Here is a 144,179-nt window from a genome sequence, read left to right on the forward strand (position 1 = left end):
TAATTGCTTCCAGTGTGAAAGTTATGGTCATTTCTACGTTCCGGGCAACCTAGGCTTCACTCTACGGCGATGCTCTACCAGATCAAACAGTTAGGGCCTTAGAAGTCAACGCCCGAAGCATAAAATACAAAATAAATAGAACGGTTTTTCCACTGTATAAAACGTATAATTGCTGCAAGTGTAAAGGTTATGGTCATTTCTACGTTCCGGGCAACCTACGCTTCACCCTAGGGCGTTGTTCCACCAGATCGAATAGTTATGGCCTTAGAAGTCAACGCCCGAAGCATAAAATACAAAATAAATAAAACAGTTTTTCCATCGTATAAAACGAATAATTGCTACCAGTGTGAAAGTTATGGTCATTTCTACGTTCCGGGCAACCTAGGCTGCACTCTAAGGCGTTGCTCCACTAGATCGAATAGTTAGGGCCTTAGAAGTCAACGCCAGAAGCGTAAAATACGATATAAATACAACAGCTTTTCCATCGTATAAAAGGAATAATTGCAAACAGTGTGAAAGTAATGGTCATTTCTACGTTCCGGGCAACCTAGGCTTCACTGTATGGCATTCTTCCACCACATCGAAAAGCTACGGCCTCAGAAGTCAACGCCTGAAGTATAAAATACAATAAAAACACAACAGTCTTTCCATCCTATAACAGGAATAATTGCAACAAGCGTGAAAGTAATGATCATTTCGGCGTTTCGGGAACCCTAGGCTGCACTCTAGGGCGTTGCTCCACTAGATCGAATAGCTAGGGCCTCAGAAGTCAACGCCCGAAGCATAAAATACAAAATAAATAAAACAGTTTTTCCATCGTATAAAACAAATAATTGCTACCAGTGTGAAAGTTATGGTCATTTCTACGTTCCGGGCAACCTAGGCTGCACTCTAGGGCGTTGCTCCACTAGATCAAATAGTTAGGGCCTTAGAAGTCAACGCCCGAAGCATAAAATACAAAATAAATAGAACAGTTTTTCCATTGCATAAAACGAATAATTGCTACCAGTGTAAAAGTTATGGTCATTTCTACGTTCCGGGCAACCTAGGCTTCACTCTAGGGCGTTGCTCCACCAGATCAAACAGTTAGGGTCTTAGAAGTGAACGCCAGAAGCATAAAATGCAATAAGAATACAACAGTTTTTCCATCATATAAAACGAATGATAGCAACCAGTGCGAAAGTTATGGTTACTTCTACGTTCCAGGCAACCTAGGCTTTACTCCAGGGCGTTGCTCCACCAGATCAAACAGTTAGGGCCTTAGAAGTCAACGCCCGAAGCATAAAATACAATATAAATACAACAGTTTCTCCATCATATAAAACGAATGATAGCAACCAGTGTGAAAGTTATGGTCATTTCTACGTTTCGGGCAATCTAGGCTGCACTCTAGGGCGTTGCTCCACCAGATCGAATAGTCAGGGCCTTAGAAGTCAACGCCCGAAGCATAAAATACAAAATAAATAAAACAGTTTTTCCATCGTATAAAACGAAAAATTGCAAACAGTGTGAAAGATATGGACATTTCTACGATCCGGGCTACCTAGGCTTCACTCTATGGCGTTCTTCCACCACATCGAATAGCAACGGCCTCAGAAGTCAACGCCAGAAGCTTAAATACAATATAAATATAACAGTTTTTCCATCGTATAAAACGAATAATAGCAACCAGTGTGAAAGTTATGGTCATTTCTACGTTCCGGGCAACCTAAGCTTCACTCTACGGCGATGCTCCACCAGATCAAACAGTTAGGGCCTTAGAAGTCAACGCCCGAAGCATAAAATACAAAATAAATAGAACGGTTTTTCCACTGTATAAAACGAATAATTGCTGCAAGTGTAAAGGTTATGGTCATTTCTACGTTCCGGGCAACCTACGCATCACCCTAGGGCGTTGTACCATCAGATCGATTAGTTAGGGCCTAAGAAGTCAACGCCAGAAGCTTAAAATACAATATAAATACAACAGTTTTTCCATCGTATAAAACGAATAATTGCAACCAGTATGAAACTTATGGTCATTTCTACGTACCGGGCAAGCTAGGCTTCACTCTAGGGCGTTGCTCTACCAGATTGAATAGTTAGGGCCTTAGAAGTCAACGCCCGAAGCATAAAATGCAATAAAAATACAACAGTATTTCCATGGTATAACAGGAATAATTGCATCCAGTTTGAAGGTGATGGTCATTTCTACGTTCCGGGCAACCTAGGCGTCACTCTAGGGCGTTGTTCCACCAGATCGAGTAGTTAGGGCCTAAGAAGTCAACGCCAGAAGAATAAAATACAATATAAGTAGAACAGTTTTTCCATCGTAGAAAATGGATAATTGCAAACAGTGTGAAAATAATGGTCATTTCTACGTTCCTGGCAACCTAGGCTTCACTCTAGGGCGTTGCACCACCTGATCGAATAGCTAGGGACTTAGAATTCAACGCCAAAAGCATAAAATGCAACAAAAATACAACAGTTTTTCCATGGTATAACAGGAATAAATGCAACCAGTGTGATAGTAATGGTCATTTCTACGTTCCGGGCAACCTAGGCATCTCTCTATGGCGGTGATCCACCAGATCGAATAGTTAGGTCCTTAGAAGTCAACGCCAGAAGCATAAAATACAATAAAGATGGAACAGTTTTTCCATAGTATAACAAGAATAATTACAACCAGTGTGAAGGTAATAGTATGCTCTACGTTCCGGCAACCTAGGCTTCACTGTAGGGCGGTGCTCCACAAGATCAAATAGTTAGGGCCTAAGAAGTCAACGCCAGAAGCACCAAATACAATCTAAAGACAACAGCTTTTCCATCGTATAAAACGAATAATAGCAACCAGTGTGAAAGTAATGGTCATATCTACGTTCCAGGCAACCTAGGCTTCGCTCTATGGCGGTGGGCCACCAGATCGAATAGGTAGGGCCATAGAAGTCAATGTCAGAAGCATAAAATACAAAATAAATACAACAGTTTTTACATCGTATAAAACGAATAATTGCAACCAGTGTGAAAGTAATGATCATTTATACGTTCCGGGCAAGCTAGGCTTCACTCTACGTCGTTGCTCCATGAGATCGAATAGTTAGGGACTTGGAATTCAACACCAGAAGCATAAAATACAATTAAAATGCAACAGTTTTTCCATCGCATAACAGGAGTAATTGCAACCAGTGTGAAAGTACTGGTCATTTCTACGCTCCGGGTAACCTGGGTTTCAGTCAAGGCGTTGCTCCACCATATCGAATAGCTAGGGACTTAGAAGTCAACGCCAGATGCATAAAATACAATATAAATACAACAGTCTTTCCATCGTATAAAACGGATAATTGCAACCAGTGTGAATGTAATGGTCATATCTACGTTCCGTACAACCTAGGTTTCACTCTAGGGCGTTGCTCCACCAGATCGAATAGTAAGGGCCTAATAATTCAGCGCCAGAAGCATAAAATACAATATAAATACAACAGCTTTTCCATCGCGTAAAACGAATAATTGCAACCAGTGCGAAAGTTATGGTCATATCTACGTTCCGAGCAAACTAGGCTTTACTCTAGGGCGTTGCTCCACCAGATCGAATAGCTAGGGCCTTAGAAGTCAACTCCAGAAGCATGAAATACAATAAAGCTGCAACAGTTTTTCCATCGTATAACAGGAATAATTGCAACCAGTGTGAAGGTAATGGTATGTTCTACGTTCCGGGCAACCTAGGCTTCCCTCTGGGGCGCTGCTCCACCAGATCGAATAGTTAGGGCCTTTGAAGTCAGCGCCAGAAGCGTAAAATACTATAAAAATACAACAGTTTTTCCATAGTATAACAGGAATAATTGCAAAAAGTGTGAAAGTAATGGTCATTTCTACGTTCCGGGCAACCTAGGTTTCACTCTAGGGCGTCGCTCCACCAGATCGAATAGTTAGGGCCTTAGAAGTCAACGCTAGAAGCATGAAATACAATATAAATACAACAGCTTTTCCATCGTATAAAACGAATAATTGCAACCAGTGTGAAAGTAATGGTCATTTCTACGTTCCGGGCAACCGAGGCTTCACTCTAGGGCGTTGTTCCACCAGGTCAAATAGTTAGGGCCTATGAATTCAACGCCGGAAGCAAAAAGTACAACAAAAATACAACAGTTTTCCATCGTATAGCATGAATATTTGCAACCAGTCTGAAAGTAATGGTCATTTGTACGTTTCGGGCAACCTAGGCTTCACTCTAGGGTGTTGCTCCACCAGATCGAATAGTTAGGGCCAAAGAAGTCAACGCCAGAAGCATAAAACACAATATAAATACAACAGCTTTTCCATCGTATAAAACGAATAATTGCAACCAGTCTGAAAGTGACTGCCATTTCTACTTTCCGTGCATCCTTATATAACTCTGAGGCATTGCTCCACTAGATCGAATAATTAGGGTCTAAGAAGTCAACACCAGGAGCATAAAATACAATATAAATACATCAGTTTTTCCATCGTATAACAGGAATAATTGCAACCAGTGTGAAAGTGATGGTCATTTCCACATTCCGGGCAAACTACGATTCATTCTAGGGTGTTGATCAACCAGATCGAATAGTTAGGGCCTAAGAAGTCAACGCCAGAACCATCAAATACTAAATAAATACAACAGTTTTTCGATCGTATAAAACGAATAATTGCAACCAGTGTGAAAGTAATGGTCATTTCTACGATCCGGGCAACCTAGGCTTCACTCTAGGGCGTTGTTCCAACAGATCGATTAGTTAGGGCCTAAGAAGTCAACGCCAGAAGCAAAAAATACAATATAAATAAAACAGTTTTTCCATTATATAAAACGAATAAGTGGAATCAGCATGAAAGTTATGGTCATTTCTTCGTTCCGGGCATCCTAGACTTAACTCTGAGGCATTGCTCCAGCAGATCGAATACATAGGGCCTTAGAAGTCAAATCCAGAAACATAAAGTACAATAAAAATCCAACAGTTTGTCCATCGTATAACAGGAGTAATTGCAAACAGAGTGAAAGTAATGGTCATTTCTACGTTCCGGGCAACCTAGGCTTCACTCTAGAGCGTTGCTCCACCACATCGAATAGATACGACCTTAGAAGTCAACGCCTGAAGCATAAAATACAATATAAATGCAACAGCTTTTCCATCGGATAAAACGAATAATTGCCACCAGTGTGAAAGATATGGTCATTTCTACGTTCGAGGCAACCTAGGCTTCACTCCAGGGCGTTGCCCCACCTCATCGAATAGCTACGACCTTAGAAGACAACGCCTGAAGCATAAAATACAATAAAAATACAACAGTTTTTCCATCGTGTAACAGAAATAATTGCCACCAGTGTGAAAGATATGGTCATTTCTACGTTCCAGGCAACCTAGGCTTCACTCTAGGGCGTGGCTCCACCATATCGAATCGCTACGGCCTTAGAAGTCAGCGCCAGAGGCATAAAATACAATATAAATGCAACAGTTTCTCCATTGTATAACAGGAATACTTGGAGCCAGTGTGAAAGTAATGGTCATTTCTACGTTCCGGGCAACCTAGGCTTCACTCTAGGGCGTTGCTCCACCACATCGAATAGTTACGGCCTTAGAAGTCAACGCCAGAAGCATACAGAACATTACAAGTCCAACAGTTTTTCCATCGTATAACAGGAATAATTGCAGACTGTGTGAAGGTAATGGTCATTTCTACGCTCCGGTCAACCTAGGCATCACTCTAGGGCGTTAATCAACTAGATCGAATAGTTAGGGCCTAAGATGTCAACGCGAGAAGCATAAAATACAATATAAATACAACAGCTTTCCCATCGTATAAAACGAATAATTGCAAGCAGTGTGAAAGTTATGGTCATTTCTACGTTCCGGGCAACCTAGGCTTCACTCTAGGGCCTTGCTCCACTAGATCAAACAGCTGGGGCCTAAGAAGTCAACGCCAGGAGCATAAAATACAATATGAATACAACAGCTTTTCCATCGTGTAGCATGAATAATTGCAACCAGTGTGAAAGTTATGCTCATTTGTACGTTTCGGGCAACCTAGGCTTCACACTAGGGCGTTGCTCCACCAGAACGAATAGTTAGGGCCTAAGAAGTCAACGCCAGAAGCATAAAACACAACATAGATACATCAGCTTTTCCATCGTATATAACGAATAATTGCAACCAGTCTGAAAGTGACAGCCATTTCCACTTTCCGTGCATCCTAGATATAACTCTGAGGCATTGCTCCACCAGATCGAATAGTTAGGGTCTAAGAAGTCAACACCAGGAGCATAAAATACAATACAAATACAACAGTTCTTCCATCGTATAAAACGAATAATTGCAACAAGTGTGAATGTAATGGTCATTTCTACGTTTCGGGCAACCCAGGCTTCACTCCAGGGCGTTGCTCCACCAGATCCAATAGTTAGAGCCATAGAAGTCAACGCCAGAAGCACAAAATACAATATAAATAGAACAGTTTTCCATCGTATAACATGAATAATTGCATCCAGTGAGGAAGTAATGGTCATTTGTACGTTTCGTGCAACCTAGGCTTCACACTAGGGCGTTGCTCCACCAGATCGAATAGTTAGGGCCTAAGAAGTCAACGCCAGAAGCAAAAAATACAATATAAATAAAACAGTTTTTCCATTATATAAAACGAATAACTGGAATCAGCATGAAAGTTATGGTCATTTCTACGTTCCGGGCATCCTAGACTTAACTCAGAGGCATTGCTCCAGCAGATCGAATTCATAGGGCCTTAGAAGTCAAATCCAGAAGCATAAAGTACAATAAAAATCCAACAGTTTGTCCATCGTACAACAGGAGTAATTGCAAACAGAGTGAAAGTAATGGTCATTTCTACGTTCCGGGCAACCTAGGCTTCACTCTAGGGCGTTGCTCCACCACTTCGAATAGATACGACCTTAGAAGTCAACGCCTGAAGCATAAAATACAATATAAATGCAACAGCTTTTCCATCGGATAAAACGAATAATTGCCACCAGTGTGAAAGATATGGTCATCTCTACGTTCGAGGCAACCTAGGCTTCACTCTAGGGCGTTGCTCCACCTCATCGAATAGCTACGACCTTAGAAGTCAACGCCAGAAGCACAAAATACAATATAAATGCAACAGTTTTTCCATCGTATAACAGGAATAATTGCAGCCAGTGTGAAAGTGCTGGTCATTTCTACGTTCCGGGCAACCTAGGCTTCACTCTAGGGCGTTGCTCCACCATATCGAATAGCTACGGCCTTAGAAGTCAACGCCAGAAGCATAAAATACAATAAAAATACAACAGTTCTTCCATCGTATAACAGGAATAATTGCAACCATTGTGAAAGTGATGGTCATTTCTACATTCCGGGCAAACTACGCTTCATTCTAGGGCGTTGATCCACCAGATCGAATAGTTAGGGCCTAAGAAGTCAACGCCAGAACCATCAAACACAAAATAAATACAACAGCTTTTCGATCGTATAAAACGAATAATTGCAACCAGTGTGAAAGTAATTGTCATTTCTACGTTCCGGGCAACCTAGGCTTCACTCTAGGGCGTTGTTCCACCAGATACAATAGTTAGGGCCTAAGAAGCCAAAGTCAGAAGCATCAACTGCAAAATAACTACTACAGTTTTTCCATCGTATAAAACGAATAATTGTAACCAGTGTGAAAGTAATGGTCATTTCTACGTTCCGGGCTACCTAGGCTACACCCTGGGTCGTTGCTCCACCACATCGAATATCTACGGCCGTAGAAGTCACGCCAGAAGCATAAAGTACATTACAAGTCCAACAGTTTTTCCATCTTGTAACAGGAATAATTGCAGGCAGTGTGAAGGTAATGGTTATTTCTACGTTCCGGTCAACCTAGGCTTCTCTCTAGCGCGTTACTCCACCACATCGAATAGCTGCGGCCTTAGAAGTCAACGCCAGATGCATAAAATACAATATAAATACAGCAGTTTTTCCATAGTTTAACAGGAATAATTGCAACCAGTGTGAAAGTAATGATCATTTCAACGTTTCGGCCATCCTAGACTTAACTGTGAGACATTGCTCCACCAGATCGATTACACAGGGCCTTAGAAGTCAACGCAGGAAGCATAAAGTACAGTAAAAATCCAACAGTTTGTCCATCCTATAACAGGAATGATTGCAACCATTGTGAATGTAATGGTCATTTCTACGTTCCGGGCAACCTAGGCTTCACTCTAGGGCGTTGTTCCACCAGACGGAATAGCTAGGGCCTAAGAAGTCAACGCCAGAAGCATAAAATACATTAAAAATACAACAGATTTTCCATCGTATAAAATGAATAATTGCAAACATTGTGAAAGTAACGGCCATTTCTACATTCCGGGCAATCTAGGCTTGACTCTAGGTCGTTGCTCCACCAAATCGAATAGTTAGGCCCTAAGAAGTCAACGGCAGAAGCATAAAATACAATATAAATACAACAGGTTTTACATCGTATAAAATGAATAATTGCAACCAGTGTGAAAGATATGGTCATTTCTACGTTCCAGGCAACCTAGGCTTGACTCTAGGGCGTTGCTCCACCAAATCGAATAGTTAGGACCTAAGAAGTCAACGGCAGAAGCATAAAATACAATATAAATACAACAGTCTTTCCATTGTATAAAACGAATAATTGCATCCAGTGTGAAAGTTATGGTAATTTCTACGTTCCGGGCAACCTAGGCTTCACTCTAGGGCGTTGTTCCAACAGATCGATTAGTTAGGGCCTAAGAAGTCAACGCCAGAAGCAAAAAATACAATATAAATAAAACAGTTTTTCCATTATATAAAACGAATAACTGGAATCAGCATGGAAGTTATGGTCATTTCTACGTTCCGTCTACCTAGGCTTCACTCTAGGGCGTTGCTCCACGAGATCGAATAGTTAGGGCCTTAGAAGACAAATCCAGAAGCATAAAGTACAATAAAAATCCAACAGTTTGTCCATCGTATAACAGGAGTAATTGCAAACAGAGTGAAAGTAATGGTCATTTCTACGTTCCGGGCAACCTCGGCTTCACTCTAGGGCGTTGCTCCACCAAATCGAATAGGTAGGTCCTAAGAAGTCAACGGCAGAAGCATAAAATACAATATAAATACAACAGCTTTTCCATTGTATAAAACGAATAATTGCAGTCAGTGTGAAAGTGCTGGTCATTTCTACGTTCCGGGCAACCTTGGCTTCACTCTAGGGCGTTGCTCCACCACATCGAATAACTACGGCCTTAGAAGTCAACGCCAAGAACATAAAATGCAATATGAATACAACAGTTTTTCCATCGTATAAAATCAATAATTGCAAACATTGTGAAAGTAACGGTCATTTCTACTTTCCGGGCAACCTAGGCTTGACTCTAGGGCGTTGCTCCACCAAATCGAATAGTTAGGACCTAAGAAGTCAACGGCAGAAGCATAAAATACAATATAAATACAACAGCTTTTCCATTGTATAAAACGAATAATTGCAAACATTGTGAAAGTAACGGTCATTTCTACGTTCCGGGCAACCTAGGCTTCACTCTAGGGCGTTGTTCCACCAGGTCGAACAGTCAGGGCGTATGAAGTCAACGCCAGAAGCATAAAATACAATTAAATACAGAAGTTTTTCCATTGTATAACAGGTGTAATTGCAACCAGTGTGAAAGTTATGGTCCCTTCTACGTTCCGGGCAACCTAGGCTTCACTCTAGGGCGTTGCGCCACCATATCGATTAGCTACGGCCTTAGAAGTCAACGCCAGAAGCATAAAATACAATATAAATACAACAGCTTTTCCATCGTATAAAACGAATAATTGCAACCAGTGTGAAAGTTATGGTCATTTCTACGTTCCGTCTACCTAGGCTTCACTCTAGGGCGTTGCTCCACCATATCGATTAGCTACGGCCTTAGAAGTCAACGCCAGAAGCATAAAATACAATATAAATACAACAGCTTTTCCATCGTATAAAACGAATAATTGCAACCAGTGTGAAAGTTATGGTCATTTCTACGTTCCGTCTACCTAGGCTTCACTCTAGGGCGTTGCCCCACGAGATCGAATAGCTAGGACCTTAGAAGTCAACGCCAGAAGCATAAAATACAGTAAATATACAACAGTTTTTCCATCGTATAGCATGAATCACTGCAACCAGTGAGAAAGTAACGGTCATTTCTACGTTTCGGGCAACCTAGGCTTCACTCTAGGACGTTGCTCCGCCAGATCGAATAGTTAGGGCGTAAGAAGTCAACGGCAGAAGCATAAAATACAATATAAATACAACAGTCTTTCCATTGTATAAAACGAATAATTGCATCCAGTGTGAAAGTTATGGTAATTTCCACGTTCCGGGCAACCTAGGCTTCACTCTAGGGCGTTGTTCCAACAGATCGATTAGTTAGGGCCTAAGAAGTCAACGCCAGAAGCAAAAAATATAATATAAATAAAACAGCTTTTCCATTATATAAAACGAATAACTGGAATCAGCATGAAAGTTATGGTCATTTCTACGTTCCGGGCATCCTAGACTTAACTCAGAGGCATTGCTCCAGCAGATCGAATACATAGGGCCTTAGAAGTCAAATCCAGAAGCATAAAGTACAATAAAAATCCAACAGTTTGTCCATCGTATAACAGGAGTAATTGCAAACAGAGTGAAAGTAATGGTCATTTCTACGTTCCGGGCAACCTAGGCTTCACTCTAGGGCGTTGCTCCACCACTTCGAATAGATACGACCTTAGAAGTCAACGCCTGAAGCATAAAATACAATATAAATGCAACAGCTTTTCCATCGGATAAAACGAATAATTGCCACCAGTGTGAAAGATATGGTCATTTCTACGTTCGAGGCAACCTAGGCTTCACTCTAGGGCGTTGCTCCACGTCATCGAATAGCTACGACCTTAGAAGTCAACGCCTGAAGCATAAAATACAATACAAATACAACAGTTTTTCCATCGTGTAACAGAAATAATTGCCACCAGTGTGAAAGATATGATCATTTCTACGTTCCATGCAACCTAGGCTCCACTCTAGGGCGTTGCTCCACCATATCGAATCGCTACGGCCTTAGAAGTCAGCGCCAGAAGCATAAAATACAATATAAATGCAACAGTTTTTCCACCGTATAACAGGAATACTTGGAGCCAGTGTGAAAGTTATGGTCCTTTCTACGTTCCGGGCAACCTAGGCTTCACTCTAGGGCGTCGCTCCACCATATCGATTAGCTACGGCCTTAGAAGTCAACGCCAGAAGCATAAAATACAATATAAATACAACAGCTTTTCCATCGTATAAAACGAATAATTGCAACCAGTGTGAAAGTTATGGTCATTTCTACGTTCCGTCTACCTAGGCTTCACTCTAGGGCGTTGCCCCACGAGATCGAATAGCTAGGACCTTAGAAGTCAACGCCAGAAGCATAAAATACAGTAAATATACAACAGTTTTTCCATCGTATAGCATGAATCACTGCAACCAGTGAGAAAGTAACGGTCATTTCTACGTTTCGGGCAACCTAGGCTTCACTCTAGGACGTTGCTCCGCCAGATCGAATAGTTAGGGCGTAAGAAGTCAACGGCAGAAGCATAAAATACAATATAAATACAACAGTCTTTCCATTGTATAAAACGAATAATTGCATCCAGTGTGAAAGTTATGGTAATTTCCACGTTCCGGGCAACCTAGGCTTCACTCTAGGGCGTTGTTCCAACAGATCGATTAGTTAGGGCCTAAGAAGTCAACGCCAGAAGCAAAAAATATAATATAAATAAAACAGCTTTTCCATTATATAAAACGAATAACTGGAATCAGCATGAAAGTTATGGTCATTTCTACGTTCCGGGCATCCTAGACTTAACTCAGAGGCATTGCTCCAGCAGATCGAATACATAGGGCCTTAGAAGTCAAATCCAGAAGCATAAAGTACAATAAAAATCCAACAGTTTGTCCATCGTATAACAGGAGTAATTGCAAACAGAGTGAAAGTAATGGTCATTTCTACGTTCCGGGCAACCTAGGCTTCACTCTAGGGCGTTGCTCCACCACTTCGAATAGATACGACCTTAGAAGTCAACGCCTGAAGCATAAAATACAATATAAATGCAACAGCTTTTCCATCGGATAAAACGAATAATTGCCACCAGTGTGAAAGATATGGTCATTTCTACGTTCGAGGCAACCTAGGCTTCACTCTAGGGCGTTGCTCCACGTCATCGAATAGCTACGACCTTAGAAGTCAACGCCTGAAGCATAAAATACAATACAAATACAACAGTTTTTCCATCGTGTAACAGAAATAATTGCCACCAGTGTGAAAGATATGATCATTTCTACGTTCCAGGCAACCTAGGCTCCACTCTAGGGCGTTGCTCCACCATATCGAATCGCTACGGCCTTAGAAGTCAGCGCCAGAAGCATAAAATACAATATAAATGCAACAGTTTTTCCACCGTATAACAGGAATACTTGGAGCCAGTGTGAAAGTTATGGTCCTTTCTACGTTCCGGGCAACCTAGGCTTCACTCTAGGGCGTTGCTCCACCATATCGATTAGCTACGGCCTTAGAAGTCAACGCCAGAAGCATAAAATACAATATAACTACAACAGCTTTTCCATCGTATAAAACGAATAATTGCAACCAGTGTGAAAGTTATGGTCATTTCTACGTTCCGTCTACCTAGGCTTCACTCTAGGGCGTTGCTCCACGAGATCGAATAGCTAGGGCCTTAGAAGTCAAATCCAGAAGCATAAAGTACAATAAAAATCCAACAGTTTGTCCATCGTATAACAGGAGTAATTGCAAACAGAGTGAAAGTAATGGTCATTTCTACGTTCCGGGCAACCTCGGCATCACTCTAGGGCGTTGCTCCACCAAATCGAATAGGTAGGTCCTAAGAAGTCAACGGCAGAAGCATAAAATACAATATAAATACAACAGCTTTTCCATTGTATAAAACGAATAATTGCAGCCAGTGTGAAAGTGCTGGTCATTTCTACGTTCCGGGCAACCTTGGCTTCACTCTAGGGCGTTGCTCCACCACATCGAATAACTACGGCCTTAGAAGTCAACGCCAAGAACATAAAATGCAATATGAATACAACAGTTATTCCATCGTATAAAATCAATAATTGCAAACATTGTGAAAGTAACGGTCATTTCTACTTTCCGGGCAACCTAGGCTTGACTCTAGGGCGTTGCTCCACCAAATCGAATAGTTAGGACCTAAGAAGTCAACGGCAGAAGCATAAAATACAATATAAATACAACAGCTTTTCCATTGTATAAAACGAATAATTGCAACCAGTGTGAAAGTTATGGTCATTTCTACGTTCCGTCTACCTAGGCTTCACTCTAGGGCGTTGCTCCACCAAATCGAATAGGTAGGTCCTAAGAAGTCAACGGCAGAAGCATAAAATACAATATAAATACAACAGCTTTTCCATCGTATAAAACGAATAATTGCAACCAGTGTGAAAGTTATGGTCATTTCTACGTTCCGTCTACCTAGGCTTCACTCTAGGGCGTTGCCCCACGAGATCGAATAGCTAGGACCTTAGAAGTCAACGCCAGAAGCATAAAATACAGTAAATTTACAACAGTTTTTCCATCGTATAGCATGAATCTCTGCAACCAGTGAGAAAGTAACGGTCATTTCTACGTTTCGGGCAACCTAGGCTTCACTCTAGGACGTTGCTCCGCCAGATCGAATAGTTAGAGCGTAAGAAGTCAACGGCAGAAGCATAAAATACAATATAAATACAACAGTCTTTCCATTGTATAAAACGAATAATTGCATCCAGTGTGAAAGTTATGGTAATTTCCACGTTCCGGGCAACCTAGGCTTCACTCTAGGGCGTTGTTCCAACAGATCGATTAGTTAGGGCCTAAGAAGTCAACGCCAGAAGCAAAAAATATAATATAAATAAAACAGCTTTTCCATTATATAAAACGAATAACTGGAATCAGCATGAAAGTTATGGTCATTTCTACGTTCCGGGCATCCTAGACTTAACTCAGAGGCATTGCTCCAGCAGATCGAATACATAGGGCCTTAGAAGTCAAATCCAGAAGCATAAAGTACAATAAAAATCCAACAGTTTGTCCATCGTATAACAGGAGTAATTGCAAACAGAGTGAAAGTAATGGTCATTTCTACGTTCCGGGCAACCTAGGCTTCACTCTAGGGCGTTGCTCCACCACTTCGAATAGATACGACCTTAGAAGTCAACGCCTGAAGCATAAAATACAATATAAATGCAACAGCTTTTCCATCGGATAAAACGAATAATTGCCACCAGTGTGAAAGATATGGTCATTTCTACGTTCGAGGCAACCTAGGCTTCACTCTAGGGCGTTGCTCCACGTCATCGAATAGCTACGACCTTAGAAGTCAACGCCTGAAGCATAAAATACAATACAAATACAACAGTTTTTCCATCGTGTAACAGAAATAATTGCCACCAGTGTGAAAGATATGATCATTTCTACGTTCCATGCAACCTAGGCTCCACTCTAGGGCGTTGCTCCACCATATCGAATCGCTACGGCCTTAGAAGTCAGCGCCAGAAGCATAAAATACAATATAAATGCAACAGTTTTTCCACCGTATAACAGGAATACTTGGAGCCAGTGTGAAAGTTATGGTCCTTTCTACGTTCCGGGCAACCTAGGCTTCACTCTAGGGCGTCGCTCCACCATATCGATTAGCTACGGCCTTAGAAGTCAACGCCAGAAGCATAAAATACAATATAAATACAACAGCTTTTCCATCGTATAAAACGAATAATTGCAACCAGTGTGAAAGTTATGGTCATTTCTACGTTCCGTCTACCTAGGCTTCACTCTAGGGCGTTGCCCCACGAGATCGAATAGCTAGGACCTTAGAAGTCAACGCCAGAAGCATAAAATACAGTAAATATACAACAGTTTTTCCATCGTATAGCATGAATCACTGCAACCAGTGAGAAAGTAACGGTCATTTCTACGTTTCGGGCAACCTAGGCTTCACTCTAGGACGTTGCTCCGCCAGATCGAATAGTTAGGGCGTAAGAAGTCAACGGCAGAAGCATAAAATACAATATAAATACAACAGTCTTTCCATTGTATAAAACGAATAATTGCATCCAGTGTGAAAGTTATGGTAATTTCCACGTTCCGGGCAACCTAGGCTTCACTCTAGGGCGTTGTTCCAACAGATCGATTAGTTAGGGCCTAAGAAGTCAACGCCAGAAGCAAAAAATATAATATAAATAAAACAGCTTTTCCATTATATAAAACGAATAACTGGAATCAGCATGAAAGTTATGGTCATTTCTACGTTCCGGGCATCCTAGACTTAACTCAGAGGCATTGCTCCAGCAGATCGAATACATAGGGCCTTAGAAGTCAAATCCAGAAGCATAAAGTACAATAAAAATCCAACAGTTTGTCCATCGTATAACAGGAGTAATTGCAAACAGAGTGAAAGTAATGGTCATTTCTACGTTCCGGGCAACCTAGGCTTCACTCTAGGGCGTTGCTCCACCACTTCGAATAGATACGACCTTAGAAGTCAACGCCTGAAGCATAAAATACAATATAAATGCAACAGCTTTTCCATCGGATAAAACGAATAATTGCCACCAGTGTGAAAGATATGGTCATTTCTACGTTCGAGGCAACCTAGGCTTCACTCTAGGGCGTTGCTCCACGTCATCGAATAGCTACGACCTTAGAAGTCAACGCCTGAAGCATAAAATACAATACAAATACAACAGTTTTTCCATCGTGTAACAGAAATAATTGCCACCAGTGTGAAAGATATGATCATTTCTACGTTCCAGGCAACCTAGGCTCCACTCTAGGGCGTTGCTCCACCATATCGAATCGCTACGGCCTTAGAAGTCAGCGCCAGAAGCATAAAATACAATATAAATGCAACAGTTTTTCCACCGTATAACAGGAATACTTGGAGCCAGTGTGAAAGTTATGGTCCTTTCTACGTTCCGGGCAACCTAGGCTTCACTCTAGGGCGTTGCTCCACCATATCGATTAGCTACGGCCTTAGAAGTCAACGCCAGAAGCATAAAATACAATATAACTACAACAGCTTTTCCATCGTATAAAACGAATAATTGCAACCAGTGTGAAAGTTATGGTCATTTCTACGTTCCGTCTACCTAGGCTTCACTCTAGGGCGTTGCTCCACGAGATCGAATAGCTAGGGCCTTAGAAGTCAAATCCAGAAGCATAAAGTACAATAAAAATCCAACAGTTTGTCCATCGTATAACAGGAGTAATTGCAAACAGAGTGAAAGTAATGGTCATTTCTACGTTCCGGGCAACCTCGGCATCACTCTAGGGCGTTGCTCCACCAAATCGAATAGGTAGGTCCTAAGAAGTCAACGGCAGAAGCATAAAATACAATATAAATACAACAGCTTTTCCATTGTATAAAACGAATAATTGCAGCCAGTGTGAAAGTGCTGGTCATTTCTACGTTCCGGGCAACCTTGGCTTCACTCTAGGGCGTTGCTCCACCACATCGAATAACTACGGCCTTAGAAGTCAACGCCAAGAACATAAAATGCAATATGAATACAACAGTTATTCCATCGTATAAAATCAATAATTGCAAACATTGTGAAAGTAACGGTCATTTCTACTTTCCGGGCAACCTAGGCTTGACTCTAGGGCGTTGCTCCACCAAATCGAATAGTTAGGACCTAAGAAGTCAACGGCAGAAGCATAAAATACAATATAAATACAACAGCTTTTCCATTGTATAAAACGAATAATTGCAAACATTGTGAAAGTAACGGTCATTTCTACGTTCCGGGCAACCTAGGCTTCACTCTAGGGCGTTGTTCCACCAGGTCGAACAGTCAGGGCGTATGAAGTCAACGCCAGAAGCATAAAATACAATTAAATACAGAAGTTTTTCCATTGTATAACAGGTGTAATTGCAACCAGTGTGAAAGTTATGGTCCTTTCTACGTTCCGGGCAACCTAGGCTTCACTCTAGGGCGTTGCGCCACCATATCGATTAGCTACGGCCTTAGAAGTCAACGCCAGAAGCATAAAATACAATATAAATACAACAGCTTTTCCATCGTATAAAACGAATAATTGCAACCAGTGTGAAAGTTATGGTCATTTCTACGTTCCGTCTACCTAGGCTTCACTCTAGGGCGTTGCTCCACCATATCGATTAGCTACGGCCTTAGAAGTCAACGCCAGAAGCATAAAATACAATATAACTACAACAGCTTTTCCATCGTATAAAACGAATAATTGCAACCAGTGTGAAAGTTATGGTCATTTCTACGTTCCGTCTACCTAGGCTTCACTCTAGGGCGTTGCCCCACGAGATCGAATAGCTAGGACCTTAGAAGTCAACGCCAGAAGCATAAAATACAGTAAATTTACAACAGTTTTTCCATCGTATAGCATGAATCTCTGCAACCAGTGAGAAAGTAACGGTCATTTCTACGTTTCGGGCAACCTAGGCTTCACTCTAGGACGTTGCTCCGCCAGATCGAATAGTTAGAGCGTAAGAAGTCAACGGCAGAAGCATAAAATACAATATAAATACAACAGTCTTTCCATTGTATAAAACGAATAATTGCATCCAGTGTGAAAGTTATGGTAATTTCCACGTTCCGGGCAACCTAGGCTTCACTCTAGGGCGTTGTTCCAACAGATCGATTAGTTAGGGCCTAAGAAGTCAACGCCAGAAGCAAAAAATACAATATAAATAAAACAGTTTTTCCATTATATAAAACGAATAACTGGAATCAGCATGAAAGTTATGGTCATTTCTACGTTCCGGGCATCCTAGACTTAACTCAGAGGCATTGCTCCAGCAGATCGAATACATAGGGCCTTAGAAGTCAAATCCAGAAGCATAAAGTACAATAAAAATCCAACAGTTTGTCCATCGTATAACAGGAGTAATTGCAAGCAGAGTGAAAGTAATGGTCATTTCTACGTTCCGGGCAACCTAGGCTTCACTCTAGGGCGTTGCTCCACCACTTCGAATAGATACGACCTTAGAAGTCAACGCCTGAAGCATAAAATACAATATAAATGCAACAGCTTTTCCATCGGATAAAACGAATAATTGCAGCCAGTGTGAAAGTGCTGGTCATTTCTACGTTCCGGGCAACCTTGGCTTCACACTAGGGCGTTGCTCCACCAAATCGAATAGGTAGAGCCCTCGAAGTCAAAGCCAGAAACATAAAATACAATATAAATACAACAGTTTTTCCATCGTATAACAGGAATAATTGCAACCAGTGTGACAGTAATAATCATTTCAACGTTTCGGGCATCCTAGACTTAACTGTGAGGCATTGCTCCACCAGATCGAATACATTGGGCCTTAGAAGTCAACGCCAGAAGCATAAAGTACAGTAAAAATCCAACAGTTTGTCCACCGTACAACAGCAATAATTGCAAACAGTGTGAAAGTAATGGTAATTTCTACGTTGCGGCAACCTAGGCTCCACACTAGGGCGTTGCTCCACCACATAGAATAGCTACGACCTTGGAGGTCAACGCCTAAAGCATAAAATACAATTTAAATACAACAGTTTTTCCATCGTATAACAGGAATAATAACCACCAGTGTGAAAGGTATGGTCATTTCTACGTTCCAGGCAACCTAGGCTTCACTCTAGGGTGTTGCTCTACCACATCTGATAGCTGCGGCCTTAGAAGTCAACGCCAGAAGCATAAAATACAATATAAATGCTACAGTTTTCCATTGTATAAAACGAATAATTGCAACCAGTGTGAAAGTTATGGTCATTTCTACGTTCCGTCTACCTAGGCTTCACTCTAGGGCGTTGCCCCACGAGATCGAATAGCTAGGACCTTAGAAGTCAACGCCAGAAGCATAAAATACAGTGAATATACAACAGTTTTTCCATCGTATAGCATGAATCACTCCAACCAGTGAGAAAGTAACGGTCATTTCTACGTTTCGGGCAACCTACGCTTCACTTTAGGACGTTGCTCCGCCAGATCGAATAGTTAGGGCGTAAGAAGTCAACGGCAGAAGCATAAAATACAATATAAATACAACAGTCTTTCCATTGTATAAAACGAATAATTGCATCCAGTGTGAAAGTTATGGTAATTTCCACGTTCCGGGCAACCTAGACTTCACTCTAGGGCGTTGTTCCAACAGATCGATTAGTTAGGGCCTAAGAAGTCAACGCCAGAAGCAAAAAATACAATATAAATAAAACAGTTTTTCCATTATATAAAACGAATAACTGGAATCAGCATGAAAGTTATGGTCATTTCTACGTTCCGGGCATCCTAGTCTTAACTCAGAGGCATTGCTCCAGCAGATCGAATTCATAGGGCCTTAGAAGTCAAATCCAGAAGCATAAAGTACAATAAAAATCCAACAGTTTGTCCATCGTATAACAGGAGTAATTGCAAACAGAGTGAAAGTAATGGTCATTTCTACGTTCCGGGCAACCTAGGCTTCACTCTAGGGCGTTGCTCCACCACTTCGAATAGATACGACCTTAGAAGTCAACGCCTGAAGCATAAAATACAATATAAATGCAACAGCTTTTCCATCGGATAAAACGAATAATTGCCACCAGTGTGAAAGATATGGTCATTTCTACGTTCGAGGCAACCTAGGCTTCACTCTAGGGCGTTGCTCCACGTCATCGAATAGCTACGACCTTAGAAGTCAACGCCTGAAGCATAAAATACAATACAAATACAACAGTTTTTCCATCGTGTAACAGAAATAATTGCCACCAGTGTGAAAGATATGGTCATTTCTACGTTCCAGGCAACCTAGGCTCCACTCTAGGGCGTTGCTCCACCATATCGAATCGCTACGGCCTTAGAAGTCAGCGCCAGAAGCATAAAATACAATATAAATGCAACAGGTTTTCCACCGTATAACAGGAATACTTGGAGCCAGTGTGAAAGTTATGGTCCTTTCTACGTTCCGGGCAACCTAGGCATCACTCTAGGGCGTTGCTCCACCATATCGATTAGCTACGGCCTTAGAAGTCAACGCCAGAAGCATAAAATACAATATAAATACAACAGCTTTTCCATCGTATAAAACGAATAATTGCAACCAGTGTGAAAGTTATGGTCATTTCTACGTTCCGTCTACCTAGGCTTCACTCTAGGGCGTTGCCCCACGAGATCGAATAGCTAGGACCTTAGAAGTTAACGCCAGAAGCATAAAATACAGTAAATTTACAACAGTTTTTCCATCGTATAGCATGAATCACTGCAACCAGTGAGAAAGTAACGGTCATTTCTACGTTTCGGGCAACCTAGGCTTCACTCTAGGACGTTGCTCCGCCAGATCGAATAGTTAGAGCGTAAGAAGTCAACGGCAGAAGCATAAAATACAATATAAATACAACAGTCTTTCCATTGTATAAAACGAATAATTGCATCCAGTGTGAAAGTTATGGTAATTTCCACGTTCCGGGCAACCAAGGCTTCACTCTAGGGCGTTGTTCCAACAGATCGATTAGTTAGGGCCTAAGAAGTCAACGCCAGAAGCAAAAAATACAATATAAATAAAACAGTTTTTCCATTATATAAAACGAATAACTGGAATCAGCATGAAAGTTATGGTCATTTCTACGTTCCGGGCATCCTAGACTTAACTCAGAGGCATTGCTCCAGCAGATCGAATACATAGGGCCTTAGAAGTCAAATCCAGAAGCATAAAGTACAATAAAAATCCAACAGTTTGTCCATCGTATAACAGGAGTAATTGCAAACAGAGTGAAAGTAATGGTCATTTCTACGTTCCGGGCAACCTAGGCTTCACTCTAGGGCGTTGCTCCACCACTTCGAATAGATACGACCTTAGAAGTCAACGCCTGAAGCATAAAATACAATATAAATGCAACAGCTTTTCCATCGGATAAAACGAATAATTGCAGCCAGTGTGAAAGTGCTGGTCATTTCTACGTTCCGGGCAACCTTGGCTTCACACTAGGGCGTTGCTCCACCAAATCGAATAGGTAGAGCCCTCGAAGTCAAAGCCAGAAACATAAAATACAATATAAATACAACAGTTTTTCCATCGTATAACAGGAATAATTGCAACCAGTGTGACAGTAATAATCATTTCAACGTTTCGGGCATCCTAGACTTAACTGTGAGGCATTGCTCCACCAGATCGAATACATTGGGCCTTAGAAGTCAACGCCAGAAGCATAAAGTACAGTAAAAATCCAACAGTTTGTCCACCGTACAACAGCAATAATTGCAAACAGTGTGAAAGTAATGGTAATTTCTACGTTGCGGCAACCTAGGCTCCACACTAGGGCGTTGCTCCACCACATAGAATAGCTACGACCTTTGAGGTCAACGCCTAAAGCATAAAATACAATTTAAATACAACAGTTTTTCCATCGTATAACAGGAATAATAACCACCAGTGTGAAAGGTATGGTCATTTCTACGTTCCAGGCAACCTAGGCTTCACTCTAGGGTGTTGCTCTACCACATCTGATAGCTGCGGCCTTAGAAGTCAACGCCAGAAGCATAAAATACAATATAAATGCTACAGTTTTCCATTGTATAAAACGAATAATTGCAACCGGTGTGAAAGTTATGGTAATTTCTAGGTTCCGGGCAATCTAGGCTTCACTCTAGGGCGTTGTTCCAACAGATGGAATAGTTAGGACCTAAGAAGTCAGCGCCAGAAGCATAAGGTAGAATAAGAATGCAACAGTTTTTCCATCGTATAGCAAGAATAATTGCAACCAGTGTGACAGTAATAACCATTTCAACGTTTCGGGCAACCTAGGCTTCACTCCAGGGCGTTGCTTCACCACAGCGAATAGCTACGGCCTTAGAAGTCAACGCCAGAAGCATAAAATACAATATAAATGCAACATTTTTTCCTTCGTATAACAGGAATAATTGCAGCCAGTGTGAAAGTGCTGGTCACTTCTACGTTCCGGGCAACCTTGGCTTCACTCTAGGGCGTTGCTCCACCACATCGAATAACTACGGCCTTAGAAGTCAACGCCAAGAACATAAAATGCAATATAAATACAACAGTTTTTCCATCGTATAAAATCAATAATTGCAAAGATTGTGAAAGTAACGGTCATTTCTACGTTCCGGGCAACCTAGGCTTGACTCTAGGGCGTCGCTCCACCAAATCGAATAGTTAGGACCTAAGAAGTCAACGGCAGAAGCATAAAATACAATATAAATACAACAGCTTTTCCATTGTATAAAACGAATAATTGCAAACATTGTGAAAGTAACGGTCATTTCTACGTTCCGGGCAACCTAGGCTTCACTCTAGGGCGTTGTTCCACCAGGTCGAACAGTCAGGGCCTATGAAGTCAACGCCAGGAGCATAAAATACAATTAAATACACAAGCTTTTCCATTGTATAACAGGTGTAATTGCAACCAGTGTGAAAGTTATGGTCCTTTCTACGTTCCGGGCAACCTAGGCTTCACTCTAGGGCGTTGCTCCACCATATCGATTAGCTACGGCCTTAGCAGTCAACGCCAGAAGCATAAAATACAATATAAATACAACAGCTTTTCCATCGTATAAAACGAATAATTGCAACCAGTGTGAAAGTTATGGTCATTTCTACGTTCCGTCTACCTAGGCTTCACTCTAGGGCGTTGCCCCACGAGATCGAATAGCTAGGACCTTAGAAGTCAACGCCAGAAGCATAAAATACAGTAAATATACAACAGTTTTTCCATCGTATAGCATGAATCACTGCAACCAGTGAGAAAGTAACGGTCATTTCTACGTTTCGGGCAACCTAGGCTTCACTCTAGGACGTTGCTCCGCCAGATCGAATAGTTAGGGCGTAAGAAGTCAACGGCAGAAGCATAAAATACAATATAAATACAACAGTCTTTCCATTGTATAAAACGAATAATTGCATCCAGTGTGAAAGTTATGGTAATTTCCACGTTCCGGGCAACCTAGACTTCACTCTAGGGCGTCGTTCCAACAGATCGATTAGTTAGGGCCTAAGAAGTCAACGCCAGAAGCAAAAAATACAATATAAATAAAACAGTTTTTCCATTATATAAAACGAATAACTGGAATCAGCATGAAAGTTATGGTCATTTCTACGTTCCGGGCATCCTAGACTTAACTCAGAGGCAATGCTCCAGCAGATCGAATACATAGGGCCTTAGAAGTCAAATCCAGAAGCATAAAGTACAATAAAAATCCAACAGTTTGTCCATCGTACAACAGGAGTAATTGCAAACAGAGTGAAAGTAATGGTCATTTCTACGTTCCGGGCAACCTAGGCTTCACTCTAGGGCGTTGCTCCACCACTTCGAATAGATACGACCTTAGAAGTCAACGCCTGAAGCATAAAATACAATATAAATGCAACAGCTTTTCCATCGGATAAAACGAATAATTGCCACCAGTGTGAAAGATATGGTCATTTCTACGTTCGAGGCAACCTAGGCTTCACTCTAGGGCGTTGCTCCACCTCATCGAATAGCTACGACGTTAGAAGTCAACGGCTGAAGCATAAAATACAATACAAATACAACAGTTTTTCCATCGTGTAACAGAAATAATTGCCACCAGTGTGAAAGATATGGTCATTTCTACGTTCCAGGCAACCTAGGCTCCACTCTAGGGCGTTGCTCCACTATATCGAATCGCTACGGCCTTAGAAGTCAGCGCCAGAAGCATAAAATACAATATAAATGCAACAGTTTTTCCATCGTATAACAGGAATACTTGGAGCCAGTGTGAAAGTAATGGTCATTTCTACGTTCCGGGCAACCTAGGCTTCACTCTAGGGCGTTGCTCCACCAAATGGAATAGGTAGAGCCCACGAAGTCAAAGCCAGAAACATAAAATACAATATAAATACAACAGTTTTTCCATCGTATAACAGGAATAATTGCCACCAGTGTGAAAGGTATGGTCATTTCTACGTTCGAGGCAACCTAGGCTTCAATCTAGGGCGTTGCTTCACCACATCGAATAGCTACGGCCTTAGAAGTCAACGCCAGAAGCATAAAATACAATATAAATGCAACAGTTTTTCCTTCGTATAACAGGAATAATTGCAGCCAGCGTGAAAGTGCTGGTCATTTCTACGTTCCGGGCAACCTTGGCTTCACACTAGGGCGTTGCTCCACCAAATCGAATAGGTAGAGCCCTCGAAGTCAAAGCCAGAAACATAAAATACAATATAAATACAACAGTTTTTCCATCGTATAACAGGAATAATTGCAACCAGTGTGACAGTAATAATCATTTCAACGTTTCGGGCATCCTAGACTTAACTGTGAGGCATTGCTCCACCAGATCGAATACATTGGGCCTTAGAAGTCAACGCCAGAAGCATAAAGTACAGTAAAAATCCAACAGTTTGTCCACCGTACAACAGCAATAATTGCAAACAGTGTGAAAGTAATGGTAATTTCTACATTGCGGCAACCTAGGCTCCACACTAGGGCGTTGCTCCACCACATAGAATAGCTACGACCTTTGAGGTCAACGCCTAAAGCATAAAATACAATTTAAATACAACAGTTTTTCCATCGTATAACAGGAATAATTACCACCAGTGTGAAAGGTATGGTCATTTCTACGTTCCAGGCAACCTAGGCTTCACTCTAGGGTGTTGCTCTACCACATCTGATAGCTGCGGCCTTAGAAGTCAACGCCAGAAGCATAAAATACAATATAAATGCTACAGTTTTCCATTGTATAAAACGAATAATTGCAACCGGTGTGAAAGTTATGGTAATTTCTAGGTTCCGGGCAATCTAGGCTTCACTCTAGGGCGTTGTTCCAACAGATGGAATAGTTAGGACCTAAGAAGTCAGCGCCAGAAGCATAAGGTAGAATAAGAATGCAACAGTTTTTCCATCGTATAGCATGAATAATTGCAACCAGTGTGACAGTAATAACCATTTCAACGTTTCGGGCAACCTAGGCTTCACTCCAGGGCGTTGCTCCGCCAGATCAAATAGTTATGGCCTAAGAAGTCAACGCCAGAAGCATAAAATACAATATAAATACAACAGCTTTTCCATCGTATAAAACGAATAATTGCAACCAGTGTGAAAGTTATGGTCATTTCTACGTTCCGGGCAACCTAGGCTTCACTCTAGGGCGTTGCTCCAATGGATCGAATAGTTAGGGCCTTAGAAGTCAATGCCAGAAGCATAAAATACAATATAAATACAACAGCTTGTCCATCGTATAACAGGAATAATTGCAGCCAGTGTGAAAGTGGTGGTCATTTCTACGTTCCGCGCAACCTAGGCTTCACTCTAGGGCGTTGCTCCACCACGTCGAATAGCTACGTCCTTAGAAGTCAACGCCAGAAGCATAAAATACAAAATAAATACAACAGTTTTTCCATCGTATAAAAAGAATAATTCCAACCAGTGTGTATGTAATGGTCATTTCTACGTTTCGGGCAACATAGGCTTCACTCCTGGACGTTGCCCCACGAGATCGAATGGCTAGGACCTTAGAAGCCAACGCCAGAAGCATAAAATACAATAAAAATACAACTGGTTTTCCATCGTATAACAGGAATAATTGCAACCAGTGTGAAACTAATGGTCATTTCTACGTTGCGGGCAACCTAGGCTGCACTCTAGGGCGTTGCTCCACCACATCGAATAGCTACGACCTTAGAGGTCAACGCCTGAAGCATAAAATACAATATAAATACAACAGCTTTTCCATCGTATAAAACGAATAACTGCAACCAGTGTGAAAGTAATGGTCATTTCTACGTTCCGGGCAACCTATGCTACACTCTTGAACGTTGCCCCACGAGATCGAATAGCTAGGACCTTAGAAGTCAACGCCAGAAGCATAAAATACAGTAAAAATACCAAAGTTTTTCCATCGTATAAGAGGAATAATTGCAACCAGTGTGAAAGTAATGGTCATTTCTACGTTCCGGGCAATCTAGGCATCACTCTAGGGCGTTGCTCCGCCAGATCGAATAGTTATGGCCTAAGAAGTTAACGCCAGAAACATAAAATACAATATAAATGCAACAGTTTTTCCATCGGATAACAGGAATAATTACCACCAGTGTGAAAGGTATGGTCATTTCTACGTTCCAGGCAACCTAGGCTTCAATCTAGGGCGTTGCTTCACCACATCGAATAGCTACGGCCTTAGAAGTCAACGCCAGAAGCATAAAATACAATATAAATGCAACAGTTTTTCCTTCGTATAACAGGAATAATTGCAGACAGTGTGAAAGTGCTGGTCATTTCTACGTTCCGGGCAACCTTGGCTTCACTCTAGGGCGTTGCTCCACCACATCGAATAACTACGGCCTTAGAAGTCAACGCCAAGAACATAAAATGCAATATAAATACAACAGTTTTTCCATCGTATAAAATGAATAATTGCAAACATTGTGAAAGTAACGGTCATTTCTACGTTCCGGGCAACCTAGGCTTGACTCTAGGGCGTTGCTCCACCAAATCGAATAGTTAGGACCTAAGAAGTCAACGGCAGAAGCATAAAATACAATATAAATACAACAGCTTTTCCATTGTATAAAACGAATAATTGCAAACATTGTGAAAGTAACGGTCATTTCTACGTTCCGGGCAACCTAGGCTTCACTCTAGGGCGTTGTTCCACCAGGTCGAACAGTTAGGGCCTATGAAGTCAACGCCAGAAGCATAAAATACAATTAAATACAGAAGTTTTTCCATTGTATAACAGGAGTAATTGCAACCAGTGTGAAAGTTATGGTCCTTTCTACGTTCCGGGCAACCTAGGCTTCACTCTAGGGCGTTGCTCCACCATATCGATTAGCTACGGCCTTAGAAGTCAACGCCAGAAGCATAAAATACAATATAAATACAACAGTTTTTCCATCGTATAAAATGAATAATTGCAAACATTGTGAAAGTAACGGTCATTTCTACGTTCCGGGCAACCTAGGCTTGACTCTAGGGCGTTGCTCCACCAAATCGAATAGTTAGGACCTAAGAAGTCAACGGCAGAAGCATAAAATACAATATAAATACAACAGCTTTTCCATTGTATAAAACGAATAATTGCAAACATTGTGAAAGTAACGGTCATTTCTACGTTCCGGGCAACCTAGGCTTCACTCTAGGGCGTTGTTCCACCAGGTCGAACAGTTAGGGCCTATGAAGTCAACGCCAGAAGCATAAAATACAATTAAATACAGAAGTTTTTCCATTGTATAACAGGAGTAATTGCAACCAGTGTGAAAGTTATGGTCCTTTCTACGTTCCGGGCGACCTAGGCTTCACTCTAGGGCGTTGCTCCACCATATCGATTAGCTACGGCCTTAGAAGTCAACGCCAGAAGCATAAAATACAATATAAATACAACAGCTTTTCCACCGTATAACAGGAGTAATTGCAGCCAGTGTGAAAGTAATGGCCATTTATACGTTCCGGGCAACCTAGGCCTCACTCTAGGGCGTTGTTCCACCAAATCCAATAACTAGGGCCTAAGACCTCAACGCCAGAAGCATAAAATACAAAATAAATACAACAGTTTTACCACCGTATAAAAAGAATAATTCCAACCAGTGTGAAAGTAATGGTCATTTCTACGTTCCGGGCTACATAGGCTTCACTGCAGGACGTTACCCCACGAGACCGAATGGCTAGGACCTTAGAAGTCAACGCCAGAAGTATAAAATACAAAATAAATACAACAGTTTTTCCATCGTATAAAAAGAATAATTCCAACCAGTGTGTATGTAATGGTCATTTCTACGTTCCGGGCAACATAGGCTTCACTCCTGGACGTTGCCCCACGAGATCGAATGGCTAGGACCTTAGAAGCCAACGCCAGAAGCATAAAATACAATAAAAATACAACTGGTTTTCCATCGTATAACAGGAATAATTGCAACCAGTGTGAAACTAATGGTCATTTCTACGTTGCGGGCAACCTAGGCTGCACTCTAGGGCGTTGCTCCACCACATCGAATAGCTACGACCTTAGAGGTCAACGCCTGAAGCATAAAATACAATATAAATACAACAGCTGTTCCATCGTATAAAACGAATAATTGCAACCAGTGTGAAAGTAATGGTCATTTCTACGTTCGGGGCAACCTATGCTACACTCTTGAACGTTGCCCCACGAGATCGAATAGCTAGGACCTTAGAAGTCAACGCCAGAAGCATAAAATACAGTAAAAATACCAAAGTTTTTCCATCGTATAAGAGGAATAATTGCAACCAGTGTGAAAGTAATGGTCATTTCTACGTTCCGGGCAATCTAGGCATCACTCTAGGGCGTTGCTCCGCCAGATCGAATAGTTATGGCCTAAGAAGTTAACGCCAGAAACATAAAATACAATATAAATGCAACAGTTTTTCCATCGTATAACAGGAATAATTACCACCAGTGTGAAAGGTATGGTCATTTCTACGTTCCAGGCAACCTAGGCCTCACTCTAGGGTGTTGCTCTACCACATCTGATAGCTGCGGCCTTAGAAGTCAACGCCAGAAGCATAAAATACAATATAAATGCAACAGTTTTTCCTTCGTATAACAGGAATAATTGCAGCCAGTGTGAAAGTGCTGGTCATTTCTACGTTCCGGGCAACCTTGGCTTCACACTAGGGCGTTGCTCCACCAAATCGAATAGGTAGAGCCCTCGAAGTCAAAGCCAGAAACATAAAATACAATATAAATACAACAGTTCTTCCATCGTATAACAGGAATAATTGCCACCAGTGTGAAAGGTATGGTCATTTCTACGTTCGAGGCAACCTAGGCTTCAATCTAGGGCGTTGCTTCACCACATCGAATAGCTACGGCGTTAGAAGTCAACGCCAGAAGCATAAAATACAATATAAATGCAACAGTTTTTCCTTCGTATAACAGGAATAATTGCAGACAGTGTGAAAGTGCTGGTCATTTCTACGTTCCGGGCAACCTTGGCTTCACTCTAGGGCGTTGCTCCACCACATCGAATAACTACGGCCTTAGAAGTCAACGCCAAGAACATAAAATGCAATATAAATACAACAGTTTTTCCATCGTATGAAATGAATAATTGCAAACATTGTGAAAGTAACGGTCATTTCTACGTTCCGGGCAACCTAGGCTTGACTCTAGGGCGTTGCTCCACCAAATCGAATAGTTAGGACCTAAGAAGTCAACGCCAGAAGCATGAAATACAATATAAATACAACAGCTTTTCCATCGTATAACAGGAATAATTACCACCAGTGTAAAAGGTATGGTCATTTCTACGTTCCAGGCAACCTAGGCTTCACTCTAGGGTGTTGCTCTACCACATCTGATAGCTGCGGCCTTAGAAGTCAACGCCAGAAGCATAAAATACAATATAAATGCTACAGTTTTCCATTGTATAAAACGAATAATTGCAACCGGTGTGAAAGTTATGGTAATTTCTAGGTTCCGGGCAACCTAGGCTTCACTCTAGGGCGTTGTTCCAACAGATGGAATAGTTAGGACCTAAGAAGTCAGCGCCAGAAGCATAAAGTAGAATAAGAATGCAACAGTTTTTCCATCGTATAGCATGAATAATTGCAACCAGTGTGACAGTAATAACCATTTCAACGTTTCGGGCAACCTAGGCTTCACTCCAGGGCGTTGCTCCGCCAGATCAAATAGTTATGGCCTAAGAAGTCAACGCCAGAAGCATAAAATACAATATAAATACAACAGCTTTTCCATCGTATAAAACGAATAATTGCAACCAGTGTGAAAGTTATGGTCATTTCTACGTTCCGAGCAACCTAGGCTTCACTCTAGGGCGTTGCTCCAATGGATCGAATAGTTAGGGCCTTAGAAGTCAATGCCAGAAGCATAAAATACAATATAAATACAACAGCTTTTCCATCGTATAACAGGAATAATTGCAGCCAGTGTGAAAGTGGTGGTCATTTCTACGTTCCGCGCAACCTAGGCTTCACTCTAGGGCGTTGCTCCACCACGTCGAATAGCTACGTCCTTAGAAGTCAACGCCAGAAGCATAAAATACAAAATAAATACAACAGTTTTTCCATCGTATAAAAAGAATAATTCCAACCAGTGTGTATGTAATGGTCATTTCTACGTTCCGGGCAACATAGGCTTCACTCCTGGACGTTGCCCCACGAGATCGAATGGCTAGGACCTTAGAAGCCAACGCCAGAAGCATAAAATACAATAAAAATACAACTGGTTATCCATCGTATAACAGGAATAATTGCAACCAGTGTGAAACTAATGGTCATTCCTACGTTGCGGGCAACCTAGGCTGCACTCTAGGGCGTTGCTCCACCACATGGAATAGCTACGACCTTAGAGGTCAACGCCTGAAGCATAAAATACAAAATAAATGCAACAGTTTTTCCATCGTATAAAAAGAATAATTCCAACCAGTGTGAAAGTAATGGTCATTTCTACGTTCCGGGCAACATAGGCTTCACTCCTGGACGTTGCCCCACGAGATTGAATGGCTAGAACGTTAGAAGCCAACGCCAGAAGCATAAAATACAATAAAAATACAACATGTTTTCAATCGTATAACAGGAATAATTGCAACCAGTGTGAAAGTAATGGTCATTTCTACGTTCCGCGCGACGCTGGCTTCACTCTAGGGACTCTCTCCACCCGATCGAATAGGTAGGGCCTTAGAAGTCAACGCCAGAAGCATAAAGTACAGTAAAAATCCAAGAGTTTGTCCATCGGATAACAGGAATAGTTGCAAACAGTGTGAAAGTAATGGTCATTTCTACGTTCCGGGCAACCTAGGCTTCACTCCAGGGCGATGCTCCACCAGATCGAATAGGTAGGACCTTAGAAGTCAGCGCCAGAAACATAAAATACAATATAAATGCAACAGCTTTTCCATCGTATAAAACGAATAATTGCAACCAGTGTGAAAGTTATGGTTATTTCTACGTTCCGGTCAACCTAGGCTTCTCTCCAGTGCTTTACTCCACCACATCGAATAGCTGCGGCCTTAGATGTCAACGCCAGATGCATAAAATACAATATAAATACAACAGTTTTTCCATAGTTTAACAGGAATAATTGCAACCAGTGTGAAAGTAATGATCATTTCAACGTTTCGGCCATCCTAGACTTAACTGTGAGACATTGCTCCACCAGATCGATTACACAGCGCCTTAGAAGTCAACGCAGGAATCATAAAGTACAGTAAAAATCCAAAAGTTTGTCCATCCTATAACAGGAATGATTGCAACCAGTGTGAAAGATATGGTCATTTCTACGTTCCAGGCAACCTAGGCTTGACTCTAGGGCGTTGCTCCACCAAATCGAATAGTTAGGACCTAAGAAGTCAACGGCAGAAGCATAAAATACAATATAAATACAACAGTCTTTCCATTGTATAAAACGAATAATTGCATCCAGTGTGAAAGTTATGGTAATTTCTACGTTCCGGGCAACCTAGGCTTCACTCTAGGGCGTTGTTCCAACAGATCGATTAGTTAGGGCCTAAGAAGTCAACGCCAGAAGCAAAAAATACAATATAAATAAAACAGTTTTTCCATTATATAAAACGAATAACTGGAATCAGCATGAAAGTTATGGTCATTTCTACGTTCCGGGCATCCTAGACTTAACTCAGAGGCATTGCTCCAGCAGATCGAATACATAGGGCCTTAGAAGTCAAATCCAGAAGCATAAAGTACAATAAAAATCCAACAGTTTGTCCATCGTATAACAGGAGTAATTGCAAACAGAGTGAAAGTAATGGTCATTTCTACGTTCCGGGCAACCTAGGCTTCACTCTAGGGCGTTGCTCCACCAAATCGAATAGGTAGAGCCCTCGAAGTCAAAGCCAGAAACATAAAATACAATATAAATACAACAGTTTTTCCATCGTATAACAGGAATAATTGCCACCAGTGTGAAAGGTATGGTCATTTCTACGTTCGAGGCAACCTAGGCTTCAATCTAGGGCGTTGCTTCACCACATCGAATAGCTACGGCCTTAGAAGTCAACGCCAGAAGCATAAAATACAATATAAATGCAACAGTTTTTCCTTCGTATAACAGGAATAATTGCAGCCAGTGTGAAAGTGCTGGTCATTTCTACGTTCCGGGCAACCTTGGCTTCACTCTAGGGCGTTGCTCCACCACATCGAATAACTACGGCCTTAGAAGTCAACGCCAAGAACATAAAATGCAATATAAATACAACAGTTTTTCCATCGTATAAAATGAATAATTGCAAACATTGTGAAAGTAACGGTCATTTCTACGTTCCGGGCAACCTAGGCTTGACTCTAGGGCGTTGCTCCACCAAATCGAATAGTTAGAACCTAAGAAGTCAACGGCAGAAGCATAAAATACAATATAAATACAACAGCTTTTCCATTGTATAAAACGAATAATTGCAAACATTGTGAAAGTAACGGTCATTTCTACGTTCCGGGCAGCCTAGGCTTCACTCTAGGGCGTTGTTCCACCAGGTCGAACAGTTAGGGCCTATGAAGTCAACGCCAGAAGCATAAAATACAATTAAATACAGAAGTTTTTCCATCGTATAAAACGAATAATTGCAACCAGTGTGAAAGTGCTGGTCATTTCTACGTTCCGGGCAACCTTGGCTTCACTCTAGGGCGTTGCACCACCACATCGATTAGCTACGGCCTTAGAAGTCAACGCCAGAAGCATAAAATACAATATAAATACAACAGCATTTCCATCGTATAAAACGAATAATTGCAACTAGTGTGAAAGTTATGGTCATTTCTACGTTCCGTCAACCTAGGCTTCACTCTGGGGCGTTGACCCACGAGATCGAATAGCTAGGACCTTAGAAGTCAACGCCAGAAGCATAAAATACAGTAAATATACAACAGTGTTTCCATCGTATAGCATGAATAACTGCAACCAGTGAGAAAGTAACGGTCATTTCTACGTTTCAGGCAACCTAGGCTTCACTCTACGGCGTTGCTCCGCCAAATCGAATAGTTAGGGCGTAAGAAGTCAACGCCAGAAGCATAAAATACAATATAAATACAACAGCTTTTCCATCGTATAACAGGAATAATTGGAACCCGTGTGAAAGTAATGGCGATTTCTACGTTCCGGGCAACCTAGGCCTCACTCTAGGGCGTTGGTCCACCAGATACAATAGCTAGGGCCTAAGACGTCAACGCCAGAAGCATAAAATACAAAATAAATACAACAGTTTTTCCATCGTATAAAAAGAATAATTCCAACCAGTGTGAATGTAATGGTCACTTCTACGTTCCGGGCAACATAGGCTTCACTCCTGGACGTTGCCCCACGAGATCGAATGGCTAGGACCTTAGAAGCCAACGCCAGAAGCATACAATACAATAAAAATACAACTGGTTTTCCATCGTATAACAGGAATAATTGTAACCAGTGTGAAACTAATGGTCATTTCTACGTTCCGGGCAACCTAGGCTGCACTCTAGGGCGTTGCTCCACCACATCGAATAGCTACGACCTTAGAGGTCAACGCCTGAAGCATAAAATACAATATAAATACAACAGCTTTTCCATCGTATAAAGCGAATAATTGCAACCAGTGTGAAAGTAATGGTCATTTCTACGTACCGGGCAACCTATGCTACACTCTTGAACGTTGCCCCACGAGATTGAATAGTTAGGACCTTAGAAGCCAACGCCAGAAGCATAAAATACAGTAAAAATACCAAAGTTTTTCCATCGTATAAGAGGAATAATTGCAACCAGTGTGAAAGTAATGGTCATTTCTACGTTCCGGGCAATCTAGGCATCACTCTAGGGTGTTGCTCCGCCAGATCGAATAGTAATGGCCTATGAAGTCAACGCCAGAAACATAAAATACAATATAAATGCAACAGTTTTTCCATCGTATAACAGGAATAATTACCACCAGTGTGAAAGGTATGGTCATTTCTACGTTCCAGGCAACCTAGGCTTCACTCTAGGGTGTTGCTCTACCACATCTGATAGCTGCGGCCTTAGAAGTCAACGCCAGAAGCATAAAATACAATATAAATGCTACAGTTTTCCATTGTATAAAACGAATAATTGCAACCGGTGTGAAAGTTATGGTAATTTCTAGGTTCCGGGCAACCTAGGCTTCACTCTAGGGCGTTGTTCCAACAGATGGAATAGTTAGGACCTAAGAAGTCAGCGCCAGAAGCATAAAGTAGAATAAGAATGCAACAGTTTTTCCATCGTATAGCATGAATCACTGCAACCAGGGAGAAAGTAACGGTCATTTCTACGTTTCAGGCAACCTAGGCTTCACTCTAGGACGTTGCTCCGCCAGGTCGAATAGTTAGGGCGTAAGAAGTCAACGCCAGAAGCATAAAATACAATATAAATACAACAGCTTTTCCATCGTATAAAACGAATAATTGCAACCAGTGTGAAAGTGCTGGTCATTTCTACGTTCCGGGCAACCTTGGCTTCACTCTAGGGCGTTGCACCACCACATCGATTAGCTACGGCCTTAGAAGTCAACGCCAGAAGCATAAAATACAATATAAATACAACAGCATTTCCATCGTATAAAACGAATAATTGCAACTAGTGTGAAAGTTATGGTCATTTCTACGTTCCGTCAACCTAGGCTTCACTCTAGGGCGTTGCCCCACGAGATCGAATACCTAGGACCTTAGAAGTCAACGCCAGAAGCATAAAATACAGTAAATATACTACAGTTTTTCCATCGTATAGCATGAATAACTGCAACCAGTGAGAAAGTAACGGTCATTTCTACGCTTCAGGCAACCTAGGCTTCACTCTAGGGCGTTGCTCCGCCAGATCGAATAGTTAGGGCGTAAGAAGTCAACGCCAGAAGCATAAAATACAATATAAATACAACAGCGTTTCCATCGTATAAAACGAATAATTGCAACCAGTGTGAATGTTATGGTCATTTCTACGCTCCGGGCAACCTAGGCTTCACTCTAGGGCGTTGCTCCACCACATCGAATAGTTAGGGCCTTAGTAGTCGACGCCCGAAGCATAAAATACAAAATAAATAGAACAGCTTTTCCATTGCATAAAACGAATAAATGCAATCAGTATGAAAGTTATGGTCATTTCTACGTTTCGGGCATTCTAGACTTAACCCAGAGGCATAGCTCCACCAGATCGAATACATAAGGCCTTAGAAGTCAAATCCAAAAGCATAAAGTACAATAAAATTCCAACAGTTTGTCCATCGTATAACAGGAATAATTGCAACCAGTGTGAAAGTGATGGTCATTTCTACGTTCCGGGAACCCAGGCTCCACTCCAGGGCGTTGTTCCGCCAGATCGAATAGTTACGGCCTAACAAGTCAACGCCAGAAGCATAGAATACAATATAAATACAACAGCTTTTCCACCGTATAACAGGAGTAATTGCAGCCAGTGTGAAAGTAATGGCCACTTATACGTTCCGCGCAACCTAGGCCTCACTCTAGGGCGTTGTTCCACCAAATCCAGTAACTAGGGCCTAAGACGTCAACGCCAGAAGCATAAAATACAAAATAAATACAACAGTTTTACCACCGTATAAAAAGAATAATTCCAACCAGTGTCAAAGTTATGGTCATTTCTGCGATCCGGGCAACCTAGGCTTCACTCTAGGGCGTTCCTGCGCCAGATCGAATAGTTATGGCCTAAGAAGTCAACGCCAGAGGCATAAAATACAATATAAATACAGCAGCTTTTCCATCGTATAACAGGAATAATTGCAGCCAGTGTGAAAGTGGTGGTCATTTCTACGTTCCGCGCAACCTAGGCTTCACTCTAGGGCGTTGCTCCACCACATCGAATAGCTACGACCTTAGAGGTCAACGCCTGAAGCATAAAATACAATATAAATACAACAGCTTTTCCATCGTATAAAACGAATAATTGCAACCAGTGTGAAAGTAATGGTCATTTCTACGTTCCGGGCAACCTATGCTACACACTTGAACGTTGCCCCACGAGATCGAATAGCTAGGACCTTAGAAGTCAACGCCAGAAGCATAAAATACAGTAAAAATACCAAAGTTTTTCCATCGTATAAGAGGAATAATTGCAACCAGTGTGAAAGTAATGGTCATTTCTACGTTCCGGGCAATCTAGGCATCACTCTAGGGCGTTGCTCCGCCAGATCGAATAGTTATGGCCTAAGAAGTTAACGCCAGAAACATAAAATACAATATAAATGCAACAGTTTTTCCATCGTATAACAGGAATAATTACCACCAGTGTGAAAGGTATGGTCATTTCTACGTTCCAGGCAACCTAGGCCTCACTCTAGGGTGTTGCTCTACCACATCTGATAGCTGCGGCCTTAGAAGTCAACGCCAGAAGCATAAAATACAATATAAATGCAACAGTTTTTCCTTCGTATAACAGGAATAATTGCAGCCAGTGTGAAAGTGCTGGTCATTTCTACGTTCCGGGCAACCTTGGCTTCACACTAGGGCGTTGCTCCACCAAATCGAATAGGTAGAGCCCTCGAAGTCAAAGCCAGAAACATAAAATACAATATAAATACAACAGTTCTTCCATCGTATAACAGGAATAATTGCCACCAGTGTGAAAGGTATGGTCATTTCTACGTTCGAGGCAACCTAGGCTTCAATCTAGGGCGTTGCTTCACCACATCGAATAGCTACGGCGTTAGAAGTCAACGCCAGAAGCATAAAATACAATATAAATGCAACAGTTTTTCCTTCGTATAACAGGAATAATTGCAGACAGTGTGAAAGTGCTGGTCATTTCTACGTTCCGGGCAACCTTGGCTTCACTCTAGGGCGTTGCTCCACCACATCGAATAACTACGGCCTTAGAAGTCAACGCCAAGAACATAAAATGCAATATAAATACAACAGTTTTTCCATCGTATGAAATGAATAATTGCAAACATTGTGAAAGTAACGGTCATTTCTACGTTCCGGGCAACCTAGGCTTGACTCTAGGGCGTTGCTCCACCAAATCGAATAGTTAGGACCTAAGAAGTCAACGCCAGCAGCATGAAATACAATATAAATACAACAGCTTTTCCATCGTATAACAGGAATAATTACCACCAGTGTAAAAGGTATGGTCATTTCTACGTTCCAGGCAACCTAGGCTTCACTCTAGGGTGTTGCTCTACCACATCTGATAGCTGCGGCCTTAGAAGTCAACGCCAGAAGCATAAAATACAATATAAATGCTACAGTTTTCCATTGTATAAAACGAATAATTGCAACCGGTGTGAAAGTTATGGTAATTTCTAGGTTCCGGGCAACCTAGGCTTCACTCTAGGGCGTTGTTCCAACAGATGGAATAGTTAGGACCTAAGAAGTCAGCGCCAGAAGCATAAAGTAGAATAAGAATGCAACAGTTTTTCCATCGTATAGCATGAATAATTGCAACCAGTGTGACAGTAATAACCATTTCAACGTTTCGGGCAACCTAGGCTTCACTCCAGGGCGTTGCTCCGCCAGATCAAATAGTTATGGCCTAAGAAGTCAACGCCAGAAGCATAAAATACAATATAAATACAACAGCTTTTCCATCGTATAAAACGAATAATTGCAACCAGTGTGAAAGTTATGGTCATTTCTACGTTCCGAGCAACCTAGGCTTCACTCTAGGGCGTTGCTCCAATGGATCGAATAGTTAGGGCCTTAGAAGTCAATGCCAGAAGCATAAAATACAATATAAATACAACAGCTTTTCCATCGTATAACAGGAATAATTGCAGCCAGTGTGAAAGTGGTGGTCATTTCTACGTTCCGCGCAACCTAGGCTTCACTCTAGGGCGTTGCTCCACCACGTCGAATAGCTACGTCCTTAGAAGTCAACGCCAGAAGCATAAAATACAAAATAAATACAACAGTTTTTCCATCGTATAAAAAGAATAATTCCAACCAGTGTGTATGTAATGGTCATTTCTACGTTCCGGGCAACATAGGCTTCACTCCTGGACGTTGCCCCACGAGATCGAATGGCTAGGACCTTAGAAGCCAACGCCAGAAGCATAAAATACAATAAAAATACAACTGGTTATCCATCGTATAACAGGAATAATTGCAACCAGTGTGAAACTAATGGTCATTCCTACGTTGCGGGCAACCTAGGCTGCACTCTAGGGCGTTGCTCCACCACATGGAATAGCTACGACCTTAGAGGTCAACGCCTGAAGCATAAAATACAAAATAAATGCAACAGTTTTTCCATCGTATAAAAAGAATAATTCCAACCAGTGTGAAAGTAATGGTCATTTCTACGTTCCGGGCAACATAGGCTTCACTCCTGGACGTTGCCCCACGAGATTGAATGGCTAGAACGTTAGAAGCCAACGCCAGAAGCATAAAATACAATAAAAATACAACATGTTTTCAATCGTATAACAGGAATAATTGCAACCAGTGTGAAAGTAATGGTCATTTCTACGTTCCGCGCGACGCTGGCTTCACTCTAGGGACTCTCTCCACCCGATCGAATAGGTAGGGCCTTAGAAGTCAACGCCAGAAGCATAAAGTACAGTAAAAATCCAAGAGTTTGTCCATCGGATAACAGGAATAGTTGCAAACAGTGTGAAAGTAATGGTCATTTCTACGTTCCGGGCAACCTAGGCTTCACTCCAGGGCGATGCTCCACCAGATCGAATAGGTAGGACCTTAGAAGTCAGCGCCAGAAACATAAAATACAATATAAATGCAACAGCTTTTCCATCGTATAAAACGAATAATTGCAACCAGTGTGAAAGTTATGGTTATTTCTACGTTCCGGTCAACCTAGGCTTCTCTCCAGTGCTTTACTCCACCACATCGAATAGCTGCGGCCTTAGATGTCAACGCCAGATGCATAAAATACAATATAAATACAACAGTTTTTCCATAGTTTAACAGGAATAATTGCAACCAGTGTGAAAGTAATGATCATTTCAACGTTTCGGCCATCCTAGACTTAACTGTGAGACATTGCTCCACCAGATCGATTACACAGCGCCTTAGAAGTCAACGCAGGAATCATAAAGTACAGTAAAAATCCAAAAGTTTGTCCATCCTATAACAGGAATGATTGCAACCAGTGTGAAAGATATGGTCATTTCTACGTTCCAGGCAACCTAGGCTTGACTCTAGGGCGTTGCTCCACCAAATCGAATAGTTAGGACCTAAGAAGTCAACGGCAGAAGCATAAAATACAATATAAATACAACAGTCTTTCCATTGTATAAAACGAATAATTGCATCCAGTGTGAAAGTTATGGTAATTTCTACGTTCCGGGCAACCTAGGCTTCACTCTAGGGCGTTGTTCCAACAGATCGATTAGTTAGGGCCTAAGAAGTCAACGCCAGAAGCAAAAAATACAATATAAATAAAACAGTTTTTCCATTATATAAAACGAATAACTGGAATCAGCATGAAAGTTATGGTCATTTCTACGTTCCGGGCATCCTAGACTTAACTCAGAGGCATTGCTCCAGCAGATCGAATACATAGGGCCTTAGAAGTCAAATCCAGAAGCATAAAGTACAATAAAAATCCAACAGTTTGTCCATCGTATAACAGGAGTAATTGCAAACAGAGTGAAAGTAATGGTCATTTCTACGTTCCGGGCAACCTAGGCTTCACTCTAGGGCGTTGCTCCACCAAATCGAATAGGTAGAGCCCTCGAAGTCAAAGCCAGAAACATAAAATACAATATAAATACAACAGTTTTTCCATCGTATAACAGGAATAATTGCCACCAGTGTGAAAGGTATGGTCATTTCTACGTTCGAGGCAACCTAGGCTTCAATCTAGGGCGTTGCTTCACCACATCGAATAGCTACGGCCTTAGAAGTCAACGCCAGAAGCATAAAATACAATATAAATGCAACAGTTTTTCCTTCGTATAACAGGAATAATTGCAGCCAGTGTGAAAGTGCTGGTCATTTCTACGTTCCGGGCAACCTTGGCTTCACTCTAGGGCGTTGCTCCACCACATCGAATAACTACGGCCTTAGAAGTCAACGCCAAGAACATAAAATGCAATATAAATACAACAGTTTTTCCATCGTATAAAATGAATAATTGCAAACATTGTGAAAGTAACGGTCATTTCTACGTTCCGGGCAACCTAGGCTTGACTCTAGGGCGTTGCTCCACCAAATCGAATAGTTAGAACCTAAGAAGTCAACGGCAGAAGCATAAAATACAATATAAATACAACAGCTTTTCCATTGTATAAAACGAATAATTGCAAACATTGTGAAAGTAACGGTCATTTCTACGTTCCGGGCAACCTAGGCTTCACTCTAGGGCGTTGTTCCACCAGGTCGAACAGTTAGGGCCTATGAAGTCAACGCCAGAAGCATAAAATACAATTAAATACAGAAGTTTTTCCATCGTATAAAACGAATAATTGCAACCAGTGTGAAAGTGCTGGTCATTTCTACGTTCCGGGCAACCTTGGCTTCACTCTAGGGCGTTGCACCACCACATCGATTAGCTACGGCCTTAGAAGTCAACGCCAGAAGCATAAAATACAATATAAATACAACAGCATTTCCATCGTATAAAACGAATAATTGCAACTAGTGTGAAAGTTATGGTCATTTCTACGTTCCGTCAACCTAGGCTTCACTCTGGGGCGTTGACCCACGAGATCGAATAGCTAGGACCTTAGAAGTCAACGCCAGAAGCATAAAATACAGTAAATATACAACAGTGTTTCCATCGTATAGCATGAATAACTGCAACCAGTGAGAAAGTAACGGTCATTTCTACGTTTCAGGCAACCTAGGCTTCACTCTACGGCGTTGCTCCGCCAAATCGAATAGTTAGGGCGTAAGAAGTCAACGCCAGAAGCATAAAATACAATATAAATACAACAGCTTTTCCATCGTATAACAGGAATAATTGGAACCCGTGTGAAAGTAATGGCGATTTCTACGTTCCGGGCAACCTAGGCCTCACTCTAGGGCGTTGGTCCACCAGATACAATAGCTAGGGCCTAAGACGTCAACGCCAGAAGCATAAAATACAAAATAAATACAACAGTTTTTCCATCGTATAAAAAGAATAATTCCAACCAGTGTGAATGTAATGGTCACTTCTACGTTCCGGGCAACATAGGCTTCACTCCTGGACGTTGCCCCACGAGATCGAATGGCTAGGACCTTAGAAGCCAACGCCAGAAGCATACAATACAATAAAAATACAACTGGTTTTCCATCGTATAACAGGAATAATTGTAACCAGTGTGAAACTAATGGTCATTTCTACGTTCCGGGCAACCTAGGCTGCACTCTAGGGCGTTGCTCCACCACATCGAATAGCTACGACCTTAGAGGTCAACGCCTGAAGCATAAAATACAATATAAATACAACAGCTTTTCCATCGTATAAAGCGAATAATTGCAACCAGTGTGAAAGTAATGGTCATTTCTACGTACCGGGCAACCTATGCTACACTCTTGAACGTTGCCCCACGAGATTGAATAGTTAGGACCTTAGAAGCCAACGCCAGAAGCATAAAATACAGTAAAAATACCAAAGTTTTTCCATCGTATAAGAGGAATAATTGCAACCAGTGTGAAAGTAATGGTCATTTCTACGTTCCGGGCAATCTAGGCATCACTCTAGGGTGTTGCTCCGCCAGATCGAATAGTAATGGCCTATGAAGTCAACGCCAGAAACATAAAATACAATATAAATGCAACAGTTTTTCCATCGTATAACAGGAATAATTACCACCAGTGTGAAAGGTATGGTCATTTCTACGTTCCAGGCAACCTAGGCTTCACTCTAGGGTGTTGCTCTACCACATCTGATAGCTGCGGCCTTAGAAGTCAACGCCAGAAGCATAAAATACAATATAAATGCTACAGTTTTCCATTGTATAAAACGAATAATTGCAACCGGTGTGAAAGTTATGGTAATTTCTAGGTTCCGGGCAACCTAGGCTTCACTCTAGGGCGTTGTTCCAACAGATGGAATAGTTAGGACCTAAGAAGTCAGCGCCAGAAGCATAAAGTAGAATAAGAATGCAACAGTTTTTCCATCGTATAGCATGAATCACTGCAACCAGGGAGAAAGTAACGGTCATTTCTACGTTTCAGGCAACCTAGGCTTCACTCTAGGACGTTGCTCCGCCAGGTCGAATAGTTAGGGCGTAAGAAGTCAACGCCAGAAGCATAAAATACAATATAAATACAACAGCTTTTCCATCGTATAAAACGAATAATTGCAACCAGTGTGAAAGTGCTGGTCATTTCTACGTTCCGGGCAACCTTGGCTTCACTCTAGGGCGTTGCACCACCACATCGATTAGCTACGGCCTTAGAAGTCAACGCCAGAAGCATAAAATACAATATAAATACAACAGCATTTCCATCGTATAAAACGAATAATTGCAACTAGTGTGAAAGTTATGGTCATTTCTACGTTCCGTCAACCTAGGCTTCACTCTAGGGCGTTGCCCCACGAGATCGAATACCTAGGACCTTAGAAGTCAACGCCAGAAGCATAAAATACAGTAAATATACTACAGTTTTTCCATCGTATAGCATGAATAACTGCAACCAGTGAGAAAGTAACGGTCATTTCTACGCTTCAGGCAACCTAGGCTTCACTCTAGGGCGTTGCTCCGCCAGATCGAATAGTTAGGGCGTAAGAAGTCAACGCCAGAAGCATAAAATACAATATAAATACAACAGCGTTTCCATCGTATAAAACGAATAATTGCAACCAGTGTGAATGTTATGGTCATTTCTACGCTCCGGGCAACCTAGGCTTCACTCTAGGGCGTTGCTCCACCACATCGAATAGTTAGGGCCTTAGTAGTCGACGCCCGAAGCATAAAATACAAAATAAATAGAACAGCTTTTCCATTGCATAAAACGAATAAATGCAATCAGTATGAAAGTTATGGTCATTTCTACGTTTCGGGCATTCTAGACTTAACCCAGAGGCATAGCTCCACCAGATCGAATACATAAGGCCTTAGAAGTCAAATCCAAAAGCATAATGTACAATAAAATTCCAACAGTTTCTCCATCGTATAACAGGAATAATTGCAACCAGTGTGAAAGTGATGGTCATTTCTACGTTCCGGGAACCCAGGCTCCACTCCAGGGCGTTGTTCCGCCAGATCGAATAGTTACGGCCTAACAAGTCAACGCCAGAAGCATAGAATACAATATAAATACAACAGCTTTTCCACCGTATAACAGGAGTAATTGCAGCCAGTGTGAAAGTAATGGCCACTTATACGTTCCGCGCAACCTAGGCCTCACTCTAGGGCGTTGTTCCACCAAATCCAGTAACTAGGGCCTAAGACGTCAACGCCAGAAGCATAAAATACAAAATAAATACAACAGTTTTACCACCGTATAAAAAGAATAATTCCAACCAGTGTCAAAGTTATGGTCATTTCTGCGATCCGGGCAACCTAGGCTTCACTCTAGGGCGTTCCTGCGCCAGATCGAATAGTTATGGCCTAAGAAGTCAACGCCAGAGGCATAAAATACAATATAAATACAGCAGCTTTTCCATCGTATAACAGGAATAATTGCAGCCAGTGTGAAAGTGGTGGTCATTTCTACGTTCCGCGCAACCTAGGCTTCACTCTAGGGCGTTGCTCCACCACATCGAATAGCTACGACCTTAGAGGTCAACGCCTGAAGCATAAAATACAATATAAATACAACAGCTTTTCCATCGTATAAAACGAATAATTGCAACCAGTGTGAAAGTAATGGTCATTTCTACGTTCCGGGCAACCTATGCTACACACTTGAACGTTGCCCCACGAGATCGAATAGCTAGGACCTTAGAAGTCAACGCCAGAAGCATAAAATACAGTAAAAATACCAAAGTTTTTCCATCGTATAAGAGGAATAATTGCAACCAGTGTGAAAGTAATGGTCATTTCTACGTTCCGGGCAATCTAGGCATCACTCTAGGGCGTTGCTCCGCCAGGTCGAATAGTTATGGCCTAAGAAGTTAACGCCAGAAACATAAAATACAATATAAATGCAACAGTTTTTCCATCGTATAACAGGAATAATTACCACCAGTGTAAAATGTATGGTCATTTCTATGTTCCAGGCAACCTAGGCTTCACTCTAGGGTGTTGCTCTACCACATCTGATAGCTGCGGCCTTAGAAGTCAACGCCAGAAGCATAAAATACTATATAAATGCTACAGTTTTCCATTGTATAAAACGAATAATTGCAACCGGTGTGAAAGTTATGGTAATTTCTAGGTTCCGGGCAACCTAGGCTTCACTCTAGGGCGTTCTTCCAACAGATGGAATAGTTAGGGCCTAAGAAGTCAGCGCCAGAAGCATAAAGTAGAATAAGAATGCAACAGTTTTTCCATCGTATAGCATGAATAATTGCAACCAGTGTGACAGTAATAATCATTTCAACGTTTCGGGCAACCTAGGCTTCACTCTAGGGCGTTGCTCCGCCAGATCAAGTAGTTATGGCCTAAGAAGTCAATGCCAGAAGCATAAAATACAATATAAATACAACAGCTTTTCCATCGTATAAAACGAATAATTGCAACCAGTGTGAAAGTGATGGTCATTTCTACGTTCCGGGAACCCAGGCTCCACTCCAGGGCGTTGTTCCGCCAGATCGAATAGTTACGGCCTAACAAGTCAACGCCAGAAGCATAGAATACAATATAAATACAACAGCTTTTCCACCGTATAACAGGAGTAATTGCAGCCAGTGTGAAAGTAATGGCCACTTATACGTTCCGCGCAACCTAGGCCTCACTCTAGGGCGTTGTTCCACCAAATCCAGTAACTAGGGCCTAAGACGTCAACGCCAGAAGCATAAAATACAAAATAAATACAACAGTTTTACCACCGTATAAAAAGAATAATTCCAACCAGTGTCAAAGTTATGGTCATTTCTGCGATCCGGGCAACCTAGGCTTCACTCTAGGGCGTTCCTGCGCCAGATCGAATAGTTATGGCCTAAGAAGTCAACGCCAGAGGCATAAAATACAATATAAATACAGCAGCTTTTCCATCGTATAACAGGAATAATTGCAGCCAGTGTGAAAGTGGTGGTCATTTCTACGTTCCGCGCAACCTAGGCTTCACTCTAGGGCGTTGCTCCACCACATCGAATAGCTACGACCTTAGAAGTCAACGCCAGAAGCATAAAATACAGTAAAAATACCAAAGTTTTTCCATCGTATAAGAGGAATAATTGCAACCTGTGTGAAAGTAATGGTCATTTCTACGTTCCGGGCAATCTAGGCATCACTCTAGGGCGTTGCTCTGCCAGATCGAATAGTTATGGCCTAAGAAGTTAACGCCAGAAACATAAAATACAATATAAATGCAACAGTTTTTCCATCGTATAACAGGAATAATTACCACCAGTGTGAAATGTATGGTCATTTCTACGTTCCAGGCAACCTAGGCTTCACTCTAGGGTGTTGCTCTACCACATCTGATAGCTGCGGCCTTAAAAGTCAACGCCAGAAGCATAAAATACTATATAAATGCTACAGTTTTCCATTGTATAAAACGAATAATTGCAACCGGTGTGAAAGTTATGGTCATTTCTGCGATCCGGGCAACCTAGGCTTCACTCTAGGGCGTTCCTGCGCCAGATCGAATAGTTATGGCCTAAGAAGTCAACGCCAGAGGCATAAAATACAATATAAATACAGCAGCTTTTCCATCGTATAACAGGAATAATTGCAGCCAGTGTGAAAGTGGTGGTCATTTCTACGTTCCGCGCAACCTAGGCTTCACTCTAGGGCGTTGCTCCACCACATCGAATAGCTACGACCTTAGAGGTCAACGCCTGAAGCATAAAATACAATATAAATACAACAGCTTTTCCATCGTATAAAACGAATAATTGCAACCGGTGTGAAAGTTATGGTAATTTCTAGGTTCCGGGCAACCTAGGCTTCACTCTAGGGCGTTGTTCCAACAGATGGAATAGTTAGGACCTAAGAAGTCAGCGCCAGAAGCATAAAGTAGAATAAGAATGCAACAGTTTTTCCATCGTATAGCATGAATCACTGCAACCAGGGAGAAAGTAACGGTCATTTCTACGTTTCAGGCAACCTAGGCTTCACTCTAGGACGTTGCTCCGCCAGGTCGAATAGTTAGGGCTTAAGAAGTCAACGCCAGAAGCATAAAATACAATATAAATACAACAGCTTTTCCATCGTATAAAACGAATAATTGCAACCAGTGTGAAAGTGCTGGTCATTTCTACGTTCCGGGCAACCTTGGCTTCACTCTAGGGCGTTACACCACCACATCGATTAGCTACGCCCTTAGAAGTCAACGCCAGAAGCATAAAATACAATATAAATACAACAGCATTTCCATCGTATAAAACGAATAATTGCAACTAGTGTGAAAGTTATGGTCATTTCTACGTTCCGTCAACCTAGGCTTCACTCTAGGGCGTTGCCCCACGAGATCGAATAGCTAGGACCTTAGAAGTCAACGCCAGAAGCATAAAATACAGTAAATATACTACAGTTTTTCCATCGTATAGCATGAATAACTGCAACCAGTGAGAAAGTAACGGTCATTTCTACGTTTCAGGCAACCTAGGCTTCACTCTAGGGCGTTGCTCCGCCAGATCGAATAGTTAGGGCGTAAGAAGTCAACGCCAGAAGCATAAAATACAATATAAATACAACAGCGTTTCCATCGTATAAAACGAATAATTGCAACCAGTGTGAATGTTATGGTCATTTCTACGCTCCGGGCAACCTAGGCTTCACTCTAGGGCGTTGCTCCACCACATAGAATAGTTAGGGCCTTAGTAGTCGACGCCCGAAGCATAAAATACAAAATAAATAGAACAGCTTTTCCATTGCATAAAACGAATAAATGCAATCAGTATGAAAGTTATGGTCATTTCTACGTTTCGGGCATTCTAGACTTAACCCAGAGGCATAGCTCCACCAGATCGAATACATAAGGCCTTAGAAGTCAAATCCAAAAGCATAAAGTACAATAAAATTCCAACAGTTTGTCCATCGTATAACAGGAATAATTGCAACCAGTGTGAAAGTGATGGTCATTTCTACGTTCCGGGAACCCAGGCTCCACTCCAGGGCGTTGTTCCGCCAGATCGAATAGTTACGGCCTAACAAGTCAACGCCAGAAGCATAGAATACAATATAAATACAACAGCTTTTCCACCGTATAACAGGAGTAATTGCAGCCAGTGTGAAAGTAATGGCCACTTATACGTTCCGCGCAACCTAGGCCTCACTCTAGGGCGTTGTTCCACCAAATCCAGTAACTAGGGCCTAAGACGTCAACGCCAGAAGCATAAAATACAAAATAAATACAACAGTTTTACCACCGTATAAAAAGAAAGTTCCAACCAGTGTCAAAGTTATGGTCATTTCTGCGATCCGGGCAACCTAGGCTTCACTCTAGGGCGTTCCTGCGCCAGATCGAATAGTTATGGCCTAAGAAGTCAACGCCAGAGGCATAAAATACAATATAAATACAGCAGCTTTTCCATCGTATAACAGGAATAATTGCAGCCAGTGTGAAAGTGGTGGTCATTTCTACGTTCCGCGCAACCTAGGCTTCACTCTAGGGCGTTGCTCCACCACATCGAATAGCTACGACCTTAGAGGTCAACGCCTGAAGCATAAAATACAATATAAATACAACAGCTTTTCCATCGTATAAAACGAATAATTGCAACCAGTGTGAATGTTATGGTCATTTCTACGCTCCGGGCAACCTAGGCTTCACTCTAGGGCGTTGCTCCACCACATCGAATAGCTACGACCTTAGAGGTCAACGCCTGAAGCATAAAATACAATATAAATACAACAGCTTTTCCATCGTATAAAACGAATAATTGCAACCGGTGTGAAAGTTATGGTAATTTCTAGGTTCCGGGCAACCTAGGCTTCACTCTAGGGCGTTGTTCCAACAGATGGAATAGTTAGGACCTAAGAAGTCAGCGCCAGAAGCATAAAGTAGAATAAGAATGCAACAGTTTTTCCATCGTATAGCATGAATCACTGCAACCAGGGAGAAAGTAACGGTCATTTCTACGTTTCAGGCAACCTAGGCTTCACTCTAGGACGTTGCTCCGCCAGGTCGAATAGTTAGGGCTTAAGAAGTCAACGCCAGAAGCATAAAATACAATATAAATACAACAGCTTTTCCATCGTATAAAACGAATAATTGCAACCAGTGTGAAAGTGCTGGTCATTTCTACGTTCCGGGCAACCTTGGCTTCACTCTAGGGCGTTACACCACCACATCGATTAGCTACGCCCTTAGAAGTCAACGCCAGAAGCATAAAATACAATATAAATACAACAGCATTTCCATCGTATAAAACGAATAATTGCAACTAGTGTGAAAGTTATGGTCATTTCTACGTTCCGTCAACCTAGGCTTCACTCTAGGGCGTTGCCCCACGAGATCGAATAGCTAGGACCTTAGAAGTCAACGCCAGAAGCATAAAATACAGTAAATATACTACAGTTTTTCCATCGTATAGCATGAATAACTGCAACCAGTGAGAAAGTAACGGTCATTTCTACGTTTCAGGCAACCTAGGCTTCACTCTAGGGCGTTGCTCCGCCAGATCGAATAGTTAGGGCGTGAGAAGTCAACGCCAGAAGCATAAAATACAATATAAATACAACAGCGTTTCCATCGTATAAAACGAATAATTGCAACCAGTGTGAATGTTATGGTCATTTCTACGCTCCGGGCAACCTAGGCTTCACTCTAGGGCGTTGCTCCACCACATAGAATAGTTAGGGCCTTAGTAGTCGACGCCCGAAGCATAAAATACAAAATAAATAGAACAGCTTTTCCATTGCATAAAACGAATAAATGCAATCAGTATGAAAGTTATGGTCATTTCTACGTTTCGGGCATTCTAGACTTAACCCAGAGGCATAGCTCCACCAGATCGAATACATAAGGCCTTAGAAGTCAAATCCAAAAGCATAAAGTACAATAAAATTCCAACAGTTTGTCCATCGTATAACAGGAATAATTGCAACCAGTGTGAAAGTGATGGTCATTTCTACGTTCCGGGAACCCAGGCTCCACTCCAGGGCGTTGTTCCGCCAGATCGAATAGTTACGGCCTAACAAGTCAACGCCAGAAGCATAGAATACAATATAAATACAACAGCTTTTCCACCGTATAACAGGAGTAATTGCAGCCAGTGTGAAAGTAATGGCCACTTATACGTTCCGCGCAACCTAGGCCTCACTCTAGGGCGTTGTTCCACCAAATCCAGTAACTAGGGCCTAAGACGTCAACGCCAGAAGCATAAAATACAAAATAAATACAACAGTTTTACCACCGTATAAAAAGAAAGTTCCAACCAGTGTCAAAGTTATGGTCATTTCTGCGATCCGGGCAACCTAGGCTTCACTCTAGGGCGTTCCTGCGCCAGATCGAATAGTTATGGCCTAAGAAGTCAACGCCAGAGGCATAAAATACAATATAAATACAGCAGCTTTTCCATCGTATAACAGGAATAATTGCAGCCAGTGTGAAAGTGGTGGTCATTTCTACGTTCCGCGCAACCTAGGCTTCACTCTAGGGCGTTGCTCCACCACATCGAATAGCTACGACCTTAGAGGTCAACGCCTGAAGCATAAAATACAATATAAATACAACAGCTTTTCCATCGTATAAAACGAATAATTGCAACCAGTGTGAATGTTATGGTCATTTCTACGCTCCGGGCAACCTAGGCTTCACTCTAGGGCGTTGCTCCACCACATAGAATAGTTAGGGCCTTAGTAGTCGACGCCCGAAGCATAAAATACAAAATAAATAGAACAGCTTTTCCATTGCATAAAACGAATAAATGCAATCAGTATGAAAGTTATGGTCATTTCTACGTTTCGGGCATTCTAGACTTAACCCAGAGGCATAGCTCCACCAGATCGAATACATAAGGCCTTAGAAGTCAAATCCAAAAGCATAAAGTACAATAAAATTCCAACAGTTTGTCCATCGTATAACAGGAATAATTGCAACCAGTGTGAAAGTGATGGTCATTTCTACGTTCCGGGAACCCAGGCTCCACTCCAGGGCGTTGTTCCGCCAGATCGAATAGTTACGGCCTAACAAGTCAACGCCAGAAGCATAGAATACAATATAAATACAACAGCTTTTCCACCGTATAACAGGAGTAATTGCAGCCAGTGTGAAAGTAATGGCCACTTATACGTTCCGCGCAACCTAGGCCTCACTCTAGGGCGTTGTTCCACCAAATCCAGTAACTAGGGCCTAAGACGTCAACGCCAGAAGCATAAAATACAAAATAAATACAACAGTTTTACCACCGTATAAAAAGAATAATTCCAACCAGTGTCAAAGTTATGGTCATTTCTGCGATCCGGGCAACCTAGGCTTCACTCTAGGGCGTTCCTGCGCCAGATCGAATAGTTATGGCCTAAGAAGTCAACGCCAGAGGCATAAAATACAATATAAATACAGCAGCTTTTCCATCGTATAACAGGAATAATTGCAGCCAGTGTGAAAGTGGTGGTCATTTCTACGTTCCGCGCAACCTAGGCTTCACTCTAGGGCGTTGCTCCACCACATCGAATAGCTACGACCTTAGAGGTCAACGCCTGAAGCATAAAATACAATATAAATACAACAGCTTTTCCATCGTATAAAACGAATAATTGCAACCAGTGTGAAAGTAATGGTCATTTCTACGTTCCGGGCAACCTATGCTACACACTTGAACGTTGCCCCACGAGATCGAATAGCTAGGACCTTAGAAGTCAACGCCAGAAGCATAAAATACAGTAAAAATACCAAAGTTTTTCCATCGTATAAGAGGAATAATTGCAACCAGTGTGAAAGTAATGGTCATTTCTACGTTCCGGGCAATCTAGGCATCACTCTAGGGCGTTGCTCCGCCAGGTCGAATAGTTATGGCCTAAGAAGTTAACGCCAGAAACATAAAATACAATATAAATGCAACAGCTTTTCCATCGTATAACAGGAATAATTACCACCAGTGTAAAATGTATGGTCATTTCTATGTTCCAGGCAACCTAGGCTTCACTCTAGGGTGTTGCTCTACCACATCTGATAGCTGCGGCCTTAGAAGTCAACGCCAGAAGCATAAAATACTATATAAATGCTACAGTTTTCCATTGTATAAAACGAATAATTGCAACCGGTGTGAAAGTTATGGTAATTTCTAGGTTCCGGGCAACCTAGGCTTCACTCTAGGGCGTTCTTCCAACAGATGGAATAGTTAGGGCCTAAGAAGTCAGCGCCAGAAGCATAAAGTAGAATAAGAATGCAACAGTTTTTCCATCGTATAGCATGAATAATTGCAACCAGTGTGACAGTAATAATCATTTCAACGTTTCGGGCAACCTAGGCTTCACTCTAGGGCGTTGCTCCGCCAGATCAAGTAGTTATGGCCTAAGAAGTCAACGCCAGAACCATAAAATACAATATAAATACAACAGCTTTTCCATCGTATAAAACGAATAATTGCAACCAGTGTGAAACTAATGGTCATTTCTACGTTGCGGGCAACCTAGGCTGCACTCTAGGGCGTTGCTCCACCACATCGAATAGCTACGACCTTAGAGGTCAACGCCTGAAGCATAAAATACAATATAAATACAACAGCTTTTCCATCGTATAAAACGAATAATTGCAACCAGTGTGAAAGTAATGGTCATTTCTACGTTCCGGGCAACCTATGCTACACACTTAAACGTTGCCCCACGAGATCGAATAGCTAGGACCTTAGAAGTCAACGCCAGAAGCATAAAATACAGTAAAAATACCAAAGTTTTTCCATCGTATAAGAGGAATAATTGCAACCTGTGTGAAAGTAATGGTCATTTCTACGTTCCGGGCAATCTAGGCATCACTCTAGGGCGTTGCTCCGCCAGATCGAATAGTTATGGCCTAAGAAGTTAACGCCAGAAACATAAAATACAATATAAATGCAACAGTTTTTCCATCGTATAACAGGAATAATTACCACCAGTGTGAAATGTATGGTCATTTCTACGTTCCAGGCAACCTAGGCTTCACTCTAGGGTGTTGCTCTACCACATCTGATAGCTGCGGCCTTAAAAGTCAACGCCAGAAGCATAAAATACTATATAAATGCTACAGTTTTCCATTGTATAAAACGAATAATTGCAACCGGTGTGAAAGTTATGGTAATTTCTAGGTTCCGGGCAACCTAGGCTTCACTCTAGGGCGTTGTTCCAACAGATGGAATAGTTAGGGCCTAAGAAGTCAGCGCCAGAAGCATAAAGTAGAATAAGAATGCAACAGTTTTTCCATCGTATAGCATGAATAATTGCAACCAGTGTGACAGTAATAATCATTTCAACGTTTCGGGCAACCTAGGCTTCACTCTAGGGCGTTGCTCCGCCAGATCAAGTAGTTATGGCCTAAGAAGTCAACGCCAGAAGCATAAAATACAATATAAATACAACAGCTTTTCCATCGTATAAAACGAATAATTGCAACCAGTGTGAAACTAATGGTCATTTCTACGTTGCGGGCAACCTAGGCTGCACTCTAGGGCGTTGCTCCACCACATCGAATAGCTACGACCTTAGAGGTCAACGCCAGAAGCATAAAATACAATATAAATACAACAGCTTTTCCATCGTATAAAACGAATAATTGCAACCAGTGTGAAAGTAATGGTCATTTCTACGTTCCGGGCAACCTATGCTACACACTTAAACGTTGCCCCACGAGATCGAATAGCTAGGACCTTAGAAGTCAACGCCAGAAGCATAAAATACAGTAAAAATACCAAAGTTTTTCCATCGTATAAGAGGAATAATTGCAACCTGTGTGAAAGTAATGGTCATTTCTACGTTCCGGGCAATCTAGGCATCACTCTAGGGCGTTGCTCCGCCAGATCGAATAGTTATGGCCTAAGAAGTTAACGCCAGAAACATAAAATACAATATAAATGCAACAGTTTTTCCATCGTATAACAGGAATAATTACCACCAGTGTGAAATGTATGGTCATTTCTACGTTCCAGGCAACCTAGGCTTCACTCTAGGGTGTTGCTCTACCACATCTGATAGCTGCGGCCTTAAAAGTCAACGCCAGAAGCATAAAATACTATATAAATGCTACAGTTTTCCATTGTATAAAACGAATAATTGCAACCGGTGTGAAAGTTATGGTAATTTCTAGGTTCCGGGCAACCTAGGCTTCACTCTAGGGCGTTGTTCCAACAGATGGAATAGTTAGGGCCTAAGAAGTCAGCGCCAGAAGCATAAAGTAGAATAAGAATGCAACAGTTTTTCCATCGTATAGCATGAATAATTGCAACCAGTGTGACAGTAATAATCGTTTCAACGTTTCGGGCAACCTAGGCTTCACGCTAGGGCGTTGCTCCGCCAGATCAAGTAGTTATGGCCTAAGAAGTCAACGCCAGAAGCATAAAATACAATATAAATACAACAGCTTTTCCATCGTATAAAACGAATAATTGCAACCAGTGTGAAAGTGGTGGTCATTTCTACGTTCCGCGCAACTTAGGCTTCACTCTAGGGCGTTGCTCCACCACGTCGAATAGCTACGTCCTTAGAAGTCATCGCCAGAAGCATAGAATACAATATAAATGCAACAGTTTTCCATTGCATAAAACGAATAATTGCAACCAGTGTGAAAGTGGTGGTCATTTCTACGTTCCGGGCAACCTAGGCTTCACTCTAGGGCGTTGTTCCAACAGATGGAATAGTTAGGGCCTAAGAAGTCAGCGCCAGAAGCATAAAGTAGAATAAGAATGCAACAGTTTTTCCATCGTATAGCATGAATAATTGCAACCAGTGTGACAGTAATAATCATTTCAATGTTTCGGGCATCCTAGACTTAACTGTGAGGCATTGCTCCACCAGATCGAATACATTGGGCCTTAGAAGTCAACGCCAGAAGCATAAAGTACAGTAAAAATCCAACAGTTTGTCCATCGTACAACAGCAATAATTGCAAACAGTGTGAAAGTAATGGTAATTTCTACGTTGCGGCAACCTAGGCTCCACACTAGGGCGTTGCTCCACCACATAGAATAGCTACGACCTTTGAGGTCAACGCCTAAAGCATAAAATACAATATAAATACAACAGCTTTTCCGTCGTATAAAACGAATAATTGCAACCGGTGTGAAAGTTATGGTCATTTCTACGATCCGGGCAACCTAGGCTTCACTCTAGGGCGTTCCTGCGCCAGATCGAATAGTTATGGCCTAAGAAGTCAACGCCAGAGGCATAAAATACAATATAAATACAACAGCTTTTCCATCGTATAACAGGAATAATTGGAACCCGTATGAAAGTAATGGCCATTTCTACGTTCCGGGCAACCTAGGCCTCACTCTAGGGCGTTGGTCCACCAGATACAATAGCTAGGGCCTAAGACGTCAACGCCAGAAGCATAAAATACAAAATACATGCAACAGTTTTTCCATCGTATAAAAAGAATAATTCCAACCAGTGTGAAAGTTATGGACATTTCTGCGTTCCGGGCAACCTAGGCCTCACTCTAGGGCGTTGGTCCACCAGATCCAATAGCTAGGGACTAAGACGTCAATGCCAGAAGCATAAAATACAAAATAAGTACAACAGCTTTACCATCGTATAAAAAGAATAATTCCAACCAGTGTGAAAGTAATGGCCATTTCTACGTTCCGGGCAACCTAGGCTCCACTCTAGTGCGTTGCTCCGCCACATAGAATAGCTACGACCTTTGAGGTCAATGCCTGAAGCATACAATACAATATAAATACAACAGCTTTTCCACCGTATAAAACGAATAATTTCAACCAGTGTGAAAGTTATGGTCATTTCTACGTTCCAGGCGACCTAGTCTTCACTCTAGGGCGTTGCTCCACCAGATCGAATAGTTAGGGCCTTAGAAGTCAGCGACCGAAACATAAAATACAATAAGGATGCAACTGCTTTTCCATCGTATAACAGGAATAATTGCATCCAGTGTGAAGGTACTGGTCATTTCTACGTTCCGCGTAACATAGGCTTCACTCTAGGGCGTTGCTCCACCAGATCGAATAGTTAGGGCCTAAGAAGCCAACGCCAGAAGCATAAAATACTATAAAAATTCGACAGTCCTTCCATCGTATAACAGGAATAATTGCAACCAGTGTGAAAGTAATGGTCATTTCTACGTTCTGGGCAACCTAGGCTTCCCTCTAGGGTGTTGCTCCACCCGATCGAATAGCTAGGGCCTTAGAAGTCAGCACCCGAAACATAAAATACAATAAAGATGCAACAGTTTCTCCATCGTATAACAGGAATAATTGCAACCAGTGTGAAAGTACTGGACATTTCTACGTTCCGGGTAACCTAGGCTTCACTCTAGGGCGTTGATCCACCAGATCGAATAGTTAGGGCCTAAGAAGTCAACGCCAGAAGCATAAAATACTATAAAAAGACAACAATCCTTCCATCGTATAACAGGAATAATTGCAGACAGTGTGAAGGTAATGGTCCTTTCTACGTTCCGGGCAACCTAGGCTTCACTCTAGGGCGGTGGTCCACTAGATCAATCTGTTAGGGCCTAAGAAGTCAACACCAGAAGCATAAAATACAATATAAATACAGCAGCTTTTCATCGTATATAATGTATATTTGGAAACAGTGTGAAAGTAATGTTCATTTCTACGTTACGGGCAACCTAGGCATCATTCTCGGGCGTTGCTCCACCAGATCGAATAGTTATGGACTTAGAATTCAACGCCAGAATCATAAAATACAATAAAAACGCAACAGTTTTTCCTCTGTATAAACGGAATAACTGCAACCAGTGTGAAGGTACTGGTCATTTCTACGTTCCGGGTAACCTAGGCATCACTCTAGGTCGTTGATCCACCATATCGAATAGTTAGGGCCTAAGAAGTCAACACCAGAAGCATAAAATGGTATAAAAATACAACAGTCCTTCCATGGTATAACAGGAATAATTGCAACCAGTGTGTAGGTAATGGCCATTTCTACGTTCCGGGCAACCTAGGCTTCACTCTAGGGCGTTGCTCCACCAGATCGAATAGTTAGGGACTTAGAATTCAACGCCAGAAGTATAAAATGCAATATAAATACAACAGTTTTTCCTACGTGTAAAGCGAATAATTGCAATCAGTGTGAATGTTATGGTCATTTGAACGTTCCGCGCAACCTAGGCTTCGCTCTAGGGTGTTGCTCCACCAGATCGAATAGCTAGCGACTTAGACGTCAGCGCCAGAAGCATAAAATATAATAAAAATACAACAGTTGTTCCATCGTATAACAGGAATAATTGCAACCAGTGTGAAAGCAATGGGCATTTCTACGTTCCGTGCAACCTAGGAATCGCACTAGGGCGATGCACCACCAGGTCGAATAGCTAGGGCCTTAGAAAGTAACTCCAGACGCAGAAGATACAATAAAAATACAACAGTTTCTCAATCGTATAGCATGAATAATTGCAACCAGCCTGAAAGTAATGGTCATTTCCACGTTTCGAGCAACCTAGGCTTCACTCTAGGGCGTTGCTCCACCAAATCGAATAGCTAGGTCCTTAGAAGTCAACTCCCGAAGAATAAAATACAATAGAAATACGGCAGTTTTTCAATCGTATAACAGGAATAATTGCAACCAGTGTGAAAGTAATGGTCATTTCTACGTTCCGGGCAACATAGGCTTCGCTGTAGGGTGTTGCTTAACCAGATCGAATAGCTAGGGATTTAGAGGTCAGCGCCAGATGGTATTAAATACAATAAAAATACAACAGTTGTTCCATCGTATAACAGGAATATCTACAACCAGTGTGAAAGTAATGGGCATTTCTACGTTTCGGGCAACCTAGATTTAACTGTGAGGCATTGCTCCTCCGGATCGAATACGTAGGGCGTTAGAAGTCAAGGCCAGAAGCATAAAGTACAATAAACATGCATCAATTTGTCCATCGTATAACAGGAATAATTGCGACCAGTGTGAAAGTGATGGCCACTACTACGTTTCGGGCAACCTAGGCTTCACTCTAGGGCGTTGCAGCACTAAACCGAATAGCTAGGGCCTTAGAAGTCAACGCCCAAAGCATAAAATACAATAAAAGTACAACAGTTTTTCCATCGTATAACAGGAATTATTGCTACCAGAGTGAAAGGTATGGTCATTTCTACGTTCCAGGCGACCTAGTCTTCACACTAGGGCGTTGCTCCACCAGATCGAATAGTTAGGGCCTTAGAAGTCAGCGCCCGAAACATAAAATACAATAAAGATGCAACTGTTTTTCCATCGTATAACAGGAATAATTGCATCCAGTGTGAAGGTACTGGTCATTTCTACGTTCCGCGTAACATTGGTTTCACTCTAGGGCGTTGCTCCACCAAATCGAATAGCTAGGGCCTTAGAAGTCAACTCCCGAAGCATAAAATACAATATAAATACAACAGCTTTTCCACCGTATAAAACGAATAATTTCAACCATTGTTAAAGTGATGGTTATTTCTACGTTCCGGGCAACCTAGGCTTCACTCTAGGGCGTTGCTCCAACAGATCGAATAGTTAGATCCTTAGAAGTGAACGCCAGAAGCATAAAATACAATATAAATAGAACAGTTTTTCCATTGCGTAAAGCGAATAATGCAACCAGTGTAAAGTTATGGTCATTTCTACGATCCGAGCAACCTAGTCTTCACTCTAGGGCGTTGCTCCACCAGATCGAACAGCTAGGGCCTTAGGAGTCAACGCCAGAAGCATAAAATACAATAAAGATGCAACAGTTTTTAGATCGTATAACAGGAATAACTGCAAACAGTGTGAAAGTACTGGTCATTTCTACGTTCCGGGTTACCTAGGTTTAACTCTAGGGCGTTGCACCACCAGATCGAATAGTTAGGGCCTAAGAAGTCAACGCCAGAAGCATAAAATACTATAAAAATACAACAGTCCTTCCATCGTATAACAGGAATAATTGCAACCAGTGTGAAGGTAATGGTCATTTCTACGTTCCGGGCAACCAAGACTTCACTCTAGGGCGTTGCTCCACCAGATCGAATAGTTAGGGCCTAAGAAGTCAACGCCAGGACCATAAAATACAATATAAATAGAACAGTTTTTCCATTGCGTAAAGCGAATAATGCAACCAGTGTAAAGTTATGGTCATTTCTACGATCCGGGCAAACTAGGCTTGACTCTAGTGCGTTGTGCAACCAGATCGAACAGTTAGGACCTAAGAAGACAACGCCAGAAGCATAAAGTACGATATAAGTACAACATTTTTTCCATCGTATAAAACGAATAATTCCAACCAGTTTGAAAGTAATGACCATTTCTACGTTCCGGGCAACCTATGCTTCGCCCTAGGGCGTTGTTCCACCAGATCGAATAGCCAAGGACTTGGAGGTCAACGCCAGAAGCATAAAATACAATAAAAATACAACAGTTCTTCCATCGTATAACAGGCATAATTGCAACCAGCGTGAAAGTAATGGGCATTTCTACGTTCCGGGCAACCTAGGCTTCACCGTAGGGTGTTGTTCCACCAGATCGAATAGTTAGGGCCCAGGAAGTCAACGCCAGAAGAATAAAATACAATATAAGTACAACAGCTTTTCCATCGTTTAAAAGGAATAATTGCAACCAGTGTGAATGTTATGGTCATTTATACGTTCCGTGCAACCTGCGTTTCACTCTATGGCGTTGCTCCACCAGATCGAATAGTTAGGGCCTAAGAAGTCAACGCCAGAAGCACCAAATACAAAATAAATACAACAGTTTGTCCATCGCATAAAACGAATAATTGCAACCAGTGTGAAAGTAATGGTCATTTCTACTTTCCGGGAAACCTAGGCTTCACACTAGGGCGTTGCTCCACCACACCGAATAGCTACGGCCTTAGAATTCAACGCCAGAAGCATAAAATACAATATAAATACAACAGCATTTCCATCGTATAAAATGAATGATATCAAACAGGGTGAAAGTAATGGTCATTTCTACGTTCCGGGCAACCAGGGCTTCACAATAGGGCGTTGCTCCACCAGATCGAATAGCTAGGGACTTAGAATTCAACGCCAGAAGCATAAAATACATTAAAAATACAACAGTTTTTCCATCGTATAACAGGAATAATTGCAACTAGTGTGAATATAATGGTCATTTCTACGTTCCGGGCAACCTACGTTTCACTCTATGGCGTTGCTCCACCACAGCGAATAGCTACGGCCTTAGAATTCAACGTCAGAAGCATAAAATACATAATAAATACAACAGCTTTTTCATCGTATAAAACGAATAATTGCAATCAGTGTGAAAGTAATGGTCATTTCTACGTTCCCGGCAACCTAGGTTTCACTCTAGGGCGTTGCTCCAACACAGCGAATAGCTACGGCCTTAGAATTCAACGTCAGAAGCATAAAATACAATATAAATACAACAGCTTTTCCATCGTATAAAACGAGTAATTGCAACCAGTATGAAAGTTATGGTCATTTCTACTTTCCGGGCAACCTAGGCTTCACTCTAGGGCGTTGTTCCTCCACATCTAATTGTTACGGACTTAGAAGTCAACGGCAGAAGCATAAAATACAATATAAATACAACAGCTTTTCCATCGTATAAAATGAATGATTGCAAACAGTGTGAAAGTAATGGTCATAACAGGAATAATTGCTACCAGTGTGAATGTAATGGTCATTTCTACGTTCCGGGCAACCTATCTTCCACTCTATGGCGTTGCTCCACCAGATCGAATAGTTAGGGCCTAAGAAGTCAACGCCAGAAGCATCAAATACAAAATAAATACAACAGTTTTTCCATCGTATAAAACGAATAATTGCAACCAGTGTGAAAGTAATGGTCATTTCTACGTTCCGGGCAACCTAGGCTTCAGTCTTGGGCGTTGCTCCACCACATCGAATAGTTAGGGACTTAGAATTCAACGCCAGAAGCATAAAATACAATAAAAATTCAACAGTTTTTCCTTCGTATAACAGGAATAACTGCAACTAGTGTGAAAGTACTGGTCATTTCTACGTTCCGGGCAACCTACGTTTCACTCTATGGCGTTGCTCCACCAGATGGAATTGTTATGGCCTAAGAAGACAACGCCAGAAGCACCAAATACATAGTAAATACAACAGCTTTTTCATCGTATAAAACGAATAATTGCAAGCAGTGTGAAAGTAATGGTCATTTCTACGTTCCCGGCAGCCTAGGTTTCACTCTAGGGCGATGCTCCACCACAGCGAATAGCTACGGCCTTAGAATTCAACGTTAGAAGCATAAAATACAATATAAATACAACAGTTTTTCCATCGTATAAAACGAATAATTGCAACCAGTATGAAAGTAATGGTCATTTCTACGTTCCCGGCAGCCTAGGTTTCACTCTAGGGCGTTGCTCCACCACATCTAATTGTTACGGCCTTAGAATTCAACGTTAGAAGCATAAAATACAATATAAATACAACAGTTTTTCCATCGTATAAAACGAATAATTGCAACCAGTATGAAAGTAATGTTCATTTATACGTTCCGGGCAACCTAGACTTCAGTCTAGGGCGTTGCTCCACCAGATCGAACAGTTAGGGACTTACAATTCAACGCCAGAAGCATTAAATACAATAAAAATTCAACAGTTTTACCATCGTATAAAAAGAATAATTGCAACCAGTCTGAAAGTAATGGCCATTTCTACGCTTCGGGCAACATACGCTTCACTATTCGACGTTGCCCCACGAGATCGAATAGCTACGACCTTAGAAGTCAACACCTGAAACATAAAATACAATCAAAATACAACAGTTTCTCCATCGTATAGCATGAATAATTGCAACCAGTGTGAAAGTAATGGTCATTTCTACGATTCGGGCAACCTAGGCGTGTCTCTACGGTGTTGTTCAACCAGATCGAATAGTTAGGGCCTACGAAGTCTACGCCAGGAGAATAAAATACAATATAAGGACAACAGCTTTTCCATCGTATAAAACGATTAATCGCAACCAGTGTCAATGTTATGGTCATTTCTCCTTTCCGGGCAACCTAGGTTTCACTCTAGGGCGTTGCCCCAACAGATCGAAAAGTTAGGGCCTCAGAAGTCGACGCCAGAAGCATAAAATACAATATAAATACAACAGTTTTTCCATCGTATAACAGCAATAATTGCAACCAGCGTGAAAGTAATGGTCATTTCTACATTCCGGGCAACCTAGGCTTCACTCTAGGGTGTTGTGAGACCAGATCGAATAGTTAGGGCCCAGGAAGAAAACGCCAGAAGAATAAAATACAATATAAGTACAACAGCTTTTGCATCGTATAAAAGGACTAATTGCAACCAGCGTGAATGTTATGGTCATTTCTACGTTCCGGGCAACCTACGTTTCACTCTATGCCGTTGCTCCACCAGATCGAATAGTTAGGGCCTAAGAAGTCAACGCCAGAACCATAAAATACAATATAAATAGAACAGTTTTTCCATTGCATAAAGCGAATAATGCAACCAGTGTGAAAGTTATGGTCATTTCTACGTTCCGTGCAACCTAGGCTTCACTCTAGGTCGTTGGTCCACTAGACCGAATAGTTCGGACCTAAGAAGTCAACGCCAGAAGCAGAAAATACAATATAAATACAACAGTTTTTCCATTGTATAAAGCGAATAATTGCAACCAGTGTGAAAGTTATGGTCATTTCTGAGATCCGGGCAAACTAGGCTTCACTCTAGTGCGTTGTGCCACCAGATCGAATAGTTAGGGCCTAAGAAGTCAACGCCAGAAGCATAAAATACAACATAAATACAACAGTTTTTCCATCGTATAAAGCGAATAATTGCAACCAGTGTGAAAGTAATGGTCATTTCTACGTTCCGGGCAACCTGGGCTTCACAATAGGGCGTTGCTCCACCAGATCGAATAGCTAGGGACTTAGAATTCAACGCCAGAAGCATAAAATACTATAAAAATACAACAGTCCTTCCATCGTATAACAGGAATAATTGCAACCAGTGTTAAGGTAATGGTCATTTCTACGTTCCGGGCAACCAAGACTTCACTCTAGGGCGTTGCTCCACCAGATCGAATAGTTAGGGACTTAGAATTCAACGCCAGAAGCATAAAATACTATAAAAATACAACAGTTTTTCCATCGTATAACAGGAATAATTGCAACGAGTGTGAATATAATGGTCATTTCAACGTTCCGGGCAACCTACGTTTCACTCTATGGCGTTGCTCCACCAGATGGAATAGTTATGGCCTAAGAAGACAACGCCAGAAGCACCAAATACAAAATAAATACAACAGTTTTTCCATGGTATAAAACGAATAATTGCAACCAGTGTGAAAGTAATGGTCATTTCTACATTGCGGGCAACCTAGGCTTCACTCTAGGGCGTTGCTCCAACAGATTGAATAGTTAGGGCCTTAGAAGTCAACGTTCGAAACATAAAATGCAATAAAAGTACAACAGTTTTTCCATCGTATAAAAGGGCTAATTGTAACCAGTTTGAAAGTGATTATTATTTCTACGTTCCGGGCAACCCAGGCTTCACTCTAGGTCGCTGGTCCACTAGACCAAATAGTTTAGACCTAAGAAGTCAACGCCAGAAGCATAAAATACAATATAAATACATCAGCTTTTCCATCGTATAACAGGAATAATTGCAACCAGTATGAAAGATATGGTCATTTCTACGTTCCGGGCAACCTGCGTTTCACTCTATGGCGTTGGTCCACCAGATCGAATAGTTAGGGCCTAAGAAGTCAACGCCAGAAGCACCAAATACAAAATAAATACAACAGTTTTTCCATCGTATAAAACGAATAATTGCAACCAGTGTGAAAGTAATGGTCATTTCTGCTTTCCGGGAAACCTCGGCTTCACACTAGGGCGTTGCTCCACCACACCGAATAGCTACGGCCTTAGAATTCAACGCCAGAAGCATAAAATACAATAAAAATTCGACAGTTTTACCATCGTATAAAAAGAATAATTGCAACCAGTCTGAAAGTAATGGCCATTTCTACGCTTCGGGCAACATACGCTTCACTATTCGACGTTGCCCCACGAGATCGAATAGCTACGACCTTAGAAGTCAACACCTGAAACATAAAATACAATCAAAATACAACAGTTTCTCCATCGTATAGCATGAATAATTGCAACCAGTGTGAAAGTAATGGTCATTTCTACGTTTCGGGCAACCTAGGCGTGTCTCTACGGTGTTGTTCAACCAGATCGAATAGTTAGGGCCTACGAAATCTACGCCAGGAGAATAAAATACAATATAAGTACACCAGCTTTTCCATCGTATAAAACGATCAATTGCAACCAGTGTCAAAGTTATGGTCATTTCTCCGTTCCGGGCAACCTACGTTTCACTCTATGGCGTTGCTCCACCAGACCGAATAGTTAGGGCCTAAGAAGTCAACGCCAGAAGCACCAAATACAAAATAAATACAACAGTTTTTCCATCGTATAAAACGAATAATTGCAACCAGTGTGAAAGTAATGGTCATTTCTACATTGCGGTCAACCTAGGCTTCACTCTAGGGCGTTGCTCCAACAGATTGAATAGTTAGGGCCTACGAAGTCTACGCCAGGAGAATAAAATACAATATAAGTACAACAGCTTTTCTATCGTATAAAACGATTAATTGCAACCAGTGTCAATGTTATGGTCATTTCTCCGTTCCGGGCAACCTAGGTTTCACTCTAGGGCGTTGCCCCAACAGATCGAAAAGTTAGGGCCTCAGAAGTCGACGCCAGAAGCATAAAATACAATATAAATACAACAGTTTTTCCATCGTATAACAGGAATAATTGCAACCAGCGTGAAAGTAATGGTCATTTCTACGTTCCGGGCAACCTAGGCTTCACCCTAGGGTGTTGTGCCACCAGATCGAATAGTTAGGGCCCAGGAAGAAAACGCCAGAAGAATAAAATACAATATAAGTACAACAGCTTTTGTATCGTATAAAAGGACTAATTGCAACCAGCGTGAATGTTATGGTCATTTCCACGTTCCGGGCAACCTACGTTTCACTCTATGGCGTTGCTCCACCAGATCGAATAGTTAGGGCCTAAGAAGTCAACGCCAGAACCATAAAATACAATATAAATAGAACAGTTTTTCCATTTCATAAAGCGAATAATGCAACCAGTGTGAAAGTTATGGTCATTTCTACGTTCCGTGCAACCTAGGCTTCACTCTAGGTCGTTGGTCCACTAGACCGAATAGTTTGGACCTAAGAAGTCAACGCCAGAAGCATAAAATACAATATAAATACAACAGTTTTTCCATTGTATAAAGCGAATAATTGCAACCAGTGTGAAAGTTATGGTCATTTCTACGATCCGGGCAAACTAGGCTTCACTCTAGTGCGTTGTGCCACCAGATCGAATAGTTAGGGCCTAAGATGTCAACGCCAGAAGCATAAAATACAACATAAATACAACAGTTTTTCCATCGTATAAAGCGAATAATTGCAACCAGTGTGAAAGTAATGGTCATTTCTACGTTCCGGGCAACCTAGGCTTCAGTCTAGGGCGTTGCTCCACCACATCGAATAGTCAGGGACTTACAATTCAACGCCAGAAGCACCAAATACAAAATACATACAAAAGTTTTTCCATCGTATAAAACGAATAATTGCAACCAGTATGAAAGTTATGGTCATTTCTACTTTCCAGGCAACCTAGGCTTCACACTAGGGCGTTGCTCCACCACATCTAATTGTTACGGACTTAGAAGTCAACGGCAGAAGCATAAAATACAATATAAATACAACAGCTTTTCCATCGTATAAAATGAATGAGTGCAAACAGTGTGAAAGTAATGGTCATAACAGGAATAATTGCAACCAGTGAGAATGTAATGGTCATTTCTACGTTCCGGGCAACCTATCTTCCACTCTATGGCGTTGCTCCACCAGATGGAATAGTTAGGGCCTAAGAAGTCAACGCCAGAAGCATCAAATACAAAATAAATACAACAGTTTTTCCTTCGTATAACAGGAATAACTGCAACTAGTGTGAAAGTACTGGTCATGTCTACGTTCCGGGTAACCTAGGCTTCACTCTAGGGCGTTGGGCCACCAGATCGAATAGTTAGGGCCTAAGAAGTCTACGCCAGAAGCATAAAATACTATAAAAATACAACAGTCCTTCCATCGTATAATAGGAATAATTGCAACCAGTGTCAAAGTAATGATCATTTCTACGTTCCGTGCAACCAAGACTTCACTCTAGGGCGTTGCTCCACCAGATCGAATAGATAGGGCCTAAGAAGTCAACTCCAGAACCGTAAACTACAATATAAATAGAACAGTTTTTCCATTGCGTAAAGCGAATAATGCAACCAGTGTGAAAGTTATGGTCATTTCTACGTTCCGTGCAACCTAGGCTTCACTCCAGGGCGTTGTTCCACCAGCCCGAATAGTTTGGACCTAAGAAGTCGACGCCAGAAGCATAAAATACAATATAATTACAACAGTTTTTCCACCCTATAAAGCGAATAATTGCAACCAGTGTGAAAGTTATGGTCATCTCTACGATCCGGGCAAACTAGGCTTCACTCTAGTGCGTTGTGCCATCAGATCGAATAGTTAGGGCCTAAGAAGTCAACGCCAGAAGCATAAAGTACGATATAAGTACAACATTTTTTCCATCGTATAAAACCAATAATTGCAAACAGTTTGAATGTAATGGCCATTTCTACGTTCCGGGCAACCTATGCTTCGCCCTAGGGCGTTGTTCCACCAGATCGAATAGCTAGGGACTTGGAGGTCAACGCCAGAGGCATATAATACAATAATAATACAACAGATCTTCCATCGTATAACAGGAATAATTGCAACCAGTGTGAAGGTAATGGGCATTTCTACGTTCCGGGCAATCTAGGCATCACTCTAGGGCGTTGCTCCGCCAGGTCGAATAGTTATGGCCTAAGAAGTTAACGCCAGAAACATAAAATACAATATAAATGCAACAGTTTTTCCATCGTATAACAGGAATAATTACCACCAGTGTAAAATGTATGGTCATTTCTATGTTCCAGGCAACCTAGGCTTCACTCTAGGGTGTTGCTCTACCACATCTGATAGCTGCGGCCTTAGAAGTCAACGCCAGAAGCATAAAATACTATATAAATGCTACAGTTTTCCATTGTATAAAGCGAATAATTGCAACCAGTGTGAAAGTAATGGTCATTTCTACGTTCCGGGCAACCTAGGCTTCAGTCTAGGGCGTTGCTCCACCACATCGAATAGTCAGGGACTTACAATTCAACGCCAGAAGCACCAAATACAAAATACATACAAAAGTTTTTCCATCGTATAAAACGAATAATTGCAACCAGTATGAAAGTTATGGTCATTTCTACTTTCCAGGCAACCTAGGCTTCACACTAGGGCGTTGCTCCACCACATCTAATTGTTACGGACTTAGAAGTCAACGGCAGAAGCATAAAATACAATATAAATACAACAGCTTTTCCATCGTATAAAATGAATGAGTGCAAACAGTGTGAAAGTAATGGTCATAACAGGAATAATTGCAACCAGTGAGAATGTAATGGTCATTTCTACGTTCCGGGCAACCTATCTTCCACTCTATGGCGTTGCTCCACCAGATGGAATAGTTAGGGCCTAAGAAGTCAACGCCAGAAGCATCAAATACAAAATAAATACAACAGTTTTTCCTTCGTATAACAGGAATAACTGCAACTAGTGTGAAAGTACTGGTCATGTCTACGTTCCGGGTAACCTAGGCTTCACTCTAGGGCGTTGGGCCACCAGATCGAATAGTTAGGGCCTAAGAAGTCAACGCCAGAAGCATAAAATACTATAAAAATACAACAGTCCTTCCATCGTATAATAGGAATAATTGCAACCAGTGTCAAAGTAATGATCATTTCTACGTTCCGTGCAACCAAGACTTCACTCTAGGGCGTTGCTCCACCAGATCGAATAGATAGGGCCTAAGAAGTCAACTCCAGAACCGTAAACTACAATATAAATAGAACAGTTTTTCCATTGCGTAAAGCGAATAATGCAACCAGTGTGAAAGTTATGGTCATTTCTACGTTCCGTGCAACCTAGGCTTCACTCCAGGGCGTTGTTCCACCAGCCCGAATAGTTTGGACCTAAGAAGTCGACGCCAGAAGCATAAAATACAATATAATTACAACAGTTTTTCCACCCTATAAAGCGAATAATTGCAACCAGTGTGAAAGTTATGGTCATCTCTACGATCCGGGCAAACTAGGCTTCACTCTAGTGCGTTGTGCCATCAGATCGAATAGTTAGGGCCTAAGAAGTCAACGCCAGAAGCATAAAGTACGATATAAGTACAACATTTTTTCCATCGTATAAAACCAATAATTGCAAACAGTTTGAATGTAATGGCCATTTCTACGTTCCGGGCAACCTATGCTTCGCCCTAGGGCGTTGTTCCACCAGATCGAATAGCTAGGGACTTGGAGGTCAACGCCAGAGGCATATAATACAATAATAATACAACAGATCTTCCATCGTATAACAGGAATAATTGCAACCAGTGTGAAGGTAATGGGCATTTCTACGTTCCGTGAAACCTAGGCTTCACTCTAGGGCGTTGGTCCACTAGACCGAATAGTTTGGACCTAAGAAGTCAACACCAGAAGCATAAAATACAATATAAATACAACAGTTTTTCCATCGTATAGAGCGAATAATTGCAACCAGTGTGAAAGTAATGGACATTTCCACGTTCCGGGCAACCTAGACTTCAGTCTAGGTCGTTGCTCCACCAGATCGAACAGTTAGGGACTTACAATTCAACGCCAGAAGCATAAAATACAATAAAAATTCATCAGCTTTACCATCGTATAAAAAGAATAATTGCAACCAGTGTGAAAGTAATGGTCATTTCTACATTGCGGGCAACCTAGGCTTCACTGTAGGGCGTTGCTCCAACAGATTGAATAGTTAGGGCCTTCGAAGTCAACGTTCGAAGCATAAAATGCAATAAAAATACAACAGTTTTTCCATCGTATAAAAGGGCTAATTGAAGCCAGTTTGAAAGTTATGGTCATTTCTACGATCCGGGCAAACTAGGCTTCACTCTAGTGCGTTGTGCCACCAGATCGAATAGTTAGGGCCTAAGAAGTCAACGCCAGAAGCATAAGATACGATATAACCACAACATTTCTTCCATCGTATAAAACGAATAATTGCAACCAGTGTCAAAGTAATGATCATTTCTATGTTCCGGGCAACCAAGACTTCACTCTAGGGCGTTGCTCCACCAGATCGAATAGATACGGCCTAAGAAGTCAACGCCAGAACCATAAAATACAATATAAATAGAACAGTTTTACCATTGCGTAAAGCGAATAATGCAACCAGTGTGAAAGTTACGGTCATTTCTACGTTCCGTGCAACCTAGGCTTCACTCTAGGGCGTTGGTCCACCAGACCGAATAGTTTGGACCTAAGAAGTCAACGCCAGAAACATAAAATACATTATAATCACAACAGTTTTTCCATCGTATAGAGCGAATAATTGCAACCAGTGTGAAAGTAATGGTCATTTCTACGTTCCGGGCAAACTAGACTTCAGTCTAGGGCGTTGCTCCACCAGATCGAATAGTTAGGGACTTACAATTCAACGCCAGAAGCATAAAATACAATATAAATACAACAGTTTTTCCATCGTATAAAACGAATAATTGCAACCAGTATGAAAGTTATGGTCATTTCTACTTTCCGGGCAACCTAGGCTTCACTCTAGGGCGTTGCACCACCACATCTAATTGTTAGGGACTTAGAAGTCAACGCCAGAAGCACCAAATACAAAATAAATACAACAGTTTTTCCATCGTATAAAACGAATAATTGCAAACAGTGTGAAAGTAATGGTCATTTCTACGTTCCGGGCAACCTGGGCTTCACTATAGGGCGTGGCTCCACCAGATCGAATAGTTAGGGACTTAGAATTCAACGCCAGAAGCATAAAATACTATAAAAATACAACAGTTTTTCCATCGTATAACAGGAATAATTGCAACGAGTGTGAATATAATGGTCATTTCAACGTTCCGGGCAACCTACGTTTCACTCTATGGCGTTGCTCCACCAGATGGAATAGTTATGGCCTAAGAAGACAACGCCAGAAGCACCAAATACAAAATAAATACAACAGTTTTTCCATCGTATAAAACGAATAATTGCAACCAGTGTGAAAGTAATGGTCATTTCTACATTGCGGGCAACCTAGGCTTCACTCTAGGGCGTTGCTCCAACAGATTGAATAGTTAGGGCCTTAGAAGTCAACGTTCGAAACATAAAATGCAATAAAAGTACAACAGTTTTTCCATCGTATAAAAGGGCTAATTGTAACCAGTTTGAAAGTGATTATTATTTCTACGTTCCGGGCAACCCAGGCTTCACTCTAGGTCGCTGGTCCACTAGACCAAATAGTTTAGACCTAAGAAGTCAACGCCAGAAGCATAAAATACAATATAAATACATCAGCTTTTCCATCGTATAACAGGAATAATTGCAACCAGTATGAAAGATATGGTCATTTCTACGTTCCGGGCAACCTGCGTTTCACTCTATGGCGTTGGTCCACCAGATCGAATAGTTAGGGCCTAAGAAGTCAACGCCAGAAGCACCAAATACAAAATAAATACAACAGTTTTTCCATCGTATAAAACGAATAATTGCAACCAGTGTGAAAGTAATGGTCATTTCTGCTTTCCGGGAAACCTCGGCTTCACACTAGGGCGTTGCTCCACCACACCGAATAGCTACGGCCTTAGAATTCAACGCCAGAAGCATAAAATACAATAAAAATTCGACAGTTTTACCATCGTATAAAAAGAATAATTGCAACCAGTCTGAAAGTAATGGCCATTTCTACGCTTCGGGCAACATACGCTTCACTATTCGACGTTGCCCCACGAGATCGAATAGCTACGACCTTAGAAGTCAACACCTGAAACATAAAATACAATCAAAATACAACAGTTTCTCCATCGTATAGCATGAATAATTGCAACCAGTGTGAAAGTAATGGTCATTTCTACGTTTCGGGCAACCTAGGCGTGTCTCTACGGTGTTGTTCAACCAGATCGAATAGTTAGGGCCTACGAAATCTACGCCAGGAGAATAAAATACAATATAAGTACACCAGCTTTTCCATCGTATAAAACGATCAATTGCAACCAGTGTCAAAGTTATGGTCATTTCTCCGTTCCGGGCAACCTACGTTTCACTCTATGGCGTTGCTCCACCAGACCGAATAGTTAGGGCCTAAGAAGTCAACGCCAGAAGCACCAAATACAAAATAAATACAACAGTTTTTCCATCGTATAAAACGAATAATTGCAACCAGTGTGAAAGTAATGGTCATTTCTACATTGCGGTCAACCTAGGCTTCACTCTAGGGCGTTGCTCCAACAGATTGAATAGTTAGGGCCTACGAAGTCTACGCCAGGAGAATAAAATACAATATAAGTACAACAGCTTTTCTATCGTATAAAACGATTAATTGCAACCAGTGTCAATGTTATGGTCATTTCTCCGTTCCGGGCAACCTAGGTTTCACTCTAGGGCGTTGCCCCAACAGATCGAAAAGTTAGGGCCTCAGAAGTCGACGCCAGAAGCATAAAATACAATATAAATACAACAGTTTTTCCATCGTATAACAGGAATAATTGCAACCAGCGTGAAAGTAATGGTCATTTCTACGTTCCGGGCAACCTAGGCTTCACCCTAGGGTGTTGTGCCACCAGATCGAATAGTTAGGGCCCAGGAAGAAAACGCCAGAAGAATAAAATACAATATAAGTACAACAGCTTTTGTATCGTATAAAAGGACTAATTGCAACCAGCGTGAATGTTATGGTCATTTCCACGTTCCGGGCAACCTACGTTTCACTCTATGGCGTTGCTCCACCAGATCGAATAGTTAGGGCCTAAGAAGTCAACGCCAGAACCATAAAATACAATATAAATAGAACAGTTTTTCCATTTCATAAAGCGAATAATGCAACCAGCGTGAAAGTTATGGTCATTTCTACGTTCCGTGCAACCTAGGCTTCACTCTAGGTCGTTGGTCCACTAGACCGAATAGTTTGGACCTAAGAAGTCAACGCCAGAAGCATAAAATACAATATAAATACAACAGTTTTTCCATTGTATAAAGCGAATAATTGCAACCAGTGTGAAAGTTATGGTCATTTCTACGATCCGGGCAAACTAGGCTTCACTCTAGTGCGTTGTGCCACCAGATCGAATAGTTAGGGCCTAAGATGTCAACGCCAGAAGCATAAAATACAACATAAATACAACAGTTTTTCCATCGTATAAAGCGAATAATTGCAACCAGTGTGAAAGTAATGGTCATTTCTACGTTCCGTGCAACCAAGACTTCACTCTAGGGCGTTGCTCCACCAGATCGAATAGATAGGGCCTAAGAAGTCAACTCCAGAACCGTAAACTACAATATAAATAGAACAGTTTTTCCATTGCGTAAAGCGAATAATGCAACCAGTGTGAAAGTTATGGTCATTTCTACGTTCCGTGCAACCTAGGCTTCACTCCAGGGCGTTGTTCCACCAGCCCGAATAGTTTGGACCTAAGAAGTCGACGCCAGAAGCATAAAATACAATATAATTACAACAGTTTTTCCACCCTATAAAGCGAATAATTGCAACCAGTGTGAAAGTTATGGTCATCTCTACGATCCGGGCAAACTAGGCTTCACTCTAGTGCGTTGTGCCATCAGATCGAATAGTTAGGGCCTAAGAAGTCAACGCCAGAAGCATAAAGTACGATATAAGTACAACATTTTTTCCATCGTATAAAACCAATAATTGCAAACAGTTTGAATGTAATGGCCATTTCTACGTTCCGGGCAACCTATGCTTCGCCCTAGGGCGTTGTTCCACCAGATCGAATAGCTAGGGACTTGGAGGTCAACGCCAGAGGCATATAATACAATAATAATACAACAGATCTTCCATCGTATAACAGGAATAATTGCAACCAGTGTGAAGGTAATGGGCATTTCTATGTTCCGTGAAACCTAGGCTTCACTCTAGGGCGTTGGTCCACTAGACCGAATAGTTTGGACCTAAGAAGTCAACACCAGAAGCATAAAATACAATATAAATACAACAGTTTTTCCATCGTATAGAGCGAATAATTGCAACCAGTGTGAAAGTAATGGACATTTCCACGTTCCGGGCAACCTAGACTTCAGTCTAGGTCGTTGCTCCACCAGATCGAACAGTTAGGGACTTACAATTCAACGCCAGAAGCATAAAATACAATAAAAATTCCTCAGCTTTACCATCGTATAAAAAGAATAATTGCAACCAGTGTGAAAGTAATGGTCATTTCTACATTGCGGGCAACCTAGGCTTCACTGTAGGGCGTTGCTCCAACAGATTGAATAGTTAGGGCCTTCGAAGTCAACGTTCGAAGCATAAAATGCAATAAAAATACAACAGTTTTTCCATCGTATAAAAGGGCTAATTGAAGCCAGTTTGAAAGTTATGGTCATTTCTACGATCCGGGCAAACTAGGCTTCACTCTAGTGCGTTGTGCCACCAGATCGAATAGTTAGGGCCTAAGAAGTCAACGCCAGAAGCATAAGATACGATATAACCACAACATTTCTTCCATCGTATAAAACGAATAATTGCAACCAGTGTCAAAGTAATGATCATTTCTATGTTCCGGGCAACCAAGACTTCACTCTAGGGCGTTGCTCCACCAGATCGAATAGATACGGCCTAAGAAGTCAACGCCAGAACCATAAAATACAATATAAATAGAACAGTTTTACCATTGCGTAAAGCGAATAATGCAACCAGTGTGAAAGTTACGGTCATTTCTACGTTCCGTGCAACCTAGGCTTCACTCTAGGGCGTTGGTCCACCAGACCGAATAGTTTGGACCTAAGAAGTCAACGCCAGAAACATAAAATACATTATAATCACAACAGTTTTTCCATCGTATAGAGCGAATAATTGCAACCAGTGTGAAAGTAATGGTCATTTCTACGTTCCGGGCAACCTAGACTTCAGTCTAGGGCGTTGCTCCACCAGATCGAATAGTTAGGGACTTACAATTCAACGCCAGAAGCATAAAATACAATATAAATACAACAGTTTTTCCATCGTATAAAACGAATAATTGCAACCAGTATGAAAGTTATGGTCATTTCTACTTTCCGGGCAACCTAGGCTTCACTCTAGGGCGTTGCACCACCACATCTAATTGTTAGGGACTTAGAAGTCAACGCCAGAAGCACCAAATACAAAATAAATACAACAGTTTTTCCATCGTATAAAACGAATAATTGCAAACAGTGTGAAAGTAATGGTCATTTCTACGTTCCGGGCAACCTGGGCTTCACTACAGGGCGTGGCTCCACCAGATCGAATAGCTAGGGACTTAGATTTCAACGCCAGAAGCATAAAATACAATAAAAATACAACAGTATTTCCATCGTATAACAGGAATAATTGCAACTAGTGTGAATATAATGGTCATTTCTACGTTCCGGGCAACCTACGTTTCTCTCTATGGCGTTGCTCCACCAGATGGAATAGTTATGGCCTAAGAAGTCAACGCCAGAAGCACCAAATACATAATAAATACAACAGTTTTTCCATCGTGTAAACCGAATAATTGCAACCAGTGTGAAAGTAATGGTCATTTCTACGTTCCGGGCAACCTAGGCATCACTCTAGTGTGTTGCTCCACCAGATGGAATAGTTAGGGCCTTAGGAGTCAACACCAGAAGCATAAAATACAGTATAAATATAACAGTCTTTCCATCGTATAAAACGAATAATTGCAACCAGTGTGAAAGTTATGGACATTTCTACATTCCGAGCAACCTAGGCTTCACTCTAGGGCGTTGCTCCACCAGATCGAACAGTTGGGGCCTTAGTAGTCAACGCCAGAAGCATAAAATACGATAAAGATGCAACAGTTTTTCCGTCGTATAAAATGAATAATTGCAACTAGTGTGAAAGTAATGGACATTTCTACGTTCCGGGCAACCTAGGCTTCACCCTCGGGCGTTGTTCCACCAGATGGAATAGTTATGGCCTAAGAAGTCAACGCCAGAAGCACCAAATACATAATAAATACAACAGTTTTTCCATCGTATAAAATGATTAATTGCAAACAGTGTGAAAGTAATAGTCATTTCTACGTTCCGGGCTACATAGGATTCAATCTAGGGCGTTGTTCCACCATATCGAATAGTTAGTGCCTAAGATGTCAACGCCAGAAGCATAAACTACAATATAAAAACAACAGTTTTTAAATCGTATAAAACGATTAATTGCAACCTGTGTAAAAGTAATGGCCATTTCTACGTTCCGGCATCCTAGACTTAACTCTGAGGCACTGCTCCACCAGATCGAATAGATAGGGCCTTATAAGTCAACGCCAGGAGCATAAAGTGCAATAAAAATCGAACAGTTTTTCCACCGTATAGCATGAATAATTGCAACCAGAGTGAAAGTAATGGTTATTTCTACGTTTCGGGCAGCCTAGGCTTTACTCTAGGGCGCTGGTCCACCAGATCGAAAAGTTAGAGCCTAAGCAGTCAACGCCAGAAGCATAAAATACAATATAAATACAACAGCTTTTGCATCGTATAAAACAAATAATTGCTCCAAGTGTGAAGGTAATGGTCATTTCTACGTTCCGGGCAAGCAAGGCTTCACTCTAGGGCATTGCTCCACCAGATCGAAAAGTCAGGGCCTAAGAAGTCAACGCCAGAAGCATTAAATAAAATAAAAATACAACAGTCTTTCATCGTATAACAGGAATAATTGCAACCAGCGTGAAAGTAATGGCCATTTCTACGTTCCGGGCAGCCTAGGCTTCACTCTAGGGCGTTGCTCCACCAGATCGAATAGCTAGGGCTTAAGAAGTCAACGCCAGAAGCATAAAATACAATAGAAATACAACGGCGTTTTCATCATATAAAACGAATAATTGGAACCGGTGTGAAAGTTATGGTCATTTCTACGTTCCCGGCAACCTAGGCTTCACTCTAGGGCGTTGCTCCACCAGATCGAATAGCTAGGGACTTAGAATTCAACGCCAGAAGAAAAAATGCAATATAAGTACAACAGTTTTTCAATCGTATAAAATGAATAATTGCAATCAGTGCGAAAGTAATGGTCATTTCCACGTTCCGGGCAACCTAGGCTTCTCTCTAGGGCGTTGCTCCACCAGATCGTATAGCTAGGGACTCAGAAGTCAACGCCAGAAGCATAAAATACGATAAAGATACAAGGGGTTTTCCATTGTGTAAGAGGAATAATTGCAACCAGTGTGAAGGTAATGGTCTATACTACGAACCGGGCAACCTAGGCTTCACTCTAGGGTGTTGCTCCACCAGATCGAACAGTTAGGTCCTAAGAAGTCAACGCCAGAAGAATAAAATACAATATAAATACAACAGTTTTTCCATCGTATAAAACGAATAATTGCAAACAGTATGAAAGTTATGGTCATTTCTACTTTCCGGGCTACCTAGGCTTCACCCTAGCGCGTTTCTCCACCAGACTGAATAGCTAGGGCCTTACAAGTCAACGCCCGAAGCATAAAATGCAATAAAAATAGAACAGTTTTTCCATCGTGTAAAATGATTAATTGCAAACAGTGTGAAAGTAGTAGTCATTTCTACGTTCCGGGCAACCTAGGCTTCTCTCTAGGGCGTTGCTCCACCAGATCGAACAGTTAGGGCCTAAGAAGTCAACGCCAGAAGCATAAAATAAAATAAAGATACAACAGTTTTTCCATCGTATAACTGGAATAACTGCAACCAGTGTGAAAGTGATAGTCATTTCTACCTTCCGGGCTACCTAGGATTCAATCTAGGGCGTTGCTCCACCAGATCGAAAGCTAGAGCTTAAGAAGCCAACGCCAGAAGCATAAAATACAATATAAATACAACGGCGTTTCCATCATATAAAACGAATACTTGCAACCGGTGTGAAAGTTATGGTCATTTCTACGTTCCCGGCGACCTAGGCTTCGCTCTAGGGCGTTGCTCCACCAGATCGAATAACTAGAGACATAGAATTCAACGCCAGAAGAAAAAAATGCAATATAAGTACATCAGTTTTTCAATCGTATAAAATGAATAATTGCAAACAGTGCGAAAGTAATGGTCATTTCTACGTTCCGGGCAACCTAGGCCCCTCTCTAGGGCGTTGCTACACCAGATCGTATAGCTAGGGACTCAGAAGTCAACGCCAGAAGCATAAAATACAATATAAGTACAACAGTCTTTCCATTGAATAAAACGCATAATTGCAATGAGTGTGAAAGTTATGGTCACTTCTACGTTCCGGGCAACATAGGCCTCACTCTAGGGCGTTGATCCACCGGATCGAATAGTTAGGTCCTAAGAAGTCAACGCCGGAAGCATAAAGTACAATACAAATACAACAGTTTTTCCATCGTATGAAACGTATAATAGAAACCAGTGTGAAAGGTATGGTCATTTGTACGTTCCGGGTAACCTAGGCTTCACTCTAGCGCGTTGCTCCACCAGATCGAATAGTAGAGGTCTTAGAAGTCAACGCCAGAAGCATAAAATACAAAATAAAACAACAGTATTTCCATCGTATAAAAAGAGTGATTGCAACCAGTGTGAAAGTTATGGTGATATCTACGTTCCGGGCAACCTAGGCATCACTCTATGGCGGTGCTCCACCAGATCGAATAGTTAGGGCCTTAGAAGTCAACGCCAGAAGCATAAAATACAATAAAGATGGAACAGTTTTTCCATCGTATAACAGGAATAATTACAACCAGTGTGAAGGTAATAGTAAGTTCTACGTTCCGGCAACCTAGGCTTCACTGTAGGGCGGTGCTCCACAAGATCAAATAGTTAGGGCCTAAGAAGTCAACGCCAGAAGCATAAAATACAATCTAAATACAACAGCTTTTCCATCGTATATAATTAATATTTGCAAACAGTGTGAAAGTAATGGTCATTTCTACGCTACGGGCAACCTTGGCTTCACTACAAGGCGTAGCTCCACCACATCGAATAGCTCCAGCCTTAGAAGTCAACGCCTGAAGCATAAAATACAATAAAAATACAACAGTTTTTTCATCATATAACAGGAATAATTGCAACAAGCGTGAAGGTAATGGTCACTTCTACGTTCCGGGCAATCTCGTCTTCACTCTAGGGCGTTGCTCCACCGGATGGAATAGCTAGGGCTTGAGAAGTCAACGCCAGAAGCATAAAATACAATATAAATACAACGAGTTTTCCATCATATAAAACGAATAATTGCAACCGGTGTGAAAATTATGCTCACTTCTACGTTCCCGGCAACCTAGGCTTCACTCTATGGCGTTGCTCCACCGGATCGAATAGTTAGGGCCTTAGAAAACAACGACAGAAGCATGAAATACAATAAAAATACAACAGTTTTGCCATTGTATGAAAGAATCATTGCTACTAGTTCTGAAACTGCTGGTCATTTCTACGTTTCGGGTAGTATAGGCTTCACTGTTGGAGGTTGCCCGAACAGATCGAATAGCTAGGACCTTAGAAGTCAACGCCAGAAGCAGATAATACAATAAATATGCAACAGCTTTTCCATCGTATAGCATGAATAATTGTAACCAGTGTGAAAGTATTGATCATTTCGACGTTTGAGGCATCCTAGACTTAACACTGAGCCATTCTTCCACCAGATTGAAGAGTTAGGGCCTTAGAAGTCAACGCCAGAAGCACCAAATACAAAATAAATACAACAGTTTTTCCATCGTATAAAACGAATAATTGCAACCAGTGTGAAAGTAATGGTCATTTCTACGTTCCGGGCAACCTAGGCTTCACTCTAGGGCGTTGCACGACGAGATGGAATAGTTAGGGAATTAGAATTCAACGCCAGAAGCATAAAATACAATAAAAATGCAACAGTTTTTCCATCGTATAGCAGGAATAACTGCAACGAGTGTGAAAGTACCGGTCATTTCTACGTTCCGCGTAACCTGGGTATCACTCTGTGTCGTTGTTCCACCAGATCGAATAGCTAGGGACTTAGAATTCAACAGCAGAAGCATAAAATACAATTAAAATGCAACAGCTTTTCCATCGCATAACTGGAATAACTGCAACCAGTGTGAAAGTACTGGTCATTTCTACGCTCCGGGTAACCTGGGTTTCACTCAAGGCGTTGCTCCACCAGATCGAATAGTTAGGGCCTAAGAAGTCAACGCCAGAAGAATAAAATACAATATAAATACAACAGTTTTTCCATAGTATAACAGGAATAATTGCAGCCAGTGTGAAAGCAATGGTCATTTCTACGTTCCGGGCAACCTCGGTTTCACTCTAGGTCGTTGCTCCACCAGTTCGAATAGTTAGGGCCTAAGAAGTCAACGCCAGAAGAATAAAATACAATATAAGTACAACAGATTTTCCGTCGTATAAAATGAATAATTACAACCAGTGTGAAAGTTATGGTCATTTCTACGTTGGGGGCAACCTAGGCTTCACTCTAGGGCGGTGCTCCAACAGATCAAATAGTTAGGGCCTAAGAAGTCAACGCCAGAAGCATAAAATACAATATAAGTACTACAGCTCTTACATAGTAAATTATGTATATTTGCAAACAGTGTGAAAGTAATGGTCATTTCTACGTTTCGGGCAACCTAGGCTTCACTGTAGGGCGTTGCTCCAACAGTTCGAATAGCTAGGGCCTTAGAAGTCAACGCCCGAAACATAAAATGCAATATAAATACAACAGTTTTTCCATCGTGTAACAGGATTAATTGCAAACGGTGTGAAAGATATGGTCATTTCTACGTTCGGGGCAACCTAGGCTTTACCCTAGAGCGTTGCTCCACCACATCGAATAGTTAGGGATTTAGAAGTCAACGCCCGAAGCATAAAATACAATAAAAATACAACAGCTTTTCCATCGTATAACAGGATTAATTGCAACCAGTGTGAATGTGATGGTCATTTCTACTTTCCGGGCAGCCTAGGCTTCACCCTTGGACGTTGCCCCACGAGATCCAATAGCTTGGACCTTAGAAGTAAACGACAGAAGCATAAAATACAATAAAGATACAATAGTTTTTCCGTCGTACAACTGGAATAATTGCAACCAGTGTGAAAGTGATGGTCGTTTCTACGTTTCGGGCAATCTAGGCTTCACTGTATGGCGTTGCTCCAACAGTCCGAATAGCTAGGGCCTTAGAAGACAACGCCCCTAACATAAAATACAATAAAAATACAACTTTATTTCCATCGCTTAACTGGAATAATTGCAACCAGTGTGAAGGTGATGGTCATTTCTACGTTCCGGGCAACCTAGGCTTCATTCTAGGGCGTTGGTCCACCAGATCCTATAGTTGGGGAATAAGAAGTCAACGCCATAAGCATAAAATACAAAATAAATACAACAGTCTTTCCATTGTATAAAACGAATAATTGCAACCAGTGTAAAAGTTATGGTCATTTATACGTTCCGTGCAACCTAGGCTTCACTCTAGTGCGTAGCTCCACCACATGGAATAGCTACGGCCTTAGGAGTCAACGCCTGAAGCATAAAATACAATAAAAATACCACTGTTTTTCTATCGTTTAACAGGAGTAATTGCATCAACTGTGAAGGTAATGGTCATTTCTACGTTCCGGGCAAGCTAGGCTTCACTCTAGGGCGTTGCTCCACCAGATCGAAAAGTCAGGGCCTAACAAGTCAACGCCAGAAGCATGAAATAAAATAAAAATGCAACAGTCTTTCATCGTATAACAGGAATAATTGCAACCAGCGTGAAAGTAATGGCCATTTCTACGTTCCGCGCAGCCTAGGCTTCACTCTAGGGCGTTGCTCCACCAGATCGAATAGCTAGGGCTTAAGAAGTCAACGCCAGAAGCATAAAATACAATAGAAATACAACGGCGTTTTCATCATATAAAACGAATAATTGGAACCGGTGTGAAAGTTATGGTCATTTCTACGTTCCCGGCAACCTAGGCTTCACTCTAGGGCGTTGCTCCACCAGATCGAATAGCTAGGGACTTAGAATTCAACGCCAGAAGAAAAAATGCAATATAAGTACAACAGTTTTTCAATCGTATAAAATGAATAATTGCAAACAGTGCGAAAGTAATGGTCATTTCCATGTTCCGGGCAACCTAGGCTTCTCTCTAGGGCGTTGCTCCACCAGATCGTATAGCTAGGGACTCAGAAGTCAACGCCAGAAGCATAAAATACGATAAAGATACAAGGGGTTTTCCATTGTGTAAGAGGAATAATTGCAACCAGTGTGAAGGTAATGGTCTTTACTACGAACCGGGCAACCTAGGCTTCACTCTAGGGTGTTGCTCCACCAGATCGAACAGTTAGGGCCTAAGAAGTCAACGCCAGAAGAATAAAATACAATATAAATACAACAGTTTTTCCATCGTATAAAACGAATAATTGCAAACAGTTTGAAGGTGATGGTCATTTCTACGTTCCGGGCAACCTAGGCGTCACTCTAGGGCGTTGTTGCACCAGATATAGTAGTTAGGGCCTAAGAAGTCAACGCCAGAAGAATAAAATACAATAAAAATACAACAGTTTTTCCATCGTATAACGGGAATAATTGCAACCAGTGTGATAGCAATGGTCATTTCTACTTCCCGTAAAACCTAGGCTTCACTCTAGGGCGTCGCACCACCAGATCGAAAAGTTAGGGCCTAAGAAGTCAACGCCAGAAGCATAAAATAAAATAAGGATAAAACAGTTTTTCCATCGTATAACTGGAATAACTGCAACCAGTGTGAAAGTGATAGTCATTTCTACCTTCCGGGCTACCTAGGATTCAATCTAGGGCGTTGCTCCACCAGATCGAATAACTAGAGCTTAAGAAGGCAACGCCAGAAGCATAAAATACAATATAAATACAACGGCGTTTCCATCATATAAAACGAATACTTGCAACCGGTGTGAAAGTTATGGTCTTTTCTACGTTCCCGGCGACCTGGGCTTCGCTCTAGGGCGTTGCTCCACCAGATCGAATAACTAGGGACATAGAATTAAACGCCAGAAGAAAAAAATGCAATATAAGTACAACAGTTTTTCAATCGTATAAAACGAATAATTGCAACCACTGTGAAAGTTATGGTCGTATCTACGTTCCGGGCAACCTAGGCTTGACTCTAGGGCGTTGCTCCACCAGATCGAAAAGTCAGGGCCTAAGAAGTCAACGCCAGAAGAATAAAATATAATAAAATTACAACAGTTTTTCCTTCGTATAACAGGAGTAACTGCAGCCAGTGTGAAGGGAATGGCCACTTCTACGTTCCGTGCAACCTAGTCTTCACTCTAGGGAGCTGCTCCACCAGATTGAATAGTTAGGACCTTAGAAGTCAAAGCCAGAAGGAGAAAATACAATAAAGATTCAACAGTTTTTCCATCGTATAGCCCGAATAATTGCAACCAGTGTGAAAGTAATGATCATTTCGACGTTGCGGCATACGTCACTTAACTCTGAGGCATAGCTCCACCACATCGAAGAGTTAGGTCCTTAGAAGTCAACGCCAGAAGCAGAAAGTACATTAAAAATCCAACAGCTTGTCCTTCGTATAACAGGAATAATTGCAACCAGTGTGAAAGTAATGGACATTTCTACGTTCCGGGAAACCTAGGCTTCACTCTAGGGCGTCGCTCCACCACATCGAATAGCTAGGTCTTTAGAGGTCAACGCCCGAAGCATAAAATACAATAAAGATACAACAGTTTTTCCATCGTATAACAGGAATAATTGCATCAACTGTGAAGGTAATGGTCATTTCTACGTTCCCGGCAAACTAGGCTTCACTCTAGGGCGTTGCTCCACCAGATCGAATAGCTAGGGACTTAGAATTCAACACCAGAAGAAAAAATGCAATATAAGTACAACAGTTTTTCAATCGTATAAAATGAATAATTGCAAACAGTGCGAAAGTAATGGTCATTTCCACGTTCCGGGCAACCTAGGCTTCTCTCTAGGGCGTTGCTCCACCAGATCGTATAGCTAGGGACTCAGAAGTCAACGACAGAAGCATAAAATACAATAAAAATACAACAGTCTTTCCATCGTATAAAACGGATAATTGCAACCAGTGTGAATGTTATGGTCATATCTGCGCTCCGTGCAACCTAGGTTTCACACAAGGGCGTTGCTCCACCAGATTGAATAGTTAGGGCCTTAGAAGTCAACGCCCGAAGCATAAAATGCAATACAAATACAACAGCTTTTCCATCGTATAAATCGAACAATTGCAACCAGGTTGAAAGCTATGGTCATTTCTACTTCCAGGGCAACCTAGGCTTCACCCTAGGGCGATGCTCCAACAGATTGAATAGTTAGGGCCTTAGAAGTCAACGCCCGAAGCATAAAATGCAATAAAAAGACAACAGCTTTTCCATCGTATAAATCGAATAATTGCAACCAGTTTGAAAGCTATGGACATTTCTACATTCCGAGCAACCTAGGCTTCACTCTAGGGCGTTGCTCCACCAGATCGAATAGTTAGGGCCTTAAAAGTCAACGCCAGAAGCATAAAATACAATACAAATACAACAGTTTTGCCATCGTATAACAGGAATAATTCCAACCAATGTGAAGGTAATGGTCTTTTCTACGTTCCGGGCAACCTAGGCTTCACTCTAGGGCGGTGCTCCACCAGATCGTATAGCTAGTGACTTAGAAGTCAACGCCAGAAGCATAAAATGCAATATAAGTACAACAGTTTTTCAATCGTATAAAATGAATAATTGCAAACAGTGCGAAAGTAATGGTCATTTCCACGTTCCGGGCAACCTAGGCTTCTCTCTAGGGCGTTGCTCCACCAGATCGTATAGCTAGGGACTCAGAAGTCAACGACAGAAGCATAAAATACAATATAAGTACAACAGTCTTTCCATCGTATAAAACGGATAATTGTAACCTGTGTGAATGTTATGGTCATATCTACGTTCCGGGCAACCTAGACTTCACACTGGGGCGTTGCTCCACCAGATCGAATAGTAAGGGACTAAGAATTCAAAGCCAGAAGCATAAAATACAATAAAGATGCAACAGCTGTTCCATCGTATAAAACGAATAATTGCAACCAGTATGAAAGTTGTGGTCATTTCTACTTTCAGGGCAACCTAGGTTTCACCCTAGGGCGTTGCTCGACCAGATCGAATAGCTAGGCACTTAGAATTCAACGCCAAAAGCACAAAATACGAAATAAATACAACAGCTTTTCCATCGTATAAAACGAATAATTGCAACCAGTGTGAAAGTTATGGCCATTTGTACGTTCCGGGCAACCTTGGCTTCACTCTAGGGCGGTGCTCCACTAGATCAAATAGTCAGGGCCTAAGAAGTCAGCGCCAGAAGCATAAAATACAATATAAATACAACAGCTTTTCCATCGTAAATAATGTATATTTGCAAGCAGTGTGGAAGTAATGGTCATTTCTACGTTCCGGGCAAGCTAGGCTTCGCACTATGGCGTTGCTCCCCGAGATCGAGTAGTTAGGGACTTAGAATTCAACGCCAGAAGCATAAAATACAATTAAAATGGAACAGTTTTGTCATCGTATAACAGGAATAACTGCAACCAGTGTGAAAGTACTGGTCATTTCTACGCTCCGGGTAACCTGGGTTTCACTCAAGGCGTTGCTCCACCATATCGAATAGCTAGGGACTTAGAAGTCAACGCCAGAAGCATAAAATACAATATAAATGCAACAGCTTTGCCATCGTATAAAGTGAATAATTGCAAACAGTGTGAAAGTAATGGTCCTATCTACGATCCGAGCAACCTAGGCTTCACAGTAGGGCGTTGCTCCACCAGATCGAATAGCTAGGGACTTAGAATTCAACGCCAAAAGCATAAAATACAATAAAAATACAACAGTTTTTCCATCTTATAACAGGAATAATTGCAACCAGTGTGATAGTAATGGTCCTTTCAACGTTCCGGGCAATCTGGGTTTCACTCTAGGGCGTTGCTCCACCAGATCGAATAGTTAGGGCCTTAGAAGTCAACGCCAGAAGCATGAAATACAATTAAAATACAACAGTTTTTCCATCGTATAACAGGAATAACTGCAGCCAGTGTGAAAGTACTGGTCATTTCTACGTTCCGGGTAACCTTGGTGTCACTCTAGGGCGTTGCTCCACCAGATCGAATAGCTAGGGACTTAGAATTCAACGCCAGAAGGATAAAATACAAAATAAATACAACAGTTTTTCCATTGAATAAAACGCATAATTGCAATCAGCGTGAAAGTTATGGTCATATCTATGTTCCGCGCAACCTAGGCTTGACCCTAGGGCGTTGCTCCACCAGATCGAATAGGTAGGGTCATATAAGTCAATGCCCGAAGCATAACATACAATAAAGATACATCAGTTTTTCCATCGCATGAGAGGAATAATTGCAATTAGTGTGAAAGTGATGGTCATTTCTACATTCCGAGCAACCTAGGCTTCACTCTAGAGCGTTGCTCCACCAGATCGAATAGTTAGGGCCTTAGAAATCAACGCCAGAAGCATGAAATACAATACAAATACAACAGCTTTTCTATCGTATAGAACGAATAATTGAAACCAGGGTGAAAGATATGGACATTTCTACATTCCGAGCAACCTGGGCTTCACTCTAGGGCGTTGCTCCTCCAGATCGAATAGTTAGGGCCTAAGAAGTCAACGCCAGAAGCATAAAATACAATAAAAATACAACAGCTTTTCCATCGTATAAAACTAATAATTGCAACCAGTGTGAAAGCTCTGGACATTTCTGCATTCCGAGCAAGCTAGGCTTCTCTCTAGGGCGTTGCTCCACCAGATCGAATAGTTAGGGCCCTAGAAGAGAACGCCAGAAGCATGAAAAACAGTATAAATACAACAGCTTTTCCAAAGTATAAAACGAATAATTGCAACCAGTGTGAAAGTTATGGACATTTCTACATTCCGGGCAACCTAGTCTTCAACCTAGGGCGTTCCTCCACCAGATCGAATAGTTAGGGCCATACAAGTCAGCGCCAGAAGCATAAAATACAATATAAATACAACAGCTTTTCCATCGTATATAATGTATATTTGCAAACAGTGTGAAAGTAATGGTCATTTCTACGTTCCGGGCAACATAGGCTTCACTCTAGGGCGTTGCTCCACCACATCCAATAGCTAGGGACTTAGAATTCAACGCCAGAAGGATAAAATACAAAATAAATACAACAGTTTTTCCATTGAATAAAACGCATAATTGCAATCAGCGTGAAAGTTATGGTCATATCTATGTTCCGCGCAACCTAGGCTTGACCCTAGGTCGTTGATCCACCAGATCGAATAGCTAGGGACTTAGAAGTCACGCCAGAAGCATAAAATACGATAAAGATGCAACAGTTTTTCCATCGTATGAAACGAATAATTGCGACCAGTGTGATAGTTACGGTCATTTCTACATTCCGAGCAACCTAGTCTTCAACCTAGGGCGTTGCTCCACCAGATCGAATAGTTAGGGCCTCAGAAGTCAGCGCCAGAAGCATAAAATACAATATAAATACAACAGCTTTTCAATAGTAAATAATGTATATTTGCAAACAGTGTGAAACTAATGGTCATTTCTACGTTCCGGGCAAGCTAGGATTCACACTAGAGCGTTGCTCCACGTGATCGAATAGTTAGGGACTTAGAATTCAACGCCAGAAGCATAAAATACAATTAAAATGCAACAGCTTTTCCATCGTATAACAGGATTAACTGCAACCAGTGTGAAAGTACTGGTCATTTCTACGTTCCGGGTAACTTAGGTTTCACTCTAGGACGTTGCTCCACCAGATCGAATAGTAAGGGCCTAAGAATTCAACGCCAGAAGCATAAAATACAATAAAGATGCAACAGCTTTTCCATCGTATAAAACGAATAATTGCAACCAGTATGAAAGTTATGGTCACTTCTGCTTTCAGGGCAACCTAGGTTTCACCCTAGGGCGTTGCTGCAACAGATTGAATAGTTAGGGTCTTAGAAGTCAACGCCCGAAGCATAAAATGCAATAAAAATACAACAGATTTTCCATCGTATAAATAGAATAATTACAACCAGTTTGAAAGCTATGGACATTTCTACATTCCGGGCAACCTAGGCTTTACTCTAGGGCGTTGCTCCACCAGATCGAATAGCTAGGGCCTTAGAAGTCAACGCAGGAAGCATAAAATACAATAAGGATGCAACAGTTTTTCCAGCGTATAACAGGAATAATTGCAACCAGTGCGAAAGTACTGGTCATTCCTACATTCCGGGTAACCTAGGTTTCACTCTAGGGCGTTGCTCCACTAGACCGAATAGTTAGGGCCTAAGAAGTCAACACCAGAAGCATAAAATACGATATAAGTGCAACAGATTTTCCATCGTATAAAACGAATAATTGCAACCAGTGTGAAAGTTATGGTAATTTCTACGTTCGGGGCAACCTAGGCTTCACTCAAGGCGGTGCTCCACCAGATCAAATAGTTAGGGCCTAAGATGTCAACGCCAGAAGCATAAAATACAATTAAAATGCAACAGTTTCTCCAACGTATAGCAGGAATATCAGCAACCAATGTGAAAGCACTGGTCATTTCTACGTTCCCGGTAACCTAGGTTTCACTCTAGGGCGTTGCTCCACCAGGTCTAATAGCTAGGGACTTAGAATTCAACGCCAGAAATATAAAATACAATATAAATACAAAAGCTTTTCCATCGTATATAATGTATATTTGCAAACAGTGTGAAAGTAATGGTCATTTCTACGTTCCGGGCAACCTAGGCTTCACTCTAGGGCGTTGCTCCACCACATCCAATAGCTAGGGACTTAGAATTCAACGCCAGAAGCATAAAATACAACAAAAATACAATAGTGTTTCCAACGTATAAAAGGAATAATTGCAACCAGTGTGAAAGTAATGGTCATGTCTACGTTCCGGGCATCCTTGGTCTCACTCTATAGCGTTCGTCCACCAGATCGAATAGTTAGGGCCTAAGAAGTCAACCCCAGAGGCATAAAATACGATACAAATACAACAGATTTTCCGTCGTATAAAACGAGTAATTGCAACCAGTATGAAAGTTATGGACATTTCTACGTTCCGGGCGGCCTAGGCTTCAGTCTAGGGCGTAGCTCCGCCACATCGAATAGCTCCGGCGTTAGAAATCAACGCCTGAAACATAAAATACAATAAGAATACAACAGTTTTTTCATCATATAACAGGAATAATTGCAACAAGCGTGAAGGTAATGGTTATTTCTACGTTCCGGGCAATCTATGCTTCACTCTAGGGCGTTCCTCCGCAAGATCGAATAGCTAGGGACTTAGAATTCAACGCCAGAAAGATAAAATACAATATAAATAGAACAGCTTTTCCATCGTATAGAACGAATAATTGCAACCAGTGTGAAAGTTATGGTCATTTGTACGTTCCGGGTAACCTAGGCTTCACTCTAGCGCGTTGCTCCACCAGATCGAATAGTAGAGGCCTTAGAAGTCAACGCCAGAAGCATAAAATACAAAATAAAACAACAGTATTTCCATCGTATAAAAAGAGTGATTGCAACCAGTGTAAAAGTTATGGTCATTTATACGTTCCGTGCAACCTAGGCTTCACTCTAGTGCGTAGCTCCACCACATGGAATAGCTACGGCCTTAGGAGTCAACGCCTGAAGCATAAAATACAATAAAAATACCACTGTTTTTCTATCGTTTAACAGGAGTAATTGCATCAACTGTGAAGGTAATGGTCATTTCTACGTTCCGGGCAAGCTAGGCTTCACTCTAGGGCGTTGCTCCACCAGATCGAAAAGTCAGGGCCTAAGAAGTCAACGCCAGAAGCATGAAATAAAATAAAAATGCAACAGTCTTTCATCGTATAACAGGAATAATTGCAACCAGCGTGAAAGTAATGGCCATTTCTACGTTCCGCGCAACCTAGGCTTCACTCTAGGGCGTTGCTCCACCAGATCGAATAGCTAGGGCTTAAGAAGTCAACGCCAGAAGCATAAAATACAATAGAAATACAACGGCGTTTTCATCATATAAAACGAATAATTGGAACCGGTGTGAAAGTTATGGTCATTTCTACGTTCCCGGCAACCTAGGCTTCACTCTAGGGCGTTGCTCCACCAGATCGAATAGCTAGGGACTTAGAATTCAACGCCAGAAGAAAAAATGCAATATAAGTACAACAGTTTTTCAATCGTATAAAATGAATAATTGCAAACAGTGCGAAAGTAATGGTCATTTCCATGTTCCGGGCAACCTAGGCTTCTCTCTAGGGCGTTGCTCCACCAGATCGTATAGCTAGGGACTCAGAAGTCAACGCCAGAAGCATAAAATACGATAAAGATACAAGGGGTTTTCCATTGTGTAAGAGGAATAATTGCAACCAGTGTGAAGGTAATGGTCTTTACTACGAACCGGGCAACCTAGGCTTCACTCTAGGGTGTTGCTCCACCAGATCGAACAGTTAGGGCCTAAGAAGTCAACGCCAGAAGAATAAAATACAATATAAATACAACAGTTTTTCCATCGTATAAAACGAATAATTGCAAACAGTTTGAAGGTGATGGTCATTTCTACGTTCCGGGCAACCTAGGCGTCACTCTAGGGCGTTGTTGCACCAGATATAGTAGTTAGGGCCTAAGAAGTCAACGCCAGAAGAATAAAATACAATAAAAATACAACAGTTTTTCCATCGTATAACGGGAATAATTGCAACCAGTGTGATAGCAATGGTCATTTCTACTTCCCGTAAAACCTAGGCTTCACTCTAGGGCGTCGCACCACCAGATCGAAAAGTTAGGGCCTAAGAAGTCAACGCCAGAAGCATAAAATAAAATAAGGATAAAACAGTTTTTCCATCGTATAACTGGAATAACTGCAACCAGTGTGAAAGTGATAGTCATTTCTACCTTCCGGGCTACCTAGGATTCAATCTAGGGCGTTGCTCCACCAGATCGAATAGCTAGAGCTTAAGAAGGCAACGCCAGAAGCATAAAATACAATATAAATACAACGGCGTTTCCATCATATAAAACGAATACTTGCAACCGGTGTGAAAGTTATGGTCTTTTCTACGTTCCCGGCGACCTGGGCTTCGCTCTAGGGCGTTGCTCCACCAGATCGAATAACTAGGGACATAGAATTAAACGCCAGAAGAAAAAAATGCAATATAAGTACAACAGCTTTTCAATCGTATAAAACGAATAATTGCAACCACTGTGAAAGTTATGGTCGTATCTACGTTCCGGGCAACCTAGGCTTGACTCTAGGGCGTTGCTCCACCAGATCGAAAAGTCAGGGCCTAAGAAGTCAACGCCAGAAGAATAAAATATAATAAAATTACAACAGTTTTTCCTTCGTATAACAGGAGTAACTGCAGCCAGTGTGAAGGGAATGGCCACTTCTACGTTCCGTGCAACCTAGTCTTCACTCTAGGGAGCTGCTCCACCAGATTGAATAGTTAGGACCTTAGAAGTCAAAGCCAGAAGGAGAAAATACAATAAAGATTCAACAGTTTTTCCATCGTATAGCCCGAATAATTGCAACCAGTGTGAAAGTAATGATCATTTCGACGTTGCGGCATACGTCACTTAACTCTGAGGCATAGCTCCACCACATCGAAGAGTTAGGTCCTTAGAAGTCAACGCCAGAAGCAGAAAGTACATTAAAAATCCAACAGCTTGTCCTTCGTATAACAGGAATAATTGCAACCAGTGTGAAAGTAATGGACATTTCTACGTTCCGGGAAACCTAGGCTTCACTCTAGGGCGTCGCTCCACCACATCGAATAGCTAGGTCTTTAGAGGTCAACGCCCGAAGCATAAAATACAATAAAGATACAACAGTTTTTCCATCGTATAACAGGAATAATTGCATCAACTGTGAAGGTAATGGTCATTTCTACGTTCCCGGCAAACTAGGCTTCACTCTAGGGCGTTGCTCCACCAGATCGAATAGCTAGGGACTTAGAATTCAACACCAGAAGAAAAAATGCAATATAAGTACAACAGTTTTTCAATCGTATAAAATGAATAATTGCAAACAGTGCGAAAGTAATGGTCATTTCCTCGTTCCGGGCAACCTAGGCTTCTCTCTAGGGCGTTGCTCCACCAGATCGTATAGCTAGGGACTCAGAAGTCAACGACAGAAGCATAAAATACAATATAAATACAACAGTCTTTCCATCGTATAAAACGGATAATTGCAACCTGTGTGAATGTTATGGTCATATATACGTTCCGGGCAACCTAGGCTTCACACTGGGGCGTTGCTCCACCAGATCGAATAGTAAGGGACTAAGAATTCAAAGCCAGAAGCATAAAATACAATAAAGATGCAACAGCTGTTCCATCGTATAAAACGAATAATTGCAACCAGTATGAAAGTTGTGGTCATTTCTACTTTCAGGGCAACCTAGGTTTCACCCTAGGGCGTTGCTCGACCAGATCGAATAGCTAGGCACTTAGAATTCAACGCCAAAAGCACAAAATACGAAATAAATACAACAGCTTTTCCATCGTATAAAACGAATAATTGCAACCAGTGTGAAAGTTATGGCCATTTGTACGTTCCGGGCAACCTTGGCTTCACTCTAGGGCGGTGCTCCACTAGATCAAATAGTCAGGGCCTAAGAAGTCAGCGCCAGAAGCATAAAATACAATATAAATACAACAGCTTTTCCATCGTAAATAATGTATATTTGCAAACAGTGTGGAAGTAATGGTCATTTCTACGTTCCGGGCAAGCTAGGCTTCGCACTATGGCGTTGCTCCCCGAGATCGAGTAGTTAGGGACTTAGAATTCAACGCCAGAAGCATAAAATACAATTAAAATGGAACAGTTTTGTCATCGTATAACAGGAATAACTGCAACCAGTGTGAAAGTACTGGTCATTTCTACGCTCCGGGTAACCTGGGTTTCACTCAAGGCGTTGCTCCACCATATCGAATAGCTAGGGACTTAGAAGTCAACGCCAGAAGCATAAAATACAATAAAAATACAACAGTCTTTCCATCGTATAAAACGGATAATTGCAACCAGTGTGAATGTTATGGTCATATCTGCGCTCCGTGCAACCTAGGTTTCACACAAGGGCGTTGCTCCACCAGATTGAATAGTTAGGGCCTTAGAAGTCAACGCCCGAAGCATAAAATGCAATACAAATACAACAGCTTTTCCATCGTATAAATCGAACAATTGCAACCAGGTTGAAAGCTATGGTCATTTCTACTTCCAGGGCAACCTAGGCTTCACCCTAGGGCGATGCTCCAACAGATTGAATAGTTAGGGCCTTAGAAGTCAACGCCCGAAGCATAAAATGCAATAAAAAGACAACAGCTTTTCCATCGTATAAATCGAATAATTGCAACCAGTTTGAAAGCTATGGACATTTCTACATTCCGAGCAACCTAGGCTTCACTCTAGGGCGTTGCTCCACCAGATCGAATAGTTAGGGCCTTAAAAGTCAACGCCAGAAGCATAAAATACAATACAAATACAACAGTTTTGCCATCGTATAACAGGAATAATTCCAACCAATGTGAAGGTAATGGTCTTTTCTACGTTCCGGGCAACCTAGGCTTCACTCTAGGGCGGTGCTCCACCAGATCGTATAGCTAGTGACTTAGAAGTCAACGCCAGAAGCATAAAATGCAATATAAGTACAACAGTTTTTCAATCGTATAAAATGAATAATTGCAATCAGCGTGAAAGTTATGGTCATATCTATGTTCCGCGCAACCTAGGCTTGACCCTAGGTCGTTGATCCACCAGATCGAATAGCTAGGGACTTAGAAGTCACGCCAGAAGCATAAAATACGATAAAGATGCAACAGTTTTTCCATCGTATGAAACGAATAATTGCGACCAGTGTGATAGTTACGGTCATTTCTACATTCCGAGCAACCTAGTCTTCAACCTAGGGCGTTGCTCCACCAGATCGAATAGTTAGGGCCTCAGAAGTCAGCGCCAGAAGCATAAAATACAATATAAATACAACAGCTTTTCAATAGTAAATAATGTATATTTGCAAACAGTGTGAAACTAATGGTCATTTCTACGTTCCGGGCAAGCTAGGATTCACACTAGAGCGTTGCTCCACGTGATCGAATAGTTAGGGACTTAGAATTCAACGCCAGAAGCATAAAATACAATTAAAATGCAACAGCTTTTCCATCGTATAACAGGATTAACTGCAACCAGTGTGAAAGTACTGGTCATTTCTACGTTCCGGGTAACTTAGGTTTCACTCTAGGACGTTGCTCCACCAGATCGAATAGTAAGGGCCTAAGAATTCAACGCCAGAAGCATAAAATACAATAAAGATGCAACAGCTTTTCCATCGTATAAAACGAATAATTGCAACCAGTATGAAAGTTATGGTCACTTCTGCTTTCAGGGCAACCTAGGTTTCACCCTAGGGCGTTGCTGCAACAGATTGAATAGTTAGGGTCTTAGAAGTCAACGCCCGAAGCATAAAATGCAATAAAAATACAACAGATTTTCCATCGTATAAATAGAATAATTACAACCAGTTTGAAAGCTATGGACATTTCTACATTCCGGGCAACCTAGGCTTTACTCTAGGGCGTTGCTCCACCAGATCGAATAGCTAGGGCCTTAGAAGTCAACGCAGGAAGCATAAAATACAATAAGGATGCAACAGTTTTTCCAGCGTATAACAGGAATAATTGCAACCAGTGTGAAAGTACTGGTCATTCCTACATTCCGGGTAACCTAGGTTTCACTCTAGGGCGTTGCTCCACTAGACCGAATAGTTAGGGCCTAAGAAGTCAACACCAGAAGCATAAAATACGATATAAGTGCAACAGATTTTCCATCGTATAAAACGAATAATTGCAACCAGTGTGAAAGTTATGGTAATTTCTACGTTCGGGGCAACCTAGGCTTCACTCAAGGCGGTGCTCCACCAGATCAAATAGTTAGGGCCTAAGATGTCAACGCCAGAAGCATAAAATACATTATAAATACAACAGCTTTGCCATCGCAAATAATGTATATTTTCAAACAGTGTGAAAGTAATGGTCATTTCTACGTTCCGGGCAAGCTAGGCTTCACTCTAGAGCGTTGCTCCACGAGATCGAATAGTTAGGGACTTAACATTCAACGCCAGAAGCATAAAATACAATTAAAATGCAACAGTTTCTCCAACGTATAGCAGGAATATCAGCAACCAATGTGAAAGTACTGGTCATTTCTACGTTCCCGGTAACCTAGGTTTCACTCTAGGGCGTTGCTCCACCAGGTCTAATAGCTAGGGACTTAGAATTCAACGCCAGAAATATAAAATACAATATAAATACAAAAGCTTTTCCATCGTATATAATGTATATTTGCAAACAGTGTGAAAGTAATGGTCATTTCTACGTTCCGGGCAACCTAGGCTTCACTCTAGGGCGTTGCTCCACCACATCCAATAGCTAGGGACTTAGAATTCAACGCCAGAAGCATAAAATACAACAAAAATACAATAGTGTTTCCAACGTATAAAAGGAATAATTGCAACCAGTGTGAAAGTAATGGTCATGTCTACGTTCCGGGCATCCTTGGTCTCACTCTATAGCGTTCGTCCACCAGATCGAATAGTTAGGGCCTAAGAAGTCAACCCCAGAGGCATAAAATACGATACAAATACAACAGATTTTCCATCGTATAAAACGAGTAATTGCAACCAGTATGAAAGTTATGGACATTTCTACGTTCCGGGCGGCCTAGGCTTCAGTCTAGGGCGTAGCTCCGCCACATCGAATAGCTCCGGCGTTAGAAATCAACGCCTGAAACATAAAATACAATAAGAATACAACAGTTTTTTCATCATATAACAGGAATAATTGCAACAAGCGTGAAGGTAATGGTTATTTCTACGTTCCGGGCAATCTATGCTTCACTCTAGGGCGTTCCTCCGCAAGATCGAATAGCTAGGGACTTAGAATTCAACGCCAGAAAGATAAAATACAATATAAATAGAACAGCTTTTCCATCGTATAGAACGAATAATTGCAACCAGTGTGAAAGTTATGGACATTTCTACATTCCGAGCAACATAGGCTTCACTCTAGGTCGTTGATCCACCAGATCGAATAGCTAGGGACTTAGAAGTCACGCCAGAAGCATAAAATACGATAAAGATGCAACAGTTTTTCCATCGTATGAAACGAATAATTGCGACCAGTGTGATAGTTACGGTCATTTCTACATTCCGAGCAACCTAGTCTTCAACCTAGGGCGTTGCTCCACCAGATCGAATAGTTAGGGCCTCAGAAGTCAGCGCCAGAAGCATAAAATACAGTATAAATACAACAGCTTTTCAATAGTAAATAATGTATATTTGCAAACAGTGTGAAACTAATGGTCATTTCTACGTTCCGGGCCAGCTAGGATTCACACTAGAGCGTTGCTCCACGTGATCGAATAGTTAGGGACTTAGAGTTCAACGCCAGAAGCATAAAATACAATTAAAATGCAACAGCTTTTCCATCGTATAACAGGATTAACTGCAACCAGTGTGAAAGTACTGGTCATTTCTACGTTCCGGGTAACTTATGTTTCACTCTAGGACGTTGCTCCACCAGATCGAATAGTAAGGGCCTAAGAATTCAACGCCAGAAGCATAAAATACAATAAAGATGCAACAGCTTTTCCATCGTATAAAACGAATAATTGCAACCAGTATGAAAGTTATGGTCACTTCTGCTTTCAGGGCAACCTAGGTTTCACCCTAGGGCGTTGCTCCAACAGATTGAATAGTTAGGGTCTTAGAAGACAACGCCCGAAGCATAAAATGCAATAAAAATACAACAGATTTTCCATCGTATAAATAGAATAATTACAACCAGTTTGAAAGCTATGGACATTTCTACATTCCGAGCAACCTAGGCTTTACTCTAGGGCGTTGATCCACCAGATCGAATAGTTAGGGCCTTAGAAGTCAACGCAGGAAGCATAAAATACAATAAGGATGCAACAGTTTTTCCAGCGTATAACAGGAATAATTGCAACCAGTGTGAAAGTACTGGTCATTCCTACATTCCGGGTAACCTAGGTTTCACTCTAGGGCGTTGCTCCACCAGACCGAATAGTTAGGGCCTAAGAAGTCAACACGAGAAGCATAAAATACGATATAAGTGCAACAGATTTTCCATCGTATAAAACGAATAATTGCAACCAGTGTGAAAGTTATGGTAATTCCTACGTTCCGGGCAACCTAGGCTTCACTCTAGGGCAGTGCTCCACCAGATCAAATAGTTAGGGCCTAAGATGTCAACGCCAGAAGCATAAAATACAATATAAATACAACAGCTTTGCCATCGCAAATAATGTATATTTGCAAACAGTGTGAAAGTAATGGTCATTTCTACGTTCCGGGCAAGCTAGGCTTCACTCTAGAGCGTTGCTCCACGAGATCGAATAGTTAGGGACTTAGCATTCAACGCCAGAAGCATAAAATACAATTAAAATGCAACAGTTTCTCCATCGTATAGCAGGAATATCAGCAACCAATGTGAAAGTACTGGTCATTTCTACGTTCCCGGTAACCTAGGTTTCACTCTAGGGCGTTGCTCCACCAGGTCTAATACCTAGGGACTTAGAATTCAACGCCAGAAGCATAAAATACAATAAAAATACAATAGTGTTTCCAACGTATAAAAGGAATAATTGCAACCAGTGTGAAAGTAATGGTCATGCCTACGTTCCGGGCATCCTTGGTCTCACTCTATAGCGTTCGTCCACCAGAACGAATAGTTAGGGCCTAAGAAGTCAACCCCAGAAGCATAAAATACGATACAAATACAACAGATTTTCCATCGTATAAAACGAGTAATTGCAACCAGTATGAAAGTTATGGACATTTCTACGTTCCGGGCGCCCTACGCTTCAGTCTAGGGCGTAGCTCCGCCACATCGAATAGCTCCGGCGTTAGAAATCAACGCCTGAAGCATAAAATACAATAAGAATACAACAGTTTTTTCATCGTATAACAGGAATAATTGCAACAAGCGTGAAGGTAATGGTTATTTCTACGTTCCGGGCAATCTAGGCTTCACTCTAGGGCGTTCCTCCGCAAGATCGAATAGCTAGGGACTTAGAATTCAACGCCAGAAAGATAAAATACAATATAAATACAACAGCTTTTCCATCGTATAGAACGAATAATTGCAACCAGTGTGAAAGGTATGGACATTTCTACGTTCCGGGCAACCTAGGCTTCACTCTAGGGCCTTGCTCCACGAGATCGTATAGTTAGGGCCTTAGAAGTCAACGCCAGAAGCATAAAATACGATAAAGATGCAACAGTTTTTCATCGTAAAAAACGAATAAATGCAACCAGTGTGAAGGTTATGGTCATTTCTACATTCCGAGCAACCTAGGCTTCACTCCAGGGCGTTGCTCCACCAGGTCGAATAGTTAGGGCCTTAGAACTCAACGCCAGGAGCATAAAATACAATAAAGATGCAACAGTTTTTACATAGTATAACAGGAATAATTGCAACCAGTGTGAAGGTAATGGTATGTTCTACGTTCCGGGCAACCTAGTCTCCACTCTAGGGCGGTGCTCCACCAGATCAAATAGTTAGGGCCTAAGAAGTAAACGCCAGAAGCATAAAATACAATATAAATACAACAGCTATTCCATCGTATATAATGTATATTTGCAAACAGTGAGAAAGTAACGGTCATTTCTACGTTCCGGGCAACCTAGGTTTCACTCTATGTCGTTGCTCCACCAGATCGAATAGTTAGGGCCTAGGAAGTCAACGCCAGAAGCATAAAATACAATATAAATACAACAGTTCTTCCATCCTATAACAGGAATAATTGCAACCATTGTGTAGGTAATAGTCATTTCTACGTTCCGGGCAATCTAGGCTTCACTCTAGGGTGTTGCTCCACCAGATCGAATAGCTAGGGATTTAGAATTCAACGCCAGAAGAATAAAATGCAATATAAGTACAACAGTTTTTCTATCGTATAAAATGAATTATTGCAAACAGTGTGAAAGTAATGGTCACTTCTACGTTCCGGGCAACCTAGGCTTCTCTCTAGGGCGTTGCTCCACCAGATCGTATAGCTAGGGACTTAGAAGTCAACGCCAGAAACATGAAATACAATATAATAGCAACAGCTTTGCCATCGTATAATGTGAATAATTGCAAACAGTGTCAAAGTAATGGTCCTTTCTACGATCCGAGCAACCTAGGTTTCACTCTAGGGCGTTGCTCCACCAGACCGAATAGTTAGGGCCTAAGAAGTCAACACGAGAAGCATAAAATACGATATAAGTGCAACAGATTTTCCATCGTATAAAACGAATAATTGCAACCAGTGTGAAAGTTATGGTAATTCCTACGTTCCGGGCAACCTAGGCTTCACTCTAGGGCGGTGCTCCACCAGATCAAATAGTTAGGGCCTAAGATGTCAACGCCAGAAAGATAAAATACAATATAAATACAACAGTTTTTCCATCGTGTAAGACGAATAATTGCAACCAGTATGAAAGCTATCGTCATTTCTACTTTCAGGGCAACCTAGACTTCACGCTAGGGCGTTGCTCCAACAGATTGAATAGTTAGGGCCTTAGAAGTCAACGACCGAAGCATTAAATGCAATAAGGATGCATCAGTTTTTCCATCGTATAACAGGAATAACTGCAACCAGGGTGAAAGTACTGGTCACTTCTACGTTCCGGGTAACCTAGGTTTCACTCAAGGGCGTTGCTCCACCAGACCGAATAGCTAGGGACTTAGAAGTCAACGCCAGAAGCATAAAATACAATATAAATGCAACAGCTTTTCCATCGTATATAATGTATATTTGCAAACAGTGTGAAAGTAATGGTCATTTCTACGTTCCGGGCAACCTTGGCTTCACTCTAGGGCGTTGTTCCATCAGATCGAATGGTTAGGGCCTAAGAAGTCAAAGCCAGAAGAAATAAATACAATATAAGTACAACAGTTTTTCCATGGTATAAAATGAATAATTGCAAACAGTGTGACAGTAATGGTCATTTCTACGTTCCGAGCAACCTAGGCTTCACTCTAGGGCGTTGCTCCACGAGATCGTATAGTTAGAGCCTTAGAAGTCAACGCCAGAAGCATAAAATACGATAACGATGCAACAGTTTTTCATCGTAAAGAACGAGTAAATGCAACCAGTGTGAAGGTTATGGTCATTTCTACATTCCGAGCAACCTAGGCTTCACTCCAGGGCGTTGCTCCACCAGATCGAATAGTTAGGGCCTTAGAACTCAACGCCAGGAGCATAAAATACAATAAAGATGCAACAGTTTTTACATCGTATAACAGGAATAATTGCAGCCAGTGTGAAGGTAATGGTATGTTCGACGTTCCGGGCAACCTAGTCTCCACTCTAGGGCGGTGCTCCACCAGATCAAATAGTTAGGGCCTAAGAAGTAAACGCCAGAAGCATAAAATACAATATAAATACAACAGCTATTCCATCGTATATAATGTATATTTGCAAACAGTGAGAAAGTAATGGTCATTTCTACGTTCCGGGCAGCCTAGGCTTCACTCTAGGGCGTTGCTCCACCAGATCCAATAGCTAGGGACTTAGAATTCAACGCCAGAAGCATAAAATACAATAAGAATACAACAGTTGTTTCATCACATATCAGGAATAATTGCAACAAGCGTGAAGGTAATGGTCATTTCTACGTTCCGGGCAACCTAGGCTTCACTCTAGGGCGGTGCTCCACCAGATCAAATAGTTAGGGCCTAAGATGTCAACGCCAGAAGCATAAAATACAATATAAATACAACAGCTTTGCCATCGCAAATAATGTATATTTGCAACCAGTGTGAAAGTAATGGTCATGTCTACGTTCCGGGCATCCTTGGTCTCACTCTATAGCGTTCGTCCACCAGATCGAATAGTTAGGGCCTAAGAAGTCAACCCCAGAAGCATAAAATACGATACAAATACAACAGATTTTCCATCGTATAAAACGAGTAATTGCAACCAGTATGAAAGTTATGGACATTTCTACGTTCCGGGCGGCCTAGGCTTCAGTCTAGGGCGTAGCTCCGCCACATCGAATAGCTCCGGCGTTAGAAATCAACGCCTGAAGCATAAAATACAATAAGAATACAACAGTTTTTTCATCGTATAACAGGAATAATTGCAACAAGCGTGAAGGTAATGGTTATTTCTACGTTCCGGGCAATCTAGGCTTCACTCTAGGGCGTTGCTCCACCAGATCTAATAGCTAGGGACTTAGAATTCAGCGCCAGAAGAATAAAATGCATTACAAGTACAACAGTTTTTCAATCGTATAAAATGAATAATTGCAAAAAGTGTGAATGTAATGGTCATTTCTACGTCCCGGGCAGCCGAGGCTTCTCTCTAGGGCGCTGCTCCACCAGATCGTACAGCTGGGGACTTAGAAGTCAACGCCAGAAGCATAAAATGCGATAAAGATGCAACAGTTTTTCCATCGTATAAAACAAATAATGGCGGCCAGTGTGACAGTTATGGTCATTCCTACATTCCGGGCAACCTAGTCTTCAACCTAGGGCGTTGCACCACCAGATCGAATAGTTAGGGCCTTAGCAGTCAGCGCCAGAAGCATGAAATACAATAAAGGTGCAACAGTTTTTCCATCGTATAAGAGGAATATCTGCAACCAATGTGAAAGTACTGGTCATTTCAACGTTCCGGGTAACCTAGGTTTCACTCTAGGGCGTTGCTCCGCCACGTCGAATAGCTAGGGACTTAGAATTCAGCGCCAGAAGAATAAAATACAATATAAGTACAACAGTTTTTCCATCGTATAAAACGAATAATTGTAAACAGTGTGAATGTAATGGTCATTTCTACATTCTGGGAAACCTAGGCGTCACTCCAGGGCGTTGCACCACCAGATCTAATCGCTACGGCCTTAGAAGTCAAAGCCAGAAGCATAAAATACAATATAAATACAACATCTTTTCCATCGTATAACAGGAATAATTGCAACCATTGAGTTAGTAATGGTCATTTCTACGTTCCGGGCAAACTAGGTTTCACTCTAGGTCGCTGCTCCACCAGATCGTATAGTTAGGGCCTAAGAAGTCAACGCAAGATGCATAAAATACAATATAAATACAACAGTTCTTCCATCGTAAAACAGGAATAATTGCAACCAGTGAGAAAGTAATGGTCATTTCTACGTTCTGGGCAACCCAGGTTTCACTCTAAGGCGTTACTTCACCAGATCGAGTAGTTAGGGCCTTAGAAGTCAACGCCAGAAGCATAAAATACAATAAAGGTGCAACAGTTTTTCCATCGTGTAAAACGAATAGTTGCAACCAGTATGAAGGTTATGGTCATTTCTACTTTCAGGGCAACCTAGACTTCACCCTAGGGCGATGCTCCAACAGATCCAGTAGCTAGGGACTTAGAATTCAACGCCAGAAAGATAAAATACAATATAAATACAACAGCATTTCCATCGTATAAAACGAATAATTGTAACCAGTGTGAAAGCTATGGACATTTCTACATTCCGCGCCACATAGGTTTCACTCTAGGGCGTTGCTCCACCAGATCGAATAGTTAGGGCCTTAGAAGTCAACGCCAGAAGCATGAAGTACAATATAAATACAACAGCTTCTCCATCGTATAAAACGAATAATTGCAACCAGTGTGAAAGATAAGGACATTTCTACATTCCGAGCAACCTAGGCTTCACTCGAGGGCGTTGCTACTCCAGATCGAATAGCTAGGGCCTTAGAAGTCAACGCCAGAAGCATAAAATACAATAAGGATGCAACAGTTTTTCCATCGTATAACAGGAATAACTGCAACCAGTGTGAAAGTACTGGTCATTTCTACGTTCCGGGTAACCTAGGTTTCACTCTAGGGCGTTGCTCCACCAGATCGAATAGCTAGGGACTTAGAAATCAACGCCAGAAGGATAAAATACAATATAAATACAACAGCTTTTCCATCGTATAAAACGAATAATTGCAACCAGTGTGAAAGTTATGGACATTTCTGCGTTCCGGGCAACCTAGGTTCCACACTAGGGCGTTGCTCCACCAGATCGAATAGCTAGGGCATTAGAAGTCAACGCCTGAAGCATAAAATACAATAAGAATACAACAGTTCTTTCATCATACAACAGGAATAATTGCAACAAGCGTGAAGGTAATGGTGAATTCTACGTTCCGGGCAATCTATGCTTCACTCTAGGGCGCTGCTCCACCAGATCTAATAGCTAGGGACTTAGAATTCAACGCCAGAAGAATAAAATACAATATAAGTACAACAGTTTTTCCATCGTATAAAACGAATAATTGTAAACAGTGTGAATGTAATGGTCATTTCTACATTCCGGGAAACCTAGGCGTCACTCCAGGGCGTTGCACCACCACATCTAATAGCTACGGCCTCAGAAGTCAAAGCCAGAAGCATAAAATACAATAAAAATACAACATTTTTTCCATCGTATAACAGGAATAATTGCAACCATTGTGTTAGTAATGGTCATTTCTACGTTCCGGGCAAACTAGGTTTCACTCTAGGTCGCTGCTCCACCAGATCGTATAGTTAGGGCCTAAGAAGTCAACGCCAGATGCATGAAATACAGTATAAATACAACAGTTCTTCCATCGTAAAACAGGAATAATTGCAACCAGTGAGAAAGTAATGGTCATTTCTACGTTCTGGGCAACCCAGGTTTCACTCTAGGGCGTTGCTCCACGAGATCGTATAGTTAGAGCCTTAGAAGTCAACGCCAGAAGCATAAAATACGATAAAGATGCAACAGTTTTTCATCGTAAAGAACGAATAAATGCAACCAGTGTGAAGGTTATGGTCATTTCTACGTTCCGGGCAACCTAGGCTTCACTCTAGGGCCTTGCTCCACGAGATCGTATAGTTAGGGCCTTAGAAGTCAACGCCAGAAGCATAAAATACGATAAAGATGCAACAGTTTTTCATCGTAAAAAACGAATAAATGCAACCAGTGTGAAGGTTATGGTCATTTCTACATTCCGAGCAACCTAGGCTTCACTCCAGGGCGTTGCTCCACCAAGTCGAATAGTTAGGGCCTTAGAACTCAACGCCAGGAGCATAAAATACAATAAAGATGCAACAGTTTTTACATAGTATAACAGGAATAATTGCAACCAGTGTGAAGGTAATGGTATGTTCTACGTTCCGGGCAACCTAGTCTCCACTCTAGGGCGGTGCTCCACCAGATCAAATAGTTAGGGCCTAAGAAGTAAACGCCAGAAGCATAAAATACAATATAAATACAACAGCTATTCCATCGTATATAATGTATATTTGCAAACAGTGAGAAAGTAACGGTCATTTCTACGTTCCGGGCAACCTAGGTTTCACTCTATGTCGTTGCTCCACCAGATCGAATAGTTAGGGCCAAAGAAGTCAACGCCAGAAGCATAAAATACAATATAAATACAACAGTTCTTCCATCCTATAACAGGTATAATTGCAACCATTGTGTAGGTAATAGTCATTTCTACGTTCCGGGCAATCTAGGCTTCACTCTAGGGTGTTGCTCCACCAGATCGAATAGCTAGGGATTTAGAATTCAACGCCAGAAGAATAAAATGCAATATAAGTACAACAGTTTTTCTATCGTATAAAATGAATTATTGCAAACAGTGTGAAAGTAATGGTCACTTCTACGTTCCGGGCAACCTAGGCTTCTCTCTAGGGCGTTGCTCCACCAGATCGTATAGCTAGGGACTTAGAAGTCAACGCCAGGAGCATAAAATACAATAAAGATGCAACAGTTTTTACATCGTATAACAGGAATAATTGCAGCCAGTGTGAAGGTAATGGTATGTTCGACGTTCCGGGCAACCTAGTCTCCACTCTAGGGCGGTGCTCCACCAGATCAAATAGTTAGGGCCTAAGAAGTAAACGCCAGAAGCATAAAATACAATATAAATACAACAGCTATTCCATCGTATATAATGTATATTTGCAAACAGTGAGAAAGTAATGGTCATTTCTACGTTCCGGGCAACCTAGGCTTCACTCTAGGGCGTTGCTCCACCAGATCCAATAGCTAGGGACTTAGAATTCAACGCCAGAAGCATAAAATACAATAAGAATACAACAGTTGTTTCATCACATATCAGGAATAATTGCAACAAGCGTGAAGGTAATGGTCATTTCTACGTTCCGGGCAACCTAGGCTTCACTCTAGGGCGGTGCTCCACCAGATCAAATAGTTAGGGCCTAAGAAGTCAACCCCAGAAGCATAAAATACGATACAAATACAACAGATTTTCCATCGTATAAAACGAGTAATTGCAACCAGTATGAAAGTTATGGACATTTCTACGTTCCGGGCGGCCTAGGCTTCAGTCTAGGGCGTAGCTCCGCCACATCGAATAGCTCCGGCGTTAGAAATCAACGCCTGAAGCATAAAATACAATAAGAATACAACAGTTTTTTCATCGTATAACAGGAATAATTGCAACAAGCGTGAAGGTAATGGTTATTTCTACGTTCCGGGCAATCTAGGCTTCACTCTAGGGCGTTGCTCCACCAGATCTAATAGCTAGGTACTTAGAATTCAGCGCCAGAAGAATAAAATGCATTACAAGTACAACAGTTTTTCAATCGTATAAAATGAATAATTGCAAAAAGTGTGAATGTAATGGTCATTTCTACGTCCCGGGCAGCCGAGGCTTCTCTCTAGGGCGCTGCTCCACCAGATCGTACAGCTGGGGACTTAGAAGTCAACGCCAGAAGCATAAAATGCGATAAAGATGCAACAGTTTTTCCATCGTATAAAACAAATAATTGCGGCCAGTGTGACAGTTATGGTCATTTCTACATTCCGGGCAACCTAGTCTTCAACCTAGGGCGTTGCACCACCAGATCGAATAGTTAGGGCCTTAGCAGTCAGCGCCAGAAGCATGAAATACAATAAAGGTGCAACAGTTTTTCCATCGTATAAGAGGAATATCTGCAACCAATGTGAAAGTACTGGTCATTTCAACGTTCCGGGTAACCTAGGTTTCACTCTAGGGCGTTGCTCCACCACGTCGAATAGCTAGGGACTTAGAATTCAGCGCCAGAAGAATAAAATACAATATAAGTACAACAGTTTTTCCATCGTATAAAACGAATAATTGTAAACAGTGTGAATGTAATGGTCATTTCTACATTCTGGGAAACCTAGGCGTCACTCCAGGGCGTTGCACCACCAGATCTAATAGCTACGGCCTTAGAAGTCAAAGCCAGAAGCATAAAATACAATATAAATACAACATCTTTTCCATCGTATAACAGGAATAATTGCAACCATTGTGTTAGTAATGGTCATTTCTACGTTCCGGGCAAACTAGGTTTCACTCTAGGTCGCTGCTCCACCAGATCGTATAGTTAGGGCCTAAGAAGTCAACGCAAGATGCATAAAATACAATATAAATACAACAGTTCTTCCATCGTAAAACAGGAATAATTGCAACCAGTGAGAAAGTAATGGTCATTTCTACGTTCTGGGCAACCCAGGTTTCACTCTAGGGCGTTACTTCACCAGATCGAGTAGTTAGGGCCTTAGAAGTCAACGCCAGAAGCATAAAATACAATAAAGGTGCAACAGTTTTTCCATCGTGTAAAACGAATAGTTGCAACCAGTATGAAGGTTATGGTCATTTCTACTTTCAGGGCAACCTAGACTTCACCCTAGGGCGATGCTCCAACAGATCCAGTAGCTAGGGACTTAGAATTCAACGCCAGAAAGATAAAATACAATATAAATACAACAGCTTCTCCATCGTATAAAACGAATAATTGCAACCAGTGTGAAAGATAAGGACATTTCTACATTCCGAGCAACCTAGGCTTCACTCGAGGGCGTTGCTACTCCAGATCGAATAGCTAGGGCCTTAGAAGTCAACGCCAGAAGCATAAAATACAATAAGGATGCAACAGTTTTTCCATCGTATAACAGGAATAACTGCAACCAGTGTGAAAGTACTGGTCATTTCTACGTTCCGGGTAACCTAGGTTTCACTCTAGGGCGTTGCTCCACCAGATCGAATAGCTAGGGACTTAGAAATCAACGCCAGAAGGATAAAATACAATATAAATACAACAGCTTTTCCATCGTATAAAACGAATAATTGCAACCAGTGTGAAAGTTATGGACATTTCTGCGTTCCGGGCAACCTAGGTTCCACACTAGGGCGTTGCTCCACCAGATCTAATAGCTAGGGCATTAGAAGTCAACGCCTGAAGCATAAAATACAATAAGAATACAACAGTTCTTTCATCATACAACAGGAATAATTGCAACAAGCGTGAAGGTAATGGTGAATTCTACGTTCCGGGCAATCTATGCTTCACTCTAGGGCGCTGCTCCACCAGATCTAATAGCTAGGGCCTAAGATGTCAACGCCAGAAGCATAAAATACAATATAAATACAACAGCTTTGCCATCGCAAATAATGTATATTTGCAACCAGTGTGAAAGTAATGGTCATGTCTACGTTCCGGGCATCCTTGGTCTCACTCTATAGCGTTCGTCCACCAGATCGAATAGTTAGGGCCTAAGAAGTCAACCCCAGAAGCATAAAATACGATACAAATACAACAGATTTTCCATCGTATAAAACGAGTAATTGCAACCAGTATGAAAGTTATGGACATTTCTACGCTCCGGGCGGCCTAGGCTTCAGTCTAGGGCGTAGCTCCGCCACATCGAATAGCTCCGGCGTTAGAAATCAACGCCTGAAGCATAAAATACAATAAGAATACAACAGTTTTTTCATCGTATAACAGGAGTAATTGCAACAAGCGTGAAGGTAATGGTTATTTCTACGTTCCGGGCAATCTAGGCTTCACTCTAGGGCGTTGCTCCACCAGATCTAATAGCTAGGTACTTAGAATTCAGCGCCAGAAGAATAAAATGCATTACAAGTACAACAGTTTTTCAATCGTATAAAATGAATAATTGCAAAAAGTGTGAATGTAATGGTCATTTCTACGTCCCGGGCAGCCGAGGCTTCTCTCTAGGGCGCTGCTCCACCAGATCGTACAGCTGGGGACTTAGAAGTCAACGCCAGAAGCATAAAATGCGATAAAGATGCAACAGTTTTTCCATCGTATAAAACAAATAATTGCGGCCAGTGTGACAGTTATGGTCATTTCTACATTCCGGGCAACCTAGTCTTCAACCTAGGGCGTTGCACCACCAGATCGAATAGTTAGGGCCTTAGCAGTCAGCGCCAGAAGCATGAAATACAATAAAGGTGCAACAGTTTTTCCATCGTATAAGAGGAATATCTGCAACCAATGTGAAAGTACTGGTCATTTCAACGTTCCGGGTAACCTAGGTTTCACTCTAGGGCGTTGCTCCACCACGTCGAATAGCTAGGGACTTAGAATTCAGCGCCAGAAGAATAAAATACAATATAAGTACAACAGTTTTTCCATCGTATAAAACGAATAATTGTAAACAGTGTGAATGTAATGGTCATTTCTACATTCTGGGAAACCTAGGCGTCACTCCAGGGCGTTGCACCACCAGATCTAATAGCTACGGCCTTAGAAGTCAAAGCCAGAAGCATAAAATACAATATAAATACAACATCTTTTCCATCGTATAACAGGAATAATTGCAACCACTGTGTTAGTAATGGTCATTTCTACGTTCCGGGCAAACTAGGTTTCACTCTAGGTCGCTGCTCCACCAGATCGTATAGTTAGGGCCTAAGAAGTCAACGCAAGATGCATAAAATACAATATAAATACAACAGTTCTTCCATCGTAAAACAGGAATAATTGCAACCAGTGAGAAAGTAATGGTCATTTCTACGTTCTGGGCAACCCAGGTTTCACTCTAGGGCGTTACTTCACCAGATCGAGTAGTTAGGGCCTTAGAAGTCAACGCCAGAAGCATAAAATACAATAAAGGTGCAACAGTTTTTCCATCGTGTAAAACGAATAGTTGCAACCAGTATGAAGGTTATGGTCATTTCTACTTTCAGGGCAACCTAGACTTCACCCTAGGGCGATGCTCCAACAGATCCAGTAGCTAGGGACTTAGAATTCAACGCCAGAAAGATAAAATACAATATAAATACAACAGCATTTCCATCGTATAAAACGAATAATTGTAACCAGTGTGAAAGCTATGGACATTTCTACATTCCGCGCCACATAGGTTTCACTCTAGGGCGTTGCTCCACCAGATCGAATAGTTAGGGCCTTAGAAGTCAACGCCAGAAGCATGAAGTACAATATAAATACAACAGCTTCTCCATCGTATAAAACGAATAATTGCAACCAGTGTGAAAGATAAGGACATTTCTACATTCCGAGCAACCTAGGCTTCACTCGAGGGCGTTGCTACTCCAGATCGAATAGCTAGGGCCTTAGAAGTCAACGCCAGAAGCATAAAATACAATAAGGATGCAACAGTTTTTCCATCGTATAACAGGAATAACTGCAACCAGTGTGAAAGTACTGGTCATTTCTACGTTCCGGGTAACCTAGGTTTCACTCTAGGGCGTTGCTCCACCAGATCGAATAGCTAGGGACTTAGAAATCAAGGCCAGAAGGATAAAATACAATATAAATACAACAGCTTTTCCATCGTATAAAACGAATAATTGCAACCAGTGTGAAAGTTATGGACATTTCTGCGTTCCGGGCAACCTAGGTTCCACACCAGGGCGTTGCACCACCAGATCGAATAGTTAGGGCATTAGAAGTCAACGCCTGAAGCATAAAATACAATAAGAATACAACAGTTCTTTCATCATACAACAGGAATAATTGCAACAAGCGTGAACGTAATGGTGAATTCTACGTTCCGGGCAATCTATGCTTCACTCTAGGGCGCTGCTCCACCAGATCTAATAGCTAGGGACTTAGAATTCAACGCCAGAAGAATAAAATACAATATAAGTACAACAGTTTTTCCATCGTATAAAACGAATAATTGTAAACAGTGTGAATGTAATGGTCATTTCTACATTCCGGGAAACCTAGGCGTCACTCCAGGGCGTTGCACCACCACATCTAATAGCTACGGCCTTAGAAGTCAAAGCCAGAAGCATAAAATACAATAAAAATACAACATTTTTTCCATCGTATAACAGGAATAATTGCAACCATTGTGTTAGTAATGGTCATTTCTACGTTCCGGGCAAACTAGGTTTCACTCTAGGTCGCTGCTCCACCAGATCGTATAGTTAGGGCCTAAGAAGTCAACGCCAGATGCATGAAATACAGTATAAATACAACAGTTCTTCCATCGTAAAACAGGAATAATTGCAACCAGTGAGAAAGTAATGGTCATTTCTACGTTCTGGGCAACCCAGGTTTCACTCTAGGGCGTTGCTCCACGAGATCGTATAGTTAGAGCCTTAGAAGTCAACGCCAGAAGCATAAAATACGATAAAGATGCAACAGTTTTTCATCGTAAAGAACGAATAAATGCAACCAGTGTGAAGGTTATGGTCATTTCTACATTCCGAGCAACCTAGGCTTCACTCCAGGGCGTTGCTCCACCAGGTCGAATAGTTAGGGCCTTAGAACTCAACGCCAGGAGCATAAAATACAATAAAGATGCAACAGTTTTTACATAGTATAACAGGAATAATTGCAACCAGTGTGAAGGTAATGGTATGTTCTACGTTCCGGGCAACCTAGTCTCCACTCTAGGGCGGTGCTCCACCAGATCAAATAGTTAGGGCCTAAGAAGTAAACGCCAGAAGCATAAAATACAATATAAATACAACAGCTATTCCATCGTATATAATGTATATTTGCAAACAGTGAGAAAGTAACGGTCATTTCTACGTTCCGGGCAACCTAGGTTTCACTCTATGTCGTTGCTCCACCAGATCGAATAGTTAGGGCCAAAGAAGTCAACGCCAGAAGCATAAAATACAATATAAATACAACAGTTCTTCCATCCTATAACAGGAATAATTGCAACCATTGTGTAGGTAATAGTCATTTCTACGTTCCGGGCAATCTAGGCTTCACTCTAGGGTGTTGCTCCGCCAGATCGAATAGCTAGGGATTTAGAATTCAACGCCAGAAGAATAAAATGCAATATAAGTACAACAGTTTTTCTATCGTATAAAATGAATTATTGCAAACAGTGTGAAAGTAATGGTCACTTCTACGTTCCGGGCAACCTAGGCTTCTCTCTAGGGCGTTGCTCCACCAGATCGTATAGCTAGGGACTTAGAAGTCAACGCCAGAAACATGAAATACAATATAATAGCAACAGCTTTGCCATCGTATAATGTGAATAATTGCAAACAGTGTCAAAGTAATGGTCCTTTCTACGATCCGAGCAACCTAGGTTTCACTCTAGGGCGTTGCTCCACCAGACCGAATAGTTAGGGCCTAAGAAGTCAACACGAGAAGGATAAAATACGATATAAGTGCAACAGATTTTCCATCGTATAAAACGAATAATTGCAACCAGTGTGAAAGTTATGGTAATTCCTACGTTCCGGGCAACCTAGGCTTCACTCTAGGGCGGTGCTCCACCAGATCAAATAGTTAGGGCCTAAGATGTCAACGCCAGAAAGATAAAATACAATATAAATACAACAGTTTTTCCATCGTGTAAGACGAATAATTGCAACCAGTATGAAAGCTATCGTCATTTCTACTTTCAGGGCAACCTAGACTTCACGCTAGGGCGTTGCTCCAACAGATTGAATAGTTAGGGCCTTAGAAGTCAACGACCGAAGCATTAAATGCAATAAGGATGCATCAGTTTTTCCATCGTATAACAGGAATAACTGCAACCAGGGTGAAAGTACTGGTCATTTCTACGTTCCGGGTAACCTAGGTTTCACTCAAGGGCGTTGCTCCACCAGACCGAATAGCTAGGGACTTAGAAGTCAACGCCAGAAGCATAAAATACAATATAAATGCAACAGCTTTTCCATCGTATATAATGTATATTTGCAAACAGTGTGAAACTAATGGTCATTTCTACGTTCCGGGCAACCTTGGCTTCACTCTAGGGCGTTGTTCCATCAGATCGAATGGTTAGGGCCTAAGAAGTCAAAGCCAGAAGAAATAAATACAATATAAGTACAACAGTTTTTCCATGGTATAAAATGAATAATTGCAAACAGTGTGACAGTAATGGTCATTTCTACGTTCCGAGCAACCTAGGCTTCACTCTAGGGCGTTGCTCCACGAGATCGTATAGTTAGAGCCTTAGAAGTCAACGCCAGAAGCATAAAATACGATAACGATGCAACAGTTTTTCATCGTAAAGAACGAGTAAATGCAACCAGTGTGAAGGTTATGGTCATTTCTACATTCCGAGCAACCTAGGCTTCACTCCAGGGCGTTGCTCCACCAGATCGAATAGTTAGGGCCTTAGAACTCAACGCCAGGAGCATAAAATACAATAAAGATGCAACAGTTTTTACATCGTATAACAGGAATAATTGCAGCCAGTGTGAAGGTAATGGTATGTTCGACGTTCCGGGCAACCTAGTCTCCACTCTAGGGCGGTGCTCCACCAGATCAAATAGTTAGGGCCTAAGAAGTAAACGCCAGAAGCATAAAATACAATATAAATACAACAGCTTTGCCATCGCAAATAATGTATATTTGCAACCAGTGTGAAAGTAATGGTCATGTCTACGTTCCGGGCATCCTTGGTCTCACTCTATAGCGTTCGTCCACCAGATCGAATAGTTAGGGCCTAAGAAGTCAACCCCAGAAGCATAAAATACGATACAAATACAACAGATTTTCCATCGTATAAAACGAGTAATTGCAACCAGTATGAAAGTTATGGACATTTCTACGTTCCGGGCGGCCTAGGCTTCAGTCTAGGGCGTAGCTCCGCCACATCGAATAGCTCCGGCGTTAGAAATCAACGCCTGAAGCATAAAATACAATAAGAATACAACAGTTTTTTCATCGTATAACAGGAATAATTGCAACAAGCGTGAAGGTAATGGTTATTTCTACGTTCCGGGCAATCTAGGCTTCACTCTAGGGCGTTGCTCCACCAGATCTAATAGCTAGGTACTTAGAATTCAGCGCCAGAAGAATAAAATGCATTACAAGTACAACAGTTTTTCAATCGTATAAAATGAATAATTGCAAAAAGTGTGAATGTAATGGTCATTTCTACGTCCCGGGCAGCCGAGGCTTCTCTCTAGGGCGCTGCTCCACCAGATCGTACAGCTGGGGACTTAGAAGTCAACGCCAGAAGCATAAAATGCGATAAAGATGCAACAGTTTTTCCATCGTATAAAACAAATAATTGCGGCCAGTGTGACAGTTATGGTCATTTCTACATTCCGGGCAACCTAGTCTTCAACCTAGGGCGTTGCACCACCAGATCGAATAGTTAGGGCCTTAGCAGTCAGCGCCAGAAGCATGAAATACAATAAAGGTGCAACAGTTTTTCCATCGTATAACAGGAATAATTGCAACCACTGTGTTAGTAATGGTCATTTCTACGTTCCGGGCAAACTAGGTTTCACTCTAGGTCGCTGCTCCACCAGATCGTATAGTTAGGGCCTAAGAAGTCAACGCAAGATGCATAAAATACAATATAAATACAACAGTTCTTCCATCGTAAAACAGGAATAATTGCAACCAGTGAGAAAGTAATGGTCATTTCTACGTTCTGGGCAACCCAGGTTTCACTCTAGGGCGTTACTTCACCAGATCGAGTAGTTAGGGCCTTAGAAGTCAACGCCAGAAGCATAAAATACAATAAAGGTGCAACAGTTTTTCCATCGTGTAAAACGAATAGTTGCAACCAGTATGAAGGTTATGGTCATTTCTACTTTCAGGGCAACCTAGACTTCACCCTAGGGCGATGCTCCAACAGATCCAGTAGCTAGGGACTTAGAATTCAACGCCAGAAAGATAAAATACAATATAAATACAACAGCATTTCCATCGTATAAAACGAATAATTGTAACCAGTGTGAAAGCTATGGACATTTCTACATTCCGCGCCACATAGGTTTCACTCTAGGGCGTTGCTCCACCAGATCGAATAGTTAGGGCCTTAGAGGTCAACGCCAGAAGCATGAAGTACAATATAAATACAACAGCTTCTCCATCGTATAAAACGAATAATTGCAACCAGTGTGAAAGATAAGGACATTTCTACATTCCGAGCAACCTAGGCTTCACTCGAGGGCGTTGCTACTCCAGATCGAATAGCTAGGGCCTTAGAAGTCAACGCCAGAAGCATAAAATACAATAAGGATGCAACAGTTTTTCCATCGTATAACAGGAATAACTGCAACCAGTGTGAAAGTACTGGTCATTTCTACGTTCCGGGTAACCTAGGTTTCACTCTAGGGCGTTGCTCCACCAGATCGAATAGCTAGGGACTTAGAAATCAAGGCCAGAAGGATAAAATACAATATAAATACAACAGCTTTTCCATCGTATAAAACGAATAATTGCAACCAGTGTGAAAGTTATGGACATTTCTGCGTTCCGGGCAACCTAGGTTCCACACCAGGGCGTTGCACCACCAGATCGAATAGTTAGGGCATTAGAAGTCAACGCCTGAAGCATAAAATACAATAAGAATACAACAGTTCTTTCATCATACAACAGGAATAATTGCAACAAGCGTGAACGTAATGGTGAATTCTACGTTCCGGGCAATCTATGCTTCACTCTAGGGCGCTGCTCCACCAGATCTAATAGCTAGGGACTTAGAATTCAACGCCAGAAGAATAAAATACAATATAAGTACAACAGTTTTTCCATCGTATAAAACGAATAATTGTAAACAGTGTGAATGTAATGGTCATTTCTACATTCCGGGAAACCTAGGCGTCACTCCAGGGCGTTGCACCACCACATCTAATAGCTACGGCCTTAGAAGTCAAAGCCAGAAGCATAAAATACAATAAAAATACAACATTTTTTCCATCGTATAACAGGAATAATTGCAACCATTGTGTTAGTAATGGTCATTTCTACGTTCCGGGCAAACTAGGTTTCACTCTAGGTCGCTGCTCCACCAGATCGTATAGTTAGGGCCTAAGAAGTCAACGCCAGATGCATGAAATACAGTATAAATACAACAGTTCTTCCATCGTAAAACAGGAATAATTGCAACCAGTGAGAAAGTAATGGTCATTTCTACGTTCTGGGCAACCCAGGTTTCACTCTAGGGCGTTGCTCCACGAGATCGTATAGTTAGAGCCTTAGAAGTCAACGCCAGAAGCATAAAATACGATAAAGATGCAACAGTTTTTCATCGTAAAGAACGAATAAATGCAACCAGTGTGAAGGTTATGGTCATTTCTACATTCCGAGCAACCTAGGCTTCACTCCAGGGCGTTGCTCCACCAGGTCGAATAGTTAGGGCCTTAGAACTCAACGCCAGGAGCATAAAATACAATAAAGATGCAACAGTTTTTACATAGTATAACAGGAATAATTGCAACCAGTGTGAAGGTAATGGTATGTTCTACGTTCCGGGCAACCTAGTCTCCACTCTAGGGCGGTGCTCCACCAGATCAAATAGTTAGGGCCTAAGAAGTAAACGCCAGAAGCATAAAATACAATATAAATACAACAGCTATTCCATCGTATATAATGTATATTTGCAAACAGTGAGGAAGTAACGGTCATTTCTACGTTCCGGGCAACCTAGGTTTCACTCTATGTCGTTGCTCCACCAGATCGAATAGTTAGGGCCAAAGAAGTCAACGCCAGAAGCATAAAATACAATATAAATACAACAGTTCTTCCATCCTATAACAGGAATAATTGCAACCATTGTGTAGGTAATAGTCATTTCTACGTTCCGGGCAATCTAGGCTTCACTCTAGGGTGTTGCTCCGCCAGATCGAATAGCTAGGGATTTAGAATTCAACGCCAGAAGAATAAAATGCAATATAAGTACAACAGTTTTTCTATCGTATAAAATGAATTATTGCAAACAGTGTGAAAGTAATGGTCACTTCTACGTTCCGGGCAACCTAGGCTTCTCTCTAGGGCGTTGCTCCACCAGATCGTATAGCTAGGGACTTAGAAGTCAACGCCAGAAACATGAAATACAATATAATAGCAACAGCTTTGCCATCGTATAATGTGAATAATTGCAAACAGTGTCAAAGTAATGGTCCTTTCTACGATCCGAGCAACCTAGGTTTCACTCTAGGGCGTTGCTCCACCAGACCGAATAGTTAGGGCCTAAGAAGTCAACACGAGAAGGATAAAATACGATATAAGTGCAACAGATTTTCCATCGTATAAAACGAATAATTGCAACCAGTGTGAAAGTTATGGTAATTCCTACGTTCCGGGCAACCTAGGCTTCACTCTAGGGCGGTGCTCCACCAGATCAAATAGTTAGGGCCTAAGATGTCAACGCCAGAAAGATAAAATACAATATAAATACAACAGTTTTTCCATCGTGTAAGACGAATAATTGCAACCAGTATGAAAGCTATCGTCATTTCTACTTTCAGGGCAACCTAGACTTCACGCTAGGGCGTTGCTCCAACAGATTGAATAGTTAGGGCCTTAGAAGTCAACGACCGAAGCATTAAATGCAATAAGGATGCATCAGTTTTTCCATCGTATAACAGGAATAACTGCAACCAGGGTGAAAGTACTGGTCATTTCTACGTTCCGGGTAACCTAGGTTTACTCAAGGGCGTTGCTCCACCAGACCGAATAGCTAGGGACTTAGAAGTCAACGCCAGAAGCATAAAATACAATATAAATGCAACAGCTTTTCCATCGTATATAATGTATATTTGCAAACAGTGTGAAAGTAATGGTCATTTCTACGTTCCGGGCAACCTTGGCTTCACTCTAGGGCGTTGTTCCATCAGATCGAATGGTTAGGGCCTAAGAAGTCAAAGCCAGAAGAAATAAATACAATATAAGTACAACAGTTTTTCCATGGTATAAAATGAATAATTGCAAACAGTGTGACAGTAATGGTCATTTCTACGTTCCGAGCAACCTAGGCTTCACTCTAGGGCGTTGCTCCACGAGATCGTATAGTTAGAGCCTTAGAAGTCAATGCCAGAAGCATAAAATACGATAACGATGCAACAGTTTTTCATCGTAAAGAACGAGTAAATGCAACCAGTGTGAAGGTTATGGTCATTTCTACATTCCGAGCAACCTAGGCTTCACTCCAGGGCGTTGCTCCACCAGATCGAATAGTTAGGGCCTTAGAACTCAACGCCAGGAGCATAAAATACAATAAAGATGCAACAGTTTTTACATCGTATAACAGGAATAATTGCAGCCAGTGTGAAGGTAATGGTATGTTCGACGTTCCGGGCAACCTAGTCTCCACTCTAGGGCGGTGCTCCACCAGATCAAATAGTTAGGGCCTAAGAAGTAAACGCCAGAAGCATAAAATACAATATAAATACAACAGCTATTCCATCGTATATAATGTATATTTGCAAACAGTGAGAAAGTAATGGTCATTTCTACGTTCCGGGCAACCTAGGCTTCACTCTAGGGCGTTGCTCCACCAGATCCAATAGCTAGGGACTTAGAATTCAACGCCAGAAGCATAAAATACAATAAGAATACAACAGTTGTTTCATCACATATCAGGAATAATTGCAACAAGCGTGAAGGTAATGGTCATTTCTACGTTCCGGGCAACCTAGGCTTCACTCTAGGGCGGTGCTCCACCAGATCAAATAGTTAGGGCCTAAGATGTCAACGCCAGAAGCATAAAATACAATATAAATACAACAGCTTTGCCATCGCAAATAATGTATATTTGCAACCAGTGTGAAAGTAATGGTCATGTCTACGTTCCGGGCATCCTTGGTCTCACTCTATAGCGTTCGTCCACCAGATCGAATAGTTAGGGCCTAAGAAGTCAACCCCAGAAGCATAAAATACGATACAAATACAACAGATTTTCCATCGTATAAAACGAGTAATTGCAACCAGTATGAAAGTTATGGACATTTCTACGTTCCGGGCGGCCTAGGCTTCAGTCTAGGGCGTAGCTCCGCCACATCGAATAGCTCCGGCGTTAGAAATCAACGCCTGAAGCATAAAATACAATAAGAATACAACAGTTTTTTCATCGTATAACAGGAATAATTGCAACAAGCGTGAAGGTAATGGTTATTTCTACGTTCCGGGCAATCTAGGCTTCACTGTAGGGCGTTGCTCCACCAGATCTAATAGCTAGGGACTTAGAATTCAGCGCCAGAAGAATAAAATGCATTACAAGTACAACAGTTTTTCAATCGTATAAAATGAATAATTGCAAAAAGTGTGAATGTAATGGTCATTTCTACGTCCCGGGCAGCCGAGGCTTCTCTCTAGGGCGCTGCTCCACCAGATCGTACAGCTGGGGACTTAGAAGTCAACGCCAGAAGCATAAAATGCGATAAAGATGCAACAGTTTTTCCATCGTATAAAACAAATAATTGCGGCCAGTGTGACAGTTATGGTCATTTCTACATTCCGGGCAACCTAGTCTTCAACCTAGGGCGTTGCACCACCAGATCGAATAGTTAGGGCCTTAGCAGTCAGCGCCAGAAGCATGAAATACAATAAAGGTGCAACAGTTTTTCCATCGTATAAGAGGAATATCTGCAACCAATGTGAAAGTACTGGTCATTTCAACGTTCCGGGTAACCTAGGTTTCACTCTAGGGCGTTGCTCCACCACGTCGAATAGCTAGGGACTTAGAATTCAGCGCCAGAAGAATAAAATACAATATAAGTACAACAGTTTTTCCATCGTATAAAACGAATAATTGTAAACAGTGTGAATGTAATGGTCATTTCTACATTCTGGGAAACCTAGGCGTCACTCCAGGGCGTTGCACCACCAGATCTAATAGCTACGGCCTTAGAAGTCAAAGCCAGAAGCATAAAATACAATATAAATACAACATCTTTTCCATCGTATAACAGGAATAATTGCAACCATTGTGTTAGTAATGGTCATTTCTACGTTCCGGGCAAACTAGGTTTCACTCTAGGTCGCTGCTCCACCAGATCGTATAGTTAGGGCCTAAGAAGTCAACGCAAGATGCATAAAATACAATATAAATACAACAGTTCTTCCATCGTAAAACAGGAATAATTGCAACCAGTGAGAAAGTAATGGTCATTTCTACGTTCTGGGCAACCCAGGTTTCACTCTAGGGCGTTACTTCACCAGATCGAGTAGTTAGGGCCTTAGAAGTCAACGCCAGAAGCATAAAATACAATAAAGGTGCAACAGTTTTTCCATCGTGTAAAACGAATAGTTGCAACCAGTATGAAGGTTATGGTCATTTCTACTTTCAGGGCAACCTAGACTTCACCCTAGGGCGATGCTCCAACAGATCCAGTAGCTAGGGACTTAGAATTCAACGCCAGAAAGATAAAATACAATATAAATACAACAGCATTTCCATCGTATAAAACGAATAATTGTAACCAGTGTGAAAGCTATGGACATTTCTACATTCCGCGCCACATAGGTTTCACTCTAGGGCGTTGCTCCACCAGATCGAATAGTTAGGGCCTTAGAAGTCAACGCCAGAAGCATAAAATACAATATAAATGCAACAGCTTTTCCATCGTATATAATGTATATTTGCAAACAGTGTGACATTAATGGTCATTTCTACGTTCCGAGCAACCTAGGCTTCACTCTAGGGCGTTGCTCCACGAGATCGTATAGTTAGAGCCTTAGAAGTCAACGCCAGAAGCATAAAATACGATAAAGATGCAACAGTTTCTCCATCGTATAGCAGGAATATCAGCAACCAATGTGAAAGTACTGGTCATTTCTACGTTCCCGGTAACCTAGGTTTCACTCTAGGGCGTTGCTCCACCAGGTCTAATAGCTAGGGACTTAGTATTCAACGCCAGAAAGATAAAATACAATATAAATACAAAAGCTTTTCCATCGTATATAATGTATATTTGCAAACAGTGTGAAAGTAATGGTCATTTCTACGTTCCGGGCAACCTAGGCTTCACTCTAGGGCGCTGCTCCAACAGATCCAATGGCTAGGGACTTAGAATTCAACGCCAGAAAGATAAAATACAATATAAATACAACATATTTTCAATCGTGTAAGACGAATAATTGCAACCAGTATGAAAGCTATCGTCATTTCTACTTTCAGGGCAACCTAGACTTCACCCTAGGGCGTTGCTCCAACAGATTGAATAGTTAGGGCCTTAGACGTCAACGACCGAAGCATTAAATGCAATAAGGATGCATCAGTTTTTCCATCGTATAACAGGAATAACTGCAACCAGTGTGAAGGTTATGGTCATTTCTACATTCCGAGCAACCTAGGCTTCACTCCAGGGCGTTGCTCCACCAGATCGAATAGTTAGGGCCTTAGAACTCAACGCCAGGAGCATAAAATACAATAAAGATGCAACAGTTTTTACATCGTATAACAGGAATAATTGCAGCCAGTGTGAAGGTAATGGTATGTTCGACGTTCCGGGCAACCTAGTCTCCACTCTAGGGCGGTGCTCCTCCAGATCAAATAGTTAGGGCCTAAGAAGTAAACGCCAGAAGCATAAAATACAATATAAATACAACAGCTATTCCATCGTATATAATGTATATTTGCAAACAGTGAGAAAGTAATGGTCATTTCTACGTTCCGGGCAACCTAGGCTTCACTCTAGGGCGTTGCTCCACCAGATCCAATAGCTAGGGACTTAGAATTCAACGCCAGAAGCATAAAATACAATAAGAATACAACAGTTGTTTCATCACATATCAGGAATAATTGCAACAAGCGTGAAGGTGATGGTCATTTCTACGTTCCGGGCAACCTAGGCTTCACTCTAGGGCGGTGCTCCACCAGATCAAATAGTTAGGGCCTAAGATGTCAACGCCAGAAGCATAAAATACAATATAAATACAACAGCTTTGCCATCGCAAATAATGTATATTTGCAAACAGTGTGAAAGTAATGGTCATTTCTACGTTCCGGGCAACCTAGGCTTCACCCTAGGGCGCTGCTCCAACAGATCCAATGGCTAGGGACTTAGAATTCAACGCCAGAAAGATAAAATACAATATAAATACAACAGTTTTTCCATCGTGTAAGACGAATAATTGCAACCAGTATGAAAGCTATCGTCATTTCTACTTTCAGGGCAACCTAGGCTTCACTCTAGGGCGTTGCTCCACCAGGTCGAATAGTTAGGGCCTTAGAACTCAACGCCAGGAGCATAAAATACAATAAAAATACAACAGTTTTTCCATCGTCTAAAACGAATAATTGCAACCAGTGTGAAAGTTATGGACATTTCTACATTCCGAGCATGCTAGGTTTCACTCTATGGCGTTCCTTCACCAGATCGAATAGTTAGGGCCTAAGAAGTCAACGCCAGAAGCATAAAATACAATAAAAATACAACAGTTTTTCCATCGTATAACAGGAATAACTGCAGCCAGTGTGAAAGTACTGGTCATTTCTACGTTCCGAGCAACATAGGCTTTACTCTAGGGCGATGCTCCACCAGATCGAATAGTTAGGGCCTTAGAAGTCAACGCCAGAAGCATGAAGTACAATATAAATACAACAGCTTCTCCATCGTATAAAACGAATAATTGCAACCAGTGTGAAAGTTATGGTCATTTCTACGTTCCGGCCGACCTAGGCTTCAATCCAGGGCGTTGCTCCATCAGATCAAATAGTTAGGGCCTAAGAAGTCAACGCCAGAAGCATAAAATACAATATAAATACGTCAGCTTTTATATCGTATATAATGTATATTTGCAAACAGTGTGAAAGTAATGGTCATTTCTACGTTCCGGGCAACCTAGGCTTCACTCTAGGCCGTAGCTCCACCACATCGAATAGCTCCGGCCTTAAAAATGAACGCCTGAACCATAAAATACAATAAGAATACAACAGTTTTTTCATCATATAACAGGAATAATTGCAACAAGCGTGAAGGAAAAGGTCATTTCTACGTTCCGGGCAAACTAGGTTTCACTCTAGGTCGCTGCTCCACCAGATCGTATAGTTAGGGCCTAAGAAGTCAACGCCAGATGCATGAAATACAATATAAATACAACAGTTCTTCCATCGTAAAACAGGAATAATTGCAACCAGTGAGAAAGTAATGGTCATTTCTACGTTCTGGGCAACCCAGGTTTCACTCTAGGGCGTTACGTCACCAGATCGAGTAGTTAGGGCCTTAGAAGTCAACGCCAGGAGCATAAAATACAATAAAGATGCAACAGTTTTTCATCGTAAAAAACGAATAAATGCAACCAGTGTGAAGGTTATGGTCATTTCTACATTCCGAGCAACCTAGGCTTCACTCCAGGGCGTTGCTCCACCAGGTCGAATAGTTAGGGCCTTAGAACTCAACGCCAGGAGCATAAAATACAATAAAAGTACAACAGCTTTTCCATCGTATACCAGGAATAATTGGAACCAGTATGAAAGTACTGGTCATTTCTACGTTCCGGGTAACCTAGGCTTCACTCTAGGGCGTTGCTCCACCAGATCGAATAGTTAGGGCCTAAGAAGTCAACGCCAGAACCGTAAAATGCAATATAAATAGAACAGTGTTTCCATTCCATAAAGCGAATAATGCAACCAGTGTGAAAGTTAAGGTCATTTCTACGTTCGGTGCACCCTAGACTTCACTCTAGGGCGTTGGTCCACCAGATCGAATAGTTAGGGCCCAAGAAGTCAGCGCTAGAAGCATAAAATACTATAAAAATGCAACAGTCCTTCCATCGTATAACAGGAGTAAATGCAACCAGTCCGAAAGTAATGGTCATTTCTACGTTTCGGGCAACCAAGACTTCTCTCTAGGGCGTTGCTCCACCAGATCGAATAGCTACGGCCTAAGAAGTCAACGCCAGAACCATAAAATACAATATAAATAGAAATGTTTTTCCATTGCGTAAAGCGAATAATGCAACCAGTGTGTAAGTTATGGTCATTTCTACGTTCCGTGCAACCTAGGCTTCACTCTAGGGCGTTGGTCCACCAGACCGAATCGTTTGGACGTAAGAAGTCGACGGCAGAAGCATAAAATACAATATAAGTACAACAGCTTTTCCATCTTATAAAGCGAATAATTACCACCAGTGTGAAAGTTATGGTCATTTCTACGATCCGGGCGAACTAGGCTTCAGTCTAGTGCGTTGTGCCACCAGATCGAATAGTTCGGGCCTAGGAAGTCAACGCCAGAAGCATAAAGAACGATATAAGTACAACATTATTTCCATCGTATAAAACGAATAATTGCAACCAGTTCGAAAGTAATGGCCATTTCTACGTTCCGGGCAACCGATGCTTCGCCCTAGGGCGTTGTTCCACCAGATCGAATAGCTAGGGAATTGAAGGTCTACGCCAGAAGCATAAAATACAATAAAAATACAACAATTCTTCCATCGTAAAACAGGAATAATTGCAACCAGTGTGAAAGTAATGGGCATTTCTACGTTCCGTGCAACCTAGGCTTCACTCTAGGGCGTTGGTCCACCAGACCGAATTGTTTGGACATAAGGAGTCAACGGCAAAAGCATAAAATACTATAAAAGTACAACAGTCCTTCCATCGTATAACAGGAATAATTGCAACCAGTGTGAAAGTAATGGTCATTTCTATGTTCCGGGCAACCAAGACTTCACTCTAGGATGCTGCTCCACCAGATCGAATACCTAGGGACTTAGAGGTCAGCGCCAGAAGCATAAAATATAATAAACGTAAAACAGTTGTTCCATCGTATAACAGGAATAATTGCAACCAGTGTGAAAGTAATGGTCATTTCTACGTTCCGTGCAACCTACGCTTCGCACTAGGGCGTTGCACCACCAGATCGAATAGCTAGGGCCTTAGAAAACAACTCCAGGCGCATAAGATACAGTAAAAATACAACAGTTTTTCCATCGTATAAAAAGAATAATTGCAACCAGTGTGAAAGTAATGGTCATTTCTACGCTTCGGGCAACATACGCTTCACTCTTGGACGTTGCCCCACGAGATCGAATAGCTACGACCTTAGAAGTCAACACGTGAAACATAAAATACAATAAAAATACAACCGTTTTTTCATGGTATAACAGGAATAATTGCAAGCAGTGTGAAAGTGATGGTCACTTCTACGATCCGGGCTACCCAGGCTTCACTCTAGGGCGTTGCTCCACCAGATCGAATAGTTAGGGCCTAAGAAGTCAACGCCAGAACCATAAAATACAATATAAATAGAACAGTTTTTCCATTGCATAAAGCGAATAATGCAACCAGTGCGAAAGTTATGGTCATTTCTACGTGCCGTGCAACCTAGGCTTCACTCTAGGTCGTTGGTCCACTAGACTGAATAGTTTGGACCTAAGAAGTCACCGCCAGAAGCATAAAATACAATATTAATACAACAGTTTTTCCATCGTATAGAGCGAATAAGTTCAACCAGTGTGAAAGTAACGGTCATTTCTACGTTCCGGGCATCCTAGACTTCAGCCTAGGGCGTTGCTCCTCCAGATCGAATAGATAGGGACTTACAATTCAACGCCAGAAGCATAAAATACAATAAAAATTCAACAGTTTTCCCATCGTATAAAAAGAATAATTGCAACCAGTCTGAAAGTAATGGTCATTTCTACGCTACGGGCAACATACGCTTCACTATTGGACGTTGCCCCACGAGATCGAATAGCTACGACCTTAGAAGTCAACACATGAAACATAAAATACAATAATAATACAACAGTTTCTCCATCGCATAGCATGAATAATTGCAACCAGTGTGAAAGTAATGGGCATTTCTACGTTTCGGGCTACCTAGGCTTGACTCTAGGGCGTTGCTCCACCAAATCGAATAGCTAGGGCCTTAGAAGTCAACGTCCGAAGCATAAAATACAACAAAAATACATGAGCTTTACCATCGTATAACAGGAATAATTGCAACCAGTATGAAAGATATGGTCATTTCTACTTTCCGGGCAACCTAGGCTACACCCTACGGCGTTGCTCCAACAGATTTAACAGTTAGGGCCTTAGAAGTCAACGCCCGAAGCATAAAATGCAATAAAAATACAACAGTTTTTCCATCGTATAACAGGGTTAATTGTAACCAGTTTGAAAGTGATTGTTATTTCTACGTTCCGGGCAACCTAGGCTTCACTCTAGGGCATTGCTCCACCAGATCGAATAGTTAGGGCCTTAGTAGTCAACGCCAGAAGCATAAAATACGATAAAGATGCAACAGTTTTTCCATCGTATAAAATGAATAATTGCAAACAGTGTGAAAGTAATGGTCATTTCTACGTTCCGGGCAAGCTGGGCATCACCCTAGGGCGTTGCTCCTCCAAATCGAATAGCTAGGGACTTAGAAGTCAGCGCCATAAGAATAAAATATAATATAAGTACAACAGTTTTTCCATCGTATAAAATGAATAATTGCAAACATTGTGAAAGAAATGGTAATTTCTACGTTCCGGGCAACCTAGGCGTCACACTTCGGCGTTGCACCACCATATCTAATAGCTACGGCCTTAGAAGTCAGCGCCAGAAGCATAAAATACAATATAAATACAACAGTTTTTCCATTTTATCAAACGAATAAATGCAACCAGTGTGAAAGTTATGGTCATTTCTACGTTCCGTGCAATCTAGGCTTCACCATAGGGCGTTGCTCCACCAGGTGGAATAGGTAGGGCCTAAGAAATCGACGCCAGAAGCATAAAATACGATATAAATACAACAGCTTTTCCATCTTATAAAACGAATAATTGCAACCATTCTGAAAGTTATGGTCATTTCTACGTTCTGGGCAACCTAGGCTTCACTCTAGGGCGTTGCTCCACCAGATCGAATAGTTAGGGCCTTCGCAGTCAACGCCAGAAGCATAAAATACAATAAATGTGCAACAGTTTTTCCACCGATTAACAGGATTAACTGCAAACAGTGTGAAAGTACTGGTCATTCCTACGTTCCGGGTAACCTAGGTTTCACTCTAGGGCATTGCTCCACCAGATCGAATAGTTAGGGCCTAAGAATTCAACGCCAGAAGCATAAAATACATTACAAATACAACAGCTTTTCCATCGTATAAAACGAGTAATTGCAACCAGTGTGAAAGTTATGGTCATTTCTACGTTTCGGGCAACATAGGCTTCACTATTGGACGTTGACCCACGAGATCGAATAGCTAGGACCTTAGAAGTCAACGCCAGGAGCATAAAATACAAAATAAATAGAACAGTTTTCCATTGTATAAAACGCATAATTGCAACCAGTGTGAAAGGTATGGTAATTTCTACGTTCCGCGCAACCTAGGCTTCTCTCTAGGGCGTTGTTCCAACAGATCGAATAGTTAGGGCCTAATAAGTCAACGCCAGAAGCATAAAATACAATATAAATAAAACAGTTTTTCCATCGTATAAAACGAATAATTGCAATCGGTGTGAAAGTGATGGTCATTTCTACGTTTCGGGCAACCTAGGCTTCACTCTAGGGCGTTGCCCCGCCAGATCGATTAATTAGGGCCTGAGCAGTCAGCGCCAGAAGCATAAAATACAATATAAATACAACACCCTTTCCATCGTATAACAGGAATAATTGCAACCAGTGTTAAAGTTATGGTCATTCCTACGTTCCGGGCAACATAGGCTTCATTCTAGGGCGTTGCTCCACTAGATCGAACAGTTAGGGCCTTAGAAGTCAAATCCAGAAGCATGAAGTGTAATAAAAATCCAACAGTTTGTCCATCGTATAATAGGATTAATTGCAGCCAGTGTGAAAGTGATGGTCATTTCTACGTTCCGGGAACCCAGGCTTCACTCTAGGGTGTTGTTCCACCAGATCGAATAGTTAGGGCCTAAGAAGTCAACGCCAGAAGCATAAAGTACAATAAAAATGCAACAGTTTTACCATCGTATAGCATGAATAATTGCAACCCGTGTGACAGTAATGATCATTTCAACGTTTCGGGCATCCTAGACATAACTGTGAGGCATTGCTCCACCAGATCGAATACAATGGGCCTTTGTAGTCAACGCCAGAAGCATAAAGTACAGAAAAATCCAACAGTTTGCCCATCGTATAACGGGAATACTGCAAACAGTGTGAAAGTAATCGTCATTTCTACGTTCCTGCAGCCTAGGCTTCACTCTAGGGCGTTGCTCCACCACATCGAATAGCTACGACCTTAGAAGTCAACGCCTGAAGCAGAAAATACAATATAAAGACAACAGTTTTTCCATCGTATAACAGGAATAATTGCAACCAGCGTGAAAGTAATGGTCATTTCTACGTTTCGGGCAACATAGGCTACACTCTTGGACGTTGGCCCACGAGATCGAATAGCTAGGACCTTAGAAGTCAACGCCAGAAGCATAAAATACAATATAAATACAACACCTTTTCCATCGTATAACTGGAATAATTGCAACCAGTGTTAAAGTTATGGTAATTTCTACGTTCCGGGCAACCTAGGCTTCACTCTAGGGCACAGCTCCACCAGATCGGATAGTTAGGGCCTAAGAAGTCAACGTCAGAAGCATAAAATACATTAAAAATGCAACAGTTTTTTCATGGTATAACAGGAATAACTGCAACCAGTGTGAAAGTACTAGTCATTTCTACGTTCCCTGCAAACTAGGCTGCACTCTTGGGCGTTGCGCCACCAGGTCGAATAGATAGGGCCTCAGAGAAAAACTCTAGACGCATAAAATACAGTAAAAATACAACAGTCTTTCCATCGTGTAAAAAGAATAATTGCAAACAGTGTGAAAGTAATGGTCATTTCTACGTTCCGGGCAACCTAGTCTTCACTCTAGGGCGTTGCTCCACTGGATGGAATAGTTAGGGCCTTAGAAGCCAACGCCAGAAGCATAAAATACAATATAAATACAACAGTTTTTCCATGGTATAACAGGAATAATTGCAACAAGTGTGAAAGTAATGGTCATTTCTATGTTTCGGGCAACATAGGCTTCACTATTGGACGTTGCCCCACGAGATCGGATAGCTAGGACCTTAGAAGTCAACGCCAGGAGCATAAATACAAAATAAATAGAACAGTTTTCCATTGTATAAAACGCATAATTGCATCCAGTGTGAAAATTATGGTAATTTCTACGTTCCGGGCAACCTAGGCTTCACTCTAGGGCGTTGTTCCAACAGATCGAATAGTTAGGGCCTAAGAAGTCAACGCCAGAAGCATAAAGTACAATAAAAATGCAACAGTTTTAACATCGTATAGCATGAATAATTGCAAGCAGTGTGAAAGTGATGGTCACTTCTACGATCCGGGCTACCCAGGCTTCACTCTAGGGCGTTGCTCCACCAGATCGAATAGTTAGGGCCTAAGAAGTCAACGCCAGAACCATAAAATACAATATAAATAGAACAGTTTTTCCATTGCATAAAGCGAATAATGCAACCAGTGTGAAAGTTATTGTCATTTCTACGTGCCGTGCAACCTAGGCTTCACTCTAGGTCGTTGGTCCACTACACTGAATAGTTTGGACCTAAGAAGTCAACGCCAGAAGCATAAAATACAATATGAATACAACAGTTTTTCCATCGTATAGAGCGAATAAGTTCAACCAGTGTGAAAGTAATGGTCATTTCTACGTTCCGGGCATCCTAGACTTCAGCCTAGGGCGTTGCTCCTCCAGATCGAATAGATAGGGACTTACAATTCAACGCCAGAAGCATAAAATACAATAAAAATTCAACAGTTTTCCCATCGTATAAAAAGAATAATTGCAACCAGTCTGAAAGTAATGGTCATTTCTACGCTTCGGGCAACATACGCTTCACTATTGGACGTTGCCCCACGAGATCGAATAGCTACGACCTTAGAAGTCAACACATGAAACATAAAATACAATAATAATACAACAGTTTCTCCATCGCATAGCATGAATAATTGCAACCAGTGTGAAAGTAATGGGCATTTCTACGTTTCGGGCAACCTAGGCTTGACTCTAGGGCGTTGCTCCACCAAATCGAATAGCTAGGGCCTTAGAAGTCAACGTCCGAAGCATAAAATACAACAAAAATACATGAGCTTTACCATCGTATAACAGGAATAATTGCAACCAGTATGAAAGATATGGTTATTTCTACTTTCCGGGCAACCTAGGCTACACCCTACGGCGTTGCTCCAACAGATTTAACAGTTAGGGCCTTAGAAGTCAACGCCCGAAGCATAAAATGCAATAAAAATACAACAGTTTTTCCATCGTATAACAGGGTTAATTGTAACCAGTTTGAAAGTGATTGTTATTTCTACGTTCCGGGCAACCTAGGCTTCACTCTAGGGCATTGCTCCACCAGATCGAATAGTTAGGGCCTTAGTAGTCAACGCCAGAAGCATAAAATACGATAAAGATGCAACAGTTTTTCCATCGTATAAAATGAATAATTGCAAACAGTGTGAAAGTAATGGTCATTTCTACGTTCAGGTCAACCTGGGCATCACCCTAGGGCGTTGCTCCTCCAAATCGAATAGCTAGGGACTTAGAAGTCAACGCCATAAGAATAAAATATAATATAAGTACAACAGTTTTTCCATCGTATAAAATGAATAATTGCAAACATTGTGAAAGTAATGGTAATTTCTACGTTCCGGGCAACCTAGGCGTCACACTAGGGCGTTGCTCCACCATATCTAATAGCTACGGCCTTAGAAGTCAGCGCCAGAAGCATAAAATACAATATAAATACAACAGCATTTCCATCGTATAAAATGAATAATTTGCAAACAGTGTGAAAGTAATGGTCATTTCTAGGTTCCGGGCAACCTGGGCATCACCCTAGGGCGTTGCTCCTCCAAATCGAATAGCTAGGGACTTAGAAGTCAGCGCCATAAGAATAAAATATAATATAAGTACAACAGTTTTTCCATCGTATAAAATGAATAATTGCAAACATTGTGAAAGAAATGGTAATTTCTACGTTCCGGGCAACCTAGGCGTCACACTTCGGCGTTGCACCACCATATCTAATAGCTACGGCCTTAGAAGTCAGCGCCAGAAGCATAAAATACAATATAAATACAACAGTTTTTCCATTTTATAAAACGAATAAATGCAACCAGTGTGAAAGTTATGGTCATTTCTACGTTCCGTGCAATCTAGGCTTCACCATAGGGCGTTGCTCCACCAGGTGGAATAGTTAGGGCCTAAGAAATCGACGCCAGAAGCATAAAATACGATATAAATACAACAGCTTTTCCATCTTATAAAACGAATAATTGCAACCATTCTGAAAGTTATGGTCATTTCTACGTTCTGGGCAACCTAGGCTTCACTCTAGGGCCTTGCTCCACGAGATCGTATAGTTAGAGCCTTAGAAGTCAACGCCAGAAGCATAAAGTACGATAAAGATGCAACAATTTTTCATCGTAAAAAACGAATAAATGCAACCAGTGTGAAGGTTATGGTCATTTCTACATTCCGAGCAACCTAGGCTTCACTATTGGACGTTGACCCACGAGATCGAATAGCTAGGACCTTAGAACACAACGCCAGGAGCATAAAATACAAAATAAATAGAACAGTTTTCCATTGTATAAAACGCATAATTGCAACCAGTGTGAAAGGTATGGTAATTTCTACGTTCCGCGCAATCTAGGCTTCACTCTAGGGCGTTGTTCCAACAGAACGAATAGTTAGGGCCTAAGAATTCAACGCCAGAAGCATAAAATACAATATAAATAAAACAGTTTTTCCATCGTATAAAACGAATAATTGCAATCGGTGTGAAAGTGATGGTCATTTCTACGTTTCGGGCAACCTAGGCTTCACTCTAGGGCGTTGCCCCGCCAGATCGATTAATTAGGGCCTGAGCAGTCAGCGCCAGAAGCATAAAATACAATATAAATACAACACCTTTTCCATCGTATAACAGGAATAATTGCAACCAGTGTTAAAGTTATGGTCATTCCTACGTTCCGGGCAACATAGGCTTCATTCTAGGGCGTTGCTCCACTAGATCGAACAGTTAGGGCCTTAGAAGTCAAATCCAGAAGCATGAAGTGTAATAAAAATCCAACAGTTTGTCCATCGTATAATAGGATTAATTGCAGCCAGTGTGAAAGTGATGGTCATTTCTACGTTCCGGGAACCCAGGCTTCACTCTAGGGAGCTGTTCCACCAGATCGAATAGTTAGGGCCTAAGAAGTCAACGCCAGAAGCATAAAGTACAATAAAAATGCAACAGTTTTACCATCGTATAGCATGAATAATTGCAACCCGTGTGACAGTAATGATCATTTCAACGTTTCGGGCATCCTAGACATAACTGTGAGGCATTGCTCCACCAGATCGAATACAATGGGCCTTTGCAGTCAACGCCAGAAGCATAAAGTACAGAAAAATCCAACAGTTTGCCCATCGTATAACGGGAATACTGCAAACAGTGTGAAAGTAATCGTCATTTCTACGTTCCTGCAGCCTAGGCTTCACTCTAGGGCGTTGCTCCACCACATCGAATAGCTACGACCTTAGAAGTCAACGCCTGAAGCAGAAAATACAATATAAAGACAACAGTTTTTCCATCGTATAACAGGAATAATTGCAACCAGCGTGAAAGAAATGGTCATTTCTACGTTTCGGGCAACATAGGCTACACTCTTGGACGTTGGCCCACGAGATCGAATAGCTAGGACCTTAGAAGTCAACGCCAGAAGCATAAAATACAATATAAAAACAACACCTTTTCCATCGTATAACTGGAATAATTGCAACCAGTGTTAAAGTTATGGTAATTTCTACGTTCCGGACAACCTAGGCTTCACTCTAGGGCACAGCTCCACCAGATCGGATAGTTAGGGCCTAAGAAGTCAACGTCAGAAGCATAAAATACATTAAAAATGCAACAGTTTTTTCATCGTATAACAGGAATAACTGCAACCAGTGTGAAAGTACTAGTCATTTCTACGTTCCCTGCAAACTAGGCTGCACTCTTGGGCGTTGCGCCACCAGGTCGAATAGATAGGGCCTCAGAGAACAACTCTAGACGCATAAAATACAGTAAAAATACAACAGTCTTTCCATCGTGTAAAAAGAATAATTGCAAACAGTGTGAAAGTAATGGTCATTTCTACGTTCCGGGCAACCTAGTCTTCACTCTAGGGCGTTGCTCCACTGGATGGAATAGTTAGGGCCTTAGAAGCCAACGCCAGAAGCATAAAATACAATATAAATACAACAGTTTTTCCATGGTATAACAGGAATAATTGCAACCAGTGTGAAAGTAATGGTCATTTCTATGTTTCGGGCAACATAGGCTTCACTATTGGACGTTGCCCCACGAGATCGGATAGCTAGGACCTTAGAAGTCAACGCCAGGAGCATAAAATACAAAATAAATAGAACAGTTTTCCATTCTATAAAACGCATAATTGCATCCAGTGTGAAAATTATGGTAATTTCTACGTTCCGGGCAACCTAGGCTTCACTCTAGGGCGTTGTTCCAACAGATCGAATAGTTAGGGCCTAAGAAGTCAACGCCAGAAGCATAAAGTACAATAAAAATGCAACAGTTTTAACATCGTATAGCATGAATAATTGCAACCTGTGTGAATGTTATGGTCATATCTACGTTCCGGGCAACCTGGGCTCCACTGTAGGGCGTTGCTCCACCAGATCGAATAGGTAGGGCTATAGAAGTCTACACCGAAGGCATAAAATACAATAAAGATACAATGGTTTTTCCATCGTGTAAGAGGAATAATTGCAACCAGTGTGAAGGTATTGGTCCTTCCTACGTTCCGGGCAACCTAGGCTTCACTCTAGGGTGTTGCTCCACCAGATCGAATAGTTAGGGCCTAAGAAGTCAACGCCAGGAGAATGAAATACGATATAAGTACAACAGATTATCTATCGTATAAAACGAATAATTGCAACCAGTGTGAAATTTATGGTCATTTCTACGTTCCGGGCAACCTAGGCATCACTCTAGGGCGGTGCTCCACCAGATCAAATAGTTAGGGCCTAAGATGTCAACACCAGAAGCATAAAATACAATATAAATACAACAGTTATTCCATCGTATAATACGAATAATTGCAACCAGTGTGAAAGTTATGGTCATTTCTACGTTCCGGGCAACCTAGGCTTCACTCTAGGGCGTTGCTCCACCACGTCTAATAGTTAGGGCCTAAGAAGTCAACGCCAGAAGCATAAAATACAATAGAAATGCAACAGCTTTTTCTTCGTTTAGCATGAATAATTGCAACCAGTGATAAAGCGATGTTCATTTCTACGTTCCTGGCAGCCTAGGCTTCACTCTAGGGCGTTAGTCCACCAGATCCAATAGTTAGGGCCTAAGAAGTCAACGCCAGGAGCATAAAATACAAAATAAATAGAACAGTTTTCCATTGTATAAAACGAATAATTGCAACCAGTGTGAAAGTTATGGTAATTTCTACGTTTCGGGCAACCTAGGCTTCACTCTAGGGCGTTGCTCCACCAGATCGAATACAAAGGGCCTTAGTAGTCAAAGCCAGAGGCATAAAGTACAGAAAAATCCAACAGTTTGTCCATCGTATAACAGGAATATTGCAAACAGTGTGAAAGTAATGGTCATTTCTACGTTCCGGGCAGCCTAGGCTTCACTCTAGGGCGTTGCTCCACCACATCGAATAGCTACGGCCTTAGAAGTCGACGCCAGAAGCATAAAATACAATATAAATGCAACAATTTTTCCATCCTATAACAGGAATAATTGCAACTAGTGTGAATATAATGGTCATTTCTACGATCCGGGCAACCTACGTTTCAGTCTATGGCGTTGCTCCTCCAGACGGAATAGTTATGGCCTAAGAAGTCCACGCCAGAAGCATAAAGTACAATAAAAATGCAACAGTGTTTCCATCGTATAGCATGAATAATTGCAACCAGTGTGAAAGTAATGGTCATTTCTACGTTCCGTACAACCTAGGCTTCGCACTAGGGCGTTGCACCACCATGTCGAATAGCTAGGGCCTTAGAAAACAACTCCAGGCGCATAAGATACAATAAAAATTCAACAGTTTTCCCATCGTATAAAAAGAATAATTGCAACCAGTCTGAAAGTAATGGTCATTTCTACGCTTCGGGCAACATACGCTTCACTATTGGACGTTGCCCCACGAGATCGAATAGCTACGACCTTAGAAGTCAACACATGAAACATAAAATACAATAATAATACAACAGTTTCTCCATCGCATAGCATGAATAATTGCAACCAGTGTGAAAGTAATGGTCATTTCTACGTTTCGGGCAACCTAGGCTTGACTCTAGGGCGTTGCTCCACCAAATCGAATAGCTAGGGCCTTAGAAGTCAACGTCCGAAGCATAAAATACAACAAAAATACATGAGCTTTACCATCGTATAACAGGAATAATTGCAACCAGTATGAAAGATATGGTCATTTCTACTTTCCGGGCAACCTAGGCTACACCCTACGGCGTTGCTCCAACAGATTGAACAGTTAGGGCCTTAGAAGTCAACGCCCGAAGCATAAAATGCAATAAAAATACAACAGTTTTTCCATCGTATAACAGGGTTAATTGTAACCAGTTTGAAAGTGATTGTTATTTCTACGTTCCGGGCAACCTAGGCTTCACTCTAGGGCATTGCTCCACCAGATCGAATAGTTAGGGCCTTAGTAGTCAACGCCAGAAGCATAAAATACGATAAAGATGCAACAGTTTTTCCATCGTATAAAATGAGTAATTGCAAACAGTGTGAAAGTAATGGTCATTTCTACGTTCAGGTCAACCTGGGCATCACCCTAGGGCGTTGCTCCTCCAAATCGAATAGCTAGGGAATTAGAAGTCAACGCCATAAGAATAAAATATAATATAAGTACAACAGTTTTTCCATCGTATAAAATGAATAATTGCAAACATTGTGAAAGTAATGGTAATTTCTACGTTCCGGGCAACCTAGGCGTCACACTAGGGCGTTGCTCCACCACATCGAATAGCTACGGCCTTAGAAGTCGACGCCAGAAGCATAAAATACAATATAAATGCAACAATTTTTCCATCCTATAACAGGAATAATTGCAACTAGTGTGAATATAATGGTCATTTCTACGATCCGGGCAACCTACGTTTCAGTCTATGGCGTTGCTCCTCCAGACGGAATAGTTATGGCCTAAGAAGTCCACGCCAGAAGCATAAAGTACAATAAAAATGCAACAGTGTTTCCATCGTATAGCATGAATAATTGCAACCAGTGTGACAGTAATGATCATTTCAACGTTTCGTGCATCCTAGACTTAACTGTGAAGCATTGCTGCACCAGATCGAATACAAAGGGCCTTAGCAGTCAACGCTAGAAGCATAAAGGACTGAAAAATCCAACAGTTTGTCCATCGTATAACAGGAATATTGCAAACAGTGTGAAAGTAATGGACATTTCTACGTTCCGGCAGCCTAGGCTTCACTGTAGGGCGTTGCTCCACCAAATCGAATAGCTAGGGCCTTACAAGTCAACGCCCAAAGCATAAAATACAATAAAAGTACAACAGTTTTTCCAACGTATAAAACGAATAATTCCAATCAGTATGAAAGTTATGTCATTTCTACGTTTCGGGCATCCGACACTTAACTCTGAGGCATTGCTACACCAGAACGGATACATAGGGCCTCAGAAGTCAAACCCAGAAGCATAAAGTCCAATAAAAATCGAACAGTTTGTCCATAGCATAACAGGAATAATTGCAACCAGTGTGAAAGTTATGGACATTTCTACATTCCGAGCAACCTAGGCTTCTCTCTAGGGCGTTGCTCCACCAGATCGGATAGTTAGGGCCTTGGAAGTCAACGCCAGAAGCCTGAAATACAATATAAATACAACAGCTTTTCCAAAGTATAAAACGAATAATTGCAACCAGTTTGAAAGTTATGGACATTTCTACTTTCCGAGCTACCTAGGCTTCACTCTAGGGCGTTGCTCCACCAGATCGAATAGTTAGCGGCCTTAGAAGTCAACGCCAGGAGCATAAAATACAATAAAGGTGCAACAGTTTTTCCATCGTATAACAGGAATAATTACAACCAGTGTGAAGGTAATGGTATGTTCAACGTTCCGGGCAACCTAAGCTTCACTCTAGGGCGCTGCTCCACCAGATCAAATAGTTAGGGCCTAAGAAGTCAACGCCAGAAGCATAAAATACAATATAAGTACAACAGGTTTACCATCGTATTTAAAGTATATTTGCAAACAGTGTGAAGGTAATGGTCATTTCTACGTTCCGGGCAACCTAGGCTTCACTCTAGGGCGTTGCTCCACCAGCTCGAATAGTTAGGGCCTTAGAGGTCAACGCCAGAAGCGTAAAATACAATAAAGATGCAACAGTTTTTCCATCGTATTACAGGAAGAACTGCAAACAGTGTGAAAGTACTGGTCATTTTTACGTTCCGGTTAACCTAGGTTTCACTCTAGGGCGTTGTTCCACCAGATCGAATAGTTAGGGCCTTAGAAGTCAACGCCAGAAGCATAAAATACGATATATGTACAACAGTTATTGAATCGTATAAAACGAATAATAGCAACCAGTGTGAAAGTAATAGCCATTTCTACTTTCCGGGCATCATAGGCTTAACTCTGAGGCATTGCTCCACGAGGTCGAACACATAGGGTCTTAGAAGTCAACGCCAGAAGCATAGAATACAGTAAAAATCCAACAGTTTGTCCATCCTATAACAGGAATAATTGCAACCAGTGTGAAAGTAATGGTCATATCTACGTTCCGGGCATCCTAGGTTTCGCTCTAGGGCGGTGCTCCACCAGATCAAATAGTTACGGCCCAAGAAATCAACGCCAGAAGCATAAAATACAATACAAATACAACTGTTTTTCCATTGTGCAAAATCAATAATTGCAAACAGTGTGAAAGTTATGATCATTTCTACGACCCGGGCAACCTAGGCCTCACTCTAGGGTGCTGCTCCACCAGATCGAATAGTTAGGGCCTTAGAAGTCAACGCCAGAAGCATGAAATACAATATAAATACAACAGCTTTTCCATCGTATAAAACGAATAATTGCAACCAGTGTGAAAGATATGGACATTTCTACATTCCGAGGAACCTGGGCTTCACTCTAGGGCGTTGCTCCACCAGCTCGAATAGTTTGGGCCTTAGAAGTCAACGCCAGAAGCGTAAAATACAATAAAGATGCAACAGTTTTTCCATCGTACAACAGGAAGAACTGCAAACAGTGTGAAAGTAATGGTCATATCTACGTTCCGGGCATCCTAGGTTTCGCTCTAGGGCGGTGCTCCACCAGATCAAATAGTTACGGCCCAAGAAATCAACGCCAGAAGCATAAAATACAATACAAATACAACTGTTTTTCCATTGTGCAAAATCAATAATTGCAAACAGTGTGAAAGTTATGATCATTTCTACGTTCCGGGCAACCTAGGCTTCACTCTAGGGCGGTGCTCCACCAGATCGAATAGTTAGGGCCTAAGAAGTCAACGGCAGAAGCATAAAATACAATATAAATACAACAGCTTTTCCATCGTATAAGACGAGTAATTGCACCCAGTGGGAATGTTATGGACATTTCTGCATTCCGAGCAAGCTAGGCTTCACTCTAGGGCGTTGCTCCACCAGAACGAATGGTTAGGGCCTAAGAAGTCAACGCCAGAAGCATAAAATACAATATAAATACAACAGCTTTTCCATCGTATAAAACGAATAATTGCAACCAGTGTGAAAGTTATGCACATTTCTACATTCCGGGCAACCTATGCTTCACTCTAGGGCGTTGCTCCACCACATCCAATAGCTAGAGACTTAGAATTCAACTCCAGAAGCATAAAATACAATAAAAATACAATAGCTTTTCCAACGTATAACAGGAATAATTGCAACCAGTGTGAAAGTAATGGTCATGTCTACGTTCCGGGCATCCTTGGTTTCACTCTATGGCGTTCGTCCACCAGATCGAATAGTTAGGGCCTAAGAAGTCAACCCCAGAAGCAAAAATACGATACAAATACAACAGATTTTCCATCGTATAAAACGAGTAATTGCAACCAGTGTGAAAGTTATGGACATTTCTACGTTCCGGGCGGCCTAGGCTTCAGTCTAGGGCGTAGCTCCGCCACATCGAATAGCTCCGGCGTTAGAAATCAACGCCTGAAGCATAAAATACAACAAGAATACAACAGTTTTTTCATCATATAACAGGAATAATTGCAACAAGCGTGAAGGTAATGGTTATTTCTACGTTCCGGGCAATCTAGGCTTCACTCTAGGGCGTTCCTCCGCCAGATCGAGTAGCTAGGGACTTAGAAGTCACGCCAGAAGCATAAAATACGATAAAGATGCAACAGTTTTTCCATCGTATGAAACGAATAATTGCGACCAGTGTGATAGCTACGGTCATTTCTACATTCCGAGCAACCCAGGCTTCACTCTAGGGCGTTGCTCCACCAGATCCAATAGTTAGGGCCTCAGAAGTCAGCGCCAGAAGCATGAAATACAATATAAATACAACAGCTTTCCAATAGTAAATAATGTATATTTGCAAACAGTGTGAAAGTTATGGACATTTCTACATTCCGAGCATGCTAGGTTTCACTCTATGGCGTTCCTTCACCAGATCGAATAGTTAGGGCCTAAGAAGTCAGCGCCAGAAGCATAAAATACGATGTAAGTACAACAGATTTTCCATCGTATAAAACGAATAATTGCAACCAGTGTGAAAGTTATGGTCATTTCTACGTTCCGGGCAACCTAGGCTTCACTCTAGGGCGTTGCTCCACCAGATCGAATAGTTAGGGCCTTGGAAGTCAACGCCAGGAGCATAAAATACAATACAAATACAACAGCTTTTCCATTGTATAACAGGAATAACTGCAACCAGTGTGAAGGTAATGGTGTGCTCTACGTTCCGGGCAACCTAGGCTTCACTCTAGGGCGGTGGCCCACCAGATCAAATAGTTAGGGCCTAAGAAATCAACGCCAGAAGCTGAAAATACAATATAAATACAACAGTGTTTCTATCGTATTAAACGAATAATTGCATCGACTGTGAATGTAACGGTCATTTCTACGTTCCGGGCATCCTAGGCTTCACTCTAGGGCGTTGCTAGGTCAGGTCGCATAGTTAGGGCCTAAGGAGTCAAAGCCAGAAGCATGAAATACAAAATAAGTGAAACAGCTTTTCCAACGTATAGAACCGATAATTGCAACCAGTGTGAAAGGACTGGTCATTTCTACGTTCCGGGCAACCTAGGCTTCACTCTAGGGCGTTGCTCCAGCAGATCGAATAGTTAGCGCTTAAGATGTCAAACGCCAGAAGGATGAAATACAATAAAAGCGCAGCAGTTTTTCATCATATAACAGGAATAATTACAACCAGCGTGAAAGTAATGGTCATTTCTACGTTCCGGGCAACATAGACTTCACTCTAGGGTGTTGCTCCACCAGATCGAATAGTTAGGGCCTTAGAAATTAACGCCAGACGCATAAAATACAATAAAAATCCAACAGTTTTTCGATCGTATAGCATGAATAATTGCAACCAGTGTGAAAGTAATGATCATTTCGATGTTTCGGGCATCCTAGACTTAACTCTGAGGCATTGCTCCACCAGATCGAATACATAGGGCCTCAGAAGTCAACGCCAGATGCGTAAAATACAATAAAGATGCTACAGTTTCTCCATCGTATAAAACGAATAATTGCAACCAGTGTGAAAGTGACGGCCATTTCTACGTTCCGGGCGTCCTAGATATAACTCTGAGGTGTTGCTCAACCAGATCGAATAGTAAGGGCCTGAGAAGTCAACACCAGGAGCATAAAATACAATATAAATACGACAGTTTTTCCTTCGTATAAAATGAATAATTGCAAACAGTGTGAAAATAATGGTCATTTCTACGTTGCGGCCAGCCTAGGCTTCACTCTAGGGCGTTGCTCCACCAGATCGAATAGCTAGAGACTTAGAATTCAACGCCAGGAGCTTCAAATACAATATAAATACAACAGTTTTTCCATCGTATAAAATGAATAATTGCAAACAGTGTGAAAGTAATGGTCATTTCTACGTTGCGGGCAACCTAGGCTTCACTCTAGGGCGTTGTTCCACCAGATCGAATGGTTAGGGCCTGAGAAGTCAACGCAAGAAGGATGAAATACAATAAAAACACAACAGTTTTTCATCGTATAACAGGAATAATTGCAACCAGTTTGAAGGTGATGGCCATTTCTACGTTCCGGGCAACCTATGCTTCACACTAGGTCGTTGCTCCTCCAGATCGAATATCTACGGACTAAGAAGTCAACGCCAGAAGGATATAATACAATAAAAATACAACAGTTATTCCATCGTATAAAATGAATAATTGCAACGAGTGTGAAAGTGATGGTCATTTCTACGTTCCGGGCAACCTATGCTTCACACTAGGGCGTTGCTCCTCCAGATCGAATAGCTAGCCCATTAGAAGTCAACGCCAGACGCATAAAATACAATAAAAATACAACAGTTTTTCCATCGTACAACAGGAATAATTGCAACCAGTGTGAAAGTGATAGTCACTTCTACGTTCCGGGCTACCTAGGATTTACTCTGAGCCATTGCTCCACCAGATCGAATAGATAGGGCCTTAGAAGTCAACGCCCGAGGCATAAAATACAGCAATGATACAGCAGTTTTTTCATCGTATAACTGGAATAATTGCAACCAGTCTGAGAGCGATAGTCATTTCTACGTTCCGGGCTACCTAGTCTTCAATCTAGGGCGTTGTTCCACCAGATCGAATGGTTAGGGCCTGAGAAGTCAACGCCAGAAGGATGAAATTCAATAAAAACACAACAGTTTTTCATCGTATAACAGGAACAATTGCAACCAGCGTCAGAGTAATGGTCATTTCTACGTTCGGGGCAACCTACGCTTCGCTCTAGGGAGTTGCTCCACCAGATCCAATAGCTAGGGCCTTAGAAGCCAATGCCAGAAGCATGAAATAAAATAAAAATACAAGAACGTTTCAATCGTGTAACAGGAATAATTCCAACAAGTGTGAAGGTAATGGTCATTTTTACGTTCCGGGCATCCTAGGCTTCACCCTAGGTCGGGGCGCCACCACATCGAATAGCTACGGACTAAGAAGTCAACGCCAGAAGGATAAAATACAATAAAAATACAACAATTTTTCCATCGTATAAAATGAATAATAGCAACGAGTGTGAAGGTGATGGTCATTTCTACGTTCCGGGCAACCTATGATTCACACTAGGGCGTTGCTCCTCCAGATCGAATAGCTGGCCCATTAGAAGTCAACGCCAGACACATAAAATACAATAAAAATACAACAGTTTTTCCATCGTACAACAGGAATAATTGCAACCAGTGTGAAAATGATAGTCACTTCTACGTTCCGGGCTACCTAGGCTTTACTCATAGCCATTGCTCCACCAGATCGAATAGATAGGGCCTTAGAAGTCAACGCCAGAAGCATTATGTGCAACAAAGATACCACAGTTTTTCCATCGTATAACAGGAATAATTGCATCCAGTGTGAAAGTTATGGTCATTTCTACGTTCCGGGCAACCTGGGCTTCACTGTAGGGCGTTGCTCCACCAGATCGAATATGTAGGGCCATAGAAGTCAACACCCGAAGCATAAAATGCAATAAAGATACAAGAGTTTTTCCATCGCATAACAGGAATAATTACAAACAGTGTGAAGGTAGTGGCCATTTCTGCGCTCCGGGCTACCTAGGCTTCACTCTAGGGCGTTGCTAGGTCAGGTCGCATAGTTAGGGCCTAAGGAGTCAAAGCCAGAAGCATGAAATACAAAATAAGTGAAACAGCTTTTCCAACGTATAGAACCGATAATTGCAACCAGTGTGAAAGGACTGGTCATTTCTACGTTCCGGGCAACCTAGGCTTCACTCTAGGGCGTTGCTCCACCAGATCGAATAGTTAGCGCTTAAGATGTCAAACGCCAGAAGGATGAAATACAATAAAAGCGCAGCAGTTTTTCATCATATAACAGGAATAATTACAACCAGCGTGAAAGTAATGGTCATTTCTACGTTCCGGGCAACATAGACTTCACTCTAGGGTGTTGCTCCACCAGATCGAATAGTTAGGGCCTTAGAAATTAACGCCAGACGCATAAAATACAATAAAAATCCAACAGTTTTTCGATCGTATAGCATGAATAATTGCAACCAGTGTGAAAGTAATGATCATTTCGATGTTTCGGGCATCCTAGACTTAACTCTGAGGCATTGCTCCACCAGATCGAATACATAGGGCCTCAGAAGTCAACGCCAGATGCGTAAAATACAATAAAGATGCTACAGTTTTTCCATCGTATAAAATGAATAATTGCAAACAGTGTGAAAGTAATGGTCATTTTTACGTTCCGGGCAACCTAGGCTTCACTCTAGGTCGTTGCTCCACCACACCTAATAGCTACGACCTTAGAAGACAACGCCAGAAGCATAAAATACAATAAAAATACAACAGTTTTTCCATCGTATAACAGGAATAATTGCAACCAGTGTGAAGGTGATTGTCATTTCTACGTTCCGGGCATCCTAGACTTTACTCTGAGGTATTGCCCGACCAGATCGAATAGATAGGGCCTTAGAAGTCAACGCCAGAAGCATAAAGTGCAACAAAAATACCACCGTTTTTCATCGTATAAAAGGAATAATTGCATCAACTGTGAAGGTATTGGTCATTTCTACGTTCCGGACAACCTAGGCTTCACACTATGGCGTTGCTCCACCACATCAAATAGCTACGGCCTTAGCAGTCGACGCCAGAAGCATAAAATACAATATAAATACAGCAGCTTTTCCATCTTATAAAAGATTAATTGCAACCAGTGTGATGGTACTGGTCATTTCTACGTTCCGGGCAACCTAGGCTTCACTCTAGGCCGTTGCTCCACGAGATCGAATACCTAGGGCCTAAGAAGTCAACGCCAGAAGCATAAAATACAACCTAAATACAACAGGTTTTCCATCGTATAACAGGAGTAATTGCATCAACTGTGATTGTAATGGTCGTCTCTACGTTCCGGCAACCTAGGCTTCACTCTGGGGCGTTGCTCCATCAGATCGCAGAGTTAGGGCTTAAGGAGTCAACACCAGAAACATAAAATGCATTATAAATACAACAGCTTTTCCAGTCGTATAAAACGAATAATTGCAACCAGTGTGAAAGTGACGGCCATTTCTACGTTCCGGGCGTCCTAGATATAACTCTGAGGTGTTGCTCAACCAGATCGAATAGTAAGGGCCTGAGAAGTCAACACCAGGAGCATAAAATACAATATAAATACGACAGTTTTTCCTTCGTATAAAATGAATAATTGCAAACAGTGTGAAAATAATGGTCATTTCTACGTTGCGGCCAGCCTAGGCTTCACTCTAGGGCGTTGCTCCACCAGATCGAATAGCTAGAGACTTAGAATTCAACGCCAGGTGCTTCAAATACAATATAAATACAACAGTTTTTCCATCGTATAAAATGAATAATTGCAAACAGTGTGAAAGTAATGGTCATTTCTACGTTGCGGGCAACCTAGGCTTCACTCTAGGGCGTTGTTCCACCAGATCGAATGGTTAGGGCCTGAGAAGTCAACGCAAGAAGGATGAAATACAATAAAAACACAACAGTTTTTCATCGTATAACAGGAATAATTGCAACCAGTTTGAAGGTGATGGCCATTTCTACGTTCCGGGCAACCTATGCTTCACACTAGGTCGTTGCTTCTCCAGATCGAATATCTACGGACTAAGAAGTCAACGCCAGAAGGATATAATACAATAAAAATACAACAGTTATTCCATCGTATAAAATGAATAATTGCAACGAGTGTGAAAGTGATGGTCATTTCTACGTTCCGGGCAACCTATGCTTCACACTAGGGCGTTGCTCCGCCAGATCGAATAGCTAGCCCATTAGAAGTCAACGCCAGACGCATAAAATACAATAAAAATACAACAGTTTTTCCATCGTACAACAGGAATAATTGCAACCAGTGTGAAAGTGATAGTCACTTCTACGTTCCGGGCTACCTAGGCTTTACTCTGAGCCATTGCTCCACCAGATCGAATAGATAGGGCCTTAGAAGTCAACGCCCGAGGCATAAAATACAGCAATGATACAGCAGTTTTTTCATCGTATAACTGGAATAATTGCAACCAGCGTGAGAGTAATGGTCATTTCTACGTTCGGGGCAACCTACGCTTCGCTCTAGGGAGTTGCTCCACCAGATCCAATAGCTAGGGCCTTAGAAGCCAACGCCAGAAGCATGAAATAAAATAAAAATACAAGAGTTTTTCCATCGCATAACAGGAATAATTACAAACAGTGTGAAGGTAGTGGCCATTTCAGCGCTCCGGGCATCCTAGGCTTCACCCTAGGTCGGGGCGCCACCACATCGAATAGCTACGGACTAAGAAGTCAACGCAAGAAGGATAAAATACAATAAAAATACAACAATTTTTCCATCGTATAAAATGAATAATAGCAACGAGTGTGAAAGTGATGGTCATTTCTACGTTCCGGGCAACCTATGATTCACACTAGGGCGTTGCTCCTCCAGATCGAATAGCTAGCCCATTAGAAGTCAACGCCAGACACATAAAATACAATAAAAATACAACAGTTTTTCCATCGTACAACAGGAATAATTGCAACCAGTGTGAAAATGATAGTCACTTCTACGTTCCGGGCTACCTAGGCTTTACTCATAGCCATTGCTCCACCAGATCGAATAGATAGGGCCTTAGAAGTCAACGCCAGAAGCATTATGTGCAACAAAGATACCACAGTTTTTCCATCGTATAACAGGAATAATTGCATCCAGTGTGAAAGTTATGGTCATTTCTACGTTCCGGGCAACCTGGGCTTCACTGTAGGGCGTTGCTCCACCAGATCGAATATGTAGGGCCATAGAAGTCAACACCCGAAGCATAAAATGCAATAAAGATACAAGAGTTTTTCCATCGCATAACAGGAATAATTACAAACAGTGTGAAGGTAGTGGCCATTTCAGCGCTCCGGGCTACCTAGGCTTCACTCTAGGGCGTTGCTCCACCACTTCGAATAGTTTGGGCCATAGAAGTCAACTCCAGACGCATAAAATACAATAAAAATACAACAGTTTTTCCAACGTACGACAGGAATAATTGCAACCAGTGTGAACGTAATGGTCATTTCTACCTTCCGGGCATCCTAGGCTTCACTCTAGGGCGATGGTTCACCAGATCCAATAGCTAGGGCCTAAGAAGTCAACACCAGGAGAATAAAAGACAATATGAATACAGCAGCTTTTCCATCGTATAAAATGATTAATTGCATACAGTGTGGAAGTAATGGTCCTTTCTACGTTCCGGGCAACCTAGGCTCCACTCCAGGGCGTTGCTCCACCAGATCGAATAGCTAGGGACTTAGAATTCAACGCCAGACGCATAAAATAAAATAAAAATACAACAGTTTTTCTTCGTATAACAGGAATGATTGCATCAACTGTGAAGGTAATGGTCATTTCTACGTTCCGGGCAGCCTAGGCTCCACTCTAGTGCGTTGCTCCACCAGATCGAATAGTAAGGGCCTCAGAAGTTAACGCCAGAAGCATAAAGTACAATATAAATACAACAGTTGTTCCATCGTATAACAGGAATAATTGCAACCAGTGTGAAAATGATAGTCACTTCTACGTTCCGGGCTACCTAGGCTTTACTCTGAGCCATTGCTCCACCAGATCGAATAGATAGGGCCTTAGAAGTCAACGCCAGACGCATAAAGTACAATAAAAATACAACAGTTTTTCCATCGAACGACAGGAATAATTGCAACCAGTGTGAAGGTAATGGTCATTTCTACCTTCCGGGCATCCTAGGCTTCACTCTAGGGCGATGGTTCACCAGATCGAATAGCTAGGGCCTAAGAAGTCAACACCAGGAGTATAAAAGACAATATGAATACAGCAGCTTTTCCATCGTATAAAATGATTAATTGCATACAGTGTGAAAGTGATGGTCATTTCTACGTTCCGTGCAACCTAGGCTTCACTCTAGGGCATTGCCCCACCAGATGGAATAGTTAGGGCCTAAGAAGTCAACGCCAGAAGCATAAGATACGATATAAATACAGCAGCTTTTCCATCATATAAAACGAATAATTGCAACCAGTGTGAAAGTTATGGTCACTTCTACGTTCCGGACAACCCAGGTTTCACTCTAGGGCGTTGCTCGACCAGATCAAATAGTTAGGGCTTAAGAAGTCAAC

This window comes from Calliopsis andreniformis, unplaced genomic scaffold (genome assembly GCF_051401765.1).
Source record: "Calliopsis andreniformis isolate RMS-2024a unplaced genomic scaffold, iyCalAndr_principal scaffold0004, whole genome shotgun sequence".
Taxonomy (NCBI): Eukaryota; Metazoa; Arthropoda; class Insecta; order Hymenoptera; family Andrenidae; genus Calliopsis; species Calliopsis andreniformis.